At 51.9% G+C, this 140,163-nt stretch overlaps 2 protein-coding genes, 2 long non-coding RNA genes and 1 pseudogene across 10 annotated transcripts; 2 read left to right on the forward strand and 3 right to left on the reverse strand.

Moving 5' to 3' along the window:
- The first annotated feature begins 17,066 nt into the window (after window positions 1–17,066).
- On the forward strand, window positions 17,067–40,807 carry IGFBP2 (insulin like growth factor binding protein 2). Of its 5 annotated transcripts, none has more exons than XM_025441712.3 (4): window positions 17,067–17,630; window positions 37,672–37,901; window positions 38,591–38,731; window positions 40,317–40,807. In XM_025441712.3, the coding sequence occupies exons 1-4, from the start codon at window positions 17,153–17,155 to the stop codon at window positions 40,479–40,481; spliced, it is 1,014 nt and encodes a 337-aa protein (XP_025297497.3). In that variant the 5' UTR covers window positions 17,067–17,152; the 3' UTR covers window positions 40,482–40,807. The 5 variants fall into 5 exon arrangements, with proteins under 5 accessions (XP_025297497.3, XP_048962530.1, XP_025297498.1 ...); XM_049106573.1 differs by lacking the exon at window positions 17,067–17,630 and adding an exon at window positions 24,514–24,565; XM_025441713.1 differs by lacking the exon at window positions 17,067–17,630 and adding an exon at window positions 24,711–24,807.
- Window positions 18,495–20,557, reverse strand: LOC112656397 (uncharacterized). The gene is made up of 2 exons (XR_003134303.3): window positions 20,052–20,557; window positions 18,495–18,660 (listed from the first exon to the last, which is right to left on the reverse strand). It is a non-coding gene; the product is annotated as an uncharacterized LOC112656397 (long non-coding RNA).
- Window positions 40,808–46,728: 5,921 nt separating the features above from the next.
- Window positions 46,729–69,144, reverse strand: IGFBP5 (insulin like growth factor binding protein 5). The gene is made up of 4 exons (XM_025441583.3): window positions 67,366–69,144; window positions 53,580–53,809; window positions 52,608–52,727; window positions 46,729–51,464 (listed from the first exon to the last, which is right to left on the reverse strand). The coding sequence occupies exons 1-4, from the start codon at window positions 67,697–67,699 to the stop codon at window positions 51,333–51,335; spliced, it is 816 nt and encodes a 271-aa protein (XP_025297368.1). The 5' UTR covers window positions 67,700–69,144; the 3' UTR covers window positions 46,729–51,332.
- A 23,182-nt stretch (window positions 69,145–92,326) lies between these two features.
- LOC118353498 (40S ribosomal protein S26-like) lies at window positions 92,327–92,660 on the reverse strand (annotated as a pseudogene).
- Window positions 92,661–98,292: 5,632 nt separating this feature from the next.
- LOC112656651 (uncharacterized) lies at window positions 98,293–106,378 on the forward strand. 3 transcript variants are annotated; one of them, XR_007408934.1, is made up of 4 exons: window positions 98,293–98,956; window positions 101,267–102,834; window positions 103,125–103,221; window positions 105,227–106,378. It is a non-coding gene; the product is annotated as an uncharacterized LOC112656651 (long non-coding RNA). The 3 variants fall into 3 exon arrangements; XR_003134551.3 differs by lacking the exon at window positions 105,227–106,378 and adding an exon at window positions 104,388–104,908 and having other exon boundaries at window positions 101,267–101,420; XR_007408935.1 differs by lacking the exons at window positions 98,293–98,956; window positions 105,227–106,378 and adding an exon at window positions 104,388–104,908 and having other exon boundaries at window positions 101,621–101,676; window positions 102,408–102,834.
- Window positions 106,379–140,163: the final 33,785 nt, after the last annotated feature.

Below are 140,163 nucleotides of genomic sequence, written 5' to 3' on the forward strand. Positions count from 1 at the left end.
TCAACGTGCCCAGAGGCATCCTTCTAGGAAGTCACTGTGAACACTGCCTTGCCTTGTAGGAGGGAATGCCAGTGTCTCCCCATGTCCCCATTGCATTCTAGACTACAAATGGGTGCCTGTGAAAGGACAGAAATGCTGGGGAGAACTTGCCATTCTTAACCCGTGGGAAACACCAGAAAATGTTCACAAGGGAAAATTACTTAATATTGTACTTTAAGGGGTCCGTGGGGGGCACTGATGAAGAATATAGAAATCCATCATAGTCTAAGTGGCATTTCAACACATTGATTTTCCCCCCGAAGTGGTCCCTGCTTGAGTTTTAATTCATTCGGGTACTGGCTTCGGCTGGCCCTGAGTGGAGCTCTTGCAGTCCGAGTGGCTAGACCGGGGACATGGAGGGGGTCACATGAGAGCAATGAGGAGGAAGCCTTACCCTGGAGTCTTGAGATTGGGGGCTGTCCTAGTGACTTAGGTGGCTGTCCCGTGCCCAAGACAGACAACTGTGTGTAAGAATAGGAATAAGGAGAGGGCATCAAGTTTCTGGGTCTTATTCCCATGCCAGCCAGGGTACAAGCTCCCCGTCGAAAGGCAGGCTTTTGCTCCTCTCGCAGAATGGCCACAGGCTAGAGGATGGAAGCCTGGTCGGTGGACATGGAAGTCTTCCAGTAAGACCATCCTCCTTGCACAGCCCCTGGAATGCGAGTAGAGAGAGAAAAGGGAGTAACCCACCAAGCTTGCACTGAAGCTCCAAGCCCAGATGATGAAGATGCACAATCCCCCTACCGGGGCCATCAAGCTATGATCCAGGATCCGGCGCCCAGCAGTCAAGAGAGAATTCTGGAGGCATTTAACTCTGAAAAGCTGTTCATTACGGCACTGGGGACAGGAGCCTCGGGCAGAGAGAGCTGCATTGTGATTGTGAGGAGGGACTGATTATATAAGGGTTTCTACCCTCTCCCGAGGCAAAGAAGGTGATGTTAGGGCTCCAGGAAACTGAGTCTCTAGGTTCCCGGAGGTCTGACTATTGCTAAGAATGTGTTTTTTTTTTTGTAAATCATTAAGACAGTGACAAAGTATAGTGGAGTTTCATGTCCTGCCTGAGTGTGAGCTTTATCAGTTGACCGTGTGCACCCTGCCTCCCACGTTTGTTCTTAGGCTGTCACTAGCGCCTGAGGTATACACTCTACCTTGGGGGGATGTGGTTTGTGGGGTGTCAGCTCATGTTTCGCCCTCCGCTTGTCTTTTGCTCTCTCACCACTACCAGAAGCACCTACGCTGTGCGACCACAGGTCCCGATGGGAGGCCTTGGGGCCTTGGGCACCCTGCCCATGGCTCTCCATTCCCTACCCTCCGACTTCTCAGGAAAGGGTGGTTGGCACAGATCAGATGAGAAGATCAGTAGGAGTCTGGGGTGTCATGCCCTGGGCTAGGTTGGGGGTCACAGGGAGGAATGTGACAGCCAGTCCTTGAGTGCAAGGAGCCCGACAGTCCACTGTGGGAGACGGGCATTCAGTAATAGGCGTGCCACAAAATGAGGAGCTCTATGAGAAGGGGGACGGGGGTCCCCGTACTGGGCGGGGCGGGGGTGCGGTCGTGAGGAGGGGGCTGGGCACAGTGGGCTCCGTTGTCTCCAAGGAGAGAAAGAGAAATAACCAAGGAGATGGCGAAGTCGGGATAAAGAGGGCCTGGCTGTCTGCTGTAAGGAATGAGGAGTCCATCAAAAACGGATCTGCTGCAAGCGCCTTGACCAAGGTCAGCAAAATCCCGTTTGGTCCCTGCTTTTGGCAAGCCGTGTGACCTGGGACAAATAAGTCACTTTAATCTCGCAGAGCCTCACTTTCCTCATCCGAAAAGTGGGGATGAGAGCGGCCCCGTGTATATATACGGTCGGTCGGTCGGTCGTCCTGAGAGTTAGAGAAGATAATTAAATGAGATTAGTTTCGGAAGTCACTTCGCCAGGAGACAGGTACCCTGCTGGGCCCATGGCTCCTCCTCTCTCCTCTTCTCCTGCTTCCTCTTCCCTCTGTGGTGCTGGTGGCTGTTATTAGCCAGACAGCCACGAACCGGGGTCAAGTAATCCCATCCCTGCTTCTACTCCCCTCAAATTAGACCGAGCTGCCTGCCCGTCCCCGTGACTTGCAGTTTGGGCTTTATCTGAAACCAGGTTTGTTTTCTGTGTTCCCAGTGGCTTAATACGAGCAGGTGTCTCTCCTAATCAGGTGTCCCTCTGGCCTCCCACTGCATCCGTGTGTAGCTGCCCACCTAGCCCTTGGGGGGGCCCTCCCATCCAGGCCACTTCAGAGCAAAGTTTGCATAAGCCTCTCATAACCTGTATTCTCGGTCCCATCGATAAGCCCTCCAGACCTGGTGGGAAAATCTCTCTAGGCCTGCGTATGTGAAGTGGAAACAGAAAATCTTCTTCTTCGAGAAAAGTCCCCTCCAGAACTTGACCATCGGCTGGAGAAGGTCGGGGTCGGCCTGGTGCTAGAAGAGAGGCCTGGAGGGACAGGAGTCCAGGCCGCCAGCTTTCTGGAAGGCCACGTTCAACCCCTCCCTGGCGCTCCTGTCTGCTCAGGCCGGGAGAGAGCCCGCCCAAGCTGACTCCAGGCCCTCTTCCACTGCCTCGGTGGGCTGGTCCAGGTGAGCAACCGGACCACCTGCTGTTGATACGCACCCTCTCACCTCACACCACAGCTGCCAGGGGACCGAAACCCGATGGGATGGGGACTGAATTGTAAACAACTCCACTGGCTACATGACACTGTGCTTATCTCCACAAATATTGACTCTTGAGGATCAAACAAGTGGCCCAAAAAACAATAATATTTTCCCCAAGGGAGAAGCTCCTGTTCCAGACAACCAGGATCGAGTAGGGCAGACAGGCAGTGGCAGATGGCACACGGTGAGGTGAAGGTCTCCCGCTCGGCCCTGGTGGGTCCCTCGGAATCGCTGAGGCCAGGAAAGGAGAGATCGGGCCTCTGTCCCAACATGGGGTCCTGAGAATGCCGGGCCCCCCTTGTTCTGGATCAGAGTTCTCAAAGTCAGAGGATTGCCAAGAGGCAAGAGCCCCCCAGTCAAGACCAGCCGGGGTTTCGCAGACCCTGAGCTGAGCCTGCCCTTTGGACTAGACGCCCTGCCGGCGGCCTCCACGGCTGAGTCTACTCGGTCCTTGCAGAAGCCCCGTGAGCTAGATGCTCTTACCCCACTCTGCAGATGAGGAAACTGAGGCTCCAAGGAGTTTGGTGACCTGCAAAAAATTACCCCGTGGATTGCCCGGCAGAGCCAGCACTGGGGACACCCCCCCTCCCCAATAACAGCCTCTAAAGCAGGTTGTGCTCGTTCTGGTTGTTTCGAGCTACGGAGCCCGTGGTGTTACAACTCAAATGCCCCTTCACACACCGAAGGTCCAGAGACCAGGATTCTGGACAAAGAGCAGGAACTGAGGTCATTGACTTGGCTGAGCCTCCGGGTTGTTTACTATTTTGTAAAGATGTGGATGGAAATAATTATTGATTCTCCATTCTGGCTCATGGGCAGGAGGCACAATTTGGAAAGGATTGGCAAGGTGCCCAAATGCGCTGCGCTCCAGCCATGCAGGGTGTGTGTGTGTGTGTGTGTGTGTGTGTGTGTGTGTAACGGTGGTGGGGGATTCACTGGGACTCTAAACCATCCCTTGTTCCCAAGCCCCAGACGATGTCACCTCAGAGTCCTGGCCACTGATTATCATCACAATGGAGCAGAGTCCTTAGGACTCTTTTCTCTAGAAGGAAAGGGCTGGGTCACAGGAGTCCTGGGCAGCGGGCGGGGGCATGAAAAATAATATCCTTAATGAGGATAACAATGATGAAGAAACAGAGGCAGAGAATGCAGAAAGAGAGAAACAAGAACCACCCGAGCCAAGCTACCGTGCGACAGGGCAGGGACGAAATAGGAGGTAGAAGTAGTTCCACTGTGACAAGTTGCAGGAGGGAAGGAGAAACGCTTCAGGGGCCGGGAGGAAGGTAGGCTGCCCTGGAGGTGGTGCCCCCACCCTGAGGTGAGAGGAGAGGGGTGGAGGCCTCTGGAGGGGACTCAGAGCAGCAACAGGTGCTTCCTGGGCACTGAGAGCCACCCAGGGACCCCAAGTCACTGCCTTGGAGGGTCCCCGATGTCCTGCCAACCACCAGCAGCCTCCAGAAAAGCAGTTTCCAACAAGCACCTGCTGTCCACGGCTGAAACCCAAGGGAACGTGGACTTGAGGTGGGGGGAGAAGAAAAAAGGATCCCAGAAGCACCCTCACAACTGAGGAGCCAGAACTCTGTTTCTTTTTTTCTTTTTTTAAGGTTTTTAAAAAAGATTTTTTTTATTTATTCATGAGAGACACACAGAGAGAAAGAGAGGCAGAGACACAGGCAGAGGGAGGAGCAGGCTCCATGCAGGGAGTGGGACTCGATCCCGGGTCTCCAGGATCAGGCCCTGGGCTGAAGGAGGCGCTAAACCGCTGAGCCACCCGGGCTGCCCCAGAACTCTGTTTCTAACACCACCTCCAGGGAGCCTTCCAGGCCCACTGCTTAGGCTGCAGAGCTCCCTCTGATATGTCCAGAGCCTCGTTGTTCCCTTGCTTTGCATTCATGGCTCAATAGAATTATAATCAGGGTTATAATTCCCTATAGGTTCTTTTATTTGTGTTTTTCGTGTGGGTGTGTATTGTTTCCTTTAATAGCCTGTACATTTCTCTACTATTTCTGTTAGATCTCTTTGCAGTATCTGGTGCAGGGCTCCTGGTTTTTTTTTGAGTACATACGTACAGCACTGTCTATTCCTTCCTCTTTTAGCAATTTATACTTTAAAAAAATCCCCATGCTTATTAAATTTTATGCCATTCTCCTGGCCATGTCTTCTGTTAAAAATTTCCTTCTTATTTGATAGCTATTGGTCCTGCCCATTGCCCTTCACACGGTATTTATAATCTCATGAAGGCAGAGCGGCATTTTTATTTATTATTTTTTTTGCATTTTTTTGCATTTTTATTTTCATTTTATAGATGAGTGGACTGATCCTCAGAGACTTGCCTAAAATACCTTTTTTAAAAAAGATTTTATTTATTTATTCATGAGAGACACAGAGAGAGGTAGAGATATAGGGAGAGGGAGAAGCAGGCTCCTTGCAGGGGCCCGATGCAGGACTCGATCCCAGGACCCCAGAATCACGACCTGAGCCGAAGGCAGATGCTCAACCACTGAGCCACCCAGGCGTCCCTTGCTTAAAATACTTAACCTGGCCAAAAGATGAAAATACCTTCTACACTTTGTGCCGACATATGGTTACACAAACTGATTTTAGGTGGTATTCCGAGAAGCATCTTTTATTTGCCAAGTTACATATTTTGTTTTCATGAGTAAAGGAAAAACCGTGTTTTTAGACATATTATTGCCTGTAATATTTTGTGTAAACAAAATGAGTTGACTTAAATACAATATTAAGTAAATAGCAAGCGAGGTGGTTCAAAGACAAGGCGAAATTAGAAGCAGTCTCCCAAATGACTGGTATTTGGGACATGCTGCTTGGCATCAGCTCAGTACACAATGGCACGTGGTCCGTGGGGTTTTATCGACCGCCCACGGCCAGGACCAAGAGGTGGAGCTGCCTGGTGGAGTGACCAGCGCTTACCTGGGGGAGTGAAACCACCTTCATCCAATGACCTTGAGTGAGGAGGAGCTTTGTTTCTTCAGGCTGCAGTTCTTCCCTTTACAGAGGCCTCACCGAGGCTGCCCACGGGTGGGCACATAGGGAGAGGAATGGGGTAACCTCCCTCTACCTTGGGCAAAGGCAGGCAGAAGGGAGGGGTGGGGAGAGGGGTGCAGAGGAATCAGAGAAGATCAGTCCTTGGCCCCACCCAACCTTCTGTGTCTTGGAAACTGGAGGAGATTGCTAGAAGACACAAAAAGAAACACAAAGAAATATAAACTCAGATCTTGGCACAGCCTAGATGGGGCTCTGGTCCCGAGTGGAGGCGTTAGGAGCGATGGACAGGGACCCCCGAGCTCGGTCTCACCTTCAGGAAGGTGCTCTACCAGGAGAGAAGCAAGAACCGCATTCAGGAGGCCCTTCCTCCCTCGGGGAGCTTCTCTCATCCTCACACAGGCCTCAAAGAACCTCAGAACTCGGGTGGGGAGGGGGATCTTCCTTTTCCCCTAGGGGATGATTCTTTGCCACCTCCACTCACTGCCCACTGCCCCCCCACCCCCCAGTGGCTTAGTTTCCAAACTGGATGATTTCATCATTCCCTCCCACACTCAAATCTCCCTCCCTTCCCCCTCAACCCCGGCGGAGCCGTCCAGCTGGCTCCTGATTGGAGGAGAGGCTGCAGTTTAATTACAGAGCAAAGGAGAACCAAGGCCTGCCGGTAAAATTGCAGTGTGTAGTCTCTACAGCCTTCTCCGGGCGGGAGAGAGGTGGGGAGGCAGAGGGGTGCTGTTCAAACCCATTTCTCACCAGCACCCGGCAGCAATTTTGCAGGAGACCAAACGTGCCTACAGCAACTTCTTGCTTTCCCCGACTCTCTGCTGAGGCAACAGATTTCCTGGAAAGGGGAGTTAGGGCCACGACGTGTGTGATGTTGAGGGAAGGGAGCGAGAGCACCCGGGAGGGGGAGGTCTGTGTGCTCAGCTGGACACACAGATTCTGCAGCTTGCATTGCAACACGCCTTTGCAAGAGGACTTGGGTTTCATCCGTAGGAGGGGTTCAGCTTTTTTTGTTGTTCTGACTATGGGGGAGGCTGGTGCCCTTGGGGGGTAGAAGGCAAGCTGAGCCTGTGCGCTTGTGATTTTACACCGCCAGGGCTCGGAAAAGCTGGCTGGGTCCCCTCCCAGCCTTTATTTATTTAGCTTTGCTTGCTTCTCAGTGGCCTCAAGGGGGTGAGGGTGGGGGTAATGGGGAGATGAGATAATTGTGGGGGCCTGAACGAGTTTGCTCAGACGGTTTTGTGTGGCTGAGATCCACTGAGCAAGCGAGAGAGGGGGAGAGAGAGAGAGAGAGAAAGAAAGAGAGAGAGAGAGAGAGAGAGAGAGACCCCTGAGAAGAAAGGAGTGAGGGGAGAAAAACCGAGTGTGACAATAAGAGTCAATGTGAAGACTCCAGCCTAGGAGTGGCAGGGGCCGGAGGCAGCAAGTGTGAGCAAGCTTTCTCCCAGCTGAGGGCCAGGGAGCGGGGCAGCAGGGATTTGCAGAGAGGGGAGGGGGCGCCTGCAGACAGATTTAGGATTAAGAAGTCTGCTGTGTTTCAGACGCTCCCCCATTGGAATAAGATGGGCTGTTGTTTGCCAGGGCCTGAAAGGTTTATTTAACCATTCCAGATAGAGTATCGCCAAACAGATGTAGTCTTGTTCCTCGAAAGAAGAGCCGGTTGGCGGCGGGGGAGGATGGGGAGGGGGGCAGGCCCATCTCAGGGCCACCGCAGCCCCGCTCACATTTTCCATAGCCGCTCACCCTGCCGGGACCTTTTCAGGGAAGCCGGTTGCCACTTCTCCCCCAGTTCTGATCCAGGACCTCCGCCTGGCCCGCCGCGGCCTCCCTGAGTCTTGTCCTGATGACCAAGAGGGGCTGCTGGGGCCTGGCCGGATGCCAGATCCAGACTCTTGTGGGGTGGCACTGGGGGAGGGGGACCCGGAGAGGGGGGCACCGGGCTGTGGGATTCTGGGAGGGACGGGGATAGAGAGGGAAGGGGGGGCTGTTGGGAGCTGGGACCCTGGTAAAGAATCAAGAATGTGATGTTCATGGGGCTGGCCTTTCCCACAGGCATCCTGTGGCCCCCTCAAGGACACAGGGTGGGAGGCTTCCTGGGCCAGGCGACCGCGTTCAGCTTGGCAAGAATACTCCAGGGTCTGAGGACCTCCTAGGCTCACAGGGTCTGAAAGCCTGCTCCCCATGGCCGAGGAGGCCCTGGCGTAGGGGCCACCACGCTGCAGACCTTGGGCCCGTCCTGGCCTCTGTTTGCTCTCGGAAATAAAATAAATAAAATGTTACTACTGGAACACGGCCACGCTCCTCTCTTTGCACATCATCCTGGGCTGCTGCAGGCCTCGGATGGTAGAGCTGGGTGGTTGTGACAGAGACCCCAAGAAGGCCCCCCAACCCGTGCCGGAAATATTCACCTGAGGGTCTTTGCTTTTGCCGACCGACTGACCCCTGATCTAGAGAATTCAGGTGCAGTGATGCTTTGCCCGACGCCCCTCCTTCAGGTGCAGTGGGTCCCGCGGGCCTGAACCCATACAGAATTTCCACATCCTTATGACCTCAACCATCTCACAAAAGGACAGAGGGGACACCTGATTTGGTTCACGGTGGGCCCCCATCTAAAGCATCTGCACTGCTCTTTGGGAAACTGTGAGCTTCGGAGGCCGGGAAGGAGTGGGGGGGGGGGTGGCCTACTGGAGGGAAAGGTGATGATTTTATTCCTCCTCCAAGGAGCCATGGGGCTCCTTGTTCTCCAGGCAATGGGCAGCAGCTTGAGGAAGGGAGGTGCTGGGGGGACAGCCTGCCTTACGTGCACATCTTCTCATCAATAAAGAGCGGTGGGGACTGAGCCCGTTACGCCGCCCAGAGATGGCCTGCGCAACCTCTTCTGTCCTGCGGGCTGATCCTCCACCCCCTTGAGGATGAACAGGCCTGGTGGCCGTCTGACCGGCAGGATGAGGGGGGCATGGATTCTGGATGCCAAGAAGCCTTGCAACTTCGACTGGTTTTCTGGAACACTCCCTCTGGGGACACTTCCTCTTGAACCCCAGCCTCCTCATCCAGGTCCCTGAGGAGCCCAAACCATGGGGAGAAGCCAGAGGGAGGCGCCCTGGTCCACCACCCAGCCCAGCCAGTGTCAGCTGCCGGTCAGGCAAGTGAGCTACACTCTTGGGTGTCCAGCCCAGTCAGGCCTCCAGGTGACCCAAGTCCCTGACACCGTGGCTTATAACCTGTGTGCGGATTACCCAGTGGAGCCCTGTCAATCCACAGTAAGGCAAGAGATGATACAGATGGTCGTTGTAACCCTTCAGTTTGAGGATGGTTTGTGCACAGGGAGAGGAAACAAGGCAATGGCAGTGTGGGCCACGAGGGGGTAAGGGACAAGTGTGGCCACGCACCTTGATGTTAGCAAGTCTGGAGTTAGAGTGTTGGTCTCCCCAGAGTAGTAGAAAGGTAAGGGAGGGTCTGACATCCGGCTCTATTACACACTATAGACCTTCCTCCACCTAGAGTGGGGTCGAGTCCCAGTAAGCCCTTTGGAAGGAGGAAATGCATCACGACTTAGCCTCGCTCACCTTAACGGTGCTCAGCACACAACGTGAGCCTCGGGTTGCACAAGATCATCTCACACAAAGCCCATTTTGTAATAAAACGTTGACGATCTCCTGTAATTTATTGAATACTGTACTGAGAGCGAAAACCAGAACCGTTGTAGGGGGTTGGGAATGGTGGTAAGCATACCGGTTGCTGACCCTCGAGATCGAGGGCTGCCGATGAGCCGCGGCCCCTGCCACTCACTGGCGGGGCATCAGGAGAGAGAACCGTCCACGCAGTGCTAGCCTGGGACAAGATCCAAACTCAAAATTCGAAGTACGGTTTCTACCGCAGGCACATTGCTTTTGCGCTGTTGCAAATTCGAAAAATTGCAAGTTGAAACCACTGTGCGTCAGGGACTGTGTGCAGTTGGCTGACTGGGGACAGGTCCCTTAACCTCTCTGGGCCTCATCTGACACTTATGAGAATTAAATGAAGTAACGCCTGGGAGAGTGCTCTGACTTTTGTTCCATGCTTCCTCTTGTCACTGACCTTCGTTGCCTGTGGCTGTGGCCTTGATGATCAGCTGGATCTCCAGCCAGGAGGGATAAGGTTCTGGACTCCATGGCCAGCTCCATGCCTTCTTCCAGGCTTCTGAGGGAACACTATGCTCTGATGTCTACTTCTATTTCTTTCTCGTTACTCCCCCCCTTTTTTTCTGTCTTTCTTGTTACTCTTCATTGCAATTCCTGGAAGCTGTGTGCATCCATTATCCCCTTCCTGCCTCACTTTGTGCCAGGGATCTACTCCCACCCCTTCCCCACAAGCTTATGATGAATTCCTCCTCCTGCAAACATCTTCCCAGCTTTTTTTTTTTTTAAGATTTATTTATTTATTTGAAAGGGGGGGGCGAGGGTGCACATACACAAGCAGGGGAGGGGCAGAGGGAGAGAAGAGTCTTAAGCAGACTCCATGCTGAGTTCGGAACCCAACGTGGGGCTTGATCTCATGATCATGGGATCATCATGACCTGAGCCAAGATCAGGAGTTCACGTTTACCAACTGGGCCACCCATGCACTCCCATCTTCCCAGCTTTATTAGAGGAAGGGCCTTCCTGGCCTCACGCTGAGGCCCTGTCAGCCTCATGCTCCATTCCCATACAGCGCAAAAGGACATGGGCCCCTCTCATGAGCAGAAGGTAAGAACAACAGCGAGACTACTGTCAAGGGCTCTGTGCTTGGTGGAGGGTTTCACTTACTCCTTGCAGTACCTCTTTGAAACAGGTGTTGTTATTATCATTCCCTTATTACAGATGGAAAAATTGAGGCTCAGAGAGGTAAAGTAACTTGCCCCAAACCACACGATCAGTAAGGGAAGGAGTCGGACATGCATCCAGCCTGGCCCAAAGCCCTTTCTCCTTAACGCCTCCACCAGCCTCCAGGGCTCGCATTCCCACTCCGCTTTTCCTTTCTGTGCTCTCTCTCCATTTGGTTACTTTAAAGTCACTCAACCCAATTCCATATCTTCTAGAGGGCAGGGCCACCCAGAAGCCTGAGCCAGCGTCTGGGAAGAGGCATCTGGTCCAGATGCTCTGAGGACAAAGATGATGATGGTGATGGGATCCAGTTGTTAGCCTGGCATGTAAGGCCGGTTCAGGAAATCACCATGAAGCATGCAGCCCTGGCCTCTTATTTACCTCTGAGCACTTTTTCCATTTTTTTAAAAACTCTTTTCCATGGCGATGCTCCTCAGATTTTCCTTATGGAGTTTCCCACCAAGGAATCAGATCAGAAATGCTGGAGGTCATCATGCTTTTTCATTGCTTCAGGACTTACCAAGGAAGAGGTACACTGGTCTGTGGTGTTTCCTAGCAGTGTGAACACAGAGAAGAGGATGCTTCATCTGCTCGAGCAATACTCTTACCCTTTTTCACTGCTTTCTTCCTCCTGAAACAAACAAAACTTCCAAAATAAAAAAGTCTGCACCTGGTGTGGCCAGGATGATTTTAGGCGTTACTCACGGTGTTTAATCATGATACACGGGCATGACATTATATAACCTGATATGATAGGATTCTCTTTTAAAATTCATCCCATTGGGGCACCTGATTGGCTCAGTCGATTGAGCATCTGCCTTTGGCTCAGGTTGTGATCCTGGGGTCCTGAGATCAAGTCCCACCCACATCCATCTGGGCTCCCTGCTCCATGGGGAGTCTGCTTCTCCCTCTGTCCCTCCCTGCCCTGTTCGTGCTCTCTCTCTCTACTCTCTCTACCAAATGGATGAATAAGATCTTTTAAGAAAATAAAATTCATCCCATCCTATCATTAAAAAGGTACTCAACTTACTTAGTCATCTGGGAACTGCAAAATAAAACCACAAAGAAAGATGCACAACTATAGATCTACCATAACGGGCATGTTGTGAAAAGATGGACTATGTCAAGTGTTGGCAAGGACGGGGAGCAAAAGACTACTGATAGCAGTACAGATGCAGACGTGGACTTTGCAAAACTTTTTCTGCCTGTCTTCGGCCTCCTAAAGCTGAACACATGTATGCCCCATGACCCAGAAATTCCGTATCTAGTAGAGATGCAACAGAAATGTGTGCACATGCTCAACAAACAGCATGTTCTGGGAGGTTCACAGCAGCTGTGTTCAGAAGAGTCAAACACTGGAAGTCATCCAAACGCCCATGAACAGCACCAAGGATAAATACACGGTGGTATAGTCACAGCACGGAACGCTACCCCACAGCAAGAAGGGGCCAATGACCACATCCAAGAACATGGACGAATTTCACCAGCACGATGTGGAGCAAGATAAGCCAGAGACAAAAAGACTGCCTGCTGTATGTCTTCATTTATGTGAAATGCAAAAACAGGCCAAACTCATCCATGGTAGTAGAAGTCGGGATAATGGGGTGTTGGATGTGATACCTGGAAGGTCTGGGTGCTGGTCATGTTCTCTCTCTTCACCTGGGTACTGGTTATGTGGAATGGTCAATTTGCGAACATTTCTCAAGTTTACGATAGGTGCACTTTTTTGCCTGTATGACATTTCAATGTCATGACTTGATGACTTAAAGGAGACGAATCACACCTTGGGTCCTGGCTTGCCTTTAAGGCTTCTCTTTAGACTGGCTCATCTTTTGTTAAGCAGAGGCGTATGCCGGGTTCAGAGGCATCAGTGGGCAACAGTCTTCAGCTTGAATGACACTGTTTTGCTTTCGTTGTGTTTATTTTGATGGTTGCCATCTATAGACGGCCATCAATCTTGATTTTCCATTTACCGTAGTGATGTAGTGATGTAAGGTTTGTTTGAGAAATAGCTTTTAGTTGCAAAGAAAAAAAGTGAACTGACTTAACATTAAAACAATATTATGTAAATAACAGTACAGGTGGTACTTGGTGAAGGTAAACCTTGGGAGGGTGGAGTTTGTGAAACACTTTTCAAATGGAAAAAGGCAGGGATTAGGGGGAGGGGAAGCAAACCAGTTTCAGCCTGTCCCCAGCTCTCAACAAGTCCCCACTGCCTGGCATAGTCTCTCAGGCCTAAGTACACATCCTTGATAGAGGGACTCAGGAGCAATTTAAGGTGAGGTAGGCTCCAGAAACAGTGGGCATGGCAGGGATGAGGACCGAGAGCCGGGGCTCACCCAACAAATGTTTATCAGAGCCTCTTAGGGCCAGGCACTGTCCCAAGCCCTGAACCTACAGTTAGGGAAGAAAGTGGTGGGTCAGGTCCCTCCACTTCTCCAGGCTTCGGTGGATGACAGGTAGCCATCTAGTAGCAGCAGCCAGCCTTTCTGGAGTAGAACCCTGAACCTCACAGGGGTTAGGACTTAAAAAGATGGGGTTAGCAGTGGTGGTGGTGGTGGTGTGTGTGTCTGTGGGGAGGGGCCGTAAAACTAACTCTTCACCAGGGAACTAGGAGAAAAGAATTGAGATTCTGGATGTCAGACTCATTCAAGAGAAATCTTGAGTATTTTGCATGTGTCAAGTTAGCTTCACTTTGTCTGTTCATCTCCACAGTTCTTGGCTAAGGAATCAAGAACCTTTTTTTTTTTTTTTAATTTTACCCGATCTAATTTTTATTTTTTTATTTTTATTTTAAAGATTTTATTTATTTATCCGAGAGAGAGAGAGAGAGAGAGAGAGAGAGGCAGAGACACAGGCAGAGGGAGAGGCAGGCTCCACACAGGGAGCCCTATGTGGGACTGGATTCCGGGTCTCCAGGATCCCGCCCTGGGCGGAAGGCGGTGCTAAACCACTGAGCCACCCGGGCTGCCCCCCCCAACCCCCGATCTAATTTTTAAAGATTTTATCTATTTATTTGAGAAAGAAGGAGAGGAAGGGCATGAGCAGAGAGAGGGGTAGAGGGAGAGGGAGAACCAGACTCCTTGCTGTGCTGATGCGGGTCTGGAGCTGGATTCCAGGACCCTGGGATCAGACCTGAGCTGGAGGCAGATGCTTTTTTTTTTTTTTTTTTTTTTTTTTAAGATTTTATTTATTTATTCATGAGAGACACACACAGAGAGAGGCAGAGACACAGCCAGAGGGAGAAGCAGGCTCCACGCAGGAAGCCCGACGTGGCACCCGATCCCGGGACTCCAGGATCAGGCCCTGGGACGAAGGCAGGTGCCAAAGCGCTGAGCCACCAGGGATCCCCTGGGGGCAGATGCTTAACTGACTGGGCCACTCAGGAGTCCCTGATATAATGTTTTTTTTTAAAGATTTTAAAGAATTTATTCATTAAAAAATTAAAAAAAAGAATTTATTCATTAAAAAAAAGAATTTATTCATTTGACACAGAGAGAGAGTGCGCACACAAGCAGGGGGAACAGGGGAGGGAGAAGTGGGCTCCCCATTTGAGCAGGGACCCCCCCCCCCCACCTCGATCCCAGGATCATGACCGGAGCCAAGGGAAGTCGCTTAACCGAATGGGCCACCCAGGTGCCAGATCAAGAACTTTAAACAGAGCTGGAAAGAGCATGATTCTCAGATGGTCTGTGAGTAGCTAAATGAATGAGTGAACGAAGGTCTCTCCTATCCCCTCTGCTGGACATCACAATGGAGAGTGAGAAGAACTGCCCGGAGTATTTTTGGAGACAGTGCTTTTCACCCATTCCCTCATTTATTCCTTCACCATATTTATTGAGTGCCCACTAGGTGCCAGGCACTGTATCTTTACTCCACATGGTCACAACTAGTCGCCTGTGGGTGTTATTTAAATTTCGGCTAGCTCAAATTGAAATGCACTCTGAGCACAAAATACACCCCGTGAGCCTGAGAATTTCATGCGAAAAAAGAATGCTAAATCTTTCATTAATAATTTTTAGTACCGATTACATATTAAAATGATATTTTGAATGTACTGATTGAAATACTGGGTTTCGCCTACCTCTTTTTACTATGTTTTAATGTGGCCGCTTGAGATTTGAAAATTGCACACGCGGCTCACATTTGTGCTTCGCGTGAGACTTCCACGGGCCCGTGTCATGCTAGACACTGTCCCTATTCTGAAGGCGCACAGACCCAGCGGGTGAGAACAACAGGAGCAAATGTTAAGCAGGCAGGACAAGGAGCCAGGGCACACCCAGGGGGAGAGACCAGCAGCCTCCCCACCACGCTCTCTTCTTACTTCTTCAGATCTGCACTAGACACAGCTCTACCGATTTCCAGAAGTTCAGCTCCATGGATCCTACTCCTCTGCTCAAACATGGACACGGCCTCCCCTGTCCCCTGAACGAAGCCACACCTCCTCACAAGTCAATTGGCTTTCCTGCCAGTGCTCCCTGCCTCCAAGCACTCTGCTGGCCCAAGTGGATCTTTCCTCAACCTTCCTGTCCCACGTTGCCCTCCTTGCTTCGGTTGGCCCCTCTGTTCCGAGTGTCCTTGTGATCCCTGCATTTCCGGGGATAGGGGTGGTGGTGGTAAGATTTCTAAGTTTCGATTTCAATTCGGATTCACCCATGACCCCCAAATCCTCATCACCTCTCCATCCAAATACTTCTCCTCCTCCAAGCCTCTGACAAACCAGTTGTTTGTTCATCTTACCAAAATCCTATCCCCAAGCACCAGTTAATTCCTTCAGCCAGAACTTGCCTTCCCTGGGGCATCTCACTCACCTTCGGGGCCAGGTGGCCACTTGGTAAGGAGCTGTAGAGTTCAGTCAAATGGCTCTGAGTCCTAAAGTTAGAGCTGGCAGGGAGGGCTGGTGGGGGTGGAGGGTGGAGAGCGGGGCAGAGGTATTGGGAAATTAACTGTGGGCTGGAGTCAGCTCAACCGTGCATCTTCTCTGACAGGGGTCTTTGTTAGGGCCACAGCCCAGGGACGTGGGTGATAATGAAGGCCTGGGTCCTGCCTGGAGTGCTGGGGGCTGGGGGGCAGCAAGGAGAGGGACTCCGTGTAAACCCAACAGGACAATGAAGGGAGGTCGTCCTGGTCCATCTGCAACACTGGGGAGAGCTCTCAATGCCCTTCCCTGGGGGCCTCCTCTCACACCTAGACATCTGATCTAACCTCTCCAGGATCCCTGAAGCAGGGTGTTTTGGGATCTGTCCCACAGCAAATGCGTCTCGAAGACTCTATCTGGAGAGGTCACAACTAAGGGATTACTTTGGGGAGGGGGGTGTCCGAGGAGGCAGAGAGGAAGGGAGCAGGTTTCTCAGTGCCCCCAAATTGCGTCTCTGGTAATTACATGTTACCGGACGCTCGCAGAGTTGGGAAGCCGGCGTGGTCCCTAATAGGGCTGCTCGGGCTAGGCTGGTGCAGAGGAGGGGAGCTTCCTTCGCCGGAGTCATCGCCCCAGGCCCCGCGTCCGCGCCGCGCCGAGGGGAGCCCCGAGGATGGAGGGGCCCGGTGGGAGCGGACCCGGAGGTCAGGACTAGGTCTTCTGCCCTTGGCCTTTTGCCCCAGCGGTCGGCCCGGTGCCGGCCACGTGGGACGCACGCAGACTAGGTCCTTCCGAACCCAACCGAACACAGGAGACAAAAGCGCCCACTTTTCTCCACTCCCGCGCGGGTCCTGCCCCAACCCGGAGTCATTCGGAGGGGCGCGGGGCGCGGGGCGGGGGGCGCGCGGGGCGGGGGTGCGCGCTGGGGACCCGCGGAGCAGGGGGGCGCGGGGCAGGGGTGCACGGGGCGGGGGCGCGCACTGGGGACCCGCGGAGCAGGGGGGCGCGGGGCGCGCGGGGCGGGGGCGCGCACTGGGGACTCGCGGAGCAGGGGGGCGCGGGGCAGGGGGCGCGCGGGGCGGGGGTGCGCGCTGGGGACCCGCGGAGCAGGGGGGCGCGGGGCGGGGGCGCGCACTGGGGACCCGCGGAGCAGGGGGGCGCGGGGCGCGCGGGGCGGGGGCGCGCACTGGGGACCCGCGGAGCAGGGGGGCGCGGGGCAGGGGGCGCGCGGGGCGGGGGTGCGCGCTGGGGACCCGCGGAGCAGGGGGGCGCGGGGCGGGGGCGCGCACTGGGGACCCGCGGAGCAGGGGGGGCGCGGGGCGGGGGGCGCGCGGGGCGGGGGCGCGCGCTGGGGACCCGCGGAGCAGGGGGGCGCGGGGCGGGGGCGCGGGGTGCGCGGGGCGGGTGCGCGCACTAGGGACCCGCGGAGCAGGGGGGCGCGGGGCGCGCGGGGCGGGGGTGCGCCCTGGGGACCCGCGGAGCGGGGGCGGGGGTGGCGAGGGGCGCGCGCCCAGGGCCGGCGCGCGGGAGAGCGGGGAAGGGGGTGGTCTCCCGAAGGGGGAGGGGAGAAGGCAGGGGGCGGGGAGAAGCAGGGCCCTTTAGGACCCGGCTGCGGGGGAGGAGGGAGAAGCGGAGGAGGCGGCTCCCGCGCTCGCAGGGCCGCGCCACCTGCCCGCCGCCCGCCGCCCGCCGCCCGCCGCCCGCCGCCGTCGCGCTGCCCGCCGCCGACATGCTGCCGCTGCTCCTGCCGCCGCCGCTGCTGCTGCTGCCGCTGCTGCTGGGCGCCGGCGGGGGCCGCGGGGCGCGCGCCGAGGTGCTGTTCCGCTGCCCGCCCTGCACGCCCGAGCGCCTGGCCGCCTGCGGGCCCCCGCCGGCCGCGCCGCCCGCCGCCGCGTCCGGGGTGGCCGGGGTGTCCGGGGTGTCCGGGGGGCCCGGGGCGGCCGGGGGGCCCGGGGCGGCCGGGGTGTCGGGCGACGCCCGTGCGCCCTGCGCCGAGCTGGTCCGCGAGCCGGGCTGCGGCTGCTGCTCGGTGTGCGCGCGGCTGGAGGGCGAGGCGTGCGGCGTCTACACCCCGCGCTGCGCGCAGGGGCTGCGCTGCTACCCGCACCCGGGCTCCGAGCTGCCCCTGCAGGCGCTGGTCCTGGGCGAGGGCACTTGCGAGAAGCGCCGCGACGCCGAGTACGGCGCCAGCCCCGAGCAGGTTGCAGGTAACTAGTTGGGGCGAACTTGGGCGGGCGGCGGGGCCCCGCACCCGGGGGCGGCTGCCGGGAGGGCGCTCCCTGGCCGCCTGCTTACTGCTCGGTCGGGGTCGATGGGCGCAGGAGGGGCGTCCCTGTGACCCCAGTCTCCCCTGGCTGCAAGGTCCCTCCACTTCTATTTTGGAGGGGGGATTTTCCGGGGAGGAGGGTGTCGGCCAGACCCCGGGGAGGAAGCGCTTGAGGCTTATTAGGGGGCACGGCTTGAGTCGGTGGCCGCCGACCCCAGGTTCCTGGAAAGGTCCCGGCGGAGGGCGCTGCTGGGCGTGGGGGGCGGCGGGGGCGGCGGGGGCGGGCGGGTGCCGCTGACTTCGGGGACGCCGGGCGAGCGGGGCGCGCGGAGAAGGCGGCAGCTCCTCGAGGGACCCCTCCGTCTGGGATGGTGAGGTGGAAGGAAAGGACTCGGGACTTTGTAGGGTGGGTTGCTTAGGGGAGAAGTGCAGAGGCGCGCTGCTGTGTGCGGTGGGGAAGCAGGAGGGCTCATGCTTCCTTCCCTGTCGGGTGGAACAATGAAAGAGGGGCGTTGGGGAGGCGCAGCCCCGCGGTCGGCTCCGGGTGACTTAAGCTGGAGGCCGGCTGCGGCCCGGGCGGGGGCAGGCGTGCGGCCCCCGGGAGCATCTGGGCCCCCGGGAGCATCTGGGTCCGGGCCTGGCCGCGGCTGCCCCGACCGCGGGGAGCTAGTCCCCGCCGCCCGGCCCCGGGGGACTCCTTCCGCCCGGTGGGATGGGGGCCCCCGGGAGTCCTTGTAAGGCGTCCGCATCGCCCCCACCCACCCAGAGGTTCTTGAGGGACACGACCAGGCAGGGAGACTCTCACTTTTGTTTTGTTTTGTTTTGTTTGTAAAGTTCCAAAAGCCTCCTGCCCCAGTGGTCTGGAGGAAACTGCAATTTATTTTCTTTCTTCTTGGAGACGGTTGGGAAATGTGTCCACTGCCTGCTGCTGTTGTTGTAAAAAGCAAGCCAGCCTGACCAAGTTCCTCAAGCTTGAAAGAAAGAAAGAAAGAAGAAAGAAAGAAAGAAAGAAAGAAAGAAAGAAAAGGAATAAGTGCAAACATTCTTGCATGCGTGTAAACTTCTGTGGTCCTAGTACAACCCCCCTTCCCCTTAACCCCCCAAGGGCCCTCCCCCCCCCAGGACCCTACAGCCCCTTGCCCTTCCTCTACCCAGTTATTGTATTTTCCCTGTTCTCCTTGGGAATGGAATTGGGGGTCAGAGTTGAAATCTTTCCTCTGTGTCTCTGGCACAGTTTTGACCTTGAGTGCAGAGCACGTTAGGGCTTCCTCCCTCCGAGGGAGCTAAGCTGAACCCCCGAGTTCCTTTCTTCTCTCTCCGCTGGCTACCCCCCCCCCCCCCAGCCTGCTTGCTTCCAAGTTAACCCTTCCCTGCTGCTTCTCTTAGAAAGTCATAATAGAAGGAAAATACTCAGCTCTGCCTTCCTCCTCCGTGGCCCCTTCCAGGCGGCCGGATCCCCCCCCCCCCCGCCCCCCGGCCCCCCTCCAGGGAGGTGCTGCGCTTTTGGAGCTGAACTCTGACAAACCAAACCTCTTCCTCAGCAGGGTGAACTTTTCCAAAGGCCTCCGAGTTCGGAGACTCCTTTGGATTTTGACCGTCTTAATAAAGTGCATGGTACAGGTCCTCCCTAGACGTTGTAGTATTTTTTCCCACCCTTCATCCCTCTCACTGGCAGCTTGGAAACCAGCTCTCAGGCTTCCCAGCCCCAGAACAGATGTGGGACACTGTCCCCGTACCCTCCTCCCCGCCAGCCTGAAGGGGACCGGGGAGTTGTCAGGGGAGTCCAGGGACAATGGGGCGAGTTCATGGGAAGAATGTCACTCCGGATTTTCTGCCTGGTTGTGGGACTCCCCTCCGCCAGCTAGCCCCAGCTGCCTCCTCAGCCTTCTCCTCCCAGTGTCCACACGGACGCCTTCCGCATTTTTCTCTTGTGCTCCAGACTGGGAAGAGGGGCCCCTGGGGTGGGGGTGGGAGCTAGATGTGGAAGCCGGGTGGGCACCCTGGAGAGAAGTGACCCAGAGCAGGGTGCTGAGGCGCGAGTGGGGCTGGGTGAAAGGGGGCGGTGCAGGGAGAAGCCTGGGCTGCCAGGGGTGCAGGGGAGAGAGGGGCAAGCTGTGAGGCTTCTGGGCAGGAGAGGGTCTTGGGCTGGGGCCGGGACGGGGTGCTGCCTGGAGAGCCCTGGGGTCCGGCTCGGGTGGGCGGCCAGGACGTGGCCCGGAGGGGAGGGGAGCGGAGCCCTGGAAGCCGCTGCCTGCCCCCCCCATCTCCCATCCCCTCTCCCCCCCGTCTGAAGAGCGAGCTCTCTCCCATCCCAGACTGCATTCCTCTTTGAGCAGGTTGCTTTTGAGAATTTTAAACATACCCTCTTATTTTGAGGCAGCAAACCCCAGCAGTTCCGGCTTTGCTGTTAGCGCTTTTGTCTTTGTTCCCGGGACGCAGGGGCTGTGTCGCTGACTTCCTGGGGACGGGCTGGGATGCAGGGGGTGGGGGGGGCCATCTGCGGGTGCTGAGCCTCCATCCCTTGGGGGGTGATGGGGCGGGCCTGGTGGGCTCAGAGCAACTCGGAAGTCCGCCTGCCTCCGGGTTGGAGTAGGTGAGCGAGCCTGGACGAAACAGGGGAGTGGGGCCCCCCCGGCCCCCCCAGATCCGGCGGGGTCTGGACCTTAGCAGCATGTGGGTGTGTTTGCTGGCGGAGCGGGGCTGAACCGGAGTGCCTAGAAATGTCGGGGGGAAGAGGAGGAAGTGGGCTCCCTTTCAGAACCCAGGGCCGGCGGGGGACTGGCCCGCTCCGGCTCCTGCTCCTTCCCGCCGCGCACAATGCCTGGGCTTCTGCCGAGGGGCGGAGCCGCCGAGTGGCCGTCTGGCGGCTGCACATATAAAGGTGCTATAGAAATGTGCAGTCATTCAAAGTCCCAGGGCGGGCGGCTCTGAGGAGGCTTTGCATCTGCAGTTGCTGGGGGAGCAGAAAGGGGGGCAGAGGCGAGCGCTGATTTACAGTGGTGCCGTGCAGCTTCGAGAAAGGGGAGAAAAAGCAATGGGACTTCTGGCTCACAGCGCGCTGCTTTGCATCTTGTCTTGCATAAATTTGCATACTGAGTTCAAAGTCGTAAAATAGACTTGGGGAATGAGTGGGACCCACTGTCACCGATCGCTAACGCCACTACCTTCCGCCACCCTCCCCCCCCCTTCTGGACAGAACACCCAGAACTCGCTCTGCTAGGCCGCCCCGCCTGAGTCACCACCGTGCATTGGAAGGAGGAGATGGGGGGAGCTGAGGGCTGCTGCTCCCGGGGCTCCGGGACGCTGAGTCCCTGGGGCCACTGGACCCCGCGGGGGGCGGCCCCGAGGCAGGGCTGGACTGGAGGACGTGGCTCGCCAGGTCCCCAAGCAGCCGAGGCAGGCGGGGCAGGGTTTGCAGGGTTTGGCCGGTTGCCTCCCCTTCTTCCTCCTCCTCCTCCTCCTCCTCTGTGTGCCTGGAGGGCTGGAATTTGAGGAAGTCCCAGAATCCGGGTGTTTGCCGGCAGTCTCCTTACTCACCTTCCATTTAGGTCCACACCGTTCACCCAGGTAGTTCCCTTTGTGTGGTAATACTGACCCCATCTATTCCTTTGACAAAGGTATCTGAAGAAGCTTCGAGGGGAAAAAAAAATCCTATGTAACGAGGTCAAAGGATCTCGTAAAAACAAGAACAGGGCTAAGGAATCTCTGAATTCGCACACGTGGCGGTGTCCAGGGGGAAGAAGAATCTATCTGCTGGTGACCACCGCGAGGGGCCGTCTGGCCAGTGGGTCCTGGCCAGGTTGGACTGCTGAGTTTCCCGGCAGGCAGAGGGAAAAGGGAGGCTTAGATGATTCTCATTGTTAGCTTTAAACGGAAAGCTCGTTGAGCTTTAAACTGAAATTTTCAGGCAAATCATGCCTTTGGGTTAGGGGACTGCATGGAAGTCGGCCCTAGAGAGATGCCTGCAGGTTACTTGGAAGTGGCAGCATGTTTGGCCACCAGTTGTCCAGCATGTGAGGGTTTAGGGTGAGAGATTTGAGAGGATCAGTGCACCGTAGTAGCTCATTCATCAGGTTCACTTCTAGTCCGGTCTCACGTTAGCTCTTCTTTGCCATAGGAAACTGGATGCACAATTGCTAAATTTTGGTAGGAGGAAGTTCCAGGAATTCTTGGTTCCAGTGAAATCCAAAACAGGACGACAGTATTTGGTGGGGGTGGGACGGGGGGGGGGGTACAGCACGGGCTGCTGAAGGGTGTGAAGGAGGAGCAGGAAATATGCAGACCTTGCATACCTTTGGTTTTGCTGTTGACCCTCCTCACCCTCCTCACCTACTACAACACCTATAACAATAACTATTGTTATTTTGTCAATAACAAAGGGCTTGGTCGTTACTGTTATTTTTAAAAAGCCCCCATCAGCAGGGACTGCTTTAGTTTCAACCTGTCCCTTCCTAGTGCTTCCAGTCCCTCCCCTGGCTCCCCTGGCTCCCCTAGGCCTCTCCCACCATGGCTGGGTCTTGAACCCCTGGATGGACGCTCAGTTAGGAGGATAGAGCTTCCCCAGCCTTCCGCAAGAATCCAGGTAGGTGGAGACCCCGTAGGTGATGGGGGACTGGAATGCTGGGAGCACATCTGATCCTGAGATGAGGAGGGCAGTTGGCGGTGGCACAGGGGCTGGGCTTGGTGGGGGGGCGCGGGGGAAGTGGCCGTATCCCCAAGGGGGTTTGTGCTGAGGCTGCTCCCCCTGCAACCCGAGGCAGGGAGGAGCAAGGTTATGCTTTTAAGTCACCAGGGGAGCTGGTGTTCTGCTTGGCACCCGTTCTAGGCCTCTCTACTCCTTGCTGTCTCTGGCCAGCATTTTGCTGAGGTGGCAGGCAGCTGCCAGGGGTTCGGTCGCCTTCCCATCTGTCCTCATCCTATTATGAACTGGCTTCTTAGCCTGCTTTGTCTCCTGACTTCCGAGATCCCTGGGAGGGAGAGAGGGAGGCTTTTTACCTCCGTTTCGCAGGTGTGGGGGACTCTGAGGTTCAGTCAGGGGACGCCTTAGCAGGTAAGTAACGAGAGGCCTGACCTTTCTTCTGTGCCCCTCCGCCCCCATGGCCAAGCAAGGGGGGGGGGTGTTGGCAGCAAAAGCCTTTGACCCTGTCAGCCAGAAAGTTTGTTCCTGGACACCTGCCACGTAGGGGCCAGGTTCGGTTATTTGCTTTCCCTCAACTCCATTGGGAGGCCCACGTCCTGGGGACTTCAGAGGGGAGTGACCAGCGTGCAGCAGTCAGGAGAGACAGAAGGGTCCCAGCGCGGCCTCAGAAGAGCTGGTGGGCCGGCTTGTGCTGCCACAGGGACTGGGTTCCGTTGCAGACCTGTCCCCGAGAACCTGAGCGCTGGTGTGCAGGGCCTCCCTCAGATGCCAGTGTTGGGGAGACGGGGATGGCTGTGCTGCTGGCCAGTGTCTGGCACAGAGCAGGTGCTCACACGTATTAGCTCCTCAAGCTCAGCAGGCCGGGGCTCCCCCCTGACGCCTAGGGAGCCCGTCTCTGAAACGAAGAAGGCCACGCTGGCTGCGTCAGGCAGGCCACGGAGTCCCCGGAGGTTTCAGTGTGGCGCTTAAGTGGCCTCTTCGTGGTGTGAACTTGCTCCGGCTCAAAGCCCAGTTTCCAACCACACACTAATCACCCAGGGCAGGAGATGGGTCCTTCTTGAGCCTCTGTGTCCTTATCTGTAAATCAAATATTGACACCACCAGCTCCATAGGGTGGCGCCCGTGTGTGTGTGTGTGTGTGTGTGTGTGTGTGTGTGCGCGCGTGGAAAGCTAGATAATACAGTCAAAGCTAAGCACTTTGGTGTTTTTTGCGGGGAGGTTTTTGGTTTTTGTTTTATTTTTAATTAAGTCACTTGCTTTGCATCTCTTCACCTATAAAATAGAAATATCCATACCTCCCGCCTACTTCCATGGACTGGAGTTGTAGGAAGAGTAACAAAACTATACTTTAAATATAGTATCAATGGATTTGACGTCAGGCAAGTGGTTTGAGGTCAGCCGGCTTCCATTTTTTTTGCAGAGGAGTTAGGCAATGTTCTTTAGGGGCCGGGTCCTGATGTCTGGGACTGACCATTTTTGGTCTGGGAGCCTCATTCTTGGTCTGGCCGCTCTTGGTCTGGGAGCCCCAGTGCCTCAGTTGGGGGTGGAGGGAATGTGGGGACAGAAGTGGCCCTAGAGTTGGGACACTGGGTACATTGCAGACTTGCTGCTCCTAAGCTGGCGACAGGGCTGGGTCCTGCCTTCACCTGGCCAGTCAACCTTTAGCCCTCCAACTGCAGATATTTGGAAGACCAGAGAATCCCTGAGGCCACATTTCCAGAGGGGGAAGCCCCTTCCTCCACAGACAGCCCTCCACAGGAAAGCACTGGGACCCAGGCTTCAGAACAGTAGGGGCAGCTAGGAACCAGCCTGGTCTTAGCACGCCTAGTACGTATGGCATGGGTGAGGGCGCGTGGTAGTTGAGTGGTCCAAGCCAGTGAAGGCCCCGTGGCGCCTGTTTCTTGCTCCAGGAGAATGGGCTTTCACATCTATCCTGGCTGAGCCTAGGGAGCCAGAACGTTGAACGTGATCCTGCCAAAGAAATTGGACGTTCTGTCCAGAAAGTAACGTTTCCTTTCCATACTACGCAGTCTGCAGAGTTGACCTCACTCCCTGGGAGGCGGGTTGGGGAGCAGCATCTCATTTCGAAGGGGTTGATGGGTTCCCCACTGGAGTGCTGGGGGTTGGGAGGAGTGTTTTCTGGGCACTGAGATCCTCCCTAGTGTCTGATTCCATCCGAGTGACCGCCTGTCGGGGTGTAATGATAGGACGACTGTGTTTTAGAGCATCTGTTGGAGGTGAGGCCCCAGGAAGCAGAGGAAGGGGATGCTGGAGCCTTCAGGGGTCAGCATAGGCTTGTGGTGAAAAGTGGGACAGTTGGGACAGAGTACAGCATTTGCCGCTGGGAATCTGAGCTGGCGGGTTCCTTAGACTCCGAGGCCCTTCATGACTGTGGGGATGCAGCCTCCGGGAGAAAAAAAACCCACTTTACAGATGGGATCCTCAATTCAGAGAAGTTTGTTGGCTTTCGGATTCCAAGGTAACTGCTGCCCCCCAACCCACCTCCCCAGTGAGGAGTGTCTGGGCAAAGGATTTTATTTTCACTCCTGGGAAATGGACACCCCCTTCCCCGCCCCGTGCCTCTCCCCCTCCTCGGCCACTCCTGTCCTCTCACAAAGCCAGGGAAGATCTGCTCTGGCTCAGCTCCTGGGTGTCAGTCAGGACGCAGAGGGAGACCTTGCTCAGAAAGCCGGCTCCCCCGGAAAGAAATACAGAGTCGATTGTAGTCAGGAATTGTTTCTACCCCCCTCCCTTCTTTTTTGATGGGGGAGGGGGCACTTGGCAGCCCACGGGGCCCCTTCTGGCCGCCGGCCCCATGTCTCTTCCTGGCTGTTGGGAGGCAGGGCCCCAGTGGAGATTGGGGAGAAGGGGCAGGGGCTGGCAGGCCTCCAGCTGCGGGGCAGGAGACTTGGCCCACAGGTCCCCTGGTCGCTTGGCCTGAGCTGAGCAGAGCCTGGGGTTTCTCATTAGCTGATGGGTATAGGTGTGTCCGCCTGTGTTTCATTCGAGGAGCTGAGCCCCGGAGGCAGGAGGCCAGGGAGGGAGGGGCCCAGAGCAGGGGCCCAGGAGGGCTGAGGGTGCCCAGGAGGGCCTCAGCCCGTGAAGATGGGCCTGGGGGGGCTCAACGTGTTCAACTCCTAAAGGTATCTGGGAGGTGAGGCCTTCGAGCCGGAGGGATCCGAGCTGGATTGTGGGCTGCAGTGAGCAGAGGGTCAAGGACAAAGTCATGTTAATTCAAATTGCTTTTTTTCTAGACATCCTCCACTTTGACCCAGCTGCCTGTAGGGTTTTGTTGTTTGTTTCATTTCTTTCCAGCTCTGCTTTAGCCTCAGAATTCTCCCCACTTGACAGATGAAGAAATCGAGGCTGCGTTCGGGTTCTGGTGCTGAGGCAAGCACAGACCGGAGTGGAGGCTGGGTCTCCGGACTCCCATCCCAGGGCCCCGTTCCCGGAGACTCATGCGTGCAAAGAAGCAGTGAATTATATATTGCTGCTCCGAAAAGCTCCTTTTCCCTGGGAGGTGGTAATTAAGGCACAACTTCTCAAAAATATTCCTTAATGCGACTCCCCGGGAAGTTTCTTTTAGATCTATTGTCTTGACTTCTGGATGGAGGTGCCAAGTTGCCTCTGGATGGTGCCCCCGTTGCTTTCTGAAGTGCCTGAGGCCAAGATAAAATGAAAATGGCAGTCCCCTCGAGCCCTGCCTCTGCAGCTGCCTGATAAGGCTGGGTAGTTTCTATAGCAACAGTGGCAGGAGGGGTGTCGGGCGGGATGAAGGGCAGTGGGGTTGGGATGGGGTTGGCATCGGTGTACTGGATCAGAAGGGTTTTTGAGGTTGGGTGGGCCTGGCTGGGATCTGACTGATGAGTTCCCTTCCAGGGAAGAGGTGGGTCCCGTCAGGAAGAGGGGTTGAGGTGATAGGGAACAGAAGGAATAAAGCACTGGGGTTGAAAGCTGCCAGTCGAGTCTCCCCTTAGACGATGCCAAAGACCAGACCCCATCATGGTTGGTTAAGAGCTATGGAGCTGAACAACCTGGATCTGTGTTGGCTTTGCCATTGACTACGTGACTTTGTGCAATTGGCCTCAAGCACTACGGCTTTTTTTTTTTCCTTTTTTTTGGTCAAGGTGAGAGGGGATAAGAAATTATCAACCTCGTGTGATTGCTCGATGATAAAAAACGAGGTTCTGTACACAAACCACTTAGCACAGAAACTCAGATAATCAGATGATGTCACACCGGTTCTCCTTCCTTCTTCCTCTAATCTCAACACGCAGAAGGGAAGGAGAAGGCAAATGCCTGTTTTTCCATGTTTTCTGATTGGACAAGTTTAGTAGAACAGGGATTTAAGGATCTGGTTCAGAGGCACGGCTTTCTCCACGGGGTGCGGCTTCCCTGGATAGCTGCCCTTTTGCTTTGGAAAGTCCAGAATGGCGTTAGAGGTGGACGGGTTTTCCAGAGGGCCGTCGTCCTGGTCTTTGATGCCATTGTCACTCGTCATGGTTCTACCAGTGATTGAGAGCATGGCCCATTTATGCTCCAGAGGCGACGATTCTCACTCGAAGCTCTGCTGCTTGTCTCTGGTTCTCTTTGCTGCCCCTAAGCCAAGAGAGCACAACCAAGGAAGACCCCAGATGTGATACAGTATTAAGTCAGGCACAATTAGTGAACTTTTAGTTGAAGAAAAAGAAAAGCATGGTGACCTATTTAAAGACACTTATTTATATTCCGGACACTTCTTGTGCTGGTTTGAGAGTGTGGCAGGCAATCCTGGACATCTTTACAGGTTTTTAGTTTCTTTTTGCACCCTCTGGGTTCAGTTTGTCAGGCCTGCAGTCTCGGGGAAGAGTCTTACGGGGATGCAGAAGAGGCATGGAGAAGAGGTGGGCAGAAGGGGAGGGGTCAGGAGACAGGTGGGTAGGACCCGGTCTTTAGCTCTCTGGGAGAGCTAGGGGGTCTAGGGGGTCATGTCATTGGACAGTTTGAATGTGGGTCCCAGGAAAGGGAAGCGTCTTTTTCTCTCCCATCTCGTACTTCCATTTGCTGACTGCCCCCCACCCCCCTTTTTTTTTTATAAACCTCTGACCACTCTTACTGCTACGGGGCCTGCCTGGATGGAGAGGGAGAGCCCAGAAAAGTGAGGAGAAATAATACATGATCCGCTAGGCCAGAGAGTGGGATGCTCTTCAGGTAGTCCGCTCTCCTGATGTTTACACACCGACTGAGCACGCACTGTGTGCGGGACTTTCAACCCCAGTGCTTTATTCCTTCTGTTCCCTATCACCTCATCCCCTCTTCATGATGGGACCCTCATCTTCCCTGGAAGGGAGCTCAGTGCAAGACTGTAAAGAGGCAGTTGTCAGTGCTCCCCGTAACACATGCTTTTTCATCCTGGAGGGGAGCCAGAGAAGCGTTTCAATTTATTTAAAACAATTTTTTAAAAAGATTTTATTTTATTCTTTTAAGCAATCTCTATACCCAACGCAGGGCTCGAACTCACGACTCCAAGGTCAAGACTCTGGATCTCTCCTGTTTCAACTTAAAGCTCCTATTTCTCTGGGCTTCAAGGAGCTGGAATGGGTTCCTCCCTTCCACTGGGCGTGACTGGCCCTTGGGCACTTCCATCACTCCACACCTCTGGGCACCCCCTGGTGCCCTCTGGGCTGCACTGGGATGAGCTCGTCCCTTGGCTTTCCATTCTCAGGCCTGCCCCATCTTGATTCCTTCGCCGTCCTCTCCTTGACCCTGTAACTGTCTCCCATTCTCTTTGGGTCTTTGCCTCTGGCCCATTTCCCAGTTCTTCATGCCACAGAGACCTGGCCAGGAGCCCATGGTCAGCCTCTGGCAGGCAGTGATCCTGGTGATGCTGCGCTGGCCTCAGAGTGGCAGTGAAGTTGGCCATGGTATTAATGTTCAGTCCTCTTCCACCCAGGGGGCTTTCAGGAGCACCTCATATTTACTGATACCCCTGCTTGGCAAGGAGAGAGAAGAGTGAACGTGGTGAGGGAAGTGACTTTTACAAGAAAATGGTTGCAGCGTGCCTGGCTGGCTCAGTGGAGCGTGCAGCTCTTGATCTCGGGATTGTGAGTTCAAGCCTCACATTGGCTATAGAGGTTAAGGATTATATAAACATGAAATTTGTAAAAAAAAAAAAAAAAAAAGAAAAAGAAAAGAAAAATACAGATGAGTAATAAGATTTATGCTAGAACACCAGTCTACCCCCTAGAGCTGGGAGTGGTTGACATTTTGTCCTGTTTGCTTCACGTCCCTTTTAAACACCTCCAGATGACCTTCCCCACCAGCCTCTTGTTGCTGGTCCCTCGTCCCCAGAGGCAGCCACCAGCATGTATGACTTGGTGTTTCTCTTCCTTGGCTAAACAGATTTGCTGATCCATGGCCAACATCTAGAGTTGTTCTTGCACTAAGTCAAATGTGCAAGAAGGTTTCATTCTGCAGCTTTTCCCCCTTTGTCAGTATTAGGTTTTGAGATCTGTCCACGTTGGATAGATGTCAGGAGTGATCACAGGTCAGAGCGATCTTGTCGACTGCCGTGTATGACTCCATTGTATTACCCTGCTGATTTTATTTAGCCATTGACCCGCTGAAAGGCTTTTTGGGTCAGGTTGCCAACAGTTTTTGCAGCTACAGGTAATGCTGTAGTGAACACAGCACCCGTGTTGGAGAGAGTTGGACTTGCTGGGCCAGCCACAGTCTTCCTGTTCCCATGGTCCCTGTTCCAAGTTTGCACCAAAGCACATTCTCTACTCACTTGGGCTTTTGGCAGGTAGGCCACCTTGCCAGGCTCTTGGATGGCTTTGGTTGAACCGGAGGAGAACTGTTTGGGACCCACAGAAAGAGTGAACACACACACTGGTAGTGTGTTTGCCATCTTGATTTCAATTTCTCTGGCTCTTCCAGGACAGCCTGGCTCACGGAGTCCCTGGGGACCTTGGCTGAATGTGAGCGTGTTTTTGTTTTCTCAAACGGTGTGCCTCAGTGCTGACCCTCCCCGGGTCTTTGTGATTCCAGGAATGACCCTGGTGTTTATAGAGCAGCCCACGAGAGCGCGTAGGCAGGGAAGCTCTGTAGAGGCTGTGCTGTTTCTGCTCACTCAGGGGGAGCCCGAGAGGAGACGGCGTCGTGAAGGCATGCTCTAGAGATCTCCATGACGTTTGGCCAAGAAGGGCCTCCTCTGTGCGTCCAAGCATGCATGTGTGTCAGTTTATGAACTCATGAGTCTCTGGATGGAAAGAGCTCGAGAGGCTGTATCTTCATAGGGTGAGTATGTGCAGTCCTAGCTCTTGAAAAGAAGAGGCATCTTTCTCCTCCCATTACCAAGAAGTTCATCAGCAAACTGAGGCAGGAGCCAGAGAAACGCAGAGGAATGGGGCCTTGGAAATGCTGGAGCTTTAAGGGGGTTGTTCAAAATACCTAGTCCTTGACCTTTGCTCAGGCATGCTGTCTGTGAACCCTGGGGGGCTGGGGTTGAGGACCATTTGTAGCAAGCTCTTTAGAGGATTTCTGATGAACAGCCATGACTGGGAAACATTCCCCTTATCTAACTCCCTGAATTTATAGATGAGCATGCTGAACCCTATACATCTTGACCATATAAGCTCCTTTTATTTCTTTAAAGTGATCTCTAGATCCAACATGGGGCTCGAACCCATGACCCAGAGATCCAGAGTCATGTGGTCTACCAACTGAGCCAGCCAGGTGCCCCCATCTATTAAAGCCTACACATTTTAAACACCTGTTGGGCATCACTCAGAGTCCACAGTCATGGTGGTAGCTTCGGAATCAGACCTTGCCCCCCTGCCCCCCCCCCCCCGCCCCGGCTTTCAGGCCAGCACTCCTCTTCCTGCTGTGTCAGAACCAAAGCTTTGAACCCAAGAGCTGGCCTTCCAAAGGGAATCCAGAGGGGGAGCTTGGCAAGCAGTGGGCTCTCTGCCCTCCAGGAGTTTCAGTTCCTCCCCTGTGTGAGCGTGGGTACTGGCCGTTCCCCTCCCTGGAGGTTATGAGGGTAGCAACGCCTCGCTGGGCGATAGGCCCATGGCAGTTCTGAGTGCAGGGTAATTATCCTTTGACGACAGTGGCCAGCTCCTGCCCTTGTGTGGTACAACCTGGATGATGTGTGCATCTGGAACCTCTGAAGAGGCCGCTCGCAGCTCTTCCCCACCACACGGGGATTCCTTTTGTGCAAAAGCCATGCTGAGGAGCTACTGGTCCGTTGCCAAAAGAGTTTCTCCCAGAACATGGTGGCATCTGAGAGATGTCAGGTCTGCTTTGCTGGTACCATGCAGAGAGCAGGGCCCCAGAGGGCGGGGAGAGAACGGGAAGGGAGTTTGGAAGGAAGCGGGGTGTCAGCAGGGGGGTAGATGGGCTGATGGGAGGACGTCATTCGAGATGCTGGAATGTGTCCTGGGTGCCAGCCTCCACCACAGCAGACGTTCGTGGACACACTCTTTGTAATTCCTGCGTGAGGGACCAATGTGGCCTGCCGCCTGTGACCTTTAGAAGAAAGAGTGGAGGGAGGCACACAGACAAGGCCACTTACCAGAGAGACCAAGGACCTCAGCTGAAAAATAAAACTAAGAAGCTCCCCTTTCTTCCCCACCACTGCTAACTTCTGCTGGCCTCCCTCCCCCCCACCTCCCAAGGTGGCCTGAAGGATCCACCCCAGCCTCGGTGGCCTGTGTTATTGCCCATGGTGGCCAAAGTCAGCCCTCCGAAGGCACTGGCTTCCAATTCTCTCCAACAAAAGCTGTTTCCCCTGTAAGTTGGTGACTTTACCTATGAGCCCTGTTTCCCCTGTGCATGCGTGATATGTGGGAGCCACCTCTCCTTCTCCCCTCCCTTTCTTTCCCTCTTTCCCTTCCTCTCCTTTCTTCCCATAAATTCTGTGAAGTTAAAGTAATTTAGGCAAATCCACACTTGCCCAGAGACTTCCATCAAATGGCAGAGGGTTGTGATGTTTAGTGACAGACGGAATTCACGCAATCAACAAAATCAGGCTTTAGAAGAAATGTGCAGACAGACAGTATTGCAGAACCTTCTTGTAACTCCTGTCTCCCCCATGCATATGGCCATTCTGCAGATCAGATCTCATCCCCCCTTCCCCTCTGCCTGGCCCATGCATCTTCCATTTACCCACTTGAGAAATAGCTCATCTGTCTGCGCATTTCTTCCGGGGCTTGATTTTGCCCACATTGGGCAAGTGGTAATAACAAATAGCAGACTTCACTTGAGTAGGGTGATTATTTGCATTTTTCACACTTGAGGAGTTAGAGCTCAGGAACGTTAAAGGGTTTGACCAATGTCACGGGTGAATCGTAAGCGGCAAGGTCGGGAGGCCTCTTGACTCCTGGAGGTCTTTGCCCACTCGAGCTTGTTAATGAATTGTCCACTGCCGTGGGTGTTACTGGAGAGGTTGTCCAAGAGGAAAGAGGAAGATGGTAGTATTCATTCTTTTGCCCAGCATGCGTCAAGATTAAGTGCATTTGGGGAGAGACCAACAAAGCAAGAGCCACATGAGTTCTGTGCCCAGCGAGAGCGGAACCGGGAACGTGGCCAGCATTCCCCTGGCCCATTACTCGGAATCCATTCTTGCAGGGGCCTGCGATGCTGTTACCTGTTGAAGGAGGTGAGTCCACTGGAGGGCATGATTCATTTGGGGTCGGAGTAGACTGCCAAGGAATCAAGGCTTTCCTCAGCCTACAAGCTTGTCTCATCTCCCCTCAGTGCCCTCAGCTCTTAGATTTCCAGATAGTCAGGAGGTAGGCTAAGGAGAAGGTTGGATATGGCTTGGTTTTGTTCGGAATACAGAGCAGAAGGAGTAGGGAGGCATAGTCATCTGTTAGGAAGATGTGGCCTGTTCTGGGGAAAATCATCTCTTGCCAGGTGTGCATAAGGACAGAGCCTCACGTTCTAAGCAAGAAGGAGTGTGGGGGGCTGCTCTTAGATGTTGGGGGCCTGTTTTCCTAAGAGGGCTTTAAGGTGCTTCCATAGATCAGGAATCGCCAGCTGTCTCTTGGAGCACGGAGGTCAGGGCACGGTGCTAGGAGGAAATGTGGTTTCATGAGCTTAAGAATCTGTCGAACACGATTCATGCATTGAGTGATGTCGCCAGTACTATGATCCGACAAGATTACGTCAGGGAAAAAAAAAAAGGCTATGCCAAAATTAAGTTTTAAAACCAGGGTATTAATGCATAGTCTGGAATGCAGAATGTAGGTGTAAAGCTCTTTCTCCTGCAGTGGCAGCTTCCAGCTGCCCTCCCGGGCCCCTTGGCAAGGCTGGGTCAAGGAACAACGCCGGGGCCCCATGCCCATTGCGAAGCACGTCTGCTGATGGCACACAGGTGGGGTGTGCTCCTGTTAGACCGGGTGGTCGTCCTTCTGGGCTTCGGGCTTGCTGTCTGTAAAACGGGGCGACTCGTCCCTTGCCTCTCATTCTCCTTACCTGTCTCGTGTCAGCTCCCCTCCAGGTGCATGAGGTAGAGAGGTACGGCCGTACACCTGCACAGGACAGGGGTTCTCATGCTTCAGGCCCTTTGGGGTCTCCGCCACCTGTCTTTGGAAAAGCTTTCCCTTCTTACATAGTCGGCAAGTCCCCTGCTGCAGTGTTGAGCCATCTCCGGGGGCGCTGTGTAGAGAACAGCTAATCCCTCGGGGAAGATCTCTGGGGGCCCGGGAGGTCCCTGTTGGTCATCACTAAGCCCGAAGCCTTTCCCAGTTATGTGATTCGGGCTGCTAAGAACCATTTCTTAGACTGACCTTTGCACTGCAGCCCACGGAGCTGCATACATAAGTGGTTGCATAATAAATATTATTCTGGACCTCACTCTTAGGCAGGAAAAAAAAAATGCAACTTGGTATTTTTGTTCTGAGGGCAAATTCCATCTCTAGTTGGAGTTCTGCATTTGGAATGTTTTCCTACGGGCCGCTCCTGTCACCTATAAGAGAACGTATGGGAGGAACTTCGTAAAACGTGCCAATGCCCTCGTCCGCCTGAGTGGAGGGGTGCTGTGTGGGTGCTTGGCCGAGTGTGGGGAGACGTGGGGGCAGGTGAGAGCCAGCTCTGTGTGTGCCTGGCCCTGTGTCTGCGTGCAGCACCTCTGGGAATCTGGCTGCCCACTGGCAACGGGTGCTGTCCGTCCGTGACTTCGAGATGAGCCATGGAGCCACAGAGAGCTTAAGTAACTTGTCTGGGGCTGCGCTGGTAGACCTGGATTCAGTCAGGCGAGTGGACTCTGGACCTGAATTCTTGACCTTCTCTGGCTGGGAATATAACAGTCAAGGAATCCAGGCTTTTCTCTGGCTACAGGCTTGTCTGCTCTTCACCCGGTCAACTCTCTCGTTCCCTTCCCTGGGCTTCTCCTTCAAAGTGTGGGGCGTCAGCGTGTGCGTCAGCAAACCAGGTTTCTTCATCTTATTGGCACGTTCGTTGGCAGAGCCGAGATCAATAACGGAATGGGATGAAACCTAGCCTTGAATCCAGGTGGCCTCCGTGTGCAGGACAAACTGATCTTTACTTTGGGAGAATGGGGCCGTCTCCGGATAGAAAGCCAACTCCGTCCTCCTGGAGCGGGCCGCCCAGGTGGCCCCCCATCTTCCAGGGCCTGGCCCGGGGCTGTGTTAGGACCGCGGACCCTGGACGCCTTGGTGTTTGTGGCCCTTCCTCCGTGAAAAGATGTTAAATCATAGATGATGACCGCATCTTCTAACTGTGAATGTATCGGTGCTGGCGACTAAGGCTTAAAAATTTTTTTTTTACCTAAAAGCTTATTTTTCAAGAGATTGATTTTATTTTATCGTATTATTATTATTTTTTTAAGAGATTGATTTTAAAATAGATCCTGACATTTCTTAGGCCCTTGGGCACTGTTCCTGCTGTGCCTGATGACAAGCCAGCCCTGCCTGGAGCCTGCAGGCCTGATGCGTATTTACCTGTGTGCCTCTTACATCTAATACGTTTTCACATGCTTTGTTGTCCCCCCTGGGACTCAGCCAGGGGTCCTGCTTTGACCCCTCTCAGTGGTCTGGGTGCCCGGAGAGCTCAGAGAAGGGGGAACAGCAGCCTGGGAGTCTTCTGGATGCCTAGGGAAGCCCCCTAGCCCCCGGCCAGAAGGTGGACTAGTGGACGCCAGAACTGTACTGGGGATGGAACAGTGGTGCGGGGTCTTAGCTGAGGGAAGGGAATAGAGTAGAGCTTGGATCTGCCTTATTCGGGGCTTGGAGTCTTCAGCATGGAGCTGGAGAACTTCTAGGCCTCTGGATAAAGCCTGACTTCCAAATGATGGTTTTCGGTGGGGGGCACTTTTGCTCCCCAGGGACCATTTGGCAGTGTGCAGAGGTATCTTTGGTAGTCACAGCTTCAGGAGGGTGCTGCTGGCTTCTGGTGGGTAGAGGCCCAGGATTCTGCTTGGCGTCCTACACTGCAGGGGCAGCTCCCAGTGAAGAATTCTGGTCCCAGTCAGTAGTGCTGGGGTCGGGAGACAGGGTGAGTGATGAAAGTTTGGGGTGGGTGGGTGGGTCTAATCCAACATGGTGGGGACCGAACTCCCATCCAGCCTGGTGGCAAATGCTTCAAATAGGCCATCTGCTGCGGGTGGTGTTGGGGTTTCTGGAACAGAATTGATTGGTTTTAAAGATTTTATTCATTAATCCATAAGAGACAGAGAGAGAAGCAGAGACGTAGGCAGAGGGAGAAGCAGGCCCCCCTCCAGGAGCCCATTGTGAGACTCGATTCCAGGACCCCAGGATCATGCCCTGAGCTGAAGGCAGACACTCAACCACTGAGCCACCCAGGAGTCCCTGGAATGGGATTTAATCTGTGGTGGGTTTATTTATGGTAAAACCCAGGCTCCCCTGGAGCCACTGGGGAAATAGTCATTCTAGAGAGAATTTTCCGGGTTTCAGAGGGCTTACTCATTCAAATATTTCCATTTTTATTTTTCTAAAATTTTAACAATTTTGGATAGAAATCTTTTCTTTTTTTTTTTAAATGCTAAAATACTGGACATGTCATCCCACTCGCCTTTTTTGGCCCTCCCAAGGTCCTCGTCACTATCCACACAACTCTTGGGCTACACCATATGGAAGTCCTCAGGGGTCATCGATGGGTGTGGAGTTGTTTGCTATGCACTAAATATCCCCAAAGTTCTTATGTTTGTTTGTTTGTTTGTTTTTTTAGTGTCCTCTTTTCTTCCTGCCATTTGATACTTCTTGCCACTGTTCACATGCCTCCGTTCTCTCTCTCGTTTTAATTTTGTTGATTTTATTCTGCGGTGGCCCGGGAAACCAGACATCCAGAGCCCAGGCTTGCTGGAGCCGTGCTCCTGTGAGCTGTCAGTGTTCGTCCTGTGCCGAATGTCCCCGTGCCTTGTGAGGAGAGCACTTGAACTTGACCAAGCATCCATGGAGCGACAGCTGTTCCGATGCTCAGAGGCTTCTCTTCCTCCGCTTCTTGGTTCTTGGGCGGGTTCCGTGTTGCTGACGGAGCGCATAACGGACAACTGAGGCAGTTGGCATCTTTGTCCTCATCAAAGTACTGTCACCAACAGGACACAGAGTTTCCGTGCTCTAGGCCTTACTTAACCTTATAAGCTTTACATAGAACATCCGCTCAGCAGTCCTGTGAAGTGAGAGCTATTATGATCCAACAGTTCGGGTAACGAAATGGAAGCACAGAGAGGTGGTATGTGCAGGACAAATTGAGCCGCTGTAAAAAGTCGGGGAGCTGGGCTTGTCTTACCAACCCGTGCTCGCCAGTCTGGAGAGCTTGTGCTGGGTTTCTAAAGGAATGTGGCCGTAGCTGGTGAGGACTGGCCAAGGGTCAGGTGGCCAGACTCCACCTGGGTCTCCTGGAGCATGCTCCGTGAAAGCAGGTGCCAGTACCCCGTGGCGCACAAGAGTGTCCCCATCCCTTTGTCGGCGGGGAGTGAGTGAATGCCGCAGCTTGCAACCACCCACGGTAGGCATCATGGCCCCCCTTTTATGGGTCAGGGTCAGCTTTTTCTTCCATAAAACACTACCCAGGACAGTGGCCATCTGAGCCCACCACGCTGTGCCCGGCTTCTGAGGGGACCATCAGGTCCTAAGTGCCTCACCTGAAGCTCTTGGGTAGAAATATATGAAGAGCCATCCCGTTATGTTATCAGAGCTGTAAGTTTTTGAAGGCACAAAAAAAGAAGAGAAAATGCAAAATTTGTTTAGAAACATCCCCTCCGCACCTCCAGGTCTTGTCAGGACCTGCTGGGGAGCCGCTCCGGGCGGCTTGGTCAGAGGCGCCGTGTGCTCTGCTGTGTCTACAAGGGCGGTGTGAGTCCCGGGTTTCCTAGAGCCCGTGGGGACTTGTCTCCCTGGTAACCACTCTTCCATGCCCTTCTGTTCCTCTGGTCTGCCCCTGGCTGGACATACCTGAGCCAGCGTGAGACCATGGGAGCTGGGGGCTGTTCTCAGGGCCCCCTCCACCTGAGCTGTGCACTCAGTAGGAGCCTTTCCCTGTTGTTGACACACTGGTGGTTTAGGAAAGTTGAAAGAGACTTAACAGATGCTCCTTGGACAAGCATCTGGGTGAGGCTGCATGCCTTGCAATAAGCTGACAGTTCAGAGTCGAGCCGGCCCCTGTTCTCGGGGCTCCCTGTAAGGTGGCAGGCGGTGGCATGCATGGACAGACCAGTCAGGGCCACGGGGTGGTGCTGGAGCAGCCCTGGGACTGAATCTTTGGGACACACGAGGAAGGGGGCAGGTGGGTGAGGAGTAATAGCAGGACTGTTAGGAACTGGAGGCCGTGGCTTCTGGTGGTGGCTCTCGACCTCACTCCCTCGCCAGATGTGGCACGGCCCGGTGATCTCTGACGTTAGTTTTAAAAACTGTACCTTTTAGGGCACAGATGATGAAGACTTCAAATCGGAGGTTAGGGCGGGTGGATCTGGGATGTCTTTCTAGGGGAGAGTGTTGGATCCAGAAGGACTTCGTCCCATTCTGGGGTGGGAGCCTTGCAGACGTGTTGATCCTTCTGTGCTGCCCCACTCTGCTCTGGCTGGAGGCACAACGGACTAGGCCTCCCAGACAGCCTGTGTTCCTCCCAGACCAGATGTGAGGTCTCGGTCTGGGTTTCTGCGGGCCTTGACTTGGCCGTCCGTCAAAGTTGGGGTAGTGCCACCTGCACCCCCCAAGAGTTGCTGCAAAACTGAAGTTGATAGTCGGTGTAAATTGCTCAGTACTGTTGCCTGGACGTCAATCACCTCCATCTTCAGGGGTTAGGACAGTCCCGGGGTGGGGGGGGCGGCACTCGGGAAACAGCACCCAGGGTTCTTCTTCCCTTCTTCTCTCTGCAGACAATGGCGACGAGCACTCTGAAGGAGGTCTGGTTGAGAACCACGTGGATGGGACCGTGAACCTGTTAGGCGGCGGAGGTGGTGCTGGCAGGAAGCCCCTCAAGTCAGGCATGAAGGAGCTGGCCGTGTTCAGGGAGAAGGTCACCGAGCAGCACCGGCAGATGGGCAAGGGTGGCAAGCATCACCTGGGTCTGGACGAGCCCAAGAAGCTGCGGCCCCCACCTGCCAGGGTCAGAGGGGCCGGGTCTGGGTGGGAGAGGGCCCCCGGTAACATCTGAGTCCTTTCTGCTTCTGCCGCTAACACATGTCAGCGACCTTCAGGCTGATTGGTGTCTCCTTCGGGGACCTCAGTGCCTTTGGTTGTGAAAGGGTGGAGGATTTCTTGAAGCCCCGTCCTCCACGTTTCTGCTTGCCTTCAGGCCAGAGGCCAGGAAACGGGTGCTAGAGGTGGCGCTGGATGCACTTGAACTTGCTCAAGCTTGCTGGGATGTGTTCCTTTCGCTTAGCTGCACCCCCCACCCTCCAGCTCCGCTCTGTCGTCTTGGGTCTTGGTCCTGGTTGGGTGGTGGATGGAGAAGAATGGAGGTTGGCCCACTGGGTCGGGGTAGCGATACGCCAGAGACAGCCACTCGAATGCACTTTTGCAAGTAGATCCCATTTTGACCCCTGAAAGCCACTGACACAGAATGAGTGACGGGCGAAAACCCCTACCCATGCGACTTTCCTTAAAGGGTGAAGTGGGGCACGGTGACATATCAGTGCGATCACAGTCAGAAGTCCCTGGTTCCACCAAGTAGCTGCGTGGCCTGGGGAACATCCGTTCCCTGCGCATGAGCTGCTTTCTGAGGCTGTTCCCAGGCCAGTGTTCTGTGAGCTTGGGCTCACTCTGAGCATCCTCTGTGCCCGTCTGTGCCCACAGACCCCCTGCCAGCAGGAATTGGACCAGGTCCTGGAGCGGATCTCCACCATGCACCTTCCGGATGAGCGGGGCCCTCTGGAGCACCTCTACTCCTTGCACATCCCCAACTGTGACAAGCACGGCCTGTATAACCTCAAACAGGTGAGAGAGGATCTCCTTGGCCGCAAGCCCCGGGGTGCCTTGTTCCTACCTTACCCACCTGTCATTCTCTGAGGTCTGAGAGCTGAGGGGGGCATGGGGAGGCCAGCCGCCAGGCCTGTCGGGGGCTGACTCCACTTACCCAGCTACCTGCCGTCAGCCCGTGGTGTCTAGGTTGGGAGGGAGCCTCTGGGAGAAGAGATGTGGGGTTACACCAATGCTTCTCAACATTCCATTGAACATTAGAATCGCCTGGCAGTGATTCCTGGACCTTACCTCCCATTCCAGAAGGTTGGGTGGCAACCAAGAGTGTGCATTTCTAACAAACTCCCAGGGGTCGCTGATGGTCCGTGGACCACCCTTCCAGAATCATGGATTTAAACCATTGACACCCACCCTCCTGGAGGGGTCCCCCTTCCTACCTCCTTCACAGCCCAGGCAGGCAGACAGGCAGGCATTTGCCCCTTGAAATAATCAGTCTAGTGTTAAAAGCTACCTGTACACGTGCCCTCAAGATGTAAGCCGACTACTGCATTTGGAGCTCAGAAGAAGAAATAGTGATTTCTTCCAATGAAAAACAGGCTGTGTCCTGTCCCTTATGGGGTAACTAAAGGGATTTTCCATGGTAATTAGTTCATAGGTAAGGAAAGGGACCCTGGGACAAGAATGGCTGGGTTCACATCTCGGTGGTGCCTCTTACTAGCTGGGTGACATTGGGCAAGTTACCTAACCTGTCTGTGCTTCCTTCTGATCATCTGTGAAGTGGTGAAATCACCGTACCTGATTCACGAGGAATAAATGAACGGGTTGTGCTAGATAAAAAACAGGAGGGTCACCTGGCTGGCTCCGACGGAAGAGTGTGTGACTCTTGATCTCGGGGTCATGAGTTCAAGCCCCACATTGAGCCTCGAGCGTACAAAAATAAGTAAATAAATAGGGGCACTGGGGTGGCCCAGCGGTTGGGTGTCTGCCTTCAGCTCAGGGTGTGATCCCGGGGTCCTGGGATCGAGTCCCGCATCGGGCTCCCCGCAGGGAGCCTGCTTCTCCCTCTGCCTGTGTCTTTTTCTCTCTCTCTGTGTCCCTCATGAATAAAGAAATAAAATCTTTAAAAAATAATAAAAAAATAAACTTAAAAATGCAAGTTGTAAACCATAAATGAGCAGCTTGGAGTTTGCTCATACAGTGCGAGGCACATAGCAGGGCCGGTGCTAGCATTGTCTCCCCTCCCACTACAACCAGACCCCAGTAGCCAGGTCCCCCACTGGGTGGGGCCTCCCTGCCGGGTGGGGATGGACTCTTCCCACCTTTGGGCAGCCCCCCAGAGCCTTGGTCACTGGAGCGCGGCCCGGGCACCAGCATCCCATGGGGGCTTGCTAGCCCAGCAGAGTTTCAGCCCTGCTGCAGACCTGCTGAAGGGGAGTCTGCATTTTAGGGTGCTCCCCAGCACACGGTCGGGGTTGGGGAGCCCCGGCCTGCAGTGCTAGCTTGCATGGCACCCTGGAACTGCTCCCTGAACCTCGGGCTGGGAGAAGCAGGGACAGCTGCTGGTGACAGGGCCGTCTTCCATGTTCTTTTTTTCTCTCCTCAGTGCAAGATGTCTCTGAACGGGCAGCGTGGGGAGTGCTGGTGCGTGAACCCCAACACTGGGAAGCTGATCCAGGGAGCCCCCACCATCCGGGGGGACCCCGAGTGTCACCTCTTCTACAACGAGCAGCAGGAGGCTCGTGGGGTACACAGCCAGCGGATGCAGTAAAACCACAGCCAGCCGGTGCCGGGCACCCCCCGCCCCCACCCCCTCTCCAAACACTGGCAGAGGGAGGAGAGCCTTGCGTGGTGGGTGGGGAGGGTTTTCCAGGAGTGTTGACACGTGTATTTATATTTGGAAAGAGACCAGCACCGAGCTCGGCACAGCCCCGCCTTCCCCCTCCCCGGCGCCCTCGCCTTCTCCTATCCCTGCTGGGGAGGGAGGGTGCTTGCAGGGGTGGAGTTGGGGTGAAGGTTGGGGAGGGGGGAAAAAGAAATTTTTATTTTTGAACCCCCGTGTCTCTTTTGCTTAAGATTAAAGGAAGGAAAAATACAGTGTATGTCTTTTGCCTGAGTCTTTGGGGCTTCCCTGGGAAGAGATCCTGAGGCCTACCTGCCTGTCTGTCCAGCTCTGTCCCCGACCCCTAGGGACATGTCCTGGGAATGCGACAGGCACTGCTGTGGTTCCCGGTGCAGGCGGGATCCTGCAGGGCTGCAGGGCGGCCACCTGAATCTGGCGTCTCCCCCTGGATGGCCGTCCCCCGGTGGGCAGTGAGGGAGGGGAGGTGGCTCTGAGCCCCTTCTCTCTCCCACGTTCAGGTGCATCGCAGAGGGAGACAGAACAGGGAGACACTGGACTTGCGGTCCTCTGGCCCCTAAAAGGAGAGCTCCCTTCTGTGCAGGAGGAGGCAGCCCCCAGGTCCTCAAGGAGAGGGAGCAGGCTTGGTGGGTGCCAGCATGTTCACCAGAGCGCTGCCCCTGGGAATTCAGGAGCTGCTCTCCGAGGGGCCCACATAACCGTCGGCCTTCCAGAGCAGCAAAGTTGACAAGACCAGGGACTACACATGTGCAGATAGGGACCTTAGCTCTGGAGCAAAATTCTATGTGAGAGCTCCACCCACTGTGTTCTGGGGGCCCCTAACCCCTGGCGAATTGCAAACCCCCCACCCACGTTGCACTGGGCCACAGGGAAAGGAGTGCTCTGCTCCCAGCACAGGGCACAGAGCCCCACCTGTCACCCTAGCCGCTCTCCTGTGTCTGGACCCTTTCCTGCCGCAGGTGAGGGCAGGTGGTGCCGCTCCAGCCATATCCCTCCTGACCTTCCAGCACCTCAGGAGAGGCAGGGGGACGCTCGGGGCCCTCACGGGGGTGGGAGTGAGATGAGCTCCTCCCCTTAGAACAAAGCCAGGTGCCCCGAAGCAGACGACCCTGGCCAGAGAGCTCTGGCTGCGGCAGGCCGAGGCCAAGGTCTAGGCCAGCAGGCCATTTGGTCCCTTAGCTAGGTTGTCCGGTCTGCTGCTCCAGGAGTAGTCCATTCATGAATCCACAAACGAGGCTCTATTAGCTCCACTTTACGGATGAAGAAATAATCCACAGAGCTGCCGCCGCCCAACCTCCAGGGCCCAGGCTGGGGCCCCTAACTCCAGAGTGTGGGTGCTCCCTGGGCCATGCTGCCCTCTCTGGGAGGAGGCTGGGCGGGCCGCCTGGAGAGAGCCCCGGGCACTCTGGCTGTGGGTTGGATCTGCACCCTGAGGGTCAGCCGTCCTTACCTGGGGCCTGATTTTCTCTCGTCCACGGGTGGGTGCTCCTGCCACCCGTCTCCGTGCCCCTCGGGTGTAGCAGGAGCTGGTGGCTGCTGGCCTGGGATGGGGCAGCCGGTGCTGGCCCCCCTGCAGTTGCAGGGGTTCTCAACCTTGCCTAACACGTGAGTGGGCCGGGGCACTCAAAATACTCCGGTCCGCACGCCCCCATCAGAGAGTCTGATCTGATTGGCCTGGAGTGGAGCCCGGGTAGGTCGCCTTGTGTGTTTTAAGGGTCCTGGGTGGTTCCAGGGCAGAGCTGGGCAAGAAGAATGCTGGAGTCGGGACACCTGGGTGTGAATCTTGTCCCGTTGCCCTGGTCCTACGTTACTCGCCTTATCCGAGACTCCGTTTTCCTCATCTGTCTAATGGGCATGATCTCAGCCTCGCGTAACAGGATGATGCTCCATGCAAGACCGTGGCTGTGAATGTGCTTGAAAACTAGAGGGCCGGGTGAATGGGAGCGATGGTCATGGGGCCGCTGCGGGCGGAAGCACTCAATGCCAGGCCCCAGGCCCCCCAGCCTGGCCGACTCAGCTCTGCGGTATTTTGGCAGGGTGCTTCCGAGGCAGTCACAGTCGCCCTATCCATTTCCATGTCGCTTGCCCACCGCCTCCCTGTCCTCTAAAGCATCTGGAGAGGAGGGTTTTATGGGTTCCGAGCTCAGCACCCCCGCTGTGGCTCTAGCTACAGGAGCCCCCCTGACGGATGACCAGATGCCCTAGAAACCTTGGCCGAGCGAAAACATAATTGCATCCAAGTAGGAAGGTGGTTGGCTGGGCAGGGATCTCCGGGATGTCAAGCCCGCTGCTGCTCGCCTTCTGGAAGCGGCCGCTGTTGGCACACGCCGGGGCTACGCTGCCCCCGTGAGGCGGCCCCGGGAGCCGCAGCTGGCCCTACGCGGGACCTCGAGGGTCCTTTGGCTTCAGCGGGGGTCCCAGGTTTCCGTCGGGGGAGCTTGTTAAACTCGCCCAAGCAGGGCACCTGTCGTCGTCGTTGTCGTCGTCGCAGACTGCCCGGCTAGAAGCTGGGAGGGCGTCTGGGAATCTGCACTGGAACATTCCAGCCCCCCTGCCCCCCCGGGGCAATTCTAATTCATACAATCACCCAATTTCTCTGTGACCTAATTTGTAAAATCCAGGGCACCTGCAGAGCCCCTTGTTCAGAAATTATTAAGAATTTCAAGAGCGCGACAGCAAAGCGTGAAGCTGAGCACAGGCCCCGGGTGGGCGCGCGGGCAGCCGGCCCAGCTCTCGGGCCCTCTGAGTTTGGAGGGTCCCCGTGTGCAGCGACCCCGTGGGTTAGATGTGTCCAGAGTACTGGCTGCGTAGGGATGAGGTAGGTGAGAGAGCATCGCCTGGAGGTGGGGCGGTCTCCGAACAGAATTTGGACGCTACCACTTACGACTTAGGCGACTTCAGACACATTCCTAACCTCTGAGCCTCACTTCATCTTTAAATATTAGGATAGTTTCTATTTCAAAGAATTGCTCTGAGAATGTAAACTCATTCCTGTGATACAGCAAGTGCTGCCTAAATGGAGTTACTACTGCCTCCTGGGCTCTGCGTTCGGGTTTTAGGATGTAGGAGTAGATGAGGATGATGTACATTGTGGTCCCCATCCTAAATGGACAGAGGCAGCCACAGAACTCCCCCCTGACCGCGGGTGGGATGGAGGTGTGCCCAGGTGCAGGTAGGAGAATATCTGTGTCCCACAGGGGGTGCAAAGACAGGTGTAGGGAGGAAGCAGGAATATGAGGGACGACGTGGTGTGTGTGTGTGGGGGGGAGATGGGGTTCAGGCAGATGGGGCATGAGCTACACACGAGCTTGGGGCTCCCCGTGGTAGAGGAAGGGTGTAGGTAGAGGAGAAGTTGGAGAGGAAGCCAGAGGAGAGCTCATCGGGAAAGCCTCTGGGGGTCTTGCTGTGGGATTTCAGCTTTGGGCTGAAAGGAAAGTATTTAAGCAGAGGATTTGTGTTTTAGAACAGGAACCTCCTCCTGTGATACTTAGCAGGGAGGACACGGGACTGGGCTGGTCCTGGCAGGAACAAGTGGCCGTGGTCCAGGTGAGAAGCGGGTGTCATCTGGACTCGGCAGCGGAAGTGGGGAGCGATGTAGCTGATTCCCGGGGCCTGGGGACCTGCCGGACGTGGGAGGGGATGAGGAATCAGCGGTGACTCTGGAGGTCAGGCTACGCAGCTGGGTGGATGCTGGTCCCATCGTCTGGGATGATGACCAGAAGGGGAGGAGGGAAACAGGGCAGGGGGTGGTGGTAGGGAGAGTTTAGGAGGAAAAGTGACGAGTTCAGATTTTGTTGGTGTTTTTGAATTTGTACTTCGTAAGGGGTAAGATACCTGAGCGTCCAGAATGAGTTCAATTTGGGGGCACATGGAATTGGAGTTGCCTGGGGGACACACTTGACTCTCCCATCACCCTCATCCTGACATCCCGTTCACGAACAAGACCCACTGGTTCTGTCCCCAAGATGCTGTTCATACGTGTCCCCTTCTCTCCCCCTCCTGCGTCACCTGCACAGAGGAGAGGGGCGGTGGTTGTTGGGGAAGGGCAGGAGCAGCAGGCCGTGAGGGCACAGGATGGGGCCTGTCCTTTGCAAACAGGAGGGTGGGTGTGGAGAGGTTTTCTGGCTGACTCCAGGGGTTTGGATGGGCAGGGAGGACATTCTCACAGTCAGGTCTTGGTTTTCTCGGATGGGGAGAAGGCAGAGTGGGGAGAAGCATGAAAGGGTGTTGTAGACACGGGGGAATGTGGGAGCGAGACAGCTCGAGCAGGTTTCCCCAGGCAGGATTTGGAGCTGGGGGGTTCTGTGGTGATGTCAGCCGGCACTGTGGGGGGACTGTCTCCATCAGGGCTCCGCAGGTTGTGCGGGGGCACCAGTGTTGGCCGATGGGGCTCCTCGGGGCTGAGATGCTGCAGGGCAGGCGAGCCACAGAGGAGCAGAGGTGACGGTGGAGCCTGGACCTAGTCTCTTTAGGGACGGAGGCAAGGCCGGAGAGGCTTGATGGGTTGGGGAATAGAATGGGGAGAGCAGAGACTCCTTCTTCCATCGGCAAGACGTTGACATTGAAGCCTCCACCTGGCCTCTCACCGCGGTGTAGACCATGGGCCGAGTGGGCGAGTCGGGTGTTCAGACTCTCCATGAAGAGCACTGAGGCTCAGAGTGTGGCTTCCGAGTGCTGAGTGGAGGATGCAAGACTGGTGAAGTCAAGAGCGGTGGCCTTGGACCAGCTTGGCCCGCCGGGGGTGAGGGTGGCATCCAAGCAGGCTCCAGCTGCCAGCCCAGTCCCTGCTGGGTCACAAAGGGCCCGTGAGTGTGTGATCCCCGGGGTGCTGTGTGGGTTGCTCCGATGACCCCTGAACTGTGCGGGGCAGGACGGAGCAAGGGGTGGAGCGTCCGGGAGCTGGAATCCCAGATGACCTCAGGGCTGAGCAGGGGGTTTGCAGATGAGGGTTGTCAGGGCCCAGAGGAGGCCCAAGGGCAGCAGAGGAGCGTGGTAGAGAGGGCCCGGCTGCGGCAGGCCCTAAGGGAGGAGCCGCGGGGAGAAGACGCCTGGGTCACCCCCATGTCCCCCAAAGCTCCCCTGCAGCATGTGGGTGACAGGAGGGTGAGCAGCTGCCGATGGAGAGGCCGGGAGACGGTCCCCGTGGCAGGTGGTGCCATGTGGCTGGACCAGCACGGCCTTCCTGAACGCTACTTTTCCTGAGGCCCCTCCTCAACCTCCCTGCAAAGGGAGGTGGGGAGACTCTGGACCCTTCTCTGTGCCTCCTAGAGCAGCCAGGCAGAGGCAAGGCCAAGGGGCCTGCTGCATCGTTGCCTTTGCTGCTGGGCGCTGGCTGAATGACGGCACGGCTCAAGGGCCTCGGGGAAGCGAGCTTCAGTGCCCTCGCAGAAGGAAGGGTGCCTGCCCGACGACAGGCCAAGCCCTTGCCAGGCTGGGGTGCTCCCAAGTACTCCACTGGCCACATGCCATGGAGCGGCGGGGGGATACAGGGGTCTGGGCTGGGCAGGGTGGGGAGGCCACCAACTCTGAGTACATGCTGTGCACGAGGCCCGGGAGGCCTCACAGGGTGCCGTCAGGGGACGCGTAAAGGGCAGTGTGCTGCTCTCACTCCCGCACAGGAAGGGGGCACGTGGGGATGGAGGGGCCCAGGTGAAAGGAAAGATGTGAAAGAATGTGGGGCAATGGCTGGAAGGTGGGACTCAGGGTCACTAGCCATTCTGTAGCTTTCTTCTTCACGGAGAAGAGACAGCTGGGGGCTGGGTAGGGGCGAGAGGTAGGATTCACCTTGGCCGGAGGCCCCTGGTGGTTAAGAGCTTATGAGGCCTTGGAATGAGCAACTGAGGAACAGTCTAGAAATGCCTTCCTGAAAATCCTCTCCAAGAAGGAGACCTGTCATGCACCGAAGGGTAGGTTAGGGCCCCTTGACTTAATTGCAAAAGGCCTGCGATTGCCCACTTGCTGCTCTAAGCCCCCTGTGGACACTACCTCACTGGACTTTTTTGAATGGTAGAGAAGGGGGCACCCAAGTCTGGATGGGAGGCCGGGTCTGGGGGCTCCCCTCTGGAGGGACAGGCCCCTTGTGCTCTGGAGGGTGGCCCGTGGGCCTCTCACCCTCCACCTGCCTTCCCTGGGCCCTTGGAGGACGCTGACGCAGGGCTAACTGAATGCATAACTTTATTAAATAAATGCTTTGTCATGACAAAAGACAAAGATCAAGGAGTAACATAAATTATAAGTTGAATAAATAGTATACAGCAATCTTCACTTTTTTAATAAAACGTGAGATCCTCTGGCTTTTTTTTTCTTTTTTTTTATTTCCTCAGGTACAAAATGCTAAACAGGAGGCGAGCCCCTCTGCATTCAGGTGATTTTTTTCCCCGCTTTTTTTAAAAATTCTTTTCCCCACAAACTGGTTTTATTTGTCAATTTATTTTTTTTCATCCTCTTCACCAGTAAAGATTATGAGCGTTTATTAAAAAAAAAAAAAAAAAGTCGAAAACAAAACAAAGGGAGAGAATAGAGCTATGATATGTATGTACGTAACACTACAAAGAGCTACAGTAATATGTGCTGTGGTTATTGCTGTCTTCAAAAAAGAAAAAAAAACCGGTAGGCAACTCGGAATCTGAAGGAATCTTGTCTGACAACTGTCTATCCGTGTGGGCTACTGTGTGGTGGTGGTGGTGGTGGCGGTGGTGGTGGCGGTTGTGGTGGCAGCGGTGGTGGTGGCGGCGACGGTGGCGGGAGATTCGGGACTCAGGCTGGTGGCCGGGGACCTGAGAAGGTGGCTGACGCTCCCCACCTTCCCTTTCCCCACCCAGAGGAGTTTGAGAGGGGGGCCAGGGTCTGTGAGGATGGCTAGACCATATAACTCCATTAGAAAACCCAGAAAGTATGTTTATAAAAAGAAACAAAAACCCAGGAGGAGAAAAAAAAAAAAAAAGTGGAGAAAAGTGCAAAAGGAAGTCTTGCACTTTAGTGGTTTTAAAAATAAAGACAGTACAACGCCCAGGTGGCTGGCTTGGCAAGTCCCCATCCCCTTGTGCCACCACTTCTCAAAATTTAGCCTCCTTTCTCCTGCAAACCACAAATGTCCTCTTTGAGACCCAGGGTTGCTTCTCGTGGGCTCACTTCCCTCTAAGGCCCCCGTGCACCGAGGCCCTCCCTGGTGCCAACAAGCCAGGTGTCGGGAGAGCGGTGGCCGGGCCCACCTGCCCGGGGGAGGCTGACCCTGCAGGATTCCCGGGGAGACCACTGAGATGGCGATGGGCAAATGAGCGAGGAGACAGGAGGTAGACCGCACGGGGCCGCCTGGGCCTCCCGTCCTCCCCTGTGGGGGTTGAATGTCTCCAGGCCTGTCTGTGTAGGCCTGGCTGTCTGAGAAACGTTCGAGCGTCACCCGTCCCAGATGCCCTGTTTGCCCAGGTGGGTAGGGAAGCTCTGGGGGAAGGAGGACGGGTCCTGGCGAGGCCTCCATCCGCGACCCGGCGGCAGTGGCAATGACAGGTAGTCGTCTCCCTGCCAGAGCGAGGCACAGGTCAGAGGGGATGGGAAGAGGCCTACTGTTGGGTGGGTGGGTGGGTGGGGGTGACATTTAGTCTTGAGGCCACAGAGAACTACAGAGCCTGAGGCCTCGAGGTGAAGCAACAGTAGCCCTCAGGCAGCCTGGAGTCAAGGAGATCCCGGGTCAGGATCCCCGCTGGCGGCGCTGCCCACCAGCCTTCCCTCCCGCCCTCCTGGCCCAGGGACGCTCCATCTCCGTCCTCCTCCTCGACTCCCTCCCCAGGCCAGGCCGCCCCCTTGGGAGGCTAGTCTCATCCCTCATCCGTCATGCAGGTCCTGCGTCGTCTAGGGAGTGGCCAGCTGACCGGAGTCACCCCTGCAAGCACTGGGCTCACAGGCTTGGGTGAGTCGCGGGAGCTCCGGAAACCCGAAGACTGCTGGGGTTCAAGCAGGCCCTACTCCCCCACCTCATGGCCGGCGGCAGGCGCCCCTTCAGAGTCCGGGACGCAGCAGGGGGAAAGGAGAGAGCCTCTCTCAGGAACCAGGTCCAGGTCTTGGGAGGGGTGTGCGGTGGGGGGTATGCAATTCCTGGCTCAGTCTTTTCTTAGGGGGAATGGCACCCCAGTATCCACTTGGCAGATCCCAGTTAGACGGCTGCTCAAGATGCGCAGAAAGGATGGGCAAACGGTAGAGTGAAGCGGGAAAGGTTTACAATACTGGCCTCAGACACGGAAATGTGAGTCGGGGGTTTGGGGAGAGAGTTGTGCAGAGAGATGGGGCGCACTGACGCGGCAGGTCGACTCAGTCCTCTCGGCCGCCATCCCCATCGGGCCCTTTGTCCTGTGGCAATCGACCGTCTCTCCTGTCCCAGCCAACTGTCCTGGGGTGGGGGGGGTTAGGGAGGCAGGAATCCCCCCCCCCGCACCCCAGCCCCAAGTCCCGTAGCTGCAAGTCTCCCACCAGCTGAAATGTGTCTGCTTCTCCGCTGGAGAAGTTGGGCGCTGGAGTGGTCCCCACGGCGTCACGCCATCAGGGAAGAGTGGAGAGAGTTGTGTCCACAGCGAGGAGGGGGCCCCTTCGCCGGTGTCCCAGCCCCCTCTCCCGGCAGGCTGGCTCCGGCCTCCGAGGACAGCCCCACGGGCGCCGGTTTGTTGAGAACGTCAGCGGGAACGGGAGTTTCCTTGGTTCCGAACCTGGCTCCTGAGGACAGCACCCTGCAGCATCCGCTCGTCCTGGGCCCTTGTCCCGTCCCCCGCCCCAGGGAGAGAGCCTGCGCCGGGCTGGCCGGAGGCGTTGAAGGGCTTGCAACAGTCTGCCACCTGTCCCTCACTGCAGAGCGGAGGTGGCCACCCGCGTGCACGGTCTTGTCCCTCCGAAGGCACGGCCGGTCTGTGCCGATCCCTGCTCCTGCCCAGCGGCAGGTGTCTAGAGCCCACCTAACGGTGCCCACCGTCCCCGGCGCCCAGGCCTGGAGCAAGCTCATTTCTCTCTGAGGAACTGCGCCCCCATTCTCTTCTTGCTGTCGTCTTGAGTCCCAAAGGCCTAGAGGATGGGGAGCCAGGCAATCGCGCTGGGCTTCGTCCCCCTTCCTGTTGCTTTGCTCCAGAGCTAGAAGGAGGCAGTCCCCCCTGGCCCTCCAGCCGGTCCCCCCTCTCCTGCTCCCCTTTTACCGGCTCCCCTGCGTTCACCCCGGCTCACGTCCCTCCCGCTCACGTCCCTCTTTCATTTCAGGCTCTCTCCTGCTCGGCCAGCGCGGAGGCCCAGCAAGGCCCTCAAAATGTCCAAATGCAGGCTTGGCCCGGACGGGAGAAAAAGGCTGGGCAGGACCAGTGGGTCACACTTGGCCCCGTTGTGCTTGTTTGGTGCAGGGTCCAGAGGCGGTGACTCCCGGAGGGTCTCAGGGCTAACAACGCCAGAGGCGCGGGGGGCGCGGGGGGCACGCCTCGGAGAGCCCTCGTCTACCCGGCTGGGTACCTGCGGACACACCTGCACACACCTGCACGCGGGAAGCCGGGAAAGAGTCTAACACCGTGGCCCACCGAGGGTTTGCGTCTGCCGCTCATGGGAGGCTGGCAAGATTGCAGTTATGGGTTGTGTCAGAAGAATATGGGTTTTCTCGGTTTTCCCAGAACGAGGAAGATCCTCAGTGCACCCAGAGGAACTGCTTTGAAAAGTTAATGCAAACCTTCGAAGGAAAGGGAGGAAGAAAGCAAAATAGAAAGAACGTAGATGTATATGCCTTATACATGACTACATGGAGCCTCGTAGAGAAGTATGGACGAGGCCGCATCGATGTCAGCCTATCCTCCCCCAGAGGGGCCGTGCTCGGAGCGGAGGGAGCGCCGCGGGGGGCTCAAACCACCCGTGTCAGCGTGATCTGGTCACCCTGGGAGAGCAAGCCTCTCGGCTCCGGGGTGTGTCCTGCTTTCTAAAAGTCTGCACGGGGCCTGAAGTACGCACACCTACTTACTCTTGGTATTTCTGCGTAGGAAAACCTATCTATCTAACGGCACTCGGTTATGCAGTTGCTTTGTTTGGAGAGGAATGGAATGCATTTTAGTTTTCAGAAGTTTTGGGGAAGGAGAACCCTCTGCCGGGGGGAGAGGGGAGGAGGAGCGGGTTCAAGCCATGCAGCTTGCTGGCTGGCGGTGGAGATAGGTCAGGAGAGGCGCTGACCCCTCCGGTCTTTTCCCTTCTCCCCCCGCGACCAATCCAGACGGGAAAACCCCCAAGGGTGCCATCGGGTGCCACACCTTGGGCCATACCTTCCGGTGCCCAAACGTCTCCCAACTCAGGCCAGGGCTGGACACGACGACGGGCCGGTCCAGCCGTGGTCCCGGTGATCTTTCCCTTCCTGCCCACGTTCTTCTTTCCTTCTTCTTCGAAACGACACTCTGGTGTCTCCCTCTCTCCTCTACACGTGCACTTTCTTCCCTTCTCTCTCCTCTCTCGTGTTCCTCCTCTCTTCCCCTCCCTGTCCCTTCAACTTGCCTCAAAAAGAAAACCATTTTCAAGATTTTTCAAGGGGTGTGTGTGGGGGGGTCTCCTTAGCTGTCTGCATCTCTGCTGTTGCCGGTTTGAAAGTTGAGACCTTGCTAGCGATTCCGAGGTCCTCAGTTTCCTCAAATAGATAGATATATGATTTTTTTTTTCCCTTAAATGAGATGAAATGAGTGGCGTCCTGGGGTGGAGGGAGGTGCTGGCTGGAGTCGGGGCTGGGGATGGGATGGGGCGAGGGGAGGACGGGGAGGGGACGCGTCACTCAACGTTGCTGCTGTCGAAGGTGTGGCACTGAAAGTCCCCGTCGACATACTCCATGCCTGGCAGCTTCATCCCATACTTGTCCACGCACCAGCAGATGCCACGTTTGCGGCCACGGGAAGGCTTGCACTGGGGGAGGGGGGAAGGGAGAGGGACAGGCGGTGAGGGTGGCTGTCCCCCCGGAGGCTCTGCTCCTTGTCTTCCCTGCCCCAAGACAGACTGTGACCCCAAAACCATCGGGGTTCTGCTGTGCCCCCTGCACGGGGGTGGCCCTAGGGAAAATGCTCATGTAGACAGCCCGCCCTCCACTAGCTCTTACAACCTCTCTTTCACGCCACCCGTTCAGGGCCCTCCAGCTTGACAGTCTCCATATGGCTACGTGATCTGCTGAGGATGAGGTGACAGCGATGCTGCGGCTGCATCATCTGTACGGCTTTATCGGGTACCAGACGCTACTTAACACTTCCCACGGAGAAGGTCCTGTTCTAAGTGCCTTTACAAAGATGAATCCCTAATCCCTCATCACTGCGTAAGGATAACAGGTACGATGGTCGTTTTGCATCAGAGTCTGGGGGCAGAGACTTTAAATAAGGAGATAAGGAGGGCACAGCTCCTAAGTGGGAGAGCCAAGAATTGACTCAAGGCCGTCTGGCTCTTGACCCTCAACTTAGACGAGGGGCACCCTTAGGGAGCATCAGGGTCACCTGAGAGGGAACTTGTTAGGAATGCGAAATTCTCAGAGTCCACCCCCAAAACCCCAGGGTGGGGCTCCACAATTGGTGTTTTAACAAGCCCTCCAGGTAGTTCTGACGCCCCAGGATCCCGGAGAACCACTGGCCTAAGATAACGGGGTAACCGCTTGAATAGGCTAAGTATTAGCGCAGAAGTGTTGCCCAAAAGGGCAGCCTGGCTGGGAATGGGACGTAAATCATTTCACGTGGTTCCTGCGGAAAATTCGCTTGGAAGTCACTATCTGTGCGCATATATTTACGTGTGTGTGTTTATCAGAAAAGAATCTATACAACCTGCGACATGACACAGTGATAGAACGCTTGCTTTTTTGGTGAGTTCATGTAAATGAGGCGGATCACTAAAACTTAAGTAGGTCCGCACGGGAGGGAAGGGGGAAAGTCACGATTGAGGTACTTGCATGGATATCAGGGATTCAGGAAACACTATTGTTAACGGCACAAACCTTCAGCACTTGGAGGTGAAGGGTTTCTGGCAGCTGCCCCTTCAGGGGCCCCCTGAACATGGGAGCAGGGGACGTACCTGCTTTCTCTTGTAGAACCCTTTGCGGTCACAGTTGGGCAGGTACACGGCACGAGGCACCATGCGTGGGCTGGCTTTGAGCTCCTGCAGGGAAGCCTCCATGTGTCTGCGGCAGGGGCCCTGTGTGAAGACGGCAGGAGTGAGACCCATGGCAGGACCCAAGTGGAAAGCACCTTTCTGGGGACGCCTGGGGAGCTCAGCGGCTGAGCGTCTGCCTTTGGCTCAGGGCATGCTCCTGGGGTCCTGGGATCGAGTCCCGTATCGGGCCCCCCTATGGGAGCCTGCTTCTCCCTCTGCCTGTGTCTCTGCCTCTCTCTGTGCCTCTCTCATGAATAAGTAAAATCTTAAAAAAATAAAAATAAAAGAAAGAAAGAAAGAAGAAAGAAAGAAAGAAAGAAAGAAAGAAAGAAAGAAAGAAAGAAAGAAAGAAAGAAAGAAAGAAAGAAAAAGAAACCACCTGTCTGTGCAGAACGTGGGGCGCAGGGCACTGGGAGCTAAAGGGTCAGTGGAGAATTTTTTTCAATTAGTCGCTACCAGAGATCTCTCCTCCTTTGTGCCTGTCATGCACTCTGGGTATAGAAAAGTGTGCAAAACCAGCATCTGACCGGTCACGGGGCATACCGTCCCACTTTTCTTGCACAACCCCCGCCCTGCTCTGATTCAGTCTGGAGGTGGCCGTCCGCAGGTGCTCCGGGGAGCATGCTGCCCAGGTGAGGTCACCCCTGGCGCTTGAATGAGCGCCTTGAATGAGCACCGCCTCTATGCCCCGCTCGGGTAAGCCCTGAGTTCTGATAAATGGAAGCCGTGAGACGTCTCTGAATTCCATGCTAGGACTCACCTAAGCACTGGCTGCTGAAAATACTCATTTAGAAGCAGGGAAAAGTCAAAAGGCAGGGGTGGTGGTGGCAGAGGCGGCCTGGCAGGGATGCCGGTGGAGGCGGGGTGGGGGGTGGCAGTGTCCCTGTGACTCACCTGCTCAGATTCCTGTCTCATCTCGGGGGCAGAGATGACCCGGGGGTGGGCAGTGTTCTCGGCGCCCCCCACAAACTTGGACTGGGTCAGCTTCTTTCTGCGATCCTTCTTCACCGCCTCGGCCTTCAGCTCGGAGATGCGGGTGTGCTTGGGCCGGAAGATCTTGGGCGAGTAGGTCTCCTCTGCCATCTCGGAGGTGGTTGGCTCCTCGTGCTCACGGGAGTCTCTCTCTGCAGGAGAAGGAGGCGGAGGGTCAGCCTCTGGGGCCGTGCCAGAGCTTACCAGACTGGGGACAAGCAGGGGAAGAAGGAGGACATAGGGGTCCTCGCTGCTGGAAGTGCTGGGAAAGGCTGGCATGACTCGAGTCCAAAGGAGCAAATCTGGGAAGGCTTCATGGGGTGGCATGGGGTTGAAAAGGTCAGGCTGATAAATGAGGGCAAGTCTGACAGGGGGGAGAGGACATTCTGGGGGCAGGACGGGTGTGTGTGGGGGGACGTTGGTGGGACGTGGCCCGTGGGGGTGCTCAGTGCTGGTCGGGGACTTGCTTGCCTGCCACGGGGCTGGCTCTGTAGATGGGGCAGTGGCTGGATGGGGGCTGCCGTCTAAGAGCATGACCTGGAGATGCAGGCTGATGGGGGAAGGAAGGAAAGGCCAAGTCTGTCCCCGAGTGGGGCCTTCGTGCTTCCAGGACTGTTAGAGCTGAGATCCATTCAACTTGGAACCGGGGAGCAGGAGGGTTCTCGGGATCTAGACTAGCCGGGTGGTGAGGACCGTCATGAAGAGGAGGGGACCTGAGGGGGCCAGACAGGTGGGGCCTGGAGGATGGGTGGGGGGACCTGGAACCCCACGGCCCTGCCCCGGCTCCGGGCTGGCTCCGGGCTCTGGGCCCTGGGAGGCTGGAACGTAACCCAGCTCCAGGCCAAGAGAGGCCGACAGCTGGCGGGGGCTGGAGCAGTTATATATAGGAGAGACTTGGTGACAGTCTATACTTAGCTGACTTATGACCTTTAAAGAAGTAGGACTTTGTTCATTTATTTGTTGATCTGATAATTCCACCCCCCCGGCCTCCTTTCCATCTGCAGACTTCCAGTACATTCTTATCTCCCAGACACTCTTCTCTGGGCCCCTCTTCCTCCTCTCAGCTCCTTGACCTCGCCAGCCTTGGCAGACCCAGAGTGGGGAGGGCTTCATCACTCTTCCCAGGTGGGCAGGACGTGACCAGGATGCCCGCAGGGAGACCAGGTGCAAGGTGGGGGTGGGTAGGGGCGGGTCAGTCCTATCTTCACCGCCTCTTTTCAAATTTTAGAGAGAGAGAAAAATAGGGCTCCGGGGTGACCCCGGATAACTCAAATGAGGTGAAGGAAAATCTTGTTCTCCAGCCACTCCACTGTCACTGGGCTCTCCAGGAGCCACGATGACAAGGCCCTGGGATGGAGAATAGGAGTCCAAGGAGGTGGGGATGACGGGACACACAGGGAAGGAGAATCTTGGTGAAAAGACACTGTTTTGTGTCCCCAGGGGCAGGAACCCTCTTTCCAGGGGAAGTTCCGGGTGTGGGTTAAGGGAGGCATTTGGGGACCTGGCCTAACCTGGTCAGGATGGCAGGTGGCAGGAAGCACCTGAGCACCTGTTTGTCTCTTGGCTTGGGATTTGTCAAACTTAATTGAATAGGTATCCGGTCTTTAAGGCCCTGGCAGGGAAGTTTCCTGCCCTGAAGAAGCCTCCACAAGTTTGCAGTGTTTTGGGTGGTTAGCTGGCTTGGATATTTATCCACAGAGAGGAAGGGAGGTAGTCACTAGAGGGACACGATGCGGAGCGAGCAAATGGCAGAGATACGGGGAGGCATTCTCGGAGCAAAGTTCGGAGCCAGGTCCCCATCCCCCACTTTTGGTCTTTCCCTCCCTCTTCCCGCCTTGCCTGGACTCAGGGCTCTGACTCTATCAGATCTGCTGCGATCATTAATCAGCGTGGTGGGCGATCCACCTGGTAGGGGGAGGATACCGTCTAGGGTTAGCTGAAGGAGTGACGTTTGGAGTAAACCAACTTTTCTTGGTTGCGGGACAAGCTAGAATGGGGTGACGTGCAGGGGAGCAGTGGGGGGCTCTGTACAAACTGAAATGCTAGGGCTCTGTTATCTAGTACTGAGCCCGAACCCGAGGCTCAGGTCTTGGGGAGAGATGCGTGGAGAGGAAAAGCCAGCTGTGGGACGGAAGGTTGCTGAGCCCATCTTGCTGAGTGATCTGAGGCACTTCCCGCAACCTCTCTGGGCATCACCGAGCGCTCTGACCCTGAGAAAGCAGTTGACCACTGGGGTAGAAGAGAGGCAAGAGATGGCTGCCACTGAAAGGTTGGGAGCATTGGGGGGGGCATGGCCACCCCCTTCCCCTAATCAAGATCGTAAGCAGGTGAAGTGAGGAAAGGTGGGTGAGGGCACAGGTGGGAGGGTGGAGCAGCTCCAGCCTGGGCTGGAGGGCCAGCAGATTGGTGTGTGGCTGGGCTCCAGGAGTTGCCACTTCCGTGAGGGAGATCCAGGGAGCTGCTGACCTCCAGTGGCTGGAGCTGTACCAGCTCCTGGAAGCCTTCCAATGCACCGTCAGGTCCATGCCCCTGTGTCCAAGCAAGTACATGAACATATCTCAGGGTGCTCTTTCTAGCTCTTAAAAACACCAGAGATGGGGGTGCTGCCCCTCCTCCTCTGGCCACCTGTTGTGCCGGAGCCCCCCCGTCCCTCTGGTCAGAGAGTGTCATCCACCAGATGTGGTGTCCCCTCTCCCGGGGCTTCTCTCTCTAGCCTTGCTGGACACGGAGGCCTGCTGGCTCACGCCACTCCACATACCAACAGCTCTTCTCAAGACCCTTCATCTTTTAGGACCTTTTCTAAGAAATGCTATGGGCTGCCCTTAACCTTGACTCACTCCTCCTGGGACGGGGATGGGGCTATTAACAGTGGTTCAATAAGCTTGGGAGCAACTTTTCTTGGACCTTAGTCTTTTCCCCGAAAGTGTTCAAGGATGGCCTTGGGACTAAGCGCATGTTCATACTGGAAAACGATGTGGATTCCTGTATGTTCTTTAAGGAGCTCAAAGCACTTCTGCAGGGAGGCCTGGGTGGTTCGCCTCTGCCTTTGGCTCAGGTCATGATCCCGGGATCCTGGGACTGAGCTCCACGTCGGGCTCCCTACTCAGTGACAAGCCTGCTTCTCCCTCTCCCTCTGCCGCTCCCCCAGCTTGTGCTCTCTGGCTCTATCGCTCTGTCAAATAAATAAATAATATCTTAAAAGAGAGAAAAACCCTAAAAAGCAAAGCACTTCTGCAAACCTTCTCTCCTTCCCCGGCCATACCCTCCCTGGTTCACAGGCTTTTTTTTTGGCTGCTTCTGAAGGGCAGGCTTAAAGTTTTAATGTGTCTCCTGGTTTTTTGGTGCCATTTAACCCCATGGGACCTATTACTTGGGCAGCCAGGGCACTGGAGTCTCAAAGATACCAGTCAGGGTCTCGTGGTCAACTTGCAGGCTCCAGAGACAACGGAAACTCAGCACAGAGTCAGTGCGGAGCTACAAAGATGAAAAGGCTGGAGAGTAAGACGGGGGGTTGGAATGCCAGGGCCCGCTAGCCCTCCTCAGCTGCTTCCTGGCCAAGTCATAAATAGGCTTTCAGTTTGGGAAGGGCTTCAGTTTTAGCTAAGACAAGCAGGCACACGCACACTGGCGGTTCCTGTGCTCATTCATGGAGAGAAAATGGACCAAGGTTGCAGAGGGGATTTAGGTGGGATGAAAGGGAGGACTTCCCGAACTGTGGAACAGCAAAGGAACTACCAAGTGCAGGGGGTTCTCGAAGCTGTTCCACAAACAGGCCAGTACCTCCACATGGCCGGTAGGTGGCGGAGGAGACTCATGGCTGCACAGCAGGTCCCCGGTGCTTATTTCCAGGGACCTCAAGGCACTTTTAAGATCTGAGATTTGTGTGCTGCCCTCCTCGACTTCTGTGACAGCTACCCAAATCCTCTCCTTCCCTCTGTGTGTCTGCAGATGCATTTCAGGAGTCAGGGCGATGGACAGGTGAGGACTAGAAAAAACAAAAAACCCATGTATGGGGAGGGTGAAGGCAGCTGTGAGAGCTGGAGGCTCATGGAGGGACAAGGCCTGACCTGTGCATCTGTGCATAGCCTCCTACTGCTTCTCTCGTCTGCAGCTGAAAAGTGATCTGGGGACGAGGGGACCCCTTCGAGGGCCTCCTTGCCCTTGTCTCCATGTCCTTCTGAAAGGATTCTACAGCAGCTGGAAAATGGGGAATGCTCAGTATTGTTCCCGCCTCCAAGGGGCAATGGAGGCAGGGCCCGTTAAATCCCTCAATCTCATCCAATGGCCAAGGGAGCAGGGGCTGTCACATGGTCCTTATGGGTGCCTTTCCTGATGGGCGGGTTCTGAGTCTGGCCTGCCTCCCCACAGGCTCTCTGATGGCCCCTGTCCCTGCCCCGTCATGGGGGCCAATGCAGTTCCTCCTTCATTCATAAGGGGGTTCTGCGTCCTGCTGCTGCGCCAGCACCCACGGAGGCACACTCAGGTACACGGCCCTTCCTATGGCAACATGAACACCTGCTGGAGGACTACGCCATTATCACGTCCCAGCAAACACAGAGGGTGTCTGGCTGGAGGCCCAGCGGCTCTGGATCCGGAGCCATCGTAGGGTGGGCAGCACTACCACAGCACAGCGGACAATGCCCGAAGCGGGCCCATGCTCTTAAGAAGCCTTCCGATTCCATCCTGCTCCATGGACTGTGATGGAGATGTTAGGGACCTGCTGCTCCCTGCAATCTATCTCCCCATGCTGGTCATGCCCTGGCCCCACTAGCACCCTGGGCCCAGGCTGGTGGTAATTTCCCACTCTATCTTAATCTCATCATCAGACTTCAAACAGAGTGGCCCAGATACTGCCTCTTTGCTTACGGAAATTGAAGAAACCGAGGCGTAACTTGGACTTCACAGCTCAGGAAGACTGTGGGGCTTGGCCAGGCCACCTGGACCTGGGGAGAGGGAAGTCTCTTTTTGTAGCCAGGAGACAAGATGGGTTTGCCCAGAATCTCTCTACAAGTAATGAAAAGGGGAGCTGGGTTTCCTCTGGCTCTCACTCTAACTCCTTCTGTGGAATTTAAAAAGTAAGCTTCTTAAGAGCGGAGCCCGGTCATCTATGTCCACCTCTCCATCAGATGGCATTCAGTATATAAGCTGTAAATGGAGAGATGCACAGATTTCTTCAAGAGATGAAGAGAAGCGGGTCAAGAAGCGGGCCTGTAACATAAAGTCGGGCATGTTACGGTTCCACGGATGCCGCGAGAGGTCACCTCACCCTGCCCCTTGCCTTGAAGCCCTGGAGCTGCTGCAGAGGGAGCCGGGAAGCCGAGTAACAGGACCAAGTACGGCTCCCCTGGATTTCCTGGGCTTCTTTGATCTAAAGTCGTGCTCTCCGATATAGCACTCAAGAGTCACATGTGGCCACTTAAATGAATAAATATTAAATCGAATTACAAGTGGAGCTTCTTGGTTGCTCTATCCACTTTTCAAGGACCCGTAGCCCCAGCAGTGAGTGGCTGCTGCGGTGGACAACACAGATGCAGAGCATTTTCATCACTGCAGAAAGTCCTCCTGGACAGCGGGCCTGAGGGCACTGATCCACCCCTGGCCGTGGCCGGATGCCTGCACCCCCTCCCCACTTTGCCCTGTTTCCCCGCCAACCTGCCTCCCCCTGCTCTTTGCCAGGACATGCAGCTTATGGGGCAATGATGGATCGGCGGCTCACTGTTTAAAAAAACTGTGAAACGCGTTTCAATCTCCTGAAGTCTGACCGTTTCCCAGCCGTGGATGCCAAATGAATCAATGACACCGCGTGTGCATGCCTTTGCATAAAGAGAACGGGCCCAGGGCGATCGGGAGGGGCTGCCGGGCCTTCCAGGGGAACTGCCTCCTCTTAGCCATTCCAGTCCTGGCCAAGTGTGTGCTTTGTCCCAGCCTCTCTTGGAAGACACTGTTTTCTTTTCCTCTGTGGTCAGTAACAGGCCAGTAACAGGCCTGCATGTTCTGGGCTCTTTTTAACACGAATTATGGGCTGGGAAGCAAAGGAGCGCTGTCTTTTCAAGAGGAAAACAAATCCAAATAACCATGATCCTGAGGAACAGTTGCAAGAAGACACTGGAGAAGGAAGAGGTGTGACTCGGGGTGAGTGGTGGAGGCGGGGAGCAGGTTCAGAGAATCAGTGACTGGACAGTGAGGACAGGAGACCTACCCTGCTGAGCTCCTCTACAGCCCCCACCCCATTCCAGACCAGGAAACTAATGTAGTTGGGTGCTCTAAACCAACACCAAAGTTGGCCAATGTGGGCACGCAACATCTCTATCCTAAATAGAGAATTGGTGACATCATATCGCATGGTGGGTGAACAGAGTAAGAGTTGGAGTACCAGGAAGTCTGATTGCCAGCCCCAGCTGAGAGGAACCAGTCCCCACCTAGAGGGTTCCCTCCAGAAGCATCCCCCGTCTAATGGCATTACTTCATGCTGCGTTAGGCATGAGGTCTCGTTCCAAAAGATGGAGAGAGAAAAGGTGACCCACTGCCCTTAATGGCGTAGACCTGGCTGCTGTCAAGTTGGTGACATTCCTCCAGAATGAAAGGTGAGGCTCTCACTCATGCATCTCCCATTGTCCTGGGACCAGAGGTAAAGGCAGAATTCCCCCCATTCTTTTCCCCCTAGGGCCAAAGTAGGTGAGGGCTGCGCTTTCAGTACACATTTCTTGATCCCTGGGAGACAGTTGGTGATAAATTTACACGTTAGAAATACACACTTATGTCCAGCTCCCCAGATAAGGTTCCCTGGCTGGGTTTCTCTAGAGCTGGGGAAAGTACAGCGTGCTCAGGAGAAACGTCTGTGTCTGTTTCCCACATACACCCTAAACCAGAAGGGAATGGAGGGGGCTTGGTGGGAAGCAGCCTCTGAATGGAGAAGGGGGAGAGGGAGAGGAAGCACTTGGCCATTTCTCTGACCTGGCTACACTTCCACTCATGACTCATCACAGTCCATTCAGAACATTACAATTAGGCAGCCACATTCCCTGAGAACGGTCCTGGGTGACCAGAAGGGGGTGGCAGGGAGCAGGCAACTAGATCTTTCCCTAGGTTCCCTAAGAAAAGAGAGCTGCTGGGGGTCAAACAAGAGTCCTGTGGTGTCTGGAAGAGTCCAAATTCAGACTCTTCCTGTTGGACTCTTTGGGGCAGAAGGAGAGAATGCAGAGATATTATTTCCCTTCTCAGGTCGGGGAGGGGCTTGCTAGTGGCTTCCACACTTTCCAGTTAGGCGGCCACTAGCCACATGTAGCTATTAAAGCTTGAAATGTGGCTAAAGGGGCCGAATTAAAAATTTTATTTCATTTAGGGCCACCTGCGTGGCTTAGTCTGTTGAGCATCCGACTCTCGATTTCGGCTCAGGTCATGATCTCAGGGTGCTGGGATGGAGCCCCGAGTCGGGCTCACGCTGGGTGTGGCTTCTGCTTAGGATTCCCTCTCTCCTTTTCTCTCTGCCCCCCCCCACTCTAAAGAAAGTTATTTCATTTTAATTGATTTGATTTTTAAAACTAATACTCAGTGTGGTGATCAGAAACTTTTTGAGTATGTTTGGAATGACTCAGGTATATGAATCCAGTTTTTCGACTGTAAACTTTTTTACAAAGCTTAAATATACAAATCGAGTATTTTTAATGAAAATTTAGTGTCCAAACTGGGATGCGCTGTCCATGCAAATCATACCTCAGATTTCAAAGACTTTAATATGAAAGAAAGAACGTAAAATATCTCATTATAACTGCTGGAGTATATGTAGAAATGATAATATTGTGGATACATTGAATTGAAATATATGCTTAAAATTAATTTCACCTGTTTCTCTTGGCCTTGTTAAAAAGTATGGTTACGAGAAGATTTGAAATCACGTGTGTGGCTCGTATGCAGTTTCAGCTGGCCTGGGCTGTTCTAAAGCATCTGGGACGAGAGTCATCTTCAGTGGTGTGACAAAGAGACAGTGGAGCATACTCAGTTCAGCTGTGATGGCAGGACCTAAATGGTTCGGGATAACCAGAGCCCACCTAAAACATCTGTGCGAACCAGCAAAGGTCAAAGGAAGCCAGGTTCTGAGTGCAAATTCGGTCTGGGTCTTGCCTCAGGATTTGGCTAGGGAAAGCCCATGTCTGATGGTTGAGGTTGAGGGATGAAAAATGAGGTAACTAACCTATTTATATTAAAATTTCCCCCAGGGTGCACTTGACAGGTCTAACCTCTTGGGAAGAGGTCGTTAACTTATCTGCCTCCTTCTTAAGAATCCCCCAAGAGAGGAGCAGCCGCAGCTCCAGGATGTGTTAGCCTGGCTCTCCGAAATGCCTCAGATTCATCTGAGGCCCCCAGGTGTAATCAGGAGGCTCCACTCCCATCCTTTGGAAAGATCGCTGATAGACCTGCCCATGTTCCAAAACCTGGTGACTCTCTGGCTGTCTTCCTTATCAACCCTTAGGGCGTGTGGTTTTTCTCTCCTGCTCTCACGCTGCCCCACTGGAGGAGCTGGGGTCTCCTCATCTTGGCTCGCCTGACTCCATGAAAGGCCTGTGCAGGTAGAGGCTGCTTGCCAAGGAAAGCTGGCCGCTTAGGGGCCATGTTCTCCTTCCATACTGTAGGCTGCCACACAGCCAAGGGGAAGCGAGGGCCTGCCTGCCTTCCCAGATCAGGAGAGCACCCCATAGTTCAGGAAAGGAGGTTTAGTCCACGGCCCCAAGGCCGGGGCTCAGCACTGCTCCTTTCCACCCCGGCCTAGGCCAGTCTTGTTTCCAAGACCATGGAGAAAAAGGGAGACAATGGAGTGTGGTTGAAAATAAAAGCTGGGGGTAGGGGGACTGCATTCTCCACTTTAGAGCCAGTTCACTTCTTACCTTAAAACAGAGCAGTCCCCCCGCCCAGTTCATCTTCACAAGCCCCACTATGGGAAGACAATGTTGGGCCATATTTGCTGAAGGCCTCATGGTAAGTTAGGCCAGGCCTTGGTGAGAGCCCTAGTGACTAGTCTAGAAAGCCCAGAAGAGCGGAATGGGTATAGAATCAATAGGACTGTCAGACTGAGTTCCATCTAGTCCTGGCTCTGTCACTAACCCTGCACTCCCTGCCTTGGTGTTCTCATCTGTGAAATTACTGTTTTGAGTACTAAGATCTATGGGTTGTTTCCAGCATTAGCACTCTTTGGCCAGTACCTAGACCATTCGTGGGGAGACACTAGGACCAAGCTAAGCCAAGTGGCCAGGTAGGAAATGTCACTTTATCTCCCATAGAAGTTTGCAATAATTCCTCTGGATTTATATTAAAAAAAAAAAAAAAGGCATCACAATAGAAATCATGGAAACAGAACTGGAAACAAAAGTGGGGGGATGCTCTGGATAGAGGGCAGTGGGAAATAGAAGCTTAGAACTGGCTTCTTTCTTTTTGCAAATAGGTAATGAATCTTATTGTTTTGGAAAACAAAATCCAGACTGTAATTTAAGGATGGCCTCCGGGGATTGTATCTTTGGGACCAACTATAGTAAAAATGCGAAACAAAAACTCAAACAAAATCCCTCCAAATTGCCTCTTCATCTCTCACCACACCCATTCTCCCATCCTCTTCACTTCTACTCCCTGTTGATCCCTCACTGGTACCTGGTCTGTACATGGAGTCCTTCCAGTTTCTGGATGCTGGAGGCTTGGAGTGTGCGGATCCATTCTTCGAAGTTCTATGTTCTACGCATTAAATAACCCAAAGTTTCAAAGGCATTGCTCAGGTACAAAGTCAAAGCTTTAGGCAAAAATTACCCTCCTTTCCTGCTAGCCACCTCCCCCCACCTCCCATCCCTTTTAAGGGGACTGGGGCTTCTGTGGGATTCCTACTCCCATGCCCTTTGCTGTAACCCCCATGGTGACCTCTGCCTCCTAGGTCAGCCCAGTCCTCTCTCTGCAGCTGCAAGTCCACCTGTCTGCTCAAATCCAACCCAAGCCTAAGCACTAACTGGCAGCTGCTCTGACTTAAAACTCAAGCCCTCAGGGAATGCCGTCAAGCTAGGGGATGGAGAAGGGGGGGGTGGGGGGGTGGGGTCGGAAGGAGGGATAAGAAAAGAGAAATATGGAAAGAAAATGAGTTCTCACTGTGGCCAACTGTCTTTGCTCTTCCAGTCTGAGCTGACACAGCAGAAAGAGGGGGCGGGAGGCAAGAAAAGTCAAGTTAAAAGCACCGTCTCTCATCTTCCCGGCTCCCATTTTGGTTGGCTCAGGGCACAGCCAGCCTCTCAAAGGCTTATTTCAAAGGGAGGGGGTGCGAGTGGGAAAGGAATCTGGCTCCTTTGGTTTTCCATGATCTTGTTCAACCCAGACACAAATTTGGCCAATAAACCGAACTCTGGGACTTGACTTCAACATGGCATTTGGACCAGGCTTGGAGTGGAAGCCAGGGTGATGGACGCCAAACCCCTCAGAGATGCAAAGGCCAAATTCATTTTTATTTAGGTAATATTTTTTTTCGTTCCCAGAGCATACTTTCTGTCCACTCTCTCTTATTTCTCAATGACAGAATGGAAACGCAGAACCCATTTCTCCTTGTATCCCAAGCTTAATGTCTCACGGGCTCAAGGGAGATCTCCCAGAACCAGGCCAGGGCCCTTCTCCCAACAATGCCCAAAGCCTGGTGCGTCCTTGCCTCCATCCAGCTCACCGGTATTTATTGAGTTTGGCTCAATAAAGAACTCCTGTCTCCCGCCTCCCTCCAGCCTCACACACACTGCCCTCTGTTTCTATATCTATCTTTGCCCCAGAACTGGCCAAAATAAAATGCAGGGCCCAGCGGGCTCCCAGCACCCAGTTCTCGGGCAGACTGGCTCTCTGGTTGCTCAGCAACGCGCCCAGCAAAACACCAGTCTCCGCCTGCCCGCCCTCAGCTCTTCCTCCAGCAGCTTTGGCTGCCTGCCACCTCGCTCTCCTCAGCTCCCCATTCCGGATTCGAGAAATGCACTTTTTTTCTTTTGCTTAAAAAAAGATACGTATCTATATCTTTCTGTGCGCACATATCTTTTGGTGTGTGTGTGTGTGAGTGTGTGTGTGTGTATGCATCCATCATCTCTACCTGTATCTCTACCTGTATGGCAACCACAGGAGGGAGAGGCAAATCCAGGTTCTCACTGCCCACCTTGGTAGGGAGGATACGGTGCTGGGGTGTTGGGGAGCAGGATTTTTGGCCAAGGGAGCTGACACCTTCCTCCCTGTCTCTGTTGACTTCCCTCTCTTTATGGAACCTCTCTGCGCCATCTCCAACTTTTTGGGGGACCCCCTCAACGGTTGCAAAAAGCTAGAGCCAGGAGCGCCCACTACCATCCTATCTTCCAGGAGGAAGGAGTCCCCGAAGCCATCCTGCAACCGTGCTCCGTTGGCACCTGCCAGAGGCCGGGTGGAGTCGCCAAGAAAGTCGGGGTGGGGCGGGGAGGCAGCCACGGGTTCCCCAGGAGGCGGCCAGAAGGTAGGGGTTGAGGAACAGGCTGCAGAGAAGTCTGAAAGGCATCTTGCTTGGGACAAAAGCCGGTGTCTTTGTGTGTCTCTGTGTGTATTACGTTCAACTGGAAAGTTGGATGATGAGCCAATTTGCTCTTCCAAGCGGTAGCGCGCGTGCGTGCGAGCGCCCTGCGCGCACACCCTCCGCACCAACCACATCACACCAACCACACGGTTGGGCAAATACAAGCGAGGCCAGAGCGGCTGAGTGATACCTTGCATACTTTCTTTGTGACCGGATTATTACCCAGAGCGCCCGCTTCCAAGCCAGGAAATCAATTCATACCTTTTCTCCCCCAGGCGCTAAGCTTTTCCAAATCCACATCCCCCAGGATGAGCGCGGCCAGGACCGCCTTTGAAAAGTGGCTCTTAATAAAAATAACTCCACAAACCCGGCCCCTCGGGCCTCCGGGGCCTGCGCGTTGCACTCTGTTCCTTTTTTTTTTTTTTTTTGCAGGCTGCAATCCGGGGGAGGACTGGCTCTCGCAAAGTGGAGGGGCTGCCGGGGGCGGCCGGGGGGCGGCCGGCAAACCCTGCGAGGCTTGCGGGGTTCCAGGGTGAGCCCGGGAAAGTCCTGCTGCTTTGCAAGCGCTTCCGCACTCCTATCCTACACGATCGTGTCTGTAGCTGGCAGTTAGGAAAACCCAAGTCGGGGCGCCCTAATGGACGGGATGGGGGCTGGGAAGAGGGACATTGTCCCAGTAAGAAGCTACACAGAAAAAAGAAAAAATTTTTTTAGCTAAGTTTTAACCCCCTTCGGAGAGGATCAATAACCAGGTTGGTTATTCATTGGTTAAGAACCCAGATCTTTGTGCACAGCTCCTTAGATCAAAAAAAAAAAAAAAAAAAGACGGGAGATCAGGTAAGCGCCAAAGAAAACCCAGGCTAAGGAGGGGGGCAGAACCGTTCTGATTTAAAAAAAAAAAAAAAAAAAAAAAAAGAACCGTTCTGATTGAACAGGCAGCTCATCCAACGTTTTAAACCTTAGGCTCCAGACTGAGAACTGGGGGGCGGGGCCGCGAGGGGCGGGGCCACAGTGGGGCGGGGCTACTCGGAGGAGGGCGCGGCTCCCGGAGCGTGGCTTTCCCGTCTCCGCCCAGTAGATTTTGCATTCTGCGTTTCCAGGGGCCTCTTGCATTTACACCACACCCACTTGTGATCCGGTTTGATGGATTGAGGTGGTGGTGGGGGGGGGGGGGGCTGGGGGGGCGCGGGGTGGGGGACAGATGAGCCCTGGCGGGGAAGTGGTGATGCCTGAGTCTCACATCCCTCCTTGCCCCCATATCCACCTTTCTTCCCAGGTAAAATCTGAACTGGGGCGGGGGGGGTGGGGGGGAAACAAGGAATTCGATTCAGGGACGAATACTCAGCATTATTGGATCAGAAACCCTTCTTTCCCCTCCCCCCTCCGCCCCCCGCCGACCCCCCACCTCCCCACCGCTGCAGCCCAGCGTGCCAAAGTCATTTTTCCCTTCTCGGGAGGAAAAAAGGTATTTTGCATTTTAATAATGTCTTACCACGTACCGCAAACCATCACACCAAGTCTAGAGCACTGGGTGTGCGCGGGGAGGGGCATCGGAGCCCCCCCGGCCCCCCCGGCCCCCCCGCCCCCGGCTTAGCTCCCCAGCGCCCGAGCGCGCGCGCGGGGGGTGTGCAGGGGCGGAGGGAAGGGAGCCCCGGGACCGGCCGGCAGGGGGGCGGGGGCGCGGGCGGGGGCGCAGGTGGGATTACCGCGGAGGGCTGGTGCCGCCTCTCTCTCCAGGTCCCCAGTTAAAGCAATATTTTAACAAAAGAGATTTTTCTTTTTTTTCTTTTTTTTTTTCCAAGTTCGAAAGAACCCGTGTTGGGTGGGTGGCGGAGGGAGTCTGTAGGGTAACAGGCGCCTTCTCAGACTGGGAGCTGAGCACCTGGGGGTTTGCACCGGGACGCCGACTGCAGCTCGGGGGCAGGATTCAGACGGGGGGGGGGGGCGGGGAGGGGGAAGGAGCGAAGGCTCGGGGGGCTCGGCTGGGGGCGCGGCGCGGGGTAGCCGGGTCCGCCAGGCTCCGATTCCGAGGGGCCAGGACCGTGCCCACCCTCCTCCCGGGCTCCACCCCGGCGCCAAGCCGCTTGCGGGGCCGAGCGCGCGGGGCCGGCCGTCCCGCGTCCCCGGCCGAGCGCCGCGCAACCCGACCGGCACACCGAGCGCGCTCACCGATCTTGGCTTGCTCGCGGTAGCTCTTCTCGTTGAGGCAAACCCCGCGGCCGTGCAGCAGGGCGTGCAGCGGCTTCTCCTCGTCCTGCCGGGGGAGGCAGCGCAGCCCCTGGGCGCAGCGCTCCGTGTAGACGCCGCACGACTGCCCCTCGGCCAGGGCGCAAGTCATGCAGCAACCGCAGCCGGGCTCTTTGACCAGCTCGCAGCCCAGGGGGCTGGGGGGGCACATGGAGAGGGCTTTCTCGTCGCAGGGCTCGCAGTGCACGAAGGAGCCCAGGCCCTGGGCCGGCCCCGCACAGGAGGCCAGCAGCAGGAGGACCGCGGTGAGCACCATCTTCTCCGAGTCTTCCCCTTTACCTTGGGGCGGGGCACGAGAGCGAGAGTGTGGGGAGAAAGGGGCCAGGAGGGCGCCCGGAGAAATTAAAAAAATGTTTTTTTTTCTGGCAGGTAGAGCAGGTGCCCTCCCCCAGACAATTGCAAAATGTGGGGAGAGATGGAGGGCTGAGGTGCCTGCAAGCGAGTCCCAGTTGCAAGGATTAAAGGACTTGCAACAGGTTGGGGGAAAAAGAGCAGCGCCAGGTGCACGCGGAGGGAGTGGAGGCCAGAGAAACAACCCCCCCGGCCAGACCTGCTCAGAATTACAAGGAGGAAAAAGCCAAAAATTGTTCACCCCAAAGAAACCGCCGAAATAATGAGCTCGGAGGCTGTGGAGGAGAAGGGGGTGGGGGCGGGGGGGAGCAAAATGGGTTTGTCTTCAAAAATTTGGTTTAAGACCTAAAATGCACCCTGCCCCTAGTTCCTAACCTTCAGCTGCCTGCAGCGCGCGGCTGCCGCGGAACAGGTAAGAGGCGGCGGCGGTGGCCGCGAGGGTGGGGGAAGATGTTGAAATCAAGAAATTAAAAAAAAAAAAAAAAAAAGCCCCCAATCCAAACCCCTAACACCTCTCTGCTCCCGCTGTGCCACCACCTCTTGGAAATTCGCAGGTTCTGCGTGAAGCTCGAAGAAGGGTGCAAACGGAAGAGGGGGTAATTAAAAGGAGCAAAAAAAAAAAAAAAAAAAAAAAAAGAGAGAGAGAGAGAGAGAGAGAGAGAGAGAGAAAACCCCACACCGGTTTGCTCCTCTTTCCTAGCTCTTTCCCCCGGCAGAAGTTTCCAAAGAGACTACGGGCTCCGGTGGAGCAGGCGCTTTTAAATAGACGGCCCCTGGCTGCCAGCCAGTTTGTAGCTGCTATTTGAGCTCCCCAACACCCAACCCAGGCGAGGATGCCAAGGAGCTTTGCAGTACAAACTCACACGGGGTGGGGGTGGGGAGAGGCCTTCTAGACACACGGGGGCTCCCCTGCGCTCCCGGAGCAGTGCCCTCCTCCCCCCGGAATGCAAGTAGGGGGCACGGGGGACCGGCTGGGCTGCCTACGGGGCAGGGAGGCGGGGGGGGGGGGGGGGGGTGGGGGGGGTGGATAGGTGGGGGGGGTCGAGTGGAAGAAGCGAATATTCAGGAGTTGGTGGCCGCACTGAAGAGGAACTCGGTCTCCCTCCCTCCCACCCCTTAACTAGCCAAGGCTCCGGCTGCAGGGAGAAGCATTTTCTTATTAGCCAAGTGGATATATACCGTGCCCAAGAAATTCTTCCCAAGCTTTGGGAAATGGCTGTCTGCTAGTGTCTAAGTTACTATGTGAGGGGTGTGTGTGTGTGTGTGTGTGTGTGTGTGAAGGGGAGTGTTAGTGCAGGATGGCCAGCTGAGGGGAGTGAGCTGAATTAAAAGGAAAGGAAAAAAGAAAAGAGAAGAAAAACTAGATTCCCCCCACCCCCCAAAGTCCGGGGAAGGGGATAGGGGATTTGATTAAAAGCATTTTTCTCGCTGGTGGAGTGTGGAGTGACTGTCTTTGGTCATAGGATCAAGGGGTGGCCACCTTCCTTCGGCTCCTTGTTGGCCTAGGGAAGCTCTGCATGTGCGTGTGTGCGTGCGTGTGTGTGTGTGTGTGTGTGTGTGTGTGCACATGCTGCATGCTTGCGCACGCTTGTGGGTATCTGTGTTGTGTATGTTTGCAGGAAGGGATATTCATACAGCAGCATTGAAGGGAGCAGTGACTTACAGAGACTGGCATGTTCCAGAAGATGCTAAGTCTGAAAATCTTGCCTGGTGACCTAATGGGTCCTGGTGAGGGGTTTTGGGATGGAAGGAAGGCAGATGGGAGTGGTATTTTCCCTCCACATTCCCCCCGCCACCCCCCCCCCCCCGGGGCATCTCTGTTGGTGAGGGCCACATCTCTGGAGGGCATGGGTGACAGACCGGAGAGGCACCTTGTTAGGTTAACTGGCACACACAGTTACATCTCAGGACGGCGAGCTGACAGGGCCATAGGACTCGCTCTGAAGAGATCCTGCCCAGCAACATTATTATTCTGTTGGAAAGCTCAGGCAATCTCTTCGAACACTGCTGGATCCCTTCTTTCCTTAGGAAAATGAAAGAAAGCTAAAATCTTAAAGGAAGGAAAGTGATGATTTCCTTTGTTTGTGAAACTGACCCAGTCGGGTCAGAGAGAGATGACCTGTCACTGCTGATAGGTCACCTCCCAGCTGGGAGGACGTGGGGGTGGGATTCACCCCTTTTACATTTCCCTCGGCTCTTTGGAAGTGCTCTCACTTTCCTTTGGAAAAGGGGCTGCATTTCATGAAGTTTGCCACTAGACTGCACCCTTATCTATGATAAGAATTCTTTCTGTAGGACTGCTTTTAAGAAAATATTTCTCTTGCCGGTTTGGTTCAGGAGCATCACACTGGATGCTGTTAACAGTCCCAGATCCTGATCTTTCTGCTTGCTTATCTGTTTGCTGAAAGGCACATTTTAAAAGGCTAAAGTTGTGCTTTTGTTCGTAGTGCCAGAGGGGTTTTAGGTGTTGGCTAGGAGAGAGAGGAGGAGCTGCCTGTAGTGATGGAGAAACCAAAACAACAATAACAACAAAAAACCCACCCCAAACCACCCCCCCCCATCTCAACAACAACAAAAAACCCCAAACTGCAAGACCTGTTTGCATTGCCTCTCCCTTCTCTCTGGGGGTCTGGGAAGGTAGGGGGAGAATTCATATTCAAAAATTCCGTTGAAATATTTGAGGAACCAGGGAGATCATGTATAATTTTCCCTTTTGTGTCAAGTTCAGACTTGAAGAGCGGCCCAACAGTGTGCGGTGTGTGTTCTGACCCCTGCTCCTATTTCTGCACCAACTCACCAGCAAAGCTGACTCCAGGCACACTGGTAGCATTTAAGATGAATGGGGAAATTGTGGTGCTCCTTCCAGAGAAACATGAGTGGCTCCTTCCAGCCACCCTCTATTCTGAGAGAGACGGCCTCCAGTGACACGTCTTTTTTGTCTAGCCGACTTCCAGTGGCTGGAAAGTCAAATGTGTGAGGACAGGTAGAAGGAAGAGGGGGATGATTCATGGAGAAGACGAGAAGCCTGCGGAGAGAAGGAGGAGGAGGTGGTGGCTGGGGCTGGTCCCAGGGGTAGGGTGCAGAGGGGCCGCGCGGGGCGTGCATGCTCTGCAGCTCAGTAAATGTTAAGTGACCATTCCGTGTGTCTGCTTAGAAGTGGGCTCAGTCACGAGGGGTTGAGAGCTAGGGACGGACCTGCTCTCCCAGGCACCTGGCGTAGGCTTCTGAAGAGAACGTAAGGGAATTCTCAGTAGCTTGGGGCTGTCTGCAGTGGTTTGGTCCAAAGCTGGGACAGGCCAGATGGGTTTGCTTGCACGAGTCCCTACCTAACGTGACAGTGGAGGTGAAGACCTGCTACATGCTCTTGGATTATGGGGCATGCCCACGGGCCTTTCTTGATTCTGCTTCCTTCCCCACCTCTACTCCCTAGGCCTAGATCTGTTCACAATCACCTTTGCAAGACTGCTTCTGGAGAAAAAAAAAAAAAAGGTTTGTGTCAGTGAATTTAGTTAAGAGGGGCTCATTTGATTCCTGCCAGATGCCCGTGTCGGAGGCCAGGTTCCCTCCCCTCCTTTATTGCTGACTTGCTTTCCCTGCCGTGAACTTCCCGACTCTGCTTTCCACCCTGGCATGCCCGAGTTTTGATGCCCTTCAACCGCATTTTTCTTGGAGAAGTAAGAAGTTAAATATCAGCCACTTGTGTCTCATCCCGTCGAGATGTCTCCTCCCCATTCCTTTAAAAAAAATTACCTGCATATCAAAACCAAGTTTCAAGAAATGCAACCTGGTGAAAGATGCTTCTGTATGGACCACTTTTCAAAAGGCGCCTAGCGTTTTTATCTTGTGGGGCTTGGTCATTTTCTGTGGAGTTTCTAAGTGGTTTTCAAGGCAAGGGTGACACCTGAGAGCATGGTTTGGGAAAGCTGGACTTTTGATAGGACAGTGAAGTATCATGGGTTCCTCGGGTTCTGCTGGAAAATTGTCAGCTAAGGGTCTTTATCCTTTTCCTTTTTGTGTGCTACTCTCCTCACTGCTTTGGACAGACTTGTGGAAACCCTTCCCTGCAGTGAGTAGTTACGCCCACCGCCTTAAGGATCTCATGGGATTGCCATGGGGCCCTTGCGGAGACCAGCACACATTGGGCATGCTAATGTTGCCACTTCATCCTCTAAACCTAAGGTGCTTTAAGAAATAAAGCACCCAGTAGCTCAGGTCCCTCCCCAGACAGAGGGAAGTTCAGCAGGATTGAGGTCTGTGCGGATGGGCCCAGGGCAGCTCTGGTGCAGTGATGGGGCTGAGGGCTAGGTGGCAGAGTAGATACATCATTTCGAACACGCCTCCTTTCTAGAAGGGAAAGAAGCAGATGCTGGTGGAAGTCTTTGGCAACCGGGCTGGGGGGAGCAAAGGCACCGAGGGAGAGCCACAGCGATAGTCTGAGTCCCCTGTATGTCGCCTGGGCCTTGGCACTGCCCTTTGCCACGACAGCCCCGACCCAGTGGAGGTGGGACCCCTTCCAAATCCCACTGGCAGCCCCGGTCATGATCGCTGTACCGTGGAGACAGGTACGGCCAGGTCAGAACTTGATTACTTTGGGTTCATCAAAGAATGCCCTCAAGCTTCTCTGAGGAATAATTAGAATATGACCTTCAGCCCAGGTGCATAAGAGACGTCCTTTCAGGATGTTTAAATGGGAATTACGGTGGGTTCCAAGCTTCCAAAGAGGGGAAAACACTGTATCAGCCTTTGAGAGAGCTTTGTATCCTTCTCGCAGTGTTTTTCTCGGTTTTACATGAAGTTTCTTACGGAACAGGATCAGAACGATTTGGAGGGTGAAACCATGAGCTTACTTAGAGTTAATATTGTCGTGGTGCTCGTTACGGTGGCAATTTAACTGCAATCCACACTGACCCTAGGGCTGACTTGATGGAGCTGGAGCCAACTATGACTCAGACTGACTTATACTTCTATGTGAGCAATATAGAAGTTAATAGTGTTAAGAATTGATGTTTAGAAGGCTGCTGGAACCCTTCCAGAGAGATACGGCAGGAGAGGAATGGCTCCATAAACACAGTTTCTGGTTGGAGGCCTTCTTGGATCACGGATCTGACATGTTTGTGCAATGGACAGCCCTAGAGCTGTGTTTGAATTTTGGAAAAATGAGATTAACTAGACAAAAAATGATCTGTTGTGATTAAAACCAAACAAAATAACGCTGGTAGATTGAGATCTGGGAGGGAGGGGGATGGGCTGGGTAGAGAAGATGGACTCACATGGGCTTGGAGGAGAGCGAGTGTGCCTTAACTGCCCGAAGCAGATGCATCTGAGCCATCAAAAGGCTGAATAAAACCACTGTGCATGGTTGGAATCTAGGTTCCATCACAGTTCAAGGGGAAGAAACCATATGAGCTAGCTAACCACCACTAACCTATAGGGCAGATTCGCGTGATTTCGAAAAAAAGATCCCCTTCCTCAAGACACTTTACAACTATTTGTCAGAAAATTGTTATAAAATACAGACTTCGTTAGAACAAGAAACTTTGCTCCCCCTTCTGGGAAATTGTCATAATGAAGTGAATGCACGTATCAACTGTATCTGCTGTATGAAGAGTACCACTTAGATTAGGCTCTTACCGTGTAGTGCTCAACCTGCACAACCATATGTGGTGGCCCTTGTTGGAAAAGTTGAGCCTGGCCTCCAAACCATTAGGAGACACTGTTTTTCTACTGGTGCAGGAAGGGTTGGCCCAGTGATAGGGTTTGATTCATTACCAGAGTTGAGGAATGGGTCAGAGCCCCTTCAAAGCAGCTGACTTTGGCCGCGTTCTCATTTGGGTCAACCCATGCCATTGTGCCATTCCTTAGAGAAAACCATGCCTTTCCATGCTCCCATGTCTTTGCATGAACTGTTCATTCTGACAAGAGTGCTTTCTCCTCTGTTCTGGCTAGTGGACTAGTCATTACTAAGGACCAGATGAAATCACAATCTATTTTGACAGATTTCCCCGACTCACATGTGTAGTTTCCTAAAGACACCCCACTGTGTAGCAGCATTTATCCTACATGATTCTCTGTGTCTTCATCAGTAAAACTGGGGGGGGGGGGTATGTGTGTGTGTGGACTTATTTCCTACCCCATATGTGAGCCTTGTTAGTGTTTACTCAGTATGACCTATTAGACTGAAGCTTTCCCTTTAGACAGAATGTTTTGAAGGACCCAAGGTCTTACTCCTGTTGGTATCCTATTTCCACTTTTCCTTCTTCCCCTACTTCTTGGCCAGGAGCCCCCAGCACAGTTCCTAGCCCCGAAGACCCTTAATAAAATACTTTTGAATGAAAAACATTCACTGAACTCTAACCATTCCAACACTTTTTCTAAGCACCTAGTTCTACCTCTGCCTCATTCTGACTGTTGGTAACGTCCATGTTGATGCATTTCTATCTCATCCCTTTATATACTAGTCTGGTCAACTCTTTGTGTCTCAAATGTGAATAATTTAAATAACAGTATTTTGACATCTTTTAAAATAACAGTAAACTCCAGTATACTCCTTTTGTTGGACTGAAAATATGTTAATTGTAGTGTAACCTAAATATGTACGTATTAAGGCATAAGCTCCGTAAGCTTATCTCACCATAAAATCCAACAAATATGTAAATGAACTCAATCAAAACTAAAAACCCAACAAAACACAAAGTGATAACATGAATTTAGTGTGCTGATGTTTAGTTGATGTTTTGCTGAAAAGAAACCACTCATGTCATGATTATGGTTTAACTGTTACTGTGCAAGTTTTTTGAGCTTGGCGTATACACATTTGATGTCCTGGTTGGTGATTTAGTTCTCTTGCTATTTTTTTTTTTAAACTACAGTGGAGTCATGGCTTATGTAGTGGTTAAAGTCAGCTTGAAACACAAAAATTGAGTATAATCAAAATTACCCAGGAGAACTTCAATCACTTGCAGAATGAAATGGTCCCATGACATCTTCACTTTCGTGGCACAGCTTCACATTCCCCTAACTTGGCTCTGGTGGGTTCATCAGGGTCGGGCCCGCATCCACTCTTGAGCCCAGTGACCATGAAAGTGGTGCCACTTGGCTCTCCTGCCTTCGAAGACGGAACATGTTTTCTAGAGCTGCCTGCAAGGCTGGCTGACGTGAGGAATCTGCACATAGATGAGTGACAAGCTGTGGACAAAAACACAGATCAAACAAAAATAAAGAACGTGAACAGGGGCACCCGGATGGCTCTGTCGGTTAAGTATCTGACACTTGGTTTTGGCTCAGGGGCCCGGGATCAATCCCTTCCGTGGGCTCTTTGCTCAGCTGGGAGTCTGCTTGAGATTCCCTCTCTCCCTCTGCTCACCTACCCCTCCCAACTTGTGCTCACACTCTCTCTTTCAAAATAAATAATTAATTTTTAAAAAAGCTCATGCGAGAGAATGAACATGAATAGTGTGTACTATGATGGTGGGGAGGCATGTGTTGGAGATTTACACGGAGGTGGCATGAGGCTAAGAGGTGTGGGCTACCGATTTGCTGGTAAACGCAGGTGCTGGAGTGGAGGTACCACGCATACAGCATGAATACATGACTCACTAGACCCTGCCACTTGTATAGACTTAGAACAGGTCCGGGCACCAATTGGACCACCAAGCAGGGCAGGGAAGTGTCTTCATCATAAGCCCACCGAAGAGGCGACATCTGTTTGGCGTAAGGATTGAGAGGCTGAGGGAAGAGATGTGGGATTTACGCAGCTAGGAGACACTGCACGTAGGGAGAGCAGGTTTCCCTGAGCCCCATGCTTTGTTCTCGTGTTTGTTTTGGTGATCACTATTTTTAAAATTTTTCCAATTTTATTTTAGCTCCCGTGTAGTTAACACAGCATTACATTAGTCTCAGGTATATGATATAGTGATTCAACGCTTCCATGCGTCATGCAGCCTGACTCCAAGTTTTCAATACCACTGTTCTTCCAGATGAAAGCAGCTCAGCCTTGAGCAAGTTACTTGACCTTCCCATGGCTCAATTTATCCTTCTGTAAAATGGGCTGTGGTATCAACCAATGGGTTGGCACGGCACTTAAATGAGAAAATCTCTAAATCACTTAGCACAGCACCTATTCCATCGTGTATTACTTTGCTAGGGCTGCTGTGACAAAGTCTCACAAGCGACAGTTTATTGTCTCACAGTTCAGGAGGCTAAGAGTTCAGGACCAAGGTGTTGGCAGGCCCTGGATCCCTTGGAAGGCACCGGGAATGATCTCTTCCAGGCCCCTCTCCCAGCTTCTGGTTGTTTCTTGGCTTGTGGCAGCCTGACTGCAGCCCATACATGTCATACCCCCTGCGTGGGTATCTGTGTCCAAATTCCCCTTTTTAAAAGGACCCCAGGCCTATTGGATTTAGGGCCATCTGCTCCAGTATGACCTTATCTTAACTGATTACACCTGCAATGGCCCCATTTCCAGACACGTTCATGTTGGGAGGGACTTGGGATTAACACGTCAACATACGAATTTGGTGGTGGTGGTGGGGGTACGTAATTCGACCCATAACACATAGTAAACGCTCAAGTGCTAGTTGTTATTCACAATACCTCCTCCAAACACCTTTCCATGGGGGTATTTTTACAGCCAGGTCTGTGTCTCTGTTCTCAATGTCTTTCCAGGCCTTGATTATGTCTAGCAAGAAAGTGTCATGAGAGCAGGTGACTTGACTGTGGGGCTCAGTTCTGTGCTGTCCAGAATCTAGAGCAGCAGTGGGCACCTAGCAGACTCAGTGAATGTTTGTGGTTAAATGAATGAGGTCTGTTTCTCTCTTTCTATTTATTAATTTTTTTTTTATTTCTCAGTAGGCAGCCTCTCTCCCTAGTTACCTTTTCTAGATTGCCAAAGCATTAAAAGCAAAAGACACGAAACCAAACAAATCTTGAATTCCTTTGTTGATAATTATTAAATCTTCCATAATCGCTTGCTTCCTGCAGCCAGTGAGAAACCCAGCCAGATGGCAGAGGGCAGTGGGGTGCTAGTGGGGGTGGGGGGTGGAGGTGCCTGTGTTGGAGATGGGTAGAGCCCACTATGGACACTTCCTGGGGCTTGATTTTGGCCAAGGCTGGGGTGAGGGGTTGGAATCCATAGGACCCAACTCTGAGTGTCTGGGAAGAAGCCGATGAAGTCAACATTGGCTCTATTGGTTGAAAGTCAAAGTCAAAATGAGAAGCCATGGGCCTGGACAGGTACAGGGGCTTTATCTGGTCCTCAGAAAGGTGTGACAAATGCCGCCCTCATCTGGTGCAGTGGCTCTGTGTCCACAAACCACCAGTGCAGGCCCAAACGATGTGGTCACCCGTATCAGAGGTTCCTGTCCCCAAAACATGTCAGGAGCTGCCTGAGTCTTGGACTCAGGCAGGAACTGGAGTGTGAAACGTAGACAGAAAGTGCTCTGTAATCTAGAGACCCAGAGATGAACTGTCATAGGCTAAGGAGCTCTGAGGTGGTGTCCAGACTGCACTCCCTGCACCCCCCCCCCAAAAAAAAGAGAAATGAGTGAAAACTTGCTAATAATTTACTAGCATCATGAAGGTACTTATGTATCTGTCTATCTACCTAGCTGTTTTCTCGCAGCTGTAGAACAGATGTCACAAATGCACACAGCCCCTGGCAAGAAGCAGGAAGGATCCAGGCTGGCTGGGGGCTGGGGAGAAACACGGGTTCAAGGCGGGCAGTAGCAAAGCAGCACTTTCCGCCTATTGGTACCATTTGGGGCCAATTAAAACAGTGTGGGCTCACCCTCCCCGGCTGTTTTGATTAAAGAGTTAACTGGTTATTTAACTTTATTTAAAACACCTTTTTTATTGTCGAGAATCTCCAACTTACACGCAGTAGGTAGAGGAATATGATGATGCCCATGAGCCCCTCCCTCCGCCCCAACAACCATTCTTCAACAGCCATCCTGCCCCACATACGTGGCTCGAACCCCTTCCTCCATTTCTACTGACTGAATTTTAACCTAGAATGAAAATGTGACTCTTCAGCTTCAGGTACACTATTATATTTATGGAGCTTCTTTCTTCTTACACCTTGAACACTCACCCAAACATTCTCGAAGGATAAGTTGGAAGATAGATGATTTTCTTCCATATTATGGAGCAAGAATTTGGCCAATACAGGACTACTTGAGGAAAGTGTGGAGGATACATGACTTTGAGGTTCTAGAGTCGGGACATGTGAGAGGATGGGTGGGAGGCAGATGATCCAGGCAGAGGGAGCACTGAAGAAAAATGGAGAGAGGGTTGTGGATAGGGTACGTCCGGGGGAAGCTCGCCTTACCATGGACAATACAGCAAGGCTGGGAAGAGCAGGGTTGGTGGGAGCGATCCGGGGACCATCCATACAGATGAGTGATGAAGGTATGAACTCCCAGAGGGAAGGCTCTGCGCAGAAGAAAGCACCATGGTCTGGGCTTAGTAGCAGAAGTCAAATTTTACCTGCTGTCACACTCAGCGTCACAGGAAGGCCGCCTGCTGTGGCGGTGCTGGGGGAGGAAGGGCAGGTGGGGGACACCTGTTTGACTTGATCTTGCTGAAGAAGGTCAAGAAATGTTCATCATGTCAAGGTAGGAAGAGGTTGGGATGTGTGGGGAGAAACGAACATTTGAGACAGCTAGGGTGGACTGGGGGAGAGAGGACTCCTGGGAAACAGATGGGGTGGTGAAGGAGAGGGGATGGTAAGGAGTGGCTGCCTGCCTACCCACACCTCTACTCACACCAAAAAGTATCTATTCCAGCTCAGAGAGAGAGAGAGAGAGAAAGAGAGAAACAGGAACAGACACAGAGACAGGGTATGTGTGGGGAAGCAGCTCTGCAGGTTTGAATTCCTAACTTTGGGGAGCATTTAGACCCTTTAAAAAAAAAACTCACCTGACTAGTTCAGGCTCACTCAGGATAATCTATTTATGAATTGACTCCATCAACTGCAAATTAATTACGTCTTTGAAGTCACTTCACCTTTGCCAGGTGAGGTACCACAATCACAGAGGTGATATCCTACCACCTTTGGCATGTTCCAGTGGTTAAGGGTAAATTACATGTCCCACCAACACTGAGGGGGAGGATTTTATATAAAAGCACCATGGAGGGAGGGTCCTCTTAGAACTCTGCCCACCATGATGCTTGACAGGTCAATGACAGTTTTATTTTTTTTAATTGTTATTATTTTTAGGGCAATGACATTTTTGTCCTCAGGTTTTCCACCAGTAAAATAATAGGACTCTGAGTCCTTGGACCGGTGCTCAATCTCATGCATAGGCCCAATTGTCAGGAGAGAAAAGATTTGAGAAGGGGAGAGACATGATGTCGTTTTCATGCTTCTCAAGCTCTGTGGTGTTTCAAAAAAATTCAGAGGCTCCAGCCAGCAAACTCAAGTCAGCAAGCATTTAATGAACACATGGTAGGTAGCACGAGGCACCATCCCTCACGTTGTGTTACCAGGGGCACAAAGAGGAGCATGTTTCCCCATCACAGAGATCTTTATAGTTTTCTATGGGGGATAAGACACATATCATCGATACAAAGTGGCCTGAAGGTCATATCTTAGAAGATGCAGAAAGCACACCTTGATAATGGGGACCATAATCCACACACCATGATAGAGGTTCTGTGGTTTCTGGTTGCATAAGCACCGCTTGTCTCTCTGATTGCCCTGGGGAGTATGACCAAGTCCAGGGAGGAACCTACAAAGACTCCGTTAATGCCAGGCTGTGCTTGGCTATTGGCTGACATCTGGTCAACCCCGTGGTAATAAAGCTGCACAGACCTGTAGTGTCGAAGAGACAGACCTCTCCAATGAACGGTTGGGTTTTCCAGCTCCAACTTCCAGGGGTTATTCAAAGTGTCAAGGGTGTGAGAGGAGTGGAAGACATTCAAGAGGACTGACGAGGAGTGTTTGGGCTGGGAGTGGAATCTGCTCCCATCCTGAGGCTGGCCCAGCCCAGCCCATCTCACCCCCAAGTCTTTGAAGTGTGCTACCTGGATGGTGAGCTAAGCCATGCTTGGCAGGAGGGGAGGGAGGCTGTGTGGTCTGGCACAGAGCAGAGCGGAGGGGCAGAGGGACCAAGCCTGAATCTGCAGCTGACTCACGGCACCTCTCATGCCAGGCATTTCACCATGCAGTCCAGCTGGAAAATGAGAAAAAGACTCAAATCAGGATCTCGCTGAGAAATCTAGATGCCTTTTGGGAGAATAAACAGGGCCGTCTTCCGCTCCCTTTGGTCTCTGTTTCCCTGTTTCTGTAAGAACGTCTGTGTGTCTGTTTCTGGGTCTTCAAGGGTGGGTGCATGTGTTTTAGCTTTGATCATTTCTCTCTGTTCCCCTACCTCTTAATGACTGTGTGGATCAGCTTCAGGACTAGGTTCTGGTCTCAGCCTCTGTCACTGTCTTCAGATACCCCTGGACAGAGCCCATAGCATGGTCCGCCCTACCCCCCGCTGCCCCCCAAGGCTCCTTTAGCTTCCTCTCCAGCTCAAGTGAGGTCTAGATGTCTGAGTGCCGTGTCTCAGCAAGCCTCTGCCCCTCATCTTGACGATGGAAAATGCTGGGGGTCAGAGGAATAGAAAAAGCTCTCAACCTGGCAAAGGCCTTGCACGGCTTTGGTTCTGTCTGTTGCTGGAGCAACGGCAGGGTGTTTTTTCTTTTTCTTTTCTTTCATTCTTTTCTTTTCTTCTTCTTCTTCTTCTTTTTTTTTTTTTTTTATAGGCACTTTTGGTACAGGAACAAGGAACAACTGAAAAACCCTCCTATAAAGTAAATACTTTTCTGTGGCCTTGGATTTCATTTTTCTCTGCCGTCCTTTACCTTACTCCCAAGATCCTCAGCTAGACCAGCCTTCTTCCACCTTTTTGTCCTTATTTGCTTAGGAAAAACACATCATTTTCCCCCCTGGGTCTTCCTGTCCCCTCCCATTCTTCGCCCCTCAGGGTGATTTTTGGTGAAAAAAATACCTTTTATTGTCTGCATTTCATTTGAGTCTATGAACAGAGGGAGAACCTTGTTCTATGGTTGAGTGTGTCTATGAATGCATTGTCAGGAGTCCTGCAGGGCCGGGTTGGACCATAACGCCTCCACCATTAGCTGAGAGACCTGGTGAGTGACCTTTCTGAGCTTCAGTTTTCCTTTTCTGTAAAATGGAAAAAATTAGCCCACTGTGCAGTGTTCATAAGAATACTAGCAGGATAACATGTGTAAAATTCTTAGCATACTGCTCACTGACTGGATGGCCTTCTGACCCAAAGTCCCAATTCGTCGTACTCACTGTGGATAAGGGAGAGCATGTCCTCTTTTAAAGATAGCTTTAACTCCCCCCGTCAGTGTATTCCTCTTTCCCTTCTTATCAGGCATCGTGATGTTGGTTCTGCCCTCTGCCCTCATGGGTAACAAGGCTCAGTGCCTTGAACCTTCATTGCCCCATCACAGTGATTGCCTCAGGGAAGGACATCTGACCCCATCAGGACTCATTCATCAGTTAACTGGGCCCCTTAGATCTTCTCTCATAAAAGGTGAATGAAAGGCACAGAAGGAAGGACCAGTCATGGGAGCTGAAAAGTCCTAGGAGACTAGGATATCAGAGCAACCACATGAACAAATATTCAGTGGCAAGTGAGGAGGATCCGCAACCAACAAACCAGAGACACGTGAGAATGGCTCCGAGTTACAAAGCCCTTTGGTTTTCTTGTTCCAGGATCCTATGATATCTTCCCCATGATTCCATGACACTCCTAATACCCTTTTGACAGCCCTTCTCTCCCCTTGAACTGGTCAGAGAGGGTTTCCATTCTTTGCAATCAAATGAACCTTCACTAACATATCTTCATGTATTTTCTGATTTTGGGTGGTGCTGGGCCATCACGGAAGTCCTCTTCTGCCACCATGAAGAGTGTTAGGATTGTGTATTTTTACGGCACATTGACTGTGCAAGATGCTGCATGATAAGGGTTCATTATTTGGTCAATTTTCACCAGCAGGAAGCTGGTAGAAGGAATTCCACTCTCAGGAAGCTGGAAGGAATTCCACTCTCAGGAAGCTCCTGAAGAGCCCAACAGTGGTCCTCTAACTGAAGGTTGAACCCCTCCTGCATCATTCCTTTTATTGCTTCTGGGAGCCTTGTAGCTCTTTCCTTTTCCTACAAATTGTGTGGATTCTCAGAGATCTGAGATTTTCTTTCTGCCTCTTAAAGACTCTGACTTTCTCAGGGAAGATGTCCTAGAGATACAAAATCTGTTTGAAAGCTTCAAACTATATCGTGGCCTTGAAAGATGCCTGATGTTTTAGAACTTGACCCTACCCTTCTGAGAATCCACCATATAGTCATAGACCTCATCCCTTTGGTCCTTTTGACAATATCTGGTTAGTTAAGTAAACCCATTCTACCAACCTGAAGGTAGAAGTTCAGAGGAAGAGTGGTTAGCAGTATGGATCCCTGAGGCGAGTCAGCATTAGAAACCCGAGGAGAACACCTCCTTCCCCAACTGTCACAGGCTCACTGCCAAGCTGCCCGTTAGAGACCTGAGCCTTGGGCAGAGCTCATTGCAGCATGAGTCAAAAACATGAGAGAGTCTTGTCCACACGTGCCCAGCAAGAAAAAGGCCCCCAACAGAGATGTTCCAAGGAGCCCTATCAGGGATTTGGGAGATCTTTGCTCTTCTCCACAAGGAGAGAGAGCTCATCAAATTGGAGGGTACATAGCAATCCAGGTGATGACCAGGGGAAGGACTTAGAGGTGGACTATCTCCATTGCCATGGCCATGTTTAGGGAGTACGGGGTTAGAGGCCTTTTGTAATAGGCACAAAAATCTATCCAGTCCTTTAATAATAGATCTGCTAAGACAGCTCTACTGCTGTCCTGGATATCTCTGTGTTGTGACCTTAGAAACCAGCTAAGCCACTTTGAGTTTTCTCTGGCACCTGGGAATTAAACTCTTACAGGAACCAAGGCTTTCAGCCTTTTCTCAATCCAAACCAGTACTGTCACGGAAGGAAAGTTTAGAATGACAGAGATAACCTTTTGGTACACTAAGCTCACACTTGGTGAATTTGAGCACCCCCACATTGCTAATCTTTGAGTCACTGACCATATTCTTGAGTGCAGTCAGGAGTAAGGCAGATGGTAAAAGGCCATAAAATAACCTACTCTGCCCTGGAGCTCAGCCCTGGCAATTTTCAGGTGATTATATGAAAATAGGGAAAATTTGCAACCGATCAAAGTTGATGTTTAAGGTAGAGGGTCTGTATGGGGCTAGGTAAGAGCTAGAGGTAGGTGTCTTAGGGTTAAGGATGTTAGATAAAGTACAGGATGGCCAGTCAAATTAGAGTTTCAGATAAACAATGAGTAGATTTTAGTATAAGTATGTCCCATGCAATATTTGAGACATACTTACGTTAAAATCTGTTTTTTCTCTCTCTGAAATTCAAATTTCACTGGGTGGCCTATGTTTTTATTTTTACCTGACTACTCTCTCTGGGGTGGGCCAAACTCCTGGCACCTCCAGGTTTGTGTGAAGGTGGTAAGTGGTGCACGTTTGCATGTGGGAGGCATGGGTACCAAAGCAAATGGAAAGGGTGTGTCCGTATCTCAGGAGGAAACGATATCGAGGGCAGAAGTCATCTCAGTGGTTTTCATTTTTGGCTTTTGAATGATTCAAACATTATTAATTTTCTAGTTCCAAACATTTCCCAAGACTTGGAGATCGTTGGAGTGTTTCAAAGGCCCTTGTGAAACTTGGGCAATTCGTCCCCTACATTAAATTTCCCCACGTGGGGAGTGCCTGAGTGGCTCGGTTGGTTAAGCATCTACCTTCAGCTCAGGTCATGATCTCAGGGTCCTGGGATGGAATCCCATGTCAAGCTTCCTGCTCAGGCAGGAAGTCTGCTTCTCCCTCTCCCTCTTCTCCTCCCCACTGCTTGTGCTCAATCTTTCTTTCTTTCTCAAATAGATAAATAAATAAATAAATAAATAAATAAATAAATAAATAAACAAATAATAAATAAATAAATAAATTTTAAAAATCTAAAAAAAAATTAAAAATTCCCACCAGCTAGCTGGGATTCTTAGAGTAGTGCGTGGATCTTTCCTCCCTCTTTTAATCATTTAGAGTTGTTCTCATTAAACGCCTCTTTCTTCCCTTCGATGAGCCACTGGGGAGATGAAATATGAAGGCAGAAGCTGTAGGAGCTTAGGCACGGTTGGGGAAAAATACATGGACTCTTCTTAGAGGTTCCAGCACAAGAACAAGGGGCATCCAGCAAAGGCTGTGGGTACAGTGAGAACAGACTCTGGGCTAAGACTCAGGGAAAGCTGGCAGCGGATGAGTCAGTCCATGGCAGGTCTAGGAATGGAAGACTCTACACTGCTGTCTCTGGGCTGTGCAAAGGGAGTGGCAAGTGAGGGCTTTTAGCCCCAGGCTCAATCCTGGAGGAGGAAGGGGAGGGACAGGCGGCATTACAGGTTGCAACCAACTCCAAAGCCTTGCCCAGAGCTCTTTGGTCGCCTTGGAATTGAGGGATAAGCTCAATTGCCAATCTGGGGTGTCTGGATCTTTTTGTTCAAGATGGATTTGCCACTGTTTGATGCTAGCTATCAGAGGACTTGGCCAGGGTTAAGTAGTGTTAAGTGTGGGACGGGGGTGAGGAGGTGGGCTGGCCCCAGGTTTCTGGTCCTGGCAAGCTCTCCTTGAATGGTAGGGTAGGACATTGGGACTCATAGGGTAGGGTAGGCTCTCTGGGACCAATTGTTCCTGGTACATCCAATGGGAGCATCTAGCCCTTCTGGGTGAGCTTCTCTGGGGGTACACTGGTCCCGGCTCTACTAACTGGGAGCACACACCGTGTCTCAGCACGGGGCCACCTAGGCCACGGGGCGTTCAGCCCCAGGAGTGTCTCACTTCTGGACCCAGACAACACACCTGGCTGCAGATCCTGGAAAATTTGGGTTTGGTCGAGCTGGAGACTCAACCCGTGAGTGTAGGTGGAGGACAGGATTCCTGCCGGCTTCCCCGCACCTCTGAGTTCCTGGCCAAAGCAGGCACCAGCCAATTTTCTGCAGGACCTGCCAAGAAGCTCCCTTCTCTTGGCCACGTCTTTGACTCCCACTTAACTGAGGGCCGCAGAAAACCTGATACATCCCTTTGGCTTCAGTTTCTTTATCTATAAAGTGGGTGGCACCTCACTCGACCCCCGGTCTTGAACCAGGACCTCCCTTCCTGCAGCTGAGTGTAGATGTAGTGTGACACTCTCTTTGCAAAGGCTCTTGGGCTTGCCCTTCACATATCTATTTTCTTAAACTTGGAGATTCAAGAAGATCATGAAATATAATTCTCAAGAAGGTCAAGGGTGGACTGTACAGCAAAATATGGATCATGTGTTATCTGTGGTTGCCGGGAGAGCGGATGATCTTAAATGTTTCTATCTTTTGCATGAGTGTGCCTCCCTTGAACAAAGGGAAATAAACGTGACTTTTGAAGGCTGTCTTGAGAGGGAGCAACACAGGCTCCCCCCTTTCTTACCCATTTTCTGCACGAAGCTGACAGGTGAGCGGATTTTCTTCGTAGGGAGGCAGGGGCTCTTAGTGGGTGACCTCTGGAAGGCCCTTCCAGCAGATGCGTGTGTGCTCAGTGCACACAGCCAGGCCCTACCTCTGCAGGAGCAGGGTGCCAGGAGCTGGAGGCGGGAAGAAGGGGAGCAGGGATGGGGAAGGAGGGAAGGAGGAGGGGGAGGATGGAGAGTTAGAGAGCAAACCTCACTCATGGAAAGCTGGAACCTTCCCTTTCAACCTTTCTCTTGTAATTAGTCGGTGCAGCTGGAGGGGAAGACGTCTTGGTGAGTTGCAACTTGTTGGTCTCCGGTCCTAGGGATGTTTAAGGCTGGCTCAGTGTTTGGGGAGAGCTCATTTCTCAGATGTCTCCTCCTCCCCTCTCTGTCTGTCTTTTGATTTCAACTCCCCAGCCAGAGGGTGGTTGTAAAGGGTGTGCTGGCCAAGTCGCCTGCGGCCTCGGGCTGGCCTGGAGGTGCTGGGAAGGACCCGGGGAGCAGGATTTCTCCTCCAGTGATGTGGGAGCCAACCCTGCAAGGGCCCTGGGGGACCAGTGCAGACGGTGCCAGGGGAGCAGGCTCCAGGGGGGCAAGCACAGTCTGGTTGGTTCCTCCCAGGCAGGGATCCTCTTGCGGCCCCGGGAGTGCCGCAGCACCGTGCACCTCCCCACCCGCATCGCGGGGGTCCCGCATGGAGGAGAGTGACCCTATGGCTGTGCACCCCCAGCCCTCAGCACAGTGTGCTTGAGTGAGCGCCCGAGGGAGAGAGCCGGGCCTCCAAGCTCAGAGGGCGGGATGCACATCCTGATTCTCTGCTCCCACTCGAGTAACTCGCAGCCTCGCAGCCGTGACTCAGTCTCATCATCTGTCAGATGGGTATACAGTAACATGCAGCCTTAAGGAGGCTGCTCGGCATCACCCCCTGGTGCACGAAGAGCGGAGATATAAGCTTTTTATTATTACTGCTTCTGGAGGAGACCCCTGGGGTTTGCTTACAGAGAGGGCACGCCTGCCCTGCACCCCCCACCCCCCCCAGATCCTGGCTGCTGAGTCATGCCAGTGGGAACTTCTAGCTCTAACCGGCTGGTATGGCCCCTGGAGGCTGAGGCTGTGCCTTCGCATCGGGCCACAGCAGCACTGCTGCCGAGGTGCCTGGAGGTGGCTGCATGGGACACGGAGGCCCTGTGGGTGTTCCGGTTGGCACTGCCCCTGGCCAGGGAATTGTTCCTTCTCCTACTTCTCCAGGTGGTCATGTCTTCACCATCGCTCCTGAGCAGCGTCAGCCACGTGGGTGGCAAGGGTCACAGGAGCACGGAAACCTCTCCTCCGACATCATCCGAATTGCATTCGGTGTGAGAGGCTCGGCCAATGACCAGAGCCAAGCTGCCACATCTGAGCCCCTGCTCCGCACCCAACACACTGCTATCGACGGATTGTCCCCTGTCCTCACAGCTACCTGCAAGGAGGGACGATCATTCTGGTGTCGGGGATGACCAACCGATACTGAGTGAATTTAAGATACACGCCCAAGGTCAGGCTGCCTGTGAGTCCTCTGGAAGGGATGGAATGAGTTGCAGGATTCCAAAGCTGGGGTTCTCAACAGCACTCCGAGTGACTCATGTTAACGGAGCCATCGCTATGCGGATTATTTTACTGATGATTTCACACCGACCAGGGAGCAGTGTGTCTCTTGTAGATGGAGCTGCTGTTTTTTTTAAATTTATTTTTTATTGGTGTTCAATTTGCCAACATGTAGAATAACACCCAGTGCTCATCCCATCAAGTGGGGCTGCTGTTTTGATTGCCTTCTTTAGCATGACTAGCCCTCTCCAAGGGGCGGCAGGGCGAGCCTGTGCGCCTCACAGCAGCCCTCCGTTTAGGGCTCAGGGAGCCCGCGGAGTCCCAGGAGTCCCTGGCCTGGCCCACGTGCCCCGCAGGAAGCTGCCTGGGTCCCCCACCAGGCCGCACACTCGTTAGGAGCCGACACACTGCTTCCCGTCCACCCAGGGTTTCAGGAGACGGCTTTTCCTAGTCCGTTTCTCTGCCCCTCTTGGAGCAGGGCCACGGAGATCATCAGGAACCGGCCAACACAATTTTATTTTTGGTCAGGCAAAAAGCACTTTATTTGTTTACTTATTTTTATCATTAAATCTTTAAATTTTAATTCCAGCGTAGGTCACATACAGGGTCATATTAGTCTCCGGTGTATAATACAGTGATGCGACACCTGCACACATTATCCAAGTTCATTGTGATACGTGTACTCTCAATGTCCGTCCCCTGTTTCCCTCACCCCCCCCCACCTCCCCTCTGGTCACCGTCAGTTTGTTCTCTAGAGTTAAGTCCGTCTCTTGGTGTCCCTCCCCCTTTCTTTTTTCCCTTTGTTCACTTCTTTTGTTTCTTAAATTCCACAGATGAGTGAGATCATATGGTATTTGTCTTTCCCTGACTTATTTTGCTTTGCATTCTATTCTCCAGTTCCGTCCATGTTGTTGCAAATGGCAAGATTTTGTTCTTTTTTTATGGCCGAATAATATTCCATATTTACCACCTGTTCTTTATCCATTCATCTATCGATGGACCCTTGGGCTGCTTTCGTATCTTGGCTATTGTAAGTAAACCTCGGGTGCCCTTTGAATTAGTGTTTTTTTTTTTTTTAAGATTTTATTTATTTATTCATGAGAGACAGAGAGAGAGAGAGAAAGGGAGAGAGGGAGAGACATAGGCAGAGAGAGAAGCAGGTAGCCCCATGTGGGACTCAATCCTGGGACTCCAGGATCACTAACCCTAACCCTAACCCTAACCCTAACCCTAACCCTAACCCTAACCCTAACCCTGAGGCGAAGGCAGACACTCAACTGCTGAGCCACCCAGGCGTCCCTGAATTAGTGTTCTTATGTTCTTTGGGTAAATACTCAGTAGTGCAATCACTGGATCAGAGGTAGCTCTATTCTTAACTTTTGGAGGAGCCTCCATACTCTTTTCCCCAGTGGCTGCATTCCCACCAACAGTGCATGAGGGTTCCTTTTTCTCCACATCCTCGCCAATGCTTGTTCCTCGTGTTTTTGATCTTAGCCATTCTGACAGGTGTGAGATGCTGTCTCACTGTGGCTTAGATTTGCATTTTCCCGATGATCAGTGATGTTGAGCATCTTTTCATGTGTCTGTTGCCATCTGGATGTCTTCTTTGGAGCAATGTCTGCTCACGTTGTCTGCCCATTTTTAAATTGGATTATTTATTTTTTAGGTGTTGTAGCAGTTTTTTAAAAAAAATTATTTTGGATTCTAACCCTTTATCAGATATGTCATTAAGAAAAAGGCACTTTCTGCCGATAGGCCAGGCCACTCACCTTCGGAATTGGTCTATTACTCTTGCTTTTTCCCTATTGTCACCTTCCCTGTTTGGGTCCTGAATCCATGCCTCTAGCTCCAGAGCCCACAGGATCAGGGCTGTCACTCTGTCTTGTGAGGGAGCAATGGTCTCCATAAGATGCACCCCTCCTTCGACCTCCCTTTATTCTTTCTCTCCCTGTCCATCCTCCTTCCCCAGGCCCTCAGAGGATCCTATTAGCTCCCTATTGCTGCTGTAACAGATGACTGCAAATTTAGTGGATTCAAACAACACAGATTTATTCTCTTCTAGGTCTGGTGGTCAGAAGTCAGAAATGAACTTGAAGAGGGGTAAGATCAGGGTAACAGCAGGGATGGTTCCTTCTGGAAGCTCCAGGGAGGGAATCCATTCCTTGCTTCTTCCAGTTTCAAGCTGCCGGCATACTTTGGCATCTTGGCTCGTGGCTGCCTGACTCCAGTTTCTGCTTCTGTCATCACTTCTCCCTCTCACTCTATATCACCACTGCCTGCCTCTCATGAGGACCCATGTGAGAGCATCATTGCATCCACTCAGCTAATCCGGGACAATCTCCCCTTCCCAAGATCACTGGCTTGCATCTGTAAAATCCCTTTTACCATATATGGTAACATATTCATAGATTCTGGGGATTAGGACATGGACACCCTAGGAAGGCATTATTCAGCCTACCACGGGGATGGTTTGTGCTTCTAGAACAGCTTTCTACCTACCTGCCTGTGTGTTATATCAGTAAGTAAGGCTACCAATTACCAAATGTGGACTCTGGGCTTGGAGCTGGACCAAGTGCCCTGTGCGTTCCACCTTGCTGACTCCTCCCGACCCTCTATGTCTCTGCCGCTCTTAATTTTATTCTCATTTCACAGAGAAGAAACTCAAGCCTGAGATTTAAGTGACTTGCTTGAAGTCACACATGGAGTAAGTCAAGGACCCAAAATTTGAATCCAAGTCTATCTGATTTTAAGATCATTCTCTTTGACATCCCACTCCCCCTGCCATGGTAGCCAGCTCCTAAGAAGGCCCAATGACCCTTGATCACTCCCTCTGTAGGCCCCCTCCCACACTGTACCAGAATTAGCCAGTGTGACCAATAGAATACCATAAAAATGATGGTGTGTGTCTTCTGAGGCTAGTGCATCAAAGACTTTGTAGCCTCTGCCTTGCTCTGTCTTGGACACTTGCTCTGGGAGCTCATTGCCACATCATGGCCATTCTCAAGCAGCCCTGTAAAGAGGTTCATGTGTTGAGCAACAGAGGCTTCCTGTCAATGACCAGCACCAACCTGTTGGCCATGTGAATCTGCCATCTTGGAAGTAGATGCCCCAGTCCCAGGCAGGCCCTCAGATGACTGCAGGCTGGCCTGGTGTCTTGACCACAACAGCTTCATGAGAGACCCAGAGTCTACACTACCCAGCTAGCACACTCTCAAATTTCTAACCTGCAGAGACTGTGAGATAATAAACACTTCTTATTGGTTTTAATACTCCTTTTTGAAGTAATTTGTTACACAGCTGTCTACGATGAATACAGGGCCCAAGTTCCAGCAGTCTGGGCAGGTTTTGCTCTAAGCTCTAGCTATTCAGAAGAGGTGCTGGTCAGACCTTGAGCCTGTGAAGCCCATGTTCCATTCCAGCAGGTTAGCCACCCAGTGCTGGAGTGGAGAACCCAACAGTTCCAGAAGATTCCCCCTTTCTGAGCCACTTTCCACTGAGCCTCAGAAATACCTTTCATCTATTACCCTGCTGTCCTAAAACCATCAATGGCTCCTTAATGCCTATTGTTTCTCTCAAACCCAGGCTGCTTAGTCTGGCATTCACTTTCCCTCCTCCCTTCACAGCCCTTATGGTCTCGTTTCCCATTGTTGCCAGGCCAACCCTTTAAGCCTGGTGGGACCCAGGTGTTCAATCTCTTCTCAGTCTGCTCGCATGCACTCCTCGTCCCTTGTCACCTGAAAATGAAGGAACAAATACACTTGGGGGATCTTCTAGGTACCAGGGGCTAATGATGGCTGCTTCTAGGTTCAGCGTCTCATCTGCACAACAAGCCATTTTTGTAGAGAAGGAAATGAATTAAATGACCTGCCCAAAGTCCCAAGGGAAGTAGGTGACTTCCCTACTCAGCCCACTCAGCCCTGTGGCTGAAAGTTCAGTGTTTTTCCACTGCACCATCTTGGATCTGACTCATATTTCTATGGAATTTTACAGTTTATAAAGCCCCTGCTTATTGTATTTCTTTTTTACTGAGCTTCACAATAATCCTGTGTGAGAGTTGGGGCAAGAATTGGTCACCCCATTTCACAGATGATAAACCTGACGTGAGGAAGAGGATTTGTTCTCATGGGGACAAGCGTAGAGCGGTGGTTCCAACTTAGTATCTGTCTCCAGACCCACTGCTCTTTTCTTCTGCTTTCTCTTCGTACTTCTGCCTAAACCTACCACAGATTTTTGCATATAATTGATGCCCAGTGTTTATTTTCTGGCTGCTGATTGATTAAAATTTTACTGTAGTCTGTAGTAAGTGATGCAAAAGGAGGTCTGGTGTCTAGGGAATTACTTGTGTGACCAAGACTAACTTTACAAAAGAACTTAAACCGGTATTGCAGAAAGGTGTGAGGGCAGACTTTAGAAGGAACTTTATGGGGGATCCCTGGGTGGCTCAGCGGTTTGGCACCTGCCTTTGGCCCAGGGCGCGATCCTGGAGTCCTGGGATCGAGTCCCAAGACGGGCTCCTGGCGTGGAGCCTGCTTCTCCCTCTGCCTATGTCTCCGCCTCTCTCTCTCTCTCTCTCTGTGTCTATCATAAATAAATAAATCTAAAAAAAAAGAAGGAACTTTATGATGGAAAAGGCTGATGGTCAGGGAAAGTGGACCAAGGGACCAAGGGATGCTATGGAATTAATCACGATGGGATCTCTAAAAATGACCCAGCCTAGCCTGGGTCCAGGAAAGTACTGTTCATTCTTAGGGGCAGGAGGATGGACAAAATAAGCCATGGAGGGTCCAGGTAGCCCAGCACCCACACCTCCATGAAATGGGCATTACTGATATTCAAGTTACTGAAGCAGAGCCAAGAGGAGGAAGAAGCTTGTGTCTCTTTCTTTCTTGGATACTTCTTGTCCTTAGTACTCAGGGCTTCAGTTGATGAAGAAGCTGTTCTACAGAGAGGACTTTTGAAGACAAAATCACACAGGATCAGGTTCCTTGGGCTATGTGCCTCCTAGGTCATCCTGTCCACCTGTCCTTAGGTTCACTAAAATCTCTAGTAGGTGCTCAATAAATATTCGCTGAATGACTGAAAGGATAGCTGTGACTTTCTCCTGTCTCTGTTGGGCTCTGGTTCCACTTCACTCTGTCTTGGATACCCATTTCGGTTCTACCCGACCTTGTTGGGAACCCTTCTGCCCTCCAACCCAACCAAGTCCAGTAGACTCTTGTCCTGCCCTCTGTGGATGTAGTTCATGACTGGCTCCCTGAGCCTTGTGATCATCTCGACCCTTGGATTCTTTTTTCTTTCTTTTCTTTTTAAAGTGTAATCTCCATTTTATTTTTTGCCCAGGCAAGAGTTTTTCTTCAGTCTTTAAGGACTTAGCTCCTTACATGGGCTTTGGCAGAGGTCAGGGGGCAGCACTCGTGGGTCTAAATTGGGGTGGGGATGTTTGGTCCTTCTGTGCCTCATGGGAGGACCTTGCTGTGAGTGGCACAGCTGACACAGTAATGGAGTTTCACATACAGCTCGGGAGGCACACAGGTGTCCAAGACACTCTCCTCAGACACTCCCGATGGCAGCGGCCACTACTATGCTCTGAATAATGGCTTTCTTCATGGCCTTGTCTTTGGGCATGCAATGGGAGCAACAGGTGTAGCAAATAGGCTGCCTGTGGTGCGGCCCTCTGTGGCACAACTATTATTCCTCCTTTTCTTGGTCATCTTGGAAGGGAGGACCCGAGAAAGCTTGACCTGGGTTCTTTCCTTTTCTTTCTTAAAGATATTATTTATTTATTCATGAGAGACAAAGAGAGAGAGGCAGAGACACAGGCAGGGGGAGAAGCAGGCTTCCTGTGGGGACCCTGATGCAGGACTTGATCCCAGGACCCCGGAATCACATCCTGAACCAAAGGTAGATGCTCAACCACTGAGCCGCCCGGGCACCCCAACCTGGGTTCTTAAAACACCTTTTCATTCAGATTCAGAATCTACATGGAGTGAGAGGTGTGAAAAGGCTCAAGAGCATCAGGGCAAGCAACCTGGGTGCCTTGCACACTCAGCCTCCCTTCAGAGTCCAGCCTGTGGCATGTGTGTTTCAGAGCAGTGAGGGTGCAAGGACCAGTCCTCAGGTCGCAGCATGGAGTGGCACCGAAGCCTCTATCTAGGAGCCAGGGGACAAGGGCTAAATTCATGATCTGTGACACGCCAGCCAGTGAATGTGACCTCCAGTTGGCTCTTTCTGCTCTGGGTCCTGGATTCCTCCCTGTGAACGAGAAGGTTCGAGTCCTGCTTTCTGCTCTCGACTTAACCATCATTCCTGACCACCTGTGATGTTCCAGGCACTTCAGTGGTGAACAAAATACAGTCTTTGCAAGCACGGAGCATATATAGACGGAGAGGCTGACAAAAGCCAGGGAAAAGAGCGAGCAAGTGGGTAGCAGATGTCATGCAGGTGAGGTGAGCGTGATGCAGGTGAGTACAGCAGGTAAGCGGGGAGGGAACGATGGGACCTTGCTTTGATAAGGTCAGCGTGCCGGCCATCCCCCAAGAGCTGGCATCTGAGCAGAGACCTGGACAAAAGGAGGGGGCAAGCCTTGCATGTATTTGGAGGAGTGGATCCTCAGAAAAGGAACAGCGAGTGCAAAGGCCTTTAGGAAAGAACCGGTTTGGTGAATTTAAGAAACCGCCAGGATGCCAGGTGGGGACCGAGTGCAGAGAAGTAGCCAGGGGTCCAGACCACGATGGGGACCCTGGACCATCCTTAGCCCGAGTGACTGCGGAGGCCGTCAGGGCACCGAGAGCAAGGGACTGGCTCGGGCTGACTTGTGTGTTCAAAGGGCGCATTGCTCCCCGGGTTCCAGGGCCACAGGCTCCTGCCAGCCCGAGGCTAAGCGGATCTGGCTTGGCCGGGGCGGGCGTGGAGAGTTCCGAAGCTAAGTCCTGCCCGAGAGGCAGACTTTGTGGGCTGTGCCAGGACAGACTGCTGGGACCTGCCGGCTCAGGCCTCATCCTGTCACTGCACCTGAGCCTCAGCCCCAGGCCTCGCTGGTGCGCAGCAGACAGAGCTGGCTGACAGTGACCCACGCCGCCCAAACCTGGGCCGCAGCGGCAGCGAGGGTGAGGTGCAGTGTACTTAAGGGGTTAGAAGTGTCTCCGACGCCTCCAGGTGATCTGCTCTTTCCTTTCTAGAAAAATCCTCCTCTTTTCCCACCTCTTCCTTCGAACTTTCCCCATCCCCATATTTATTCCTCTGGTTAGTTCCTTTTCTCCCTCCTCTATGCACCCCATGAGGATCGCATCCATCCCTGAGAGGCCAGAAGCATAGCAAGGAAACCGAGTAAGATGGGCTCCCTGGTCCATAGAAAAGTTAGGACACTTGCATTGGGTCTCAGAACGAGAAAGTTGTAGGGTCTGTATCTGAAGTGAGGAAGTGTGCTCCAGAATCCCATCGAGAGAGCTTCCATTTCGTCGCCTGCTGGTGGGTCCCAGGGGCTGGCTGCGATGACACCCAAGGCGCTGGGGAGCACGGAGAGGGGAGCGCTGGTTCAGCTGCAGAGGCGGCCAGATGGTCAGGGGGTCAGGAGCGTGTTCACAGAGGAGGGGGTGCTAGAAGTAGGTTTTGAGAGGTGAGTGGGATTCTACTAGGCAGAGAATGGATGTGGCGGCATGGAGGGGGAGGCTGGGAAAACCTGAAATAATAATTGACTGGTTGGGGAGCAACCAGTCAATTATTGAAATTAAATATCAGCAGGGATTACCTCAGTGGAAAAATCAGATCAACTGGTTGTTTGACCCAAGCCTAGAGTTTTCGTTTGGTTTTTAAGTAGCCATCACTAAATAAATAGAATAAACACAGATAATTTTCAGGTAATAAAGGAGATTAAATATTTATATTATGTTCAGGTCAAAGGGTAAATAAAAGAGGAGGAGAATTAGGGGGAGCAACCAGGGGTCGGGGAGGGGTTGGGATTGGGAATTCCCTGTTTAGATAGAATGGTATCTGGTCAGTCAGAGACATCTGATCCCAAGGGGAAAAACAAAAACAGAAACAAAAACAAAATAAAAAACCCAACCATCTGGGAAGCCTGGGTGAAAGCATCCAAAACCCTCCACTCAGTCAGAAAGCCACCTCTCAAGTCTCCGGTTCCCTTTTCCTAGAAATGGTTCATCATTAAGAATATTAAGTGCACAAGGGATTTAAAGAGAAAAAATTCTGATTCATAATAGGAAGACCTGGTATTTACGCCATCCCTTCCTCCCAGGAGCTCAGATTGCTGGAGGGGAATAATCGTGTCCTGACTTCCTCACAACCTCATCCCTGCCTCGCCCTGCTTTGCCCCCAGACCATGCCTCCCCCCCCCCCCCCCCCCCGCCCAGGCGCACCCTGGAGAGAAGGGCTGGGCCCTGGGTACAGCTTGTGGGGCTGGCATGGCACACCAGTGGCACTGCTGGGTGTTTAGGCCTGACCTCCGGGACTCGGTCCCGAGGCTCTGTTCTCTTTGCTCTTGTGCCACCCCGGGCCTGCACGAGAACAGTGGACATCCGTCCACTTATCCACAGGGAGCACCTCATGCCAACCGTACTAGAAATCAGTGTCCCCCTTTTCTAGAAGTGTCCAGAAGACACCACGACCTTCTTTGAAAGTGTATCAGAGCCTCAGTAGAGAGAAGAACTCCTTCTCAGTACGTCACTTAAATGTCTCCAGCTGTAATAGGGCCCCATTCTTTTGGATCTTGTCTATAGTTGGCACAAAGAACAGGTGTCTTGTCCCCACCACTTCAAGAAGTCCCTGGAACCTCCCTTTAGCTGGACAATGTTCTTTCTTTTCTTTTCTTTCTTTCTTTCTTCTTTCTTTCTTTCTTTCTTTCTTTCTTTCTTTCTTTCTTTCTTTCTTTTTCTTTTTTTAAGATTTTATTTATTATTCATGAGAGACACAGAGAGAGAGAGAGGCAGAGACACAGGCAGAGGGAGAAGCAGGCTCCACGCAGGGAGCCTGACCTGGGACTCGATCCCCGGTCCCCAGGATCAGGCCCTGGGCCGAAGGTGGCACTAAATCGCTGAGCCACCCGGGCTTTCCTAACTGGACAATTTTCAACATTAATTGGTGGGATCTTCTATCTTGCAAACCAGAAAGCAAGGGTTTTTTTGTTTGTTTGTTTTATTTTTTTTGTGTTTTTCAAAGCTGACAAAGGGGAAATGCTTTCATTGTACCTGCTAGAGGAGGTTGGCCAATGAGTCATCAGTTCTTCATTGAGGACTCACTGAGTGCAGAGCCCTGCCTCAGATGCCCGGGCAGGTGTTACTCAATTATGATGTGATCCCTGTCTTAAAGGAGCTTTGGAAAGTGGTAAAGTGTGCATCCACCAAAAGCTAAACACCAGCTTAAGAGTTAAATGTCAAAGCAAGATATCCATGAGCAATACCATGAGGGAGAGTCCTGATGAGCGAGGTCACCCCAGGGGCTGGAGAGAGTGGGCAGGACAGACTGCACGGGGATGATGTTACCAAGAGGGCAGACTATGTAGGGGAAGTAGCTGAGGTCACCCATTCCTGTCTTATAGATGTGGCTCCACGTGTCTAAGTTAATGGCCTGACAGCTGTCGTTAGTTATCGTATCCATTAGGATCTGCTCAGTTACAAGTAATAGAAAATTCCTTGAAATCTGCTTATACCAAGAAGGGAATGTTTTAGCTTACAGGATCAAGAAGTCCAGTTGAGTGTTGGACTGCAGGTATGGCTCAATCAGGGCGCCTGTTCTCTGCGATGCTCTCAGTTCAGCTCTCCTCTAAGTGTTGGCTTAGTCCTCAGGCTGGCTTTTCTCATGGTTGCAAGATAACAGCCAATCACAACCACGGCTATGCATTTCCTTGCTCTTGTCCACCCTCCACCAACAAACGGAAGTCCTATGTAGGACCAGCCACAGAATTTGTGGGGCCCAACGTGAAGGAAAATGTGAGCGTCTTGTTCCACAATTATTAAGAACTTCAGGAAAGCAAAACCAGAGCATTGACCTAATGGTGGGACCCTGGTAAGTGTGGCACTCTGTGTGACTTCAGGTCACATGCCCATGAAATCGGCCCCAGTCCTGCCCTTACTCTCACTGGGCCACCTTGAACTAAACACTGTAATTCCCAGGTGAACACCACGAGCCAATTGGCTTAAATTTGAGGGTTTTTTTTATTTTAATTTTTTAAATTTTAATTTTCTTGTATATTTTTAATTGGAGTTCGATTTGCCAACATATAGCATAACACCCAGTGCTCATCCCGTCAAGCGCCCCCCTCAGTGCCCGTCACACAGTCACCCCCACCCCCCGCCCACCTCCCTTTCCACCACCCCTTGTTCGTCTCCCAGAGTTAAGAATCTCTCGTGTCTCCCTCTCTGATATTTCCCACTCATATTTTCTCCTTTCCCCTTTATTCCCTTTCACTATTTCTTATATTCCCCAAATGAATGAGACCATATAATGTTTGTCCTTCTCCGATTGACTTTCTTCACTCAGCATCATGCCCTCCAGTTCCATCCATGACAAAGCAAATGGTGGGTATTTGTCGTTTCTAATGGCTGAGGAATATTCCATGTATAATAGACCACAGCTTCTTTATCCATTCATCTGTCGATGGACACCGAGGCTCCTTCCACAGTTTGGCTATTGTGGACTTTGCTGCTAGAAACATCGGGGTGCAGGTGTCCCTGCCATTTCACTGCATCTGTATCTTTGGGGTAAATCCCCAGCAGTGCAATTGCTGGGTCGTAGGGCAGGTCTATTTTTAACTCTTTGAGGAACCTCCACACAGTTCTCCAGAGTGGCTGCACCAGTTCACATTCCCACCCACAGTGCAAGAGGGCTCCCCGTTCTCGGCATCCTCTCCAACATTTGTGGTTTCCTGCCTTGTTAGTTTTCCCCATTCTCACTGGTGTGAGGTGGGATCTCATTGTGGTTTTGATTTGTATTTCCCTGATGGCCAGTGAGGTGGAGCATTTTCTCATGTGCTTGTTGACCACGTCTGTGTCTTCCTCTGTGAGATTTCTCTTCATGTCTTTTGCCCATTTCATGATTGGATTGTTTGTTTCTTTGCTGTTGAGTTTAATAAGTTCTTTATAGATCTTGGATACTAGCCCTTTATCTGATATGTCATTTGCAAATATCTTCTCCCATTCTGTAGGGTGTCTTTTAGTTTTGTGGACTGTTTCTTTTGCTGTGCAGAAGCTTTTTATCTTCATTAAGTCCCAATAGTTCACTTTTGCTTTTGTTTCTCTTGCCTTCATGGATGTATCTTGCAGGAAGTTGCTGTGGCCCAGTTCAAAAAGGGTGTTGCCTGTGTTCTCCTCTAGGATTTTGTTTTTTTTTTTTTTTTTTTCTCCTCTAGGATTTTGATGGATTCTTGTCTCACATTTAGATTTTTCATCCATTTTGAGTTTATCTTTGTGTCTGGTGTAAGAAGTTGGTCTAGTTTCATTCTTCTGTACGTGGTTGTCCAATTTTCCCAGCACCATTTATTGAAGAGACTGTCCTTTTTCCTGCTTTGTTGAATATTAGTTGACCATAGAGTTAAGTGCCCATTTCTGGGTTCTCTATTCTGTTCCATTGATCTATGTGTCTGTTTTTGTGTGATTGGCTTAAATTTGCATTATTGCTCATCCTTGGACCAATTTTTAAGGTAAATTGGTTGGAATTATGTGATTGGCTTAGACCAATCTGTGTCCATCTTTGGTCCAAGTCAGGTCATATTGTATCCAACCACAAGTGCTACAAAATAAGAAGAGAGGCAACCCATGTTAATAGAGTTATGTATCAGTGGCTCTGTGCATGGCTTCAAAATGGATGGGTCAGACAATATCTCTCTTCCAGAGGAGCATCTGAAGTGGGGTCCCCTCCCAAGAAGGAGCCTTGCTGCTTTCTCCTCCCTTCACCTGTCTTCTCCAGAGCAAATCATGCTTCCCTCGGGAGAGCTGAAAAGAGCATGGATTTTAAGCAGTGTGGCCTTCAGCAAGTTGCTGTGAATTTGCACTCCTGGGTATGTATCCAAAGGAGATGGGATCTGCACTCCCATGTTCATTGCAATGTTATTCCCAGGAACTGAGGCATGGAAACAACTTGGGCATTGTTGGCAGATGAGTGGATGAAGTTGTGGTACCTACACACACGTGGACACACGTGCACACACAAAATGTAGCATTTTTCAGCCTTCGGAAGGAAGGGAATTCTGTCCTTTGTGACAGTGTGGATGCCCTTGGAGGGCATTATGCGAAGGATAATGAGCTCAGCACCAAAAGACGAAGACTGCATGATATCACTCATATGTGACATCAACACAAGCAGAACTCAGAGAAATAGAGAATAGAATGGTGGTGACCACAAGCTTGGGGGAAATGGGGTAGAAACTTCCAGTTATAAGATGACTATTGTCCTGAGGATCTAATTTATGGTGTGGTGACCACTCTTAATACTGCATTGTGCCTTTGAAACTTGTTAAAAGGGTCGATCTCAAGTGTTCTCACCACACACACACACACGCACGCGCACGTGCAAATGATACCAGTGTGAAGTGATGGATACGTTGAGTAGCTTGATTGTGGCCATGACACAGTGTATACCTGTGCCAAACCGCACTGTACACTGTAAATACGTACAATTTTTATTCGTCAACCATTCCTCAAGCTGGGGAAAAAAGATGATTCTATGTGAACTGCTTGTGTGCGGATTTGAGATCAGTGTCATTTCAGGGAATGGCCGTGACCGCCACGCCGTAAAACCTGTCAGTAGTGTTAAAAACACACATAGGAAAGCTGTTTCTGAGAGTGAGAGAAAAAGGCAGGCCAGGGTTGAGCTCTCCACTTTGCTCCTTACCAGCCACCTTATCTTGCACACACAGCTTTATTTCTGCAGGACTGTTTCCTTAGCTTTGAAGAAGAGTAATGCCAACCCTACCTTTTTCACAGAGCTGAACACATCACACTGTGTGTGGGGGGTGCATCACCACCACCCCCACCTGCCCGATGGGATTGCGTGGGGGAGCGTGCTTTTCTGTCCCGACAGGACAAGAGCCACGAACAGGACTGCTGTCGTGTATTTTAAAACTTGGGAAGAGTGTCTGTGGATTTGAACGTCTTGACTGCTTGTCTTACGAGGTCTCTTCTAGACTGTGCGTAGGAAACAGGAAAATGGGAGCTGTAGGGACCCACAAACTGAGCAGGCCGATGAAGGAAGGGCGGGAAAGACTCTTGAGCTTTAAATATTAAAGAGAAAGGGGATTGGTATTACAGGGAAAGCTCAGGAGGGCCCCTGGCCCGTTACAGGGCTTCAGAAGAGGCTTCCTCCAGGGAGTAATATCCTGGTAAAACCTAAAGGTGGCTTGGAGTTAGCCAGGTCGATATGGGCGAGGGGTTAGTCCTGGCTGTCGCTGGCTCTCATCACCTCCTTTGCTTATTTATTGTGTGAAATGCACCCCCGCTTCCTGCTAGAATGTAAACCACACGGTGGGGGCGGCCTGTGTGCCCACTGCCTATCCCAGGAGGAGAGCCTGGCACGCTGTGCACGCTCAGAGTCCTGTGGGAACGTGTTCTGAGTGAGGATCGCCTCCTGAGGTGGGGGCCCCCCGGTCCCCTCGCCTCGTGCGCTTGGCTCCAGCCACACTGGTGACACTGGGTGCCAGCTGTCCTCAGAGCACGTGCCGTTTCTGGGCCTTTGCACGCGAGGCCTCAATGCTCTCTCTCTTCTGCACGAAGAAGCAGAAGAGAGAACAGCTTGTCACTGTTCATAGCCTAAGCATCGGGGGTGGCCCTCGACGACTCCTGCACGCCTTGCTTGTCCTTGCTCTTCCTCCTTCCCTCCCAGGCTGAGCCCAGCTCCCCTCTTCCCATCCCCAGGACCCTCTCCAGCCTGCTGTCCTAGCGCTTCCTGTCCACCCTGTCTGAGCTAGCAAATCAAAACAGAGGATGTCCAGTTAAATCTGAATTTCATATAAACCACCATTTTCTTTTTAATGTAAGTGTGCCCCATGCAGGGTGGCCCCGGTGGCTCAGTGGTTTGGCACCACCTTCGGCCCAGGGCCTGATCCTGGAGACCCGGGATTGAGTCCCGCATCGGGCTCCCTGCACGGAGCCTGCTTCTCCCTCTGCCTGTGTCTCTGCCTCTCTCTCTCTGTCTCTCATAAATAAATAAATAAAATCTTAAAAAAAAAGTGTGCCCCATGCAGTGTTTGCACATATTTGTAGTATAAGATTAGGCCTTGTTTTGCTTTCCGCATTGGGTTTTGCCCACTGATTTTCCTTTTTCTCTGCATTCATATCGCTGCACAACAGTTCTTCCTCTGCTTCTTTGCCAGGTGCCAGGACCTGCTTGCTCACCTCTGTCCCTGAGGCCTCTTGGCCACCCGTGCTTCTAGGCCACCCGGCAGTACTGGGCTGGAGTCCGCACCAGCTGTGAGTACAGCCACTGCCTCTGCAGCCCTCCTGCCAGGAGCAACGGGGGCACACTGGGTGAGGAGCTCAGGGTTGCGGGGTTTATCACTGGGCATGGGATTCCCTCCTGCCCCCTTCCTTTCATCACTTCCTCCAAGCCCAGGAAGCTCAGGAACGGGCAGTAGCTCCGTTATTGGGATGAGGCTGGGCGAGCGCAGGTCTAAGGACGGACAGAGATGACCCCTGCTGCTAAGTAACCCTATCACGTTTTAGGTTCTGGATGCTTCGCTGAGTGCTTACTAACATCATCTCGCTTCACCCCCATCAGGACCTTGTGAGTAGGTTAATAGCATCCCTATTAGTCAGATGAGGAAACCGAGCTTAGAAAGGTTAATTACTTGAGCCAAGTAGTCCAACTGTGACTCGGGGGGTGAGTGGGGCTGGGAGCCAGGCAATCTCAGCTGGAGCTCGTGCCTTCTCACTGCCACCCTGCCAGCTGGGCTCTGTGCCAGGCCAGGGCCGAGGAACACAGTGGATGCATCCTGGTGCCACCCCAACCCATCTATGCAGTGCATGAGCCTTTCTGGGCAACCTTGCCCCAGTGGTTTCCCCAGCCCTGCTAGCAAGTTTTGGGAGCCTCACCTGGACAAGACCCAATCTCCTGACTCCTTTGCGGGTCCAGAGCCATGCTGGGTGGGTGTGATTTCGGAGGACTGGGCACGAGTGGGAGCTGTAGGCAGCTTCCCCCACAGCCCACCAGATGCCGGGCAGGTGTGCCCCACCCTTTCCCCCCAGCTGACTTGAGACCCTGGCTTTGCTGTGTATACAGCATGGGCCTTGGGGGTCACCCGGCTCTCTGATTCTAGTACATCCACTTTTCATGACTGAGCCTCTGCTAGTTGCCAAGGCTGTTTCTACCAGGAGCTCAGGTGTGAGTCCCACATGAATCCTGAGTACTTTCTGTCTCCCCACCTGCCACGTCACCCTCAAGGGTAATCACAGGATCTCAGTGTTAGCCTTAGATTTCAGCAAGAGATCGTCTCATCCGACTTTCTCATTTTCCAGATGAGCAAATGGAGGCCTAAGAACAGTTGGAGATTGGACAGGTCCGCAGAGTGACTTGTCTTATCTGGAAATAGGGCTTGAAGACATGAATCCAGCATTCTAGAGGGCATGGGCAGGTGGGTTGGGCTGCCCTGATCACAGACTGTTGCCTAGAGGCTGTGAGAGAGGGCGGAGGTGCATCTCATGAATGTCGTGGCTCACCGGTCAACCAGGCTTCACGTCTTTTTTTTTTTTTAAGACTTTATTTATTTATTCATGAGAGACAGACAGAGAGAGACAGACAGAGACAGAAACAGAGACATAAGCAGGCTTCATGCAGGGAGCCTGATGCGGGACTCGATCCCAGAGTCCTGGGATTATGCCTTGAGCCAAAGGCAGACGCCCAACCACTGAGCCACCCAAGCGTCCCGAGGCTTCACCTCTTAAAGTAATTTAGAGCACCTGCCCCACATGTGATCGACATTTCTAGAGCCGTTCACATCTTTCTGAGGACTGCTCATAGAATGGGCTCTTTGGGGACCCAGGGAGGGGTGGTCAGAGGGAGGTTGGAGGGTCACCAGGTGGTGAGATGGTAGGAGGGGTTTGCACGTGGGCTGGGAGTAGGGATGGGAAGTTCCATGAGGTCCTATCAAACCCTGAATTCTACAAGCTTCTATGAGCTGGGACTCATACCCAGACCTGGAGGTATTTTGTTATTTTTGTTTGTTTGTTTTTCAGTTGGGCCATGCTGTTTCTGCTCAAGTCATTAGAGTTATCAGAAGTCCCAGTGGGCATCCCTCTGCCTCTTCACTGCTGCTAGGCTGAGCAGAGTCAGGTATGTTGGGAAATGTTCTCCAAATCTGGTCCCTCTGGGGCTGCATGCTGTGGTTGCAGAAGCCTTCTTGAACTTCCTCCTTGGGGGAAGTATGCGCTCTCTCCTTCTTTGTAGGTCAGCCGTGAACATGGAAAATCACATGAATTAATAGGCATTTTCTGAGCACTTACTGTATAATATCATGCTAACGTAAGGGGACAGCTCAAAGAATGTCAGGGGCACACACATTCTGTAAGCTCTGGCTCATATTTGGGGGTCATTATCCCTTCCATTCCCTTCCTTCCAAGGGGTTGCTCTAGGGAGCACCATTGTGGCCAGGCACTGGTGAGCGGTGGGGTGACTTCCTAGTGTGAGGGATTTCCCTCCCTTCTAGCATTTCCCCAGCCTGCTTGCTGATGAGAAATGGCTCTCCTTCCGGGTAGGAATTTGCTTCTCATTAAAACATAAATCCTCCTAAGAGAGGTCTCACTTTCCCTCTGATCAGTTGTGACTGATGTTTATGTAATGGACGATATAATAAGATCCTTTTCATATTTTCATACGATTGTGAAGGTAACACCCGATCACTGTAGAAAATATGAAATATATGGACACATACATAAACAAGGAAACCCAAATCACCCGTGCTCGCATAACCCAGAGACAACTGCAGAGCTTTTGCTCCAGTTCTGATAGGCAGACTGCATAGTTTACCGAGAGGCACGGTGGTGTGCGGAGGCTCAAAGCTAGATCTCGAGGCAGGTGCCAAGCCAGTTAGTGGCTCTGTGACCTTCCAGAGATGATAGACTCCTCTCTGCCTCAGCTGCTTCATCTGTAAGATGGGGATAATCATGGTGCCTATGCCTTAAGGCTGTTTTGAAGATTTACTCAGCACTGCCTGGTTCAAGAACTGAGGGGTGTCCGTGTTACTTTTGCTGTTAGGGTTGTCTTATAACTCATACGTGACCAAGTCTCCCTGGGCCCCTCAGTCTCACCCGTTCCAATTTCTAAATCATTGCCGGCTAATGTAGATTGTTCTAGAATTTCTTGGGAGATGATGGAGATGTTTATGTCACACGACGCAACAGATCGAGCCTTCCTCCCCTGCACTTTAAACATCTGAGTGCTTTCTCCAAATTTTTAATCCTGGTGGAAATTGTCTCATTGTCTCTTCTCTTTTTCCCAAGAAACTCTTCCTTGGCCTCTCCAGCCACCTGGCACTGAAACCCTCCCACCCCCTCGAAATCTCATCAGCTTACAGAGCTAGCAGCTGCACTCAGCAGAACGAACGAGCCAAATCCCGACCAAGCATATCCCGGGAGCCTCATTTTATTTAACCATGTGTGGGTCAATTTACACACATGTACAGACTCATTGGTATATCTAGAAAGACCCCCAAAATTGGCATCACACTTGATATACTGTTTGGTGTCTTGCTTTTTTTTTTTTTTTTTTTTTGGTCAGCATACCTATTATAAGTGCGTACACTAATGCATGGCATATCCAAATGGCAGACTATGATACAATAATTTTAATTTTTAATGATACAATCATTAAAAATAATTTTAAGGGGGTACCTGGGTGGCTCAGTTGGTTGACCGTCTATCTGCTTTCGGCTCAGGTCATGACCCCAGGGTCTTGGGATTCAGCCTTGCATCAGGCTCCCTGCTTCTCTCTCTCCCCCTGCTTGCTGCTCCCCCTGCTAGTGTTCTCTGTCAAATAAAGAAACTTAAAAAAATAATTTTTAGAGATTCCTTTTTTTTTTTTTTTTTTTTAAGAGAGAGAGAGCATGTGTGTGCACATGAGCAGGGAGGGAGGTGAGGGGCAGGGGGTGAGGGAGAGAGAGAATCTCCAGCAGGATCCATGTTCAGTATGGAGCCCATTGCAGGGTTGGATCTCATATCCTGAGATCATGAGCTGAGCCGAAATCAAGAGTCTGATGTTTCATGGATTGAGCCACCCAGGTGTCCCTAGAGATTCTTTGCTGAATGCACTTTTCTTGTTCTCTGTTTTTGTTTTTAAAAAGGGAGGAAGCATGAGGCTGCAGACACTGGAGGCTGGAGGCTAACTATGAAGGCCGCCAGCAAACCAGCTCCATGCCCATACACACCGCCTTCTAGAACCCAGTTCACACGCATTCCCTTCACCATCTTATTCTCTTCCTGAATACTCTCAAGACCATTGATTGGAACATGACCTCCTAGCTTTCTGGCAACTGCTCTTCATCATCCTCTGCCTGTCTTTCCTCTCCTACCCGCTTTGAAAGATGGGCGCTCTTCAGGGATCCCCCCAGGCTGTCTCTCATCTCCTATCTGTCCTGTCCCCCAGGGCCACCTCCTCTCCTGCAGGGTCTTCAGCTGTCATCTGCATACATAGGACTCCCAGGCTTTTCCTTTAACCATGACCCTTCCCTCGGCTCCAGATCCCCGTGCTCAGTCCTGACCTGTCCACTTGTTGTCTCCCAGGCCCCATCAAGTTCAACATGTCCACAGTGGAATTCATCATTTCTGCCCCAAACCTGGCCCCAACCCCATCTGGTTCTCTATTTCATTCAGTAAATTCCATCTTCTTCCTCCTGCTTCTCAAGCTGCAGACCTTCCATTTCTTCCCCCCCTCCTTCCATGTCTAATCAGCGTGGTAAATTTTTCATAAAATTGTATGTATTCGATCAAAACTACTATCCTTCACCTTGAAATTGTCTTTCATGTCAGAATGCCCTTTAAATAAGCAAAGAAATGTAGAAGATGGTTGATGGCAGTCGTTTTTGTCTGTTTGTCTGTTTTGAGTATCAGTGAGGGCGACGCAGTTGATAGCTACTGAAACCCAGGCCCCTTTCCCTTTTCCATCTGGATCCAGTTTTGTTCAGAGGTCCACCCCACCCCCCTCTTTAGAAGGTAATTTTGATGAGTCTAAGCCAGCAGTTCTCAAAGTGGGGCCATGAGACCCTTCCAGGGCACCTCGGAGGTCAAAACTATTTTTAGACTAAGCCATTATTTGCTTTTTTCACTTATTCTTTTATGAGTATACACTGGATTTTTCCAGAGGCTAACTGTCATGTGATCTTGCAACAGATTGAATGCAGAAGCAGATATGAGAATCCAGCTGTCTTCTATTAAACTAGAAATTAAAGAGATTTGCAAAAATGTGGAACAATGCCATACTTCTCACTAACCTTTAAAAAATAGTCATTTCATTACGTATTATTTATGTTAACATGTAATGTGTTTATTGTTATTTTAAAATGAATTGACAAATACATATTTTTAAGATGTCCTAGTGTTAATTTATCACATAATGCACATCAATAGGTAATCCAGCTAAACAAAAGCTCTCTGGAATTCCCAGTAACTTCTAGAGTTTTAAAAGAATCCCAAATTGGAAAAGTTTGAGAAGCACTGGTTTAATCTGGTGACAGCTATTGGTTCCATCAGTGACCCAAATTAACCCAATCAGATTAGATCATGGAAAGATTTATATTCCATGTCTGGGGAAGAGATGTCTCTGCTTTCTGTCATTGGATGTAAAAATTTTATGCCCCATTGCCACTGGTAGCCTCTTGCAACCATGTGGGAAGATATGGGTAGTAGTCCTGGCGAGAGGGAAGAGCCTCAGGGCCTGGGGGATGGCATTAGGCTGCTGATGGGACCTTATCTGAAGCCACCCTCAGCCCTTAAATCTCCTGCATGTTTGGTCCAGTGTGAGCTGGATTCTCTGTCATTTGCCTCTGAAAGCCCCCTTAACTGATGCAACACTTATCTGGTATAATTCTATACCCAATTCTAGCGTGCTTGTGGGTTTTCCAACACTACCAAGCAATTAACTCAATTCTAACATGACCTGGCGGTAGTTTCAGATCCCACAGGTTGGAGCCCAGTCCCACCAACTCCAAATGCCAGTTGTAAACCCAAGTAGTCACCTGTGCTTTTGACCTACCTAAGATAGGAGGCTCCAACCCTTTCCCATTGGTTTCAATTAATATCCTAGAGCTGCTCACAGATCTCAGAGAAACATTGGACTCGGTAGGTTACCTGTTTCTTATAAAAGAAGGTAAGTCAGGAACGGCCAGGTGGAAGAAATGCATAGGGCAAAGTTAGGGAAAGTTGGCTGGGAGCTTCTCGGGCCTCTCCAGGTGGGCCTCTCTCCCTACTTCAACATGTGTTCATTGACCTCAGAGCTCTCCAGATGCCGTCTTTTTGGGTTGTTCTGGAAGCTTCCTGAAATAGGCATGATTGATAAAATCATTGGCCATTGGTGATTGAACTTAGTCTCCAGCCCGTGGCCCTTCCCCTCACCAGAGGTCAAGGGGGGTAACCTTGAGAAAGTTCTAACCCTCTAAAAAAAAGGTTGGATCTCCTGGCAACCAGCTCTCATCCTCAGGTGCTTTCTACAATTTGCTTCATTAACATAACAAAGGATCCCTCTAACGCTCTCATTACTTAGGAAATTCCCAAGGTTTTTTTTTTTTTTTTTTTTGTAGGATCTCTGTGCCAGAAGTGGGACAAAGATCAAATATATATATGTACTTCTCCTAAATCGCGGTATCGCTCTTGGAAAATGAGGAATTGTCATGTCCATGCTGGCCCCAAGCTTTGGAGGACACTTTACTGTTCCATGTAATCTCTAAAGCACCACATAAGATGATCCTCGGAGGTTTCTCCAAGCATGAGGAATCCACCAGGAAGGAAAGGAGGGCTGAGAAGGAGTGGGTAGCAGAAAGTCGAGGCCATGTGACTAAGTTTTGCCACGTATATGGAGAGAAAGATCAGAAACAGGGATGCCCCAGAATTTGGAGACCTGTGTGTCCTTGAAAGCCAAGCTCCTCGAGCAACGTTATTTTCCGGGTCCATGGTTCACGGTTCTGCTCCCTCCACCCCTTTCTCTGGCTCTCTTCTTTGTAAACCAAACTGCCAACATCTGTTCCGGTGAGCTGACTCATGGTGAGAGCTGGGCAAGTTTGCTCCACTGCCTGACAAGTGGTGGATTAAACTTCAGAGCCCCGGGGACAGAGGAGAGGCTTCTATCTCATATTCCTGCCACCCAATCGGGAACCAAGGGATTGAGGATGGGCAAGAGGCACCTGTGACACCTGGATGACTGTCCCGGTACCTTCTCCTTCTGTTGACCACTGTGCTAGTTTCTATTTTGTCGATTTGTTCAGGACTAATGAAAGATTTTGCACATAAATTTGGGTGTCGTGGGTGGGTTGCAAACACAGTAGAGAAATCACTTCCCATACCTCCTGAAGATAGCATTTTTGCCTGTTTAAAATACACCTGGTGTCCAAGGGCAATAACTGATGCCTTTCTTAACGGGATAGTCTGTATCCGCGGCAGACATCTCCTGGGAGCGCTGGCACGACTCTGCAAATCTACAGATACCTCTTGGGTTGGAAATCTCACAGTGAGCTTATATGAACCCTGAAAACGTTTGATTTTTACTTTGTTTTTGGTGGGCAGCAAAGTGGGAGAGGAAGCGGGAGGGGGGGAAGAGCTTGGGGACAGAAAAGGACAAATTGGACTTTTCTCTAATAAATTGCAAGTAAGACATTAAAGGTCTTTCTTGTTAGAAAAAAAGATCAAAGCTGCATAGAGGCTCCTTCCTTGCGTTCTTTTTTTTTTCTTAAACAAAACACTGCTACAAAGACACAAAGCACACTAGGCTTGGGCTGAGCCCGGGGGAAAGTTTATGTCCAAGTTAGGATAATCAAAAAGAGTTTAATTTACTCAGTTCTGGAATAAAATCAAGGCTGCATTCAGCAATATTTGAAACCAGTTAAAGGTTAGTGAATGAGACGCCCAGTGCGTCTGATTAGATTTTTGCTTCCATTTATTCGTGTCTTACATCACGCTCTAAACCATGTACCTTTTTTCTTAGTTTCAAGAAAAGAGAACTGTCATGCCTCATCATTTTATCGTCGCTTTTAACTTAAAAAAAAAAAAAAACCTAAGAAATGGTAAAAGCATTTTCTGATCTTCATTATTTACTTCTCCGCTCTGAGGGGTCCTCAAAGCCAGAGAGTGTCTGTTAGTGAATTAGAATAAAACCACAGGATAATTACTTTCTGGGCTACCAACACAACGTGAGTTGCTTCCCATTGTGAGAATGCTGAAAAGTTTGCCACAAAATTAAACCCATTAGGGTAATAAGGGGAAGAAGGAGAAGATTAAATTTATTTCCATCTGATTTAACTTATTAATTTCTCAGGGGAGAAGGATTTCCCTGCCATTGACTTCCAGGTTTTAACCCAGGAGACCCTTCTGTTCTCAAAATGCACTTGGGATTTAATTCATACTCAAAAAGTTGGGCCTTTTTTGGTTGGCTCAAAAAGCCCTCAGAAGCAGGTTTTAGGGATTGAGAGTCAGCGGACACGTTAGTCAGGCGACAGATTTGTTTGGAGCCCCTACTACACTCCAGGCATGTTCTGTAGTCCAGGGAGTCAGTGTGAACAAGTCAGATCTCCTGGTCGCTAAAAACCTACACTCTAATGGTGGAAACAGTTAATCTACACATAAAACAAAAAAGTCAATAAAATAATTGTTAAATGCTGCAAAGAAGATAGAATAGGGAAATGTGATAGCACTTCCTGGGGTCACTTCCTGGGGTGCCTGGGTGGCTCAGTCTGTTAAGCATTTGACTTCTTCAGATCAGGTCATGATTTCAGGGTCCTGGGTTTTCTGCTCAGAGGGGAGTCTGCTTCTCCGTCTCCCTCTGCTCCTTTTCCCCACTCATGTTTTCTCTCTCTCTCTCGAAAAATAAAAAAAAATATATATTTTTTTTCGAGAAAGAAAGTCACTTCCCAGCAGATAAGAATAGTATGGGCAAAGGCCCTAGGGCAGGGACACACTTGGTGTATTTGAGGGAGAGGAAGAAATCCTAATGACTGAGGGCTAAGGCAGGGAATGATGTAGTGCTGAACCATCTCCTCCCCTTTACTCCATTGTGGTCTTGCAGCCAAGTTCTTCCAACCTTCTGCTTCGCCTGGTGATCCTGGGAAGCTTACTCTAAAGACAAAATGCCCAGGAGGGATTTGTTCAATCTCAAGGCTGGCCAAATGACAAGGAAACCAGTGTCTTCTCCTTCCCAGCTCCTTAGGAGATAGAGTTTCCTCATCAGGTTTCGGCCTTGCTTCAATCATCATTGCATTGTTATGGGTGCTTGGCTCTGGCTTTTAGCTGGTGTTGATGGAATCCACTCCAGCGAGGGTAGGCTGGAAGGGGTTGATTAAGAGGTGTTACATATATCTTGGACCAGCTGGGAGGGTGAAGGGAAAAGCTTCTAGACTGAGCTTCCAGGAACGGCTCCCCAAACCATGCAGCAGAACTGGGCCCAGTGGGAGCTGCTGCCTCTGCCGAGCTCATAAGCTGCCTGCTGAATCAGGCGGCCACAGCCCCAGCTGGCTCCGGGCCCACCTGCCTTGGCTCCAGCCTGTTCCACTCAAATGGACATCCCACACTTCCTCTCTTTTCCCTAATCCCTTGATTTCAAATCAACGTCTAGGCCCCAAGTCCCAACCAAAACCTTAGCTGTGTGGGCATCTGAGAAATACAGGTTTTGGGGTTCTAGCCTCTGCGGTTGGAGCAAAGCCTGCTAGTAGCTGGGATGGGTGCTGAGCTAGGCAATCTACTGACCCTCCCACCGCAGCTAGGCTTGGGCTTATGCCATCTGCATGCTGCCACTGGGGCTCGGGGCATCCACCGGTTTGCTCTCCCGAACACCAGGGCTGGGATGGCTGTAAAACCACAAGCAATTTTCCTTTTCAGATCCTGCATTCAGGGGCGTGCACCCCTAGGTAAGATTTGATCTAGGTTGGGCCGGTTTAACCTGACAGGGATTTGGAGGTGCTCAGAGGAAAAGCTCATCAAAAGAGCTGACGTTGAGCCTCTAAGCCCCAGGAGTGGGCAGGCCAGGGTTGTTCTTGCTCATTTTTACAGCTGCAGTATCAACACCGAGCTTGACATGCAGTAGGCACCCAATAAATACTCACTGAATAAACACGCGGATGACAGAAAGGGTAGGCTGAGGAGCCCTTTGGCACGACGCAGGGGGCAAACTCACCTGAGCCTGTGAGCGTTTAACAAACGCTAATGATGCTTCACATGTGCCAGACGCTGTTCCAAGTGCTTTCCAAATATTAACTCATTTAATTCTCATAATTACCTCAGGAGATATGTACTATGGTTAATCCCATTTAAAAACCGAGGTGCAGAGAGGTTATGTTACTCGCCCAAGGGCGCGCAGATAAGAAGTGGGAGGCCGTGGCGGGGAGGGGGAGGCCCTGGACTGTCTCCTGTTGCTTCCAGGCCTTAATCTGTTACTGATTTGCCCCAGATAGATCCACTGATCCTTATTCGCTCCTTACACTCCTTCCCAGCCTTTTCATGCCTGCTCCTGTCCCTTGCTCTCTCTCCCACCCCTATGCAATTTTCGTTCCCAGGAGGGCCAGGGGGGCCCCTTAGCTGCCTGCTGAGCTGCCAGGAGGTCATACCTCCCTGGAAAAATCCCGACACAGTGGTGGGGACTGGGAGGGGGGCCACCTATGGTCCCCCGGGTGCCATCCGAAGTCAGAGAGCTAGGCCTGCCCGACTTGGGGGTGGGGGAGTCCTAGAGCTCTGTGGTTTCTGCTGGAAACGGTGGGGATGGCAGCCCAGCAGCACGGAGCATCCTGTCTCCCACTGTCCACCAGGGCCAGCTGCCAACCTCCTCCTTGGCCGGTTTATTTTAGGGTGACGGGTGTCTTGGACAGACGCAGACGGAGGGCTGTCAAAACTCTTCTGCAGGACAGCGTGCTATGTGCAAATGCGCCGGAGAGCGGGCTCTTTTCAGGGGGGCAGCATGGGTTTATTTGCAAAAACAACAGAGGCTCTGCTGGCATTCCCACAGATAACGCAGGGCTGTGGGGGGAAGCATCCTTGTTGCCAGCACTAACAGCCGGGGGTGGGGGGGGTTGGGGGGTTGGGGGGGTGCAGGGGCGAGGAGGAAGCGTGTGCGGTTTGGAGTTCAATCCATCCGTCCTCCTGCTTCCCAGCGGGTCTGCTGTCCCCAAGCTTAGATGGGCCTGTCGAGGTGACTTCGTGGAAGGAAGCCAGTGGGGAAGGCCCTCTGATCTCTAATGGCTGGTCCCCCTGCTTCAGGGCGACCTCTCGGTTTCCCATGGTAAATCTAACCCCATAAACCCCAAAGACTGGGGAGGGTCAAGCAGCATGGATGGTGGCCCCTGACAAAGGACTTCCCACGCTGCGAGGGGAATGGGGCCCCCTGCACTCTGGTTTGAAGTAGCCCCTGGGGCCCTCCTGCAGACCCAGGGGGCCTGAGCCCCTTCGCTCTGGAACTTCCTCCCTTTGAGTTGCAAAGCTACATACTCTGCTCTGCCCCTTGGAGCATATTTTGTCCCTTGATTTTTTTTTTTTTTCTCTCTCCAGTGTTTACACGAACTGGTTGAACCCGTCACGTGGTGAGCCCATGTTTATATTTGCAGAAGCACCGCCTGGGGAAGTTCTGTTTGTGTAGAGGTCACCCCATCCCTGGGCCTTGGCTGCAACCCTGTGCTAGGGCTTGGGCGGCAGTAGCCGTGACACAGCGGGGGCCACCCTCCTTCTTCTCACCTTTCTCTCTGCCCTCCGTTCCTTTTTTTTTTTTTAAGATTTTATTTATTTATTAATGAGAGACGCACACAGAGAGAGGCAAAGACATAGGCAGAGGGAGAAGCAGATGCAGGACTCGATCCCAGGACCCTGGGGTCATGACCTGAGCCAAAGGCAGATGCTCAGCCGCTGAGCCACCCAGGTGCCCCTCTGCCCTCGGTTCTAAGATCCTGGTCCCGATGGCTCGGTGCCTCCCAGAAGGGGAGGAGGAGCCGGACTCAGGGTTCAGTGGGGCCGTCATCCCCCCTCTTCATCCTCATCCTAAACCAGAGTTTTCTGAGGATTTGTCTGTCTCTATTCTTCGAGCTTAACTATCTTCCATGGTCTTAGGGTAGATGGAAGAAGTTAGAGAACTCAGAATTTCTCTGCTGCTGCCCATCTTCCTTCGACTGGACTGACAGTGCAGTCAGTGTTCTAAGACGGTTGAGCCCATGGACTTCAGGGTCAGATGGAACCAGGTTGGAATCGTGCCTTTGCCAGTTACTAGCTGTGTGGCCTTCGACAATATCCCTAAAGCTCAGTTTCATCATCTTCAGTGAGTATAATAGTACTGAACTCCCCCCCCTTCTGAAAAGATTTACTTATTATTTTAGAGAGAACGAGAACAAGAGAGCGAGTGGAGGGAGGAACAGAGGGAGATGGAGAGAAAGAGAATCTCGAGTGGACTCCATGCTGAGTGCGGAACCTGACACCAGGCTTGACCTCAGGACCCTGAGATCATGACCTGAGCCAAAATCAAGAGTCAGACCCTTAACTGACTGAGCCACCCAGGCGCCCCAGTACTTACCCCTTAAGATTGGAGGATTAGTTTAGAGTGTACATACAAAATGGTTTTAATTACAATGATAATTACGATGATAATAATAATAATGATAATAACTTTAGCAGCAGTTAGAATTGGCAACTTTCCCCATCTCCTTCCTGTATTAGAGCAGTGTATGGCAATTTTTTGGGTTGTCACTCCCCTAAGGAGACCTTTTGCACATTGATGCATTATGATTTTTTCCTTATTTCTCCTCCTCCTTTTTTTTTTTTTTTTTAAGATTTTATTTTATTTATTCATGAGAGACACAGAGAGGCAGAGGGAGAAGCAGGGTCCATGCAGAGAGCCCGACATGGGAGGCAATCCTGGGTCTCCAGGATCACGCCCTGGGCTGAAAGTGGCGTTAAACTGCTGAGCCACCCGGGCTGCCCTCCCCTCCTCCTTTATATACTTTATATCTGTTCACACTGTGACCTTTTGGTGGTCCAAGTCAATGTAATATCAGATTTTCTATCCCCTCCTCCGCCACCCAATGAATTTTCACATTACCTATCTTGAGGATGCGTGTATCAGAGAGAGGCCCTGCTATCTGGGGCATCATACAGATTTTTCTCAAGGTCCTTTGATTCAATGGAGAAGCAAAGAGACCCCATTACAGCTCTTTCATGGGGGTAGCTGTAGAGAGAGCCCCAAAGAAACAGAATGCTTGTTGTGCAGTATTGGGCACCCATGAGGGTGGAGCCAGGGCATTTACTCATTGTGGTTTAAAATGTATCTTTTTTCTCCTCTCCCCCATTTCACATCTTGGGACAGCTCTCCCTGGTGGGAGGACTGGAAGATCCATATTCAGTCTTGCTCATGGGACCAGAGCCCATTCTTTCCCTGGTATCTTTGGGACACAGTGATAGCTATCATGCCAACGTTGACCAAATAGCTATATCTAGAGCTCTATATGAAGCAGTGAAAGACAGAATGATTTAGGGACCTGAGACATCCTTGTATGGAAGGGAGAGAAGGTTCTTTTTTTTAAAATTAATTTATTTTTTATTGGTGTTCAATTTGCCAACATATAGAATAACACCCAGTGCTCATCCCATCAAGTGCCCCCCTCAATGCTCGTCACCGAGTCACTTCACCCCCCGCCCACCTCCCTTTCTACCACCCCTTGTTCGTTTCCCAGAGTTAGGAGTCTCTCATGTTCTGTCACCCTTTCTGATATTTCCCACTCATTTTTAGGAGAGAAGGTTCTTGAAGAGAGTAACATTTAGGACACAGAGACTTGGGAATCCTAAAAGTGGGTGCTTGAGGCCATGTGAATAATCTGAGGGTGGGTCAACGTCAGCATGAGGAAAGCCACCTTTATCGCTGGGCAGGCCAGGCCCTGCACAACTCCAGGGGAGCCATTACGTAGACTCTTCCATGAATGGCGCTCTCAGGCATTGTGCAATATGGCGGCCCTGCATAGATGAGCCCTTCCTTGTGAAAGCCTAAAGGTTAGATGCCTTCCCTTAGGAGCTGAATGAAAAGAGAGTCCAGGTTCACAGTTCACCTGAGGTTTGTCCAGCCCGAAGGATCACTCCCTTTTGAGTTTTCTCTGATTTTCTAACAAAGAAATTTGCATATACCTGCAGTTTGGGGTGTGGTCATGTGATGGCCAAGGAAAAGGAGAGGGGGAGTGTTGTCCCATCCTGACTCATCCTGTGTTTTAGCAGAGAAGTGCTGACGACTTTTTGGAAGGGATCTGGTCTCCAATAGTGGAGTGACCAGACAGCGGACCCAGGGGAAGCCTTGGCTCAAAAGGGCGTATGTAAGAAATAACGTTGGATCCTGCAACTACCGAGGCCAGACTGTCTTGAGGGGGATGCACTGTGAGGGTAGCTCCTGAGCTACCGTCTTCTGCTGAGGGCTTGCGATATGCCAGCAGGCTGCAAAGTGCTCAGATTTCCACCCTCGGCCCACAGCGCAGATAATGAGGATACCTATTATCTAGCTTCTAGATTTAAAAACATTTTTGCAGGCTATGTTGGCAACATGTCTTCGTCCCTTATGGAATGTGCCAGAGAGAATTTTCAATCAGTTCTGCTTCCCCGTGGATGTGCTCATTAGCTTCTCTCCTAAAAGAAAATGTTGCTTATGAAGGAAGAAGAGCTTGTCTGAGAGAGGCAGAGGCAGAGAAAAGGGAGGTTGAGGGCACAAAGGCTGGCATTTTGTGGCTCTGCCTGGAGCGCAAGTTCCTAGCTTCTCCTTCGGTATCACTGTGGGTTTTGAACCCTACCCGTGGCAAATGCTTTCAGATCTTTACCCTTTCCCTATGCCTCAGCCATTTGCCCTTTCCTAAGGTTTTCCCTCGAGACCTTCGTGCTTGATGTCCTGCCCTGCACGTGCTTCTCCACCTGCCGCGTGCCGTCAGATTATACAATCACAGGCAGGGCAGCCCCGATGGGAAATAATCCTTGCTCCAAAGTGGGACGCATCTGGGTGCTATGTGGGGAGGGGAATGTCCTGGGGGGCCTGGGAGGGCGCACATGCTGGCCGTGTGAACGTGAACGGGGAGCAGTGCAGAAAGCCCTGGGGCCAGATTCAAAACACTGTGGCTGCAGCCCTGGCTCGGGCCCTAACTTGCCATGACGCTGGGCTGACTGAACTTGCATGCCTTCATCTGCAAAAGGAGGAATTTTCGAGATGAACTTTGAGGTCCTTTTTTTTTCAGCTCGTGAGATTTTATGATTTCTGAAAAACGGGTCGAAAGAATCATCAGCTCCTACTTTTCCCAGTGTCTGTTGTGTCTCACCTGCCGGCCACTCGGGGCTTGCCAGAGCATCTTTCCAAATGGGGACTCTAGCTGCTGTGAGCTGGAGGTGACACCAGTTTTTCTCTTCAACTTTGGCTGAGCTCTTATTATAATGATTCCATCCTGTTTGGCTGCCCCCCACCCATTCCCCACCATCTGTTCATCCTTAGTCACGAGGACACTTCCCATGAGCAGCTGGGTGAGGTCCTGAGAACACAGACACTTGCGACGGAAGCCAAGTGGGGAATGGGGTCTCCAGAGAAGGTGGGGGGAGGGGGCACCCATCATTAACGCTATCAGTCAACCTCTGAAACCTCCAGTGATAGTCGCTTACCCAGAGAAAACCCTTCTCTTTCCTCCTTCCTACCCAGGCCTTTGGGCAACTAACCTTGGAAAGAATCTCTTTTCTTCCAAACTGTGACAACTTGTTTTTGCTTTTTTGGTCCACTCACATCTTGACTCTTGCCTGAGCTCTGTGGACCATGATGAAACTGTGCCAAAGCAACTGGTGGGTTGCTCCATGAGGATACCGCACAGGTGGGGTCTTTTGTCTTTTTGGATCTAGCTGGGAGCAAATGATGCCTCCCTGGAGGCTGGAGAGTGATGAAGAGTAGACTTCTCTCTGGAGCTTAGTACCCCCTCCCAGACCAACGGGCCAGAGAAGGGAGTAGAGAGATAAGGCTGGGGGTTCCTCTGCCCCACGTGAGAAGGTGTCCGATTGTTATCCTCTCAACAAAGCAGTAGCTACTCCATCTAAGAACCACCTCTTCATTGTTTAGCCAACACACTCCTCCTGCTTCACACATGGCATCAAGCCCTTTCCGGCATTTCTGTCTGGAGAATAAGAAGGTAGGAGCTGAATGCTGGCAGAAAGAGGATACGCTAACCCTTGCTGAAAGTTACATTTGCCAACACATCCCCGATCCCACGGGGAAAGCAATATTTTTAGAGCTCCCTTAATGCCACCCGTTTGGAACAGGCCCAGTGCAGAGCAAACGAGGAAGAGAGGGTGTGTATGCTTCTGAGGTGGGAGGGTGTGGTTGTAAGAAATGAGAATGCTAGGGAATGTGTTTGACAGGGGAAAGCAGGAGCTGAAGAAAGAAATCCATTAAGAACGAGCAAATACCAAACCCCCTTGGCAAAGGGAGCCCTGCTTTGCGCATCTCTTGGCATCTAGGAGGGACTGACCACAATTCACCCTGCGTGGAAGGATCCAGGGAACTCTAATCCACTCTCCAGAACAATCATCTTCATAGCAGAAGTTCTAAGGGCTTCAGCTTTCACTGCTTTCCTCTTATTTTACTTGGACCATATTGTATTGGAAGTAGCCTCACAGGAGCTTAAATACGGCCTCTCAGGGTCTCCTTCATTCTTCGCTTCCCTGGCGTGAATAGTCTTGAACAATCAGTCCTCACACTGGGCTCCATCCTACAAGAAGGCTGGATGGGAAGAATGGTCACAGCACACAAACATGCCTGGTGTAATGTTAAGAAAAAGGAGACATCGCGGGCCCCAAGAAAGTGTGGATTGGATGGTATTTTCTATATTTTAAAAAATATGTAGGCAAAGAAAGTGAAATACACCAAAATGTTACCTATGATGCAATTGTGGGTTTTCCTTTTTTCTCCTTCAATTTCCCCAAAGTTTTGGAGTTGGGGTTGGGTTGTATCAGTCAACCTTCCTGGTCAGTGTCTGTTTTCTGGATTTAAGGCATTCTTCAGAATAGAAGACCCATGGAAGGTTCCCTGGTTCAGTACCTATTTCCCTTATCTCTGATTTTCCCCGGAGCAACTTGCGCACACACACACACACACACACACACACTCTCACTCCCATCTCCTCTAAGCTACATGCACAGAAGGCGTGGAAGAGTCCCTGGGCCAGGCATCTGCACAGACACGGTCCGAGGCCAGCCAGCTGGTTTCACCCCTCTCCCTAGCCACTGGAGATGGTGGGAACGCAGCGGGAGAACCGCAGAATCCACTGGTGAATTGCTCCTTTGTTCTCCTCCTAATCTTCTAATCCTGGGGAACAGAGAAACTGTTCCCGGGACTTGGGGCTCAGCCCTCCAAATCCCTCGTCTTGGACCCCACCCTGAGGGCTGGGTGGGGGAGGGTGGGTGGGAAGACGCCAAGGAGAGGGTGGGGTCAAGGTTGTGAAACAGTCAGCCACGGCCCAGGCCCACCGTCACCTTTCTCCAGCAGCTAGAGAACAGCGAGGTGACCTCGCGTTAGGGCCCCTGCCTTTCCTGGTTCTGGGCCTCCGCGCGGTCTCCGCGGCCCCTCTGTGACTCTTCCCATGTTCCCTGGCTTTACCCCAAAGCAAGCAGAGGACAGCCGGGGAGCAGGAGCCCACGTTTTCTTTCTTTCTTTCTTTTCAGGGTTATTTATTCATGAGAGAGAGAGAGAGAGAGAGAGAGAGAGAGAGAAGCAGGCTCCATGCAGGGAGCCCGACATGGGACTGGATCCCAGGACTCCAGGATCAGGCCCTGGGCCAAAGGTAGGCGCTAAAACCACTGCGCCACCCGGGGATCCCCCATGTTTTCTACGAATGCTTCCTGGCCAGTCACCATTCCAGTGGTCAGTATGCACAAGTGCTCGTGTCCTGTTCTTCCTTAGAGCCCCCCGCGAGGAGCCCAGATCCAGGGTTTAGTTTCCTGTACACACCATTTCCCTTCGCACGGGCCTGTGATCCTTGGCTGCTGTTTCCTGAAGCTTCGCAGTGACTTTTGCTAAGAAGTGCAGCCAGCTGCCATGGTAACAATCGTCGATGGTTATCGATGGCTTGATCTGTGTCACACCTGGTGTGAGGAGCGTCCGGTGTGTTAATTCGTGCAGTCCTCGCCTCCCCCCTGGGGTAGGGGGGCAGTTATGTCATGAGCTCCGTCTTGCAGAAGAGGAAGCTGAGGCATGGAGAGGAGGGACCTGATGCCCCAGATGCCCCATGGGAAGGAGCAGCCTCCTCCTGCTCACAGACAGCGCCCGCTGGGGACTGGGCCCACGTGATGGGGGTGGGCTGAGATCCGGGACCCCAGGAGGCCATCATCACACATGGCAGGGAGGGAAGAGGCTTGCTGGCCCCCCCCGGGGTGCAAGCAGACCACCCCGCAGAGGTCACACCTTTCCAGGTCACCGCCACGCTGGGTTCAGTAAGCACGTTGGGCTCCAGTCAATGGACGCATCGCTGAGTTATTAAACATCTATCTACGTCGGGGTCGGAGCCTCACGTTCCGGGAGGGCCGGGGCAGGTGTGCGGGACATCCTCTGCGCAAAAGAAGCCCTTGGGGGATGAGGTAAAACACGGGGGTCATCCTCTGTTTGCTCATCCTCTTACTCTTCATCCTCACCCCTTCCTGCCCCCCTTCTACGTAGGCCCGTCCTTGGTCATCACCAACCATTATGCTCCCAGATATTTTCTCGGTGCTTCTTTCCACCCGCTGTCTGCCTCTCGCTGGTCCCCTACCTGGAGAAGCTGGCTTGTCCCAGGCTGCTCTCTGGAGCTGTGAACCGAACCGGCAGGGCCTGGGGGCAACGCTGAGACCCTGGGGGTGAGCTCGGGGGGGGGGGGCTCATCATGCCTGTGTGGTTTTTGGCAAGTTGCTGGCCCTCCCTGAACCCAACCAAAGAGGAAGCCGTTGCACCCTGAAATCATGGAGCGTGATGGAGGGGGGCAGGTGGTGGGGGAGCTCTTCGAGTCTGGGTCCTGAGAATGTTCTCTGGCAGCCCCTGATGGTCAGGAGAGGCCGCACTGGCTTGAGCTGGTGGATGCACCTGGCGAGCAGCGTGAGGATCTTGAAAGCCCGTCACATGGCTTCCAGAATCAGTCCTCAGTGCATGTGGCTTCCTTCCTTTGTGCCTTGTTCCAACTTGAGCCACGCTAGCCGAACCCTGTCTGGGGGACAGAGGCTGCAGGTGAAGCGACTCATTTCCAGTTTCGCTGGCACGGAAGCGAGCGCCCTGTGCTCCGAGGGACACCTAGCTCTGCCAATTCCAGGCTCCAGACGCTGGCAACAGCTGTCTAATGGCTCTGGCGTGGACCGGCCGGGCATTCTGGGTATTGACATGCAAATAAGTGGGGCATAATGTCTGTGGGGGCAGAGGGACAGTCTGCTTGCAGGTTTGGGGTGTTCTTTGCCCCAGGGGACTGTCAATCTCTCCTTAATGCAGCCACCAAAGAGCAGGAGAACGGTGGCAGGGAGAGGAGAGTCCAGAGAAAGAAAGGGAGAAAGAGAGAGTGGGCAGTGGGAAACCAGCTGCCGGGACACGGTGCCAGCTCATTTTTGGGGGGGGCTGCGTGTCGGAGAGTGGGGCCAGATCTTGGATGAAGCCCCCGGCTGCCAGCCCTGAAGGCCAGGCAGGCTTTCCCCTGCACCTGGCCAGCGCTCAGTGGTCAGGAGCCGGAGCCCCTTCCCTCTGTCCCTGCCTTCGTCTGCCACCCCAGAGGGCCCTTGTCAACCGAAGGAGCCCTGCCCTGGCCCCTCTGTGTGATGCATCTCTCCCTGCTCCCAGGTACTTGGTTCAGTGATCTCTGGCCTCCTTCCTTCCATGTTTAGTTTAGTTTCATTCATTCATTCATTCATTCATTCATTCATTCATTCATTCTGACTAGTGAGCCCCTCGCCCCTGAGATGCGCAGGGTATAAGATAAACTGGCATCAAGTCTTCTCGAAGCACTACTGGGGACCTTCTCCCTCCTGACATAAAATAGCTCCTATGAGCTCAGTGGCTCCCCAAATATGGCTTTAAAGTCAATCATCTATGGGGCACTGTTTTGGTCAGGGCAACTTTCTTGTTGCAGCAGTTAGTACCCACACCTCGATGGCTTGGCACGGTAAAACTGATTTCTTGCTCCCATCTCCAAGGGAGGAGGCATGGGGTGGCCAGGGAAGGATTGAGGGGCTCGGTTGCATGAAGTCACCCATTCCTCTGATGGCTCTTCTCATTAGAGCTCCAGGTGCACCGTGGGGGCTCAAAGCCGTAAGACAGCAGGTCTGAGGGGAGGGAGAGCATGGAGCACAGCATAGGAAGGTTTACACTTTGGGTGTGTAGGTGTTGGTGTTCATCGCTCTCCGTGCATGTGCTCAGGCCTGCACAGGGGAGGCCGGAATGTAGAGCCCCAGATGGAAAGCCAAGGGTTTGAACAGTTAGATCACCTTTGCCATGAGCACCTCACGTTTCAGAGCATTATTTTTAGTGTCAGAAAGACTCAAGTCAAGAGCTGAGCCCCACTCACTAAGTAGTACGTGCTCAGAACCTTGCAGAAGCAATTGACCATCGGAGTTAAGTGAGGAGGAAGATGTTCAAACCAAGGTCATTCTGACATCAGAGCTGCAGGATTTGGCATTGGCTGCTTACTCTTTCTGGGCCTCCATTTTCTTTTCCCCATCAGTAAAGTGAAACTAATAATTCTAGGGTGACTGTCTAGATAAAAGGATGATGTACTTAGGTCTTTAGCACAGGACACAGCCCACGAGGGCTTGGTAAATGTCATCTGTGTCTGTTACTACAATGTAGTGTCACTAAGGTTGTTATTTCATACTCAGTTCTGTACTGGGAGCTCAGGTTAAAAGATTAAGTGAAGCAGAAATGCTCTCTGGGCCTGGAGGTCACACAGTCTTTTAGGGTGAACAGCATGTCCACCAGTAATTTCTGTATGTGACATTTTGTGAAGGGGGTGGCATGGCATGGAGAGACACGAGGACATCTTAGTGATTCAAGGGGATTGGGGCCATCTGAGATGCCACAGTTTGTAACTAAGCAATTTTTTTTTTTTTTTAAACAAACTCTGAGCAGTTGGAGCTTCAGGGAGAACTGGAGTGTGGAGTAAGCTGTGGGACACACCGGTGTGGAGGCCAGGTCTGAACTGTGTGTTCTCCATGGTTGAGGCCTTTTCCCATTGGTGGGGAGGGGAATCCAGCAGGCCATAGGAGAACAGCCCTGCAGCCTCTTGGCTGCGTTGGATAGGATAAGGTTAGGAAAAGGTATGCAGTAGTCATTTGCAGAGTTTGGGCTTTGCTGGTCTCATCAAATCCTGTCAGCATCTTCAAAAAGCAAAGATTGGTGTTGCAGGTTCAGATTATTGTTTCTAGACTGTGAGAAGCTGGCTTGACCATCAGGTGAGACTCTGGCTCCCAGGGTCGCAACACTGCACGAAGCTCCCTCTTCCAAAGCTCTATCTTCACTCACTTGTTTGGGTCCCAGATGGTGGTAGTTGACCCACGGGAGCTGATGTGCAAAGCCAGGGGTGGGTCTGAGGAGAGACTGGTCTACTCCTTCTGGACTGGAGATGCCATCTCTGTCCTCGGGAGGTCCGGGGGCTGTCCTCAAGAAGGCAAGGCATGAGTTGCATTTTCTGGATGAATACGGGTGTTTCAGGAAGAGAGAACTGATTCCAGAAAGGCAGGGAGGAATGAAATAGCCTGGGGGATGGGGGGGAAGGGGGGTGTGCATGGGTGACAATGACCAAGGCTGAGTCTAAAGGTGACTTTTATCATTTTGAGATGACAAGCAGTCTAATAAATTGATTTGCAAAGCCAGTCTGTTTCCTCAAGGATGTCAACTTGGTTTACATCAAAATCGTAGGCTATCCTCCATGTAATGATCCCATGCCTTGGTTTGGGGTGATGTGCCTCACCCTGGGCCACTCACGAGTACCCTCCAACCCTGTATCTCTTATTGAGACTTTTTTCCTTTAGCCTGTAGTCTTCTGAACCATCTGGGTGCTGTTTGTACCCAGATACCCAGATGCTGGTTTTTTTTTTTTTTTTTTTTTTTGCTGAAGCCATATACAGTATTTATTAGAGTTTGCGGAAACATGAGATAATGTACCACAAAATAATCTGATTTTACAACATATAGTAGGGAGTTGTCAACATACTGTATTGTCAGCAAGAATGGGATACAGAGCAGAGTTTCACATTTTTTAAAAGGCGATGGACATCTATGCTTGTCCTTAAAATAAAAACTAGGAGGGGCCAGCAGAGATAGCCTGGTTTGCAGTGGGCGTCAGAATCTAAATCTAGTATCACTGATCTTTTATCTTGTTGCCTAAACTAAATGGTGCAGCTTACAATGAATGTATTCGAGATTCAGTGAATTATCATTTAGTTGGTTGATGTACTTCTCCAACCCCATTGAAGCAGCACCATTTTCAGGCTTTCATCTGAGTTTCTCTGGGTCCCTTTGGTTTCTATCCTTGCTTCTAGGATAGTTATCAGCTTAAATGGGTGTTAATTAGCTACTGGTCAACAATCAGGAAATTACCATGCTGCAGGCTCACTTTATATCCAATAACCTTTCCTCTGCCACGAATCATGGATTAGAATTGAATAGGCAATACTTTTGAAAAGGGTAGTTTGAAGCAGTGAACTATTAGAAACAGACTAAATGGCCAAAAATAAAAGATAGACTTAACGAATCATGATACACCCACACAATAGCACGCCATCTACCATGAAAAATCATGTTTGTGAAGATTTGTATAAATGACAGGAGAAAATGCTCATGTCCTACCAATACATCCAAAAAGCAGGTTAGATACAGTATGATCCTGATTATGGTCAAATAATTATATGCCAATACATACACAAAACATGAGTTTTGTTTTCTTTGTGCTTTTTCTCTATTTTCCACATTAATCCAGTGAGTTGGCCTCACTTGCATCATTCAAAAACTATGTGAAATTCACTACACATATTTGAGAGGTGGGAAATTCTTCAGCGTGACTTTTTTAGGGTTAGGCAGGGCTTCTTTAACTTTTATTGGAATTTTGTAACCCCAAAAGCAGAAACTAAGAGTCTTTGCAGACTGTTTCTTGAAGACAGGGCCATTAGCTGTGGCAGAAAGCCAACACAATTTGTCAAGAAGGATATTGAAACCAGAATTCACTGTCCTGCCCTCCTCACATCAATTGTGTGGCCAACACATTCTACTTGCTGGGTCCCAAATACAACTTATAGAGGCTCACCCCATGACCCAGCTCTGGTAGACACTCTGTCTGCCTTTATTTTCCTCACCCTGAAAATATGGAAGCTAAGAAGTTACAAGAAGTTACATATTTATGAAGCTCTCTGGATAGGATAAACATGGCTATGACTTTCAACACCTTCCCTGTGCAAAGGGAAGAAATCTCCAGAAGCATGAAATGGGTTATTTTACTTTATTATTATTTTTAAAATATTTATTTATTTATTTTAGGGAGAGAGAATAAGAGAGAGAGAGAGAAGTGGTGGGAAAGGGCAGAGGGAGAGGGAGAGAGAATCTCAAGTGGATTCCATGCTGAGTATGGAGCCTGACTTGGGGCTCCATCATAGAAGCCTGAGATCATGACCTGGGCCGAAATCCAGAGTTGGATGATTAAACAACCGAGATGCCCAGTTGGGGACCTGAAATGGGTAATTTTAATTAATTAATTAATTAATTTTAAAAAGATTTTATTTATTCATTAGAGACACAGGGAGAGAGGCAGAGACACAGGCAGAGGGAGAAGCAGGCTCTCCACGAGGAGCCCGATGTGGGACTCCATCCCAGGACCCCGGGATCATGACCTGAGCTAAAGGCAGGCACTCAACCACTGAGGAACCCAGATGCCCCTGAAATGGGTAATTTTTGAAAAGAGCTTAAAAGGACACAAACTTTACAGAGCCATTAGTACCTTCTATGGAGATCATTACCTCCCAAAGGTGGTATAGGTGGGCCACAGAACATCAGACATGAAGTTAAGAGTTGGAGTATGCCCCTAATCTGGTGGCTTCCAGCCTTTTCCCATCTGTGACATAATATTGGAAACACACTTGATATGATTAAGGATCGGAAGACACCACTGGTGAGCCAGCAATTACGACAATGCAGCCAATGACAGCAGTATCATTGTATCTCTCCGTATCTGTGAAGGCATCCACTGGCCTCACAAATTGCTTGTGTTCCTTGCAATGCCGTGGTCCTTACAAGTAGAACTCTTTATTACTCGGACCCATTCTCTTACATTCTCTCCAGGAGGTTCTTACACGTGTCACTGAATATGTGCTCTTTCTTTAGAACTCAACTCTGTGCCTGTCATGGGCTGAATGTTTGTGTCCTCCCTAAATTCATGTTCGACTCCTAAGTCCCAGTGTGGTAGTATTTGCAGGGGGCACCTCTGGGAGGTCATTAGGTTTCAATGAGGTCATGAGTTTGAGGCCCTCATGATGGGATTTGGGTCCTTTTAGAAAGAGGAAGAGAGCTCAGAGCTGGCTCACTCTCCATGTGCAGGTATCAGGAGAAGGCCATGGGAACGATAATGAGATGTAGCTTTCTGCAAGCCAGGAAGAAGATTCTTACCTGAACCCGACCATGCTAGTGCCCTGATCTTGGACTTCCCAGCTTCCAGAACTATGAGAAAATAAATGTCTATTGTTTGAGCCACCCAGAATGTGGTATTTTCTTAGGGTAGCCTAATGAGGCTAAGAGAAGTCCCATTCCCCACAGCAAGCTTTACCTGCTCTAAACTGAGTTGCATGATGCAGTGAGTTCAGAGAGCCATATGCATCACCACCCTACCAGTATGGATGCCCAGGTGCATCAAAGATAAATATCACATTTATTCAGATTTATTGGCTCACCTGGGAAGGTCAAGGGATATTGGTTGAGCACCATGGCCCCAGCCTGTGTTTGGGGTTGTTAATGGCCATCTCCAGAGCAGGCTCAGAGAGCTCGTGACCCTGGGCTACATGCTCATGTGGTCTGACACAGGGTGACCACACCTCTTACGTTTCTGCAGAACAAATATTTGTAAAACAAATGAGTAAGGTATTCTTGGTGTTTCAGAGGCCTCATTGTCAACAGGATATTTTCTTTGGTTGTATCTCTGGAAATCTCCGGGGTTGTGACAATTCATCCATTCTTCCTTTCTAGGTCCAACTCCCCAACCCCATGAGAAAACAGGCTAGGGTGAGGAATGCCACACTCCGGTGAGAGAGGACTTAGTTAAGGGAGATCACTAATTAGAGGAATCTTCCAGCTTGGACTAGCTTCTTAGTCTTGGCTTCATGCCAGCTAAAGCCTGACTAGATGGTAAAGTAGTGGATCAAGTTAAAAGTGTGTGTGTTTGGGGGTAGATCCGAGGCATGTATTTGCATATGGGTTAGGTTGCATATCGATGCCCTCACAGATGAAGCTCTCAGGGCTCTGATCCTCATAAAACCGTGATAATTCTAGAGGAGCAGGGCATGTGTCCGTTATGCGTGCTTGCAGGTGGGCGAGGGTGCAGTGAGTGTACAGGCTGAGAAAATTCGCCAGCTGATTCCAATTCACTCCTTGCTTGAGAACTACTCATTTGGGGGGAATTGTCACCTCACTTATGCTTCCTCATAAATGACGCTGTGTTGGCGTCTTTGCTCTGGCTGGCCCTCATGCACAGCCAGGGCTCATCACTTTCTAGGGTTAGTATCAGAGGGAAAGCAGCCGAGCTCGCTGACGTGCTAACAAAGCACCCGTTGCCTGATCTTGCGCTGTAAGAGGCAGGCCCCTGTGGGCTCCTATTAATTACGTGCTGAATCCCAGTGGACAGACAATTCCCAACAGCAAAACATCCTGAAGTCTTTTTTGCGGGCCAAAGCTGGGCTGAGGTTTGAGTTTGCTGGATGGAAGTTCTCAGAGTCCTTAATGCTAAAGGTGCTGCCCAGGGAGGGACAGGACAAGGCCCAGGGTGGGGGGAGGGGGTCCCCTGGAAAGGGATAGCAGGCAACAGGGCTGGTTTGGGAAGGGAGAAGCCCAAGCCTACGGCCCCTCAGAAAGTGTGCAGGTACATGGAGAAAAAGCAGGGGTTTTGAAGCAAGCACGTAAGAGTCCCACGTTCTTTGCACCCCTTCCTAGGACAAGCAGCTGCATTCTGTTCAGCAGCAGGAAGGGCAAACCCTGAGAGCTGAACGGTACGTAGGGTCAGTCCGTGTATTAGTTTCCTCTTTGCTGCTGCAACAAGCTACCCTAGACTCGGTGGCCTCTTAAACACGGATTTATTATTTTACAGCTCTGGGGGCAGAGGTCTGACACAGGAACCGCAGGCCTGCAAAAAACCAAACCTGCCCTCCTTCCTGAAGGCTCTAGAGGACAATCTATTGCCTGACTTTTTCCAGCTTTTGGAAGCCACCTGGGTTCCTTGACCTTCTCCCATCTTCAAACCCAGCAACACCAACTCATACTGTTCTCTGACTCTTCCTTTGCACCTTCCTCTTGGGCTTTAAGGACGCTGTGGTCACATTGGGCCCACCTGCAGCATCCCGGATACTCTCCCATCTCCAGGTCAGCTGATTGGTGACCTTAATTCCAGCCGCAGCGTCCATTCCTCTTTGCCACGTGACTTGATAAAGTCACAGATTCTGGGGACAGGGGCACGGGCACTTGGGGGGGCCACTGTTCTGCTTGCCATCCTGGGTTTTACTGCCCATCCACCTACAGCATCCAGTGTGGATACAAGGTGTGTCTGTTTGGGCAGCGACTCTGCTCCATGAATTGGGGTCTCAGAGACCCCCTTCCTTTTACTTCCAGCTTTTACCTCTGCTCACTTCCCAGTCCTGAATACACCCAGAAGCATGTGTGAGGAATAGTTTTAGAGAAGAGTCTTAAAAGGTGCACTACTAAGCATGCAATTACCATATAACCAAACACACAATTATCATAGAACCTGGCAATTGACTCCAGGGCCTTGACCCCAGACGAATGAAGGCTTATCTTTACACACAAATAAATGTTTATGAGAACTTTACTTGTAATAGGCAATAACTGGAAGTAACCCAGGTGTCCTTCAACAGGTGAATGGTTATACAGGTTGTGGTACATTCACATGATGGAATACTATTCGGCAACAAAAAGGAATGGACAAAGAGTACCTGGGTGGCTCAGTGGTTGAGCATCTGCTTTTGGCTCAGGGTGTGATCCTGGGGTCCTGGGATCGAATGCCACATTGGGCTCCCTGCGGGGAGCCTGCTTCTCCCTCTGCTTATGTCTCTGCCTCTATGTGTCTCTCATGAATAAATCAATTTTTAAAAATCTTAAAAAAGATGGAATGGACAATGGATGCACACAACTATGACAAATCCCTGGAGAATTATGCAGACTGAAAACAGGCAATTTTATGAGTTTGCATACTGCACGATTCTAATCATAGAACATCCTTGAAATAGCATTTTAGGAATGGAGAGCACATGGGTGGTTGCCAGGGGTCGCGGAGTGGGGAGGGTGGGAGAGAAGTGTGTAAGGCTACTGAAGGCCGCGGAGGGCCCCTGTGGCGGTGGAAACGTGCTCTATCTTCTCTGTATGTCAGGATCCTAGTTCTGCATTTGGACTCCTCTGTTCTGTAAGGTGCTCCCCGGGACGAACGGAGGTAAAGGTGAAGGAGAGCTCTCGGCATTATTTCTTACAACCGCATGTGCGTCTGCCTGCGATTTTCTCGAAATGGTAGATTCACATGCAATTTCTAATTGAGAAACATTAATTAAAAAAAAAAAAAAGGCTTTTGACAGAGCCAGCAACAGACTTGGAGAGGTGGTTCCCTTCCAAGGCGGTGGCTGGGTTTGGGGCAGATCCCCCTGACTCAACTTGTGCCACTTTGGAAAACTGCCTCTTCCTGAGTTTTGAAGACGGGCAACAAATCATTTCCTCCCATGCAGAGAAGTGATTTTTGCGCAGAGCGTCAAGTGTATGGGATCCCGGAGGGTTCCAGCCAGCGAGAAGGGGCGTCCCTGGTAAGGGGCCACCTGTCTATGTGTCTTTGTCCCCTGTCACCCTCTCCTTCCAGGCTTTACAAATCAATCATCTGATGCAGAGAGAGAGAGAGAGAGAAAGAGAGAGAGAGAGAGGCAGGTCTGCCTGGCAGGGTGGGGGAGCAGGAGGGGGGCGGTGGGGCGGGTCCCCCTGGACCAGGCACAGCCACGTGCAGGCTGCGGGGCGCAGGGCCCCTCGGAGGGAGCTGGGTCAGCAGCGGGGGCTCCTGGCTGGCTCCGGGGTTGGCTTTGCTCGAGGCGAGAGCTGTCAACTCTGCCCTTTTGAAAATGAGCAACAAAGGGGAAAAGGAAAGAAAAGAGAAAGGAGAGTGGGGGGAGCCGGGGTGGGGGTGGGGGGGTGGCAGGGCTCGGAGGAGAACAGGTGGGGACTATTTAAACAGAAGGCCTGACTCAGCCTTTTCTTTCACTGAATTTCCAAAGGACTGTTTGTTTTAGCTCCCCCCAGGCCCCTGCCCTGGCGGGTGGTGGAGGGGGGCATCTCTGGGGAGGGAAGGAGCAGGGACTATGGGGAGGGGTGCGGCGGGCAGAGCGGACATCCTCTGGGCTCCTGGTCCGGGTTAGGGGTTTCCTTTTGCTCACTCTCTGAGCTCCAGGGCAGCATTTCGTTCAGAGCTCTCACCTAGGAGAACTGTGGGCACTGGCGGATGCTGGAGGGGTGGGGATGAGAAGCTGGGGGGACAGCTCTGATTCCCCCCCACCCCCACCCCACCCCGAACCGAGCAGAGAAAATAAATGCCCTATGTCGGAGATTCTAAGTGTTGATCTAGAAAGTGTGCAGCTGCAAAACAACGACCAAGGGGTGGGGGAGATACAGAGAAGTTGCAGGCCCTCCCCATTCTAATTTACTGGACCACACCAGAAAGTCACTTTTCTTTTCCCAGAAGGAGATTCTGATCTCTTCGTCCAGATTAGTTCTGGTATCAAATCGCTTTCTGATTTCCTAGTTCTGTGATTATATTCACAATTGAGGCTGAGCTTGGGACTTGTCATTAGCTCCCGGCAAACCACACCTCCTACAGGAAGGCCTCCAGGTCACCTTAAAAATAGTTCACATTTGGTCTCTGCAAGCTCTCTTTCTCTCCGTGAATTCACCTTGGACCTGCATTCATAATCTGGGTGATCGGGGGACACTGCAGTTAATAGCGGAGCACAATTTGTAAATCTAGGGAGGTGTTCTTTTGTTGAAGCAATCACGGTGAAAGCTAATTGCTTTCAAAAGGTTCAGCCTTATCGGGTCATCATTAGTGCCTATGAATAAATGAAGCAGTTTTAGGATTTGATATTTCTCCCTGGGGTGTCAGACTCAGCCTGAACTCAAATGTGGAATACATTTTGGTTGAGCTCGAAAGAACACTTAAAAGAACAAATAATTAGCACTCAAGGGGAAGTGTGACTGGGACTCTAATTCATGAAGTTGCTAACGGCCTCCCCCACCCCCAGCCTACAAGAGTGTAGCTTCCCCCATCTTCTCCATTCTCAGTCTCCACCCTGCATTGGGCTCCTGGCCCCTCCTCTGTCTCCCTCCAACCCCTTTCACCCTTGGGCTGCCTGGAAATAGCTCAGGGAGACTTTGCCTGAGCTTGTCCACTCCCAGAGGTCAGACAGCCTTGCATTCCCCCGGCCCAGAACCCAGTGCCCTATCAGGCCTATGTGCTTATTAGTAAATGCCTTTTGACTTTTGATGACAGCGAGCAAGGAAAAGAGGTGGGTCTGGGCCAGATCCACAATATTTTACCTGGTTGTTTTGCCTGACAGCAAATCAGATTCAAAAACCAAAAACCCAAACTAAAACAACACAAGAACTTGAGAATTTCCCCATTGACCAGATTCCTAATCCATCCAGGGGAATATTTTCACACCTTGAAGGCGTGTCAGATCTGACCCCTACCTTAGCAGGGGACTGGATGATAGGATCTGTGCCTCATAAGTCCTCTGGTGAGTTTGGACAAGCCATTTCTCAGCTGCTCTGACAAATGAAGAGGTGGGATTAAAGGAAAGGCCTTTTTTTTTCACCGCTGAGGATCCCATGATCTCTTTTTTCCCCCCCAAATTTTTGAAGTCAAAGACTTTGCTGCCAATTAATGCATAACTGATACCATATAGGGTTTATTTAATTTCAGTGAAAAACTCTGCATTGTTCTATTGTTAAGTGCTAGATCCTGTCCTATTTACATGCTTGATCTCCTGCATTCTCATCCAAAACCCCTCAAGGTGAATATGATTTTGTTACCTTTTCACCCATTATACCCATTTTATTATTTATGCATTTGACTCTAAGTCTTAGAGAAGTTACATATTTGCCCAAAGACACACAATTGGTAGAAAGTAGTATAGTCAGCATTTGAACCCAGATCTGTTTTAATTCAAGACCCTCTTTTTTTCCTACCATCAATACAGCCTATTTGCTCAAACACAAAATATCACCACCATTTCATTTAGCTTGTTGGCTTTCTTTTAGGGTCAGTTTCTATTCTGCTTTTTAACATGCAGAACATAGCTCATGAACCCTTATCAGGAGCTTGGTTGGGACTACAAGATAAGCTTCTCCAAATACTCTTGTGCTCCCAAGGACAGCATCAAGAAAGTTAAGAGACAATCTACAGAGTGAGAGGAAATATTTTACAAATCATAAGGGTCTTATATCTACAATATATAAAGAACCCTTACAACCTAATAATAAAAAGACAACCCATTAAAACATGGGCAAAGTACCCTAATACATGTTTCTCCAAAGAAGATATATAAATAGCCAATAAGCACATGAAAATATTTTCAATGCCATTAGCTACCAGGGAAATGTAAATCAAAACCAACATGAAGATGGCTATAATCAAAATGTCAGGCAGTAAGAAGTATTGGTGAGGATGTGGAGAAATTGGATCCCCTCATTGCTGTTGGTGGGAGTGTGGACTGGTGCAGCCTGTGTGGAAAACAGCCCAACGGATCCTCAAAAAGTTAAATGTAGGGTTACCATAAGACCCAGAAATTCTGGGAATAAACTTAACCAAAGAGGTGAAAGACATGTATTCTGAAAATTATAAAACACTGATGAAAGAAATTTAAGATGATGAAAAAAAAAAGGGAAGACATTCCATACTCATGGGTTGGAAGAATAAATATTGTTAAAATGCCCATATTATCCAAAGCAGTCTATAGATTTAATGCAATCTCTATCAAAATACTAATAGCATTTTTCATAGAACTAGAACAAACAAATCTAAAATTTGTGTGGAACCACAGAAGACCTTGAATACCCAAAGAAACCTTGAAAAAGAAAAACAAAACTGGAGGCATCACAGTTCCAGATTCCAAGTTATATTACAGAGTGGTAGTAATTAAAACAGTATGGTACTGGCATAAAAATAGACACATAGATCAATGGAATAGAATAGAAAACCCAGAAATAAACCCACAATTATATGGTCAATTAATCTTCAACAAAGGAGGAATGAATATACAATGGGAAAAAGACAGTGTCTTCAACAAATGGTTTTGGGAAAACTGGACAGCTACAAGCAAAAGAATGAAACTGAACCACTTTCTTTCACCATACACGAAAACAAACAAAATGGATTAAAAACCTAAATGTGAGACCTGAAACCATAAAAATCCTTGAAGAGTCCAAGCAGTAATTTCTCTGACATCAGCCCTAGCAACATTTTTCTAGATGTCTCCTGAGGCGAGGGAAATAAAAGCAAAAATAAACTATTGAGACTACATCAAACTGAAAAGTTTCTGCATAGCAAAGGAGGCAATTAAAAAAAAAAAAAAACCCTAAAAGGCAAAATGCAGAATGGGAAAAGATATATATCTGATAAAGGGTTAGTATCCAAAATATATAAAGAACTGATACAATTCAACACCCAAAATACACATAATCCAATTAAAAAGTGGGCAGAAAACATGGACAGACATCTCTCCAAGGAAGACATACAACAGGCCAATAGACGCATGAAAAAATTGCTCCACGTCACTGATCATCAGGGAAATGAAAACCAAAACCGCAATGAGATATCACCTCATACCTGTCAGAATGGCTAAAATCAACAACATATGAAACAAAATGTGTTGGTGAGGATGTAGACGAAAAGGAACCCTCATGCACTCTTGGTGGGAATGCAAACTTGGGAGGCCACTGTGCAAGACAGTATGGAGGCGCCTCAAAAATTTAAAAATAAAACTATCCTATGATTCAGTAATCATATTCGCCCCCAAAATACAAAAACACTAATTCAAAGGGATACATGCACCCTTATGTTTACAGCGGCATTATTTACAATAGCCAAGTGATGGACGCAGCCCAGTGTCCATCGACAGATGAATAAAGAAGAGGTGGTACACACACACACACACACACAGGATGGAATAGTACCCAGCCATAAAAAGAATGAAATTTTGCCATTTGCAACAATGTGGATCGAGCTGGAGAGTATTAAATGCAAAACCAGTCAGAGAAAAAGACAACATATGATCTTACTCATATGTGGAATTTAAGAAACAAAACAAACAAGCAAAGGAAAAAAAAAAAAAGAGGCAAACCAAGAAACAGACTCTTAACTATAGAGATCAAATTGATGGTCACCAGAAAGGAAAGGGTAAGGGGATGGGGGGAAATAGGAGATGGGGAATAAAGAGTACGCTATCATGATGGAAAAAAATAATAAAATTTAGGCTTATTTCAGGCTATACTGAAGGCAATTAGATAGAGAATGAAGAAAAAAAAAAAAAGACCCAGCAATTCCGATCTTAGTATGTACCCAAGAGACCTGAAAACATGTCCACGCTGAGACTTCACGTGAATGTTGATAGTAGCATTATTTAAAATTTTTTTTAATTTATTTATTACTTATGATAGTCACACACAGAGAGAGAGAGAGAGGCAGAGACATAGGCAGAGGGAGAAGCAGGCTCCATGCACCGGGAGCCCGACGTGGGATTCGATCCCGGGTCTCCAGGATCGCGCCCTGGGCCAAAGGCAGGCGCTAAACTGCTGCGCCACCCAGGGATCCCTGATAGTAGCATTATTTATAATAGCCAAAGAGTGGAAACAACCCAAGTGTCTATCCAGAGATGAATGGATAAACCAAATGTGGCTTGTGTCTCTCCTTACGATGGAATGGAATTTGGCCATAAGAGGGCATGAAGCACTGCCTCTTGCTACAACATAGCAGAGCCTTGCCAACATCACGCCAAGTGAAAGCAGCCACACAGAGAAGACCACGTATTGTAGGATTCCACTTATACAAAAGTTCCAGAACGGCCAAACTGTAGATGCAGAAAGAACAGGAAGAGATGGCCCAGGGCTGGAGGTCTGGGAAGGAAGGTGGGGGAGGGTGAGGCAACTGCTAAAGAGTTTGGGGTTTCTTTGTGGGTGATGAAAACGTCTTAATATTGATTGCGATGATGGTTGCACTCTAATTAGCGACCCTGTGAATATCCTAGGAGCCAGTGAATTGTACATTTTTAAAAATTTAAATTCAGTTAGCCAACATATAGGACATCATTAGTTCGACAATTCATCAGTGGCATATAGCACCCAGTGTTCATCGCATCGTGGGCCCTCCTTCATGCCCGTCACCCAGTTACCCCATGGTCCCTCTCTGACTACTTCCCATTCAGTTTTCCCTCCCTTCCCCTGTGATCCTCTGCACTGCTCCTTATATTCCACATATGAACGAAACTATAGGATAATTGTCTTTCTCTGACTGGCTTATTGGGCTCAGCATACTACCCTTCAGTTCCGTCCCTGTTGATGTAACTGCTAAGTATGCATCTTTTCTGATGGTTGAAGGTCCCACTGTACATATGTGCCACATTTATCCACTCAACTGTTGATGGACATCTTGGCTCCTTCCACAGTTGGGCTATTGTGGTCATAGCTGCTATACACATTGGGGTGCAGGTGCCTCTTCGGATCAAATGGTACATTTTAAATGGGTTAATTGTATGGTTTGTGAATTAAATTTCAATAATGTTGTTTAAAAAAGTTCAGTGTTAACCTCCGTCCAATGGTGGTGAGAGAAGAGCAGTGGAATAGTCAGGCCCAGCTTCCCAGAGGAGGTGGATTTCGGGCTGGGTCACGAAGAAGAGATGGATTGATTGTGGAGAAACATCTGGAGGTCTTTCTAGGCTCGGGTGGGGGCGGGGGCAGTGTCAGCCAAGGCCTGGGGACGGCGGGGTCGGGGGGCAGGGAGCCGGTCTCTCCAGCTAGAGGTGAGCGTGTGTCGGGAACTTCTGCAGGAGGCCAATGAGCAGAGGAGATGGAACAATCTAACGGCCCTGGAATCCGAAGTAGGGCACTTGACTCTGCAAGCAGGGAGACCCCGAAGTTCCTTGAGTGATTTGATGAGAGTGGGGTTTTAGGCAACTGCAAAGCTTCGTTCGGCAGAGATGCGCAGGCAGAGTTGGAGTGGGAAGAGGTGAGAAGCAGGAGAATGGGTAGCTTCTTTGAGCTAATCTAATGAATGAGGCTGTCTCCCTCCCTTTGAAGGTTGCCCTTGCCCCTAACCATGTCTCCTTGCAGATCCTGCCCCCCACCCATCACGCGAGGCCCCAACTCTAAATGCTTCTGCTGTCCGGTTAGTGAACTATTCAACTGGGAGGCCCAGCCTGAACTTGGGTGTGTTCCATCCTGGTTGGGGCCGAGAATCAGGATGGGGAGTGTGGGTGGGGGGCGGCCTGGGGTAGGGCAGTAGGGGCGGTGCTCTGGGGAGCTCTTGCAGGATGGCCAGCTCACGGATGGTCCACCGCAGCCCAGGCCAGGAGGCATCAAAGGCAGAGGGCAAGGCCCACATGGGGCTGGAGACACCGTGGATGGAATCCGTGGCGAATCTGTGGGGAGGAGAGCTGAGGGCGGGGGTTCCGGGTCAGGGTTCCCCGGGCTCAGTCCAGAAATGGCTTTGCAGTGCCCTGTGTCTTGGAAAGCGGGTGCCACAAAGGAGCCAGCCTGGGCTGAACAAGACGTCACATCCCTGGGCTCTTCTTTCAAGAGATACAGTCACTTCCCCCTCCTAGTGTTTATTGCACTAGTGTTTATTTCACAATTCATTTGAGTGCAGTGTTAGTACTTGCCTGTTTCTCGTTCCTTCCATTAGACAGTAGACTCCTGGAAGCTGGTGACCTTGGTTTTTATGTCTCTGTGATTTTTGTCCCTACCGCGCTGCTTGTGCTCAGCAAACACATCTCTGCTCTTTTCAATCTGTGCCTTCCCCCTCGATTCTCCTCAAGGCCCTCAGGAGGAAAATTAAGGGCTTTGAGAACTCTCTGGCCACTTTCCTAGACTTCCTACAGTTCAGGTGTTTGGTGTCTACTCATTTGACATAGTCTAGTGAGCGACAGGAAGGCCGTACAGCAAGCGCTGTCTTCTGCTCTGGTTATCACCGCTCTCTTGGTCCCAGGTGACCTCGAGCAGTAGAATCTCAGGTGACTCACAAGTATAGGTACCTCCTTTTTCTCTTGGCTGTTTTGGGGGGTGGCAATGAGGGTTCTGGGTCACCTACCTCTTTGTCTGTTTTGTGCATTAGTGCAGTCCTTACGCACTGGTCGCATCGAATACTGTGAATCCAAATATATATACTTAAAGGAGAGTAAGAAAGAAAATGAACAAGTTAAAAGGACGTATGTGATGAGAGCCAGGGATGGGTGTTGTCTGTCTGCGACCACCTGCTGGCCTGCGTCTCCCAGTACCTCCCCCAGTGTGAGTAGCTCACCATTCAGTGGGTGGCTCTAGTGTTTACACCACGGCCCTTAAACACAGTTCGACGACCCCCTTTGCTGTGGATTTAAAGGAACTCTGATCTCTTTCTATGCTGGATTTAACCCAGACTTTGCTGGACCTTCTGAGAGATGCTGTACAGTCTGCAGCCGAGGGGATGGAAAACTGACCTCGGCCACATGAAATGGGTCCCCACGTCAGATGCTTCGCTGGAGCAACCTCTTGTATCCCTGGCACCTGCTAAAATGATGAAATGAACTAGGGTCGGGACCCGAGGGAAGTGAAGGTTCCTGCCGTGTCCTAGTCCACCTCCTGCTGCTACGTGCTCTGTCCTAGAGGGGACCAGCTGGCCCTGCCCCACCCTGTTCTCTGAAAGGAGGGAGTGGATCTGATCCAAGGAAATAACGTAGGATACACTTCCACAGATATTCCTTGCCTACAAAGTATTATGTTTACCTCCTTGGGTGTTATTTATTTACTTATTTTTTTAAAAAAGATTTTATTTATTTATTCATGAGAGACACACAGAAAGAGGCAGAGACACAGGCAGAGGGAGAAGCAGGCTCCATGCAGGGAGCCCGATGCAGGACTTGATCCCAGGACTCCAGGATCACGCCCGGGCATCCCTATTCATTTTTCTCAAAGGGTTTCACATTGCTCCTTTGCTCTCAACAATATCTCTTGACACCTCTCATGCTACTCTTCTTTCTCCCTCCTTCCTGGCACGACTTTCTCTGAGCTCTCTGCACTGACTTTCCAGTTCTGCCCATCACCTCTCCTGTCCTGGCCACATACCTGAATGATAACAACGACACCAGCAGCATGGCAAATACGTAGCAATTTACACGTATGAACTCATTCAATTTAAGCAAGAAAACTCCCCCCAGTATGTGGATGAGCAAATTGAGGCATAGAGAGGTCACAGAAGGAGAGAGAAGCAGCAGAGCTGGGGACTGAGACAGGCAGCCTGGCTCCGAAGGTCACCAGCCCGGCCACTGTGGAGGTATATGGGCCTTGGCCCTGTGTATTTGGCTTTGTTTGCTGTATGGATTTTAATATTTCCTACATCCTCGGAGGAGAGAAGCTCCTTCTTTTGGGCTGAGCTCTGCCCTTTACCCTGCTATGGGTGAGGACCGTCCACCAGGCTCTGTGGCTGATAACACTGGGTGTGTGGAGCAGTCCTCACTCCTGGAGGGAACTCCAACATGTACCTGTAATCCCACCTTCCAGGGTCACACCTGGTTGGAGAAAAATCAGGTCATAAGTAGTCCCCAGACATTTACTTCTCTGCTCTGCTGCTTTGTTTGGAGACCTCTATCCAGTCCTCCCTCTAATTCCTCGCAGATGGATTTGAGAACCCTTAAAGAATAGCCTCCTGTGTGCTGCACATATCAGCCCTCCGGACCATCTCCCCTGGAAGCCACTGTCCTGCAGCCGCCTGCCCCGGCTCCCTGCCAGGGCACCTCTGGCTTTGCAAATGCTGCGAGAGGCTGCCAAAAGGGGCCGCCACGGCTGGTGCCTGCGCAGCAGGAGGAGATAAGTGTCCTCCAAGAGCTCTGAGCAAAGTGCTGGGCGAGGGCGCTCAGAGGTGGGAAGAGAGCCTTCTGGATTTGGGAACTGGGGGCCGCTCACAGCGGGTGCCGTTGATTTGGAGATGTGTGGATGTGTGGAGAGGCTATTCTGGGCCCTGAGAACATGGACGAAACACACAGACCTGTCATCTGAGACTGTTGAATAGTGCTTCAGTGGAGCCCTGAAGTCAGCTGGGGCTGCCCCGAATTTGTCATGAATTCAAATCCTGCACGACTACATGGGGCCCAGGTGGAGCTCTGCTTCCTCCCGCCCCAGCCCATCTCGGACTTTTGTGGCTGAGATGTCCAGGAAAAATCAACAAGCATTTATAAAGAGCCAGCTGCTTGCCTAGCTCTGGTTTCCATGTGGTGCATACGGAGAAGCTCTCTCCTGGGCCCCTTGCTTCACTGAAATTGGGTGAGGTGGGGACAAGACAGGACTTCTAACCTCTTAAGTCTCCTCTCCCTGGTTATAAAGCTTTTTTTATTATTTAGCATCCACTCAGTGGTTGGCAGCCACGCCAGTGCATGGTCTGGAGCTGGTTTTCCTGGAGCCCGATTTAGATTGGGCGCTTGGAAGTGTTGAGACAGCACGAGGGGGAGCAGAGGATGGGTCACGGACTCTGGCAGCATGAGGAGCTCTTCTATTGCAAGGTCCTGGGGGGGTGTTTGGACTTTTGTGGGTACACTTGTGAATGACCAGCCAAGTTCTTTTGGGGGTGTAAAAAAATGGGAGCAAAGGAAAGAAAAGAAAAGAGAATACTCTCAGACACTACAGCAGAGAAGCCAGAGCAATCACACAGCTTCTCCAAAAAGCCTGGCAAAGGGAAGGTGGCAGCAAACAGGGCCCCCACTGCCCTGGGACCCACCACGCAAGTACTCAGCACTGCACGCTGCTGCTTCAGAGCGTCTGAGATTTCTAGATGCTGCTCACTTGGAATTCTCCAATGGGATCTGGCTCGCTCCTGCTCACGGGACTGTAGGCTACGTGGCTTAGAACTAGGTTAGCAACAGAGGAAACCACACTGCAGCCTTATAAAGGGGCTTTTGGAAACAACGGCAAGCTGCAGCAGCTTCAGAGAGTCAGGGAGTTCTGGATTTGGCACTGGAAGTCCACGGAGGCTGAGTGGGAGCAGGAGAGAAGCTGTGCCTAAAAATACCCCATGGAGGAAGGGCCCATGAGGTCATCTCCCCAGGACGCTCTGCCCACCTTGGCTAGACTCTGGCTCCTGTCCCGCGTCCGGCTCTGAGTACAGTCATCTGAACAGAGTTGGAGCTCAAGAGCCAGTGTTGACTGACGGGCAGCTTGAGAGGGACACGGGGAACCTGGAGAGAACTGAGGGGAGAGGCCATAGGTGATGATACGGCTAGAAACTAGAGCTGGTGGCAAGGGCAAGGGAATGGGACTGGCTTCCCTTGGACAGGAGGGAGGTGGAAGCACGGGCTTGGTGTGTGTGAGGGGGTCAGCATTGGCTCTCATCTGGCAGTGCAAGGATAGGATCGGAGTCCTAGCATGGCTTTGCTCCTCGGGGTGGGCTTCCTGGAGCGCTGGAAACCCCACAGCAAGACGGAGCTGCATTTTCAGGTCATCCCCACAATTGTCCTTTCTTTAAGTGACAGGCACTAGGGCTTCCAGCCATTGCAACTCACAGACCCCCTAAAGCCCCCAGCCTAGAAGAACAATTCCTGAGTGGTTTGTTTCAGAAGGCTGGCACGGGGGTGCTCG

This window comes from Canis lupus, chromosome 37 (genome assembly GCF_003254725.2).
Source record: "Canis lupus dingo isolate Sandy chromosome 37, ASM325472v2, whole genome shotgun sequence".
NCBI lineage: Eukaryota > Metazoa > Chordata > Mammalia > Carnivora > Canidae > Canis > Canis lupus.

What these genes read in the sequence shown, in the direction of transcription:
- IGFBP5 (XM_025441583.3), bottom strand. Translation starts at nt 67,699, where the DNA reads ATGGTGCTCACCGCGGTCCTCCTGCTGCTGGCCTCCTGTGCGGGGCCG. An exon ending in TGAGACAGGAATCTGAGCAG is followed by an intron (nt 52,728 to 53,579) that starts GTGAGTCACAGG and finishes GTCTTCACACAG; the next exon opens with GGCCCCTGCCGCAGACACAT. An exon ending in GGTTCTACAAGAGAAAGCAG is followed by an intron (nt 51,465 to 52,607) that starts GTACGTCCCCTG and finishes CCCCTCCCCCAG; the next exon opens with TGCAAGCCTTCCCGTGGCCG.
- IGFBP2 (XM_025441712.3), top strand. Translation starts at nt 17,153, where the DNA reads ATGCTGCCGCTGCTCCTGCCGCCGCCGCTGCTGCTGCTGCCGCTGCTG. An exon ending in TGCGGCCCCCACCTGCCAGG is followed by an intron (nt 37,902 to 38,590) that starts GTCAGAGGGGCC and finishes CTGTGCCCACAG; the next exon opens with ACCCCCTGCCAGCAGGAATT. An exon ending in GCCTGTATAACCTCAAACAG is followed by an intron (nt 38,732 to 40,316) that starts GTGAGAGAGGAT and finishes TTCTCTCCTCAG; the next exon opens with TGCAAGATGTCTCTGAACGG.